The 144,179-nt window shown below is 24.4% G+C and overlaps 5 protein-coding genes across 5 annotated transcripts in view; 2 read left to right on the top strand and 3 right to left on the bottom strand.

Annotated features, from left to right (window-relative positions):
* The window catches only part of DIP2 (disco-interacting protein 2), a 46,006-nt gene extending 1,901 nt beyond the window's left edge, over positions 1-44,105 (bottom strand). Inside the window, exons 1-14 of the mRNA XM_011497532.1 lie at positions 41,988-44,105; positions 37,353-37,424; positions 22,152-22,340; positions 18,652-18,798; positions 11,864-12,274; positions 10,094-10,382; positions 9,230-9,569; positions 7,219-7,479; positions 6,223-6,775; positions 5,016-5,446; positions 4,482-4,713; positions 1,920-2,050; positions 927-1,313; positions 189-524 (exon numbers count right to left, since the gene is read on the bottom strand). Of these exons, the coding sequence (XP_011495834.1) occupies positions 189-524; positions 927-1,313; positions 1,920-2,050; positions 4,482-4,713; positions 5,016-5,446; positions 6,223-6,775; positions 7,219-7,479; positions 9,230-9,569; positions 10,094-10,382; positions 11,864-12,274; positions 18,652-18,798; positions 22,152-22,340; positions 37,353-37,424; positions 41,988-44,052 (5,844 nt within the window). The 5' untranslated portion in view covers positions 44,053-44,105. The remainder of the gene's footprint in view (positions 1-188; positions 525-926; positions 1,314-1,919; positions 2,051-4,481; positions 4,714-5,015; positions 5,447-6,222; positions 6,776-7,218; positions 7,480-9,229; positions 9,570-10,093; positions 10,383-11,863; positions 12,275-18,651; positions 18,799-22,151; positions 22,341-37,352; positions 37,425-41,987) is intronic.
* A 22,166-nt stretch (positions 44,106-66,271) lies between these two features.
* Positions 66,272-69,955, top strand: Nbr (exonuclease mut-7 homolog). Its single transcript, XM_011497531.1, has 11 exons — positions 66,272-66,472; positions 66,684-66,849; positions 66,933-67,073; positions 67,235-67,419; positions 67,484-67,722; positions 67,791-67,972; positions 68,279-68,473; positions 68,554-68,742; positions 68,815-68,961; positions 69,061-69,515; positions 69,862-69,955. Exons 2-11 carry the CDS (start codon positions 66,714-66,716, stop codon positions 69,889-69,891), a joined length of 1,899 nt encoding a protein of 632 aa, XP_011495833.1. The 5' UTR covers positions 66,272-66,472; positions 66,684-66,713; the 3' UTR covers positions 69,892-69,955.
* Positions 69,956-72,778: 2,823 nt separating this feature from the next.
* Spg7 (SPG7 matrix AAA peptidase subunit, paraplegin) lies at positions 72,779-76,653 on the bottom strand. The gene is made up of 9 exons (XM_011497807.1): positions 76,647-76,653; positions 76,609-76,616; positions 76,180-76,468; positions 75,702-76,013; positions 75,449-75,617; positions 75,034-75,386; positions 74,121-74,614; positions 73,462-73,587; positions 72,779-72,916 (listed from the first exon to the last, which is right to left on the bottom strand). Exons 1-9 carry the CDS (start codon positions 76,651-76,653, stop codon positions 72,779-72,781), a joined length of 1,896 nt encoding a protein of 631 aa, XP_011496109.1.
* A 27,604-nt stretch (positions 76,654-104,257) lies between these two features.
* LOC105360805 (zinc carboxypeptidase-like) lies at positions 104,258-115,498 on the bottom strand. Its single transcript, XM_011497806.1, has 7 exons — positions 115,340-115,498; positions 114,584-115,090; positions 114,344-114,431; positions 113,447-113,649; positions 113,283-113,367; positions 112,622-112,817; positions 104,258-104,315 (listed from the first exon to the last, which is right to left on the bottom strand). Exons 1-7 carry the CDS (start codon positions 115,496-115,498, stop codon positions 104,258-104,260), a joined length of 1,296 nt encoding a protein of 431 aa, XP_011496108.1.
* A 15,762-nt stretch (positions 115,499-131,260) lies between these two features.
* On the top strand, positions 131,261-135,376 carry croc (forkhead box protein crocodile). The gene is made up of 2 exons (XM_011497530.1): positions 131,261-132,783; positions 135,159-135,376. Exons 1-2 carry the CDS (start codon positions 131,372-131,374, stop codon positions 135,280-135,282), a joined length of 1,536 nt encoding a protein of 511 aa, XP_011495832.1. The 5' UTR covers positions 131,261-131,371; the 3' UTR covers positions 135,283-135,376.
* The last annotated feature ends 8,803 nt before the right edge of the window (positions 135,377-144,179 follow it).

Below are 144,179 nucleotides of genomic sequence, written 5' to 3'. Positions count from 1 at the left end.
TGAATTAAGGTATAATAACAATATGAAAATATTAGAAATTATATATGTTTGTTAATAAGACAGTGTATGAATTTTTTTTAATTTATAATATAAATGACAGTACAAGGTTTCGGTACTATACATTAGTAATATATGTTCTTATAATTTATTTTTCAAAACACGTAAATTTATAAAGCATAATGGGTTACCTCTGATGGAGGTATAAGTATCGAATGATGACCACTGTATATACTGCTGAGGCACCACAATGCAAATCCTAATCCTGAGTAGGGATCCAAGCAAAGTGCTATGTGCCGAGATGGATACAGCTCGCACGCGAGTTTCATCGCTCGGCATAAGGAAGTGACGGCCGCGTGAGACATCTTTATACCCGCAAGCATACCCGTCGTTGACACACTGAAGTCCAAATAGGCAAGCATCTCCGCAGTCGGAGCTCGATAAAAAACTGGAACCCTCTTCTTTGGCATGTCATCCATGTCAAATATTACTGGCCAGCTCTTTACTTCGACAACATTGTTAGCCTCCTACAATGATGACAATTCATCAAGGCATCGCTTATTTTTTTATTTATTCAAATATGATTTTTTTTATACAATCTGTAATTTTATGTGTACGTTTTATAGTGTTATTTTATAATTATTCTTTTAAATAAAAGTTATTTAAAATATTTGAGCGAATATATTATAATAAAATTATATTTACCATTATTTTATAATGATTCTACTTATTATACAAATAATTGAAAAATTCATTTCATTTGAATGAAAATATTGATATTCGAGTACAATACTTAATTCAAATTCAATTTAATTAAAAGTGGTTTTTAATTTAAAAATTGAAATATATAAAATAGTGCTAAAAAATCCAGCTAAAAGTAATAATAATAAAAGTCATAAAATATTATCTACAAATATTCATTAAATAACCTTAGATTTAAGCAATTTCATAATGTTTTGATTGGTAAGAATGATGACGGATTCGCTGGCATTGACAATCATCCGCACGGTCGGCAAAGTCGTCTGTAGATTCTGGGGGTGTGGTGGCCGTATCGTTACCGGGACAGCGCCCACATAAAGACAGCCATAAAAGGCGCATATAAGGTCAGTTCCGGGTGGAAAGAGAAGGGCCACGTGGTCGCCGGTATTGAGCCTCGCACGGTCGATCAGTAGATTGCCGATACGCTCGGCCTTCTTATGGAGCTGTGAACAGGACAGTGAAGCTGCGACCGCACCCTTAGAATTTAACAAGGTGAATATCACATGATCCGAGGTACCAACTGCGCGCCACCGCAGTATCTCCGAAATGAACTGATACTGCAAAAAATGATAGGTATTATAAATTTTTGTGACTTCCCTTTTATTAGCGATATCAGAATTCAGTAAAGTATATGCATATGTGTATGTGTATGCATACACGCACGCGTATTTTTACATATTTTAACGTCAAATTGATGTGATACGCATACATCTTATTTGGCACAAATATACTTGAAAATTTTATTATTATGTATGATATATTTATCCATTTATTCTTCATTTTAAAACAATCAGAATTAAGTTGAAAGTATATGCAAAATATTATTTTATATCACTTCCTATTTTTATTTAATCGTCAACAGTATCTTAACGAGAATCAATTTATGAAAGGTCACAAAACTTATGTTATTGCAATATTATAATGAAAAAATATAATTATATTTCAAGCAAAAAACGATGAATTATTTTAATATGATAATATTTAGTATACATAGATTTTAATAATTACATAATAAATTATTCCAAAATATCTAAAATTTTATTTGTTACGCGAAAGTTTTTATTATATAAAGAAAAGCTCATCGACTAAAAATCTAATTGAATTTTTAAGAAAAATAACTATAATGTTCTGAAACAAATAATGTGACTTAATATCGAACCAACCTTTTTGGCATTATCGCTGTCCTCATCGAGGACACCCATATCTCTACCTTGCGCAGAAGCCAGCCTGTTGCCCTGGACAATGTTTCCCACCATGACACTGGCTGGACCCACGTCTGGAACATAATCCCCCGCTACACGCCCCCGTGACCTCCACGTTAGTAAACCAACGCAAATGCTCAAAACCCATTTTTGAAGAGCAGCTGCACAAAACTCTTCCCTGACTGAGGCCGGAGAAACCGAAGACTTAGAACCACTAGCCAACGACAACTACGATTTGTTTTCTTTTACTTATGAATGGCTTGAGCAATCAAATCCAATTTTTTGTATGCATGATGACTGCCATTGCATTTTTCGTAGGTTAGTATTAGCGTATATGTCGTAATGTCAAATACATAAGGTTTATAACGTTGGTTGACAAGCATTCGACCACATTTTATTTCTAATGCTTTTTCACTACTATCGTAATTGACAAAAAAAATAAATTTGAATTTTGTATTTTCAAGTATCAATTACAAAAAACAACTTTGTCCAATGTTTACAAGATTTTATGTCAAGATTTTACAAGGATATTCCCAATAGTTTACTAAATTTTTTGTTTGTTGTTATATATATATAAAGGTAATTGAAAGCTTTCTTGCGTAAATTATCATGTAAATAAACAATATTAAATGAAAACGATAAGATGAAAAATTGAAGATTCAAAAATAACTTGTTAGAAGTATCAAATGAAATAAACTTTAGTGAACTTAAGATTTTTTAAAATAAATATTATTTTTATCGAAAATTTTAACTTAATAAACAAATGTTTATTAATTTAATCTTAATAGGAAATTATTTAAACTAATAGAGTAACCAATTTTATAAATTCAAAAGTTATTATGAAAAATATATTGTAAATCTATTTAACACTGTTTTTATGAGATTCTTTATTAAACAGACTTATTCTTGATATATGATACTTCAAAGACTTATTTTTCTTGTTAATTATGAAAAAAATGATAAAAGTATTTTAAAATTTGGTGGTAAAATACTTACCGATATATGGTTAACAAAGACTTGGTGTTTTTTACGAACTCAGCCAAAAGAAAGAGTGGCAACCGAAAGAATTTGGAGAAAATAGAAATTAAATAACGTTAACATTGAAGTATAATTGAAGAATAAACAAACAAAGAAAAATTATAATTTAAAAATTACAGAACGTCATGACTGTAATAGTCGTGAGAGTAAATGCTGCGTCATCTCCCACGATTGTATGTACTAGTGACATTGTTTGGATTCGATCACCAGGTCCGAATTTCGCCTGTATTCATGATTTACTTCTACTACTTTATTTATTTTACATCTTCGACTCAGTTTAGGAAGTTTGCTCTCTAATTGCCATTTAAATTTTAAAAACTTCTAAATTAATTGGACGTATTAAAGTATCAGATTGCCAGTTTATATGATTGAACCCTAATATTTTCAGGTGTTTAAGATTATTAAATACCGATTAAAATTAAATTAAATAAATAAAAATTCATTAGTATATATATATTGAATTAAAAGCGAAATAATATTGCGTTTAATTAAATAATTGCCAATCAAACTTGTAAAAGTTGTGCAATATTTTATAGTTAGTTTTAAAATATTCATAATTCTTTTTCAAAACTAAATTTATTTATTTATTGTATCCAATTGTGATCCGTCTTTGTAAAAAGAGAAATTCAAATAATCTACTTTTAAAATTAAATACAAATAGAGGTATTATAAATTGCGATGTAACAAACACAATCATAATATAAATCAATTATAAAGTATAAAACAATGTTACTAAGTATTGTATACATTTATTTTTAATTAATATTCCTTAATTATAGGAATATCGATTATTTTTACAATGATTTATCTTATAACCGATTATAAAAGATAATTTTATGGACAATGTTATTTTATTTTACTTAAAATATGTTTATAAATTATAGCTAAATTAAAATGATTTATTTATATGATTTATTTATAATATTCAAAGATAAAAGCATAAATAATTATTTTAAGTAATTTTATAATCGTTTATAAATTATAATATAAAACCAGCGTTTAATAATAATAAACAAGTACAAAGATTACAAAATACTTTGTAATTGTTTATAAAAATTACTTTTTGTGATCCATTGACAAATTAGCAAAAGCTTTATTTAAATACTATATATCTAGAAGCATATTGGCTAAAAAAAGTATCTTTAAAAAAAAAAAAATTTAAGAGTATCTTATTCCAGTTGACGTTACCAAGTACGACAGGAATACCTTTATCAATAAATGTTTTTTTCTATAACAATACAGTTTATAAATTTTTTAAAGATACTCATTTTTCCTACTACTGTAAACATTCAATAAAAAGGAAAAGTGACTAAGAAAAAATTTTGACTATTATTCTAACCCAAAAATTATAGGGTTCAAGCAGCCGATAGGCACTGATCCGTCTGATTCCTCAATAGCGACCAAGCCAAAAAGTCCAAAATGCAATAAAACTGTCGCTCTTTGGGTGCATTAACTCGATTTGAGCTTTAGCGTTGGTTGACTTACCCGAATGAATCTCACGTGGCTTTGGCAAATTCGTAACACAGGTATGCGGACAAAGTAAGACGTTAGCCGGATGAAGCGTGCCCTCAAGGAAGCGTCTCTTAGTCTCCGAGAGATGGATACCACCGAGAGGTGTTTTGGGAAGGTAGTTAGGTGGTACTAATGCCAGACAGTAGATACCAACCGCATGAATGGAGTCAACTGCTTGCAAAACTCGTGACATCCATTGGAAACTCTAAATTATGCAATGATAAATAGAGCTTATTTTTCATTTATATATTAAGTTACGAAATATTTAGTTTTCAATTTATTAATCTCAAATTTTTTTAGTATGACAAAACATATGTTGAAGACAAAAGACTATTTAAAAAAACATTCAGCTAAATGAAAGAATTTTGTAATGATTTAAATATAACTAAATGATTCGAGTAATATGAACAAACGAGTGAAGTTTTCTGTATATACTTCTTTTAATACACTGATCCAGTACACATATTTCATGAATAATAGCGAGTAGAATATTCTAGAAAAATGTACCTCTTCCTCACTACAATCTGGTCGCTGCTCAGCAACAACGCATATTCTTTCGTCTCTCAATACCCTCACACTAAACACTGCAATTCTTCCCCTGTAGATAAACTTCATAGGTTCAACTGCCAATACAGTTGCTATGATGTCATCGGCATTATGCTTTCTGCCGGTAACAGTCATGAGTCCATCTCTTGATCCACAGACAAAGACAAGATTTCCGGGTCCAAGAAATCCTAGGAGACCAGACCGTGCGTACTCAACATCACCGAGCAGTTGATTTTCAGCTTGCAATGGTGATACTTTGAAGTTATTATTTGTAAGGCCTTGAAGGCCCCAGTACTGGCTGCCCGTTGCTGCGCTATGCACACAAATTTCACCGACTTCGTCTGTTTTACAAATTAGTGGCGGTCCCTCCATTTTTATGACTGTTACGATGCCTAGTAACGATAGCAATGAAAACGATTACATACAGTTTTTCTCGTTAATTTCTTTTAATTTGATATGTCACATAGTCTATTAGATAAATAAAAACAATATATTTATCAACAATTTGTTATTCTTTCAGTAAGTTACATGCATTATCTATATAATATTTCTTGCATAAGATCCTCCACTATAATTAGTGTAAGTATAGCTGAGAAAAGAATTTAAATAAAAATTTATTATTTTTTTATTATTAATAGTGTCTACAAAAATGATTAAATGCACTTGAATAATAAACAGAAATTATAATTTGGAAATTTAAAAAAGGAATCATGATTTAATATATGATATGATAAATTTCTTATATTGGAATATAACGAGATTATAATTTAGTTATAATTTATTATATGTTTTCATCTAATGAATTCATTAAAAATTAATTTATATAGCAAATAAGAATATGAATATATTTTAATACATTAAATAAATAATAAATAATAAATTAATCTATTAATTCTCATATATTTTCTATATCTTTATGTTGTCTCTATATGTTGTCTCTATGTCACTCTAAATGTATTGAAAAGCGTGTTAAATTATAAATTACCTTAAACATATGAGCTCGCGCTACATTTTTTTTGAATTAATAAAAAATATTTAATTAAAAAAATATTCTTATATGTTAAATTGTGTGCCAATACAATCAATACCATTTATAAATTCAACACTCGTAATTAAATTTACGAAGCCATGTTTAAACATATAAATGTGTATTTAAAAATCAACTGACTTCCAGGCATGACCTGCCCGCAGTCCTGTAGTGTAAGGGATGTTAGTGAGTTCTCCTGGTCGACTCTAACAACCCCATAACTTAATCCAGACATGCTAAGAACACCCCTGCCAGTAGCGTTGACTCCTGCTCTACCGGGCCTTCTCACCGACACAGTCAGAGCCTCACTAGAGGAGGCGCACGGGCAAACGGCATCGGGTCTGAGACCCTTCGATTGAAAGACCGAGAGAAACTGGTCACATGATGACAAAGACCAAGGATTCGCTCCATCAGCTACCAGCAGAAGTCTCAATGTGGACAACGATATGTCCTTGTGATCCTTTGTAGCTAGGAGGCCCCAGTGCAAATCCCGGGACTTCACGACTGCCACACTAGCACGATGCTTTGTTATCATCTGCATCCAACTCGCTGGATTTACCTTCATAAGCGCATATGGAATGAAGATAACGTGCATACCGTTCAGAATACTTGTCAGAGTACTGTGCCACAGACCAACTTCACGCTTAAAATCAAGCACACAAACGGCGTTCTCGCCTTCGGTATAACCACAGGCCTGCAGAGAGAAATTGTTATTTATTATATAATATAATTGTTAATGTTATACATAAAGTGAAATATTATATGATATAAAATATAAAGATTAATTTCAAACTCTTTATCAATTTATTATTTAATTTATGAAGAAATTATTTTTCATCTTTCATTATTATTATGCACTAATCATACATGGTGCTTAATTATGATAATAATTTATGACATAATTTTCTTTATGGTAAAAATAAAATAAAATATCTGAAACTTACGCTATTACAATTTATGCCGTATGTTTGAAATTTATATAGTTCAAGGTTAAATTAAAAAAAAAAATTTTAATTGTCTGTATTTTCATCGATTTTTTAAAACAATAAAAACAAATAATTACAAATTATTTTTCGTCCAAAATATTTCTAAAATTTTTTTTTTAGATTTAGATTAATTTATACAACATGCGCTTACTTGTGTAAGAGCGCGACAATGAGCGAGCATCGCTGCTCTTGTTATTGTAACCCCCATGACTGAACCATCCCTATCAGTAGTGTATTCTATGTATGCTGGAGTATCATCGGTAAGTCGCGTTGGTGGCATCCATTCCTTGGGTGTTTTACCCAGGTGCTCCGTCACGAACCAATGCAGCTTCGGCCAGCCCTTGAATGCGACGACCTCACCAGCAGTAGTTTTCGGAAGACCCTTCAAACATGCCTCGCTCGTCAACGCAACCTACAATTAAATTCAACATCACATTTTCCTTTAATTAGTTGAACAGATGACTTTTTTATGAGTCATGGATTTATTTTATAAATGAGTGAAAACGAAATTCTTAATTAATTAAAAGCGTAAATAAGTTTAAGTAGATATAAATGCAAACCGAAGATGAATAACATTCGTGTTTATTTATAGATATAAATTCGGGTTTACTTATATACAAATTGTTAACAATGAATTTATAGTTAAAATATTTACAAATCAAATGCAGATTTGTAACATATATTTTATATTTTATCCGAATTTTAATATAACCAATTGTAAGAATAGTCTAATTTGGTATAATTTTTTTCAATTAATAGATATGAATTTTCATTTAATATATACTCAAATTTTTTATAAATATTACTGTTTTCATTGTGCTTTATATTTTTGTTTTTCTCTTATTATTATTATTAGTATTTATTATTATTATTATTTCCAATCTATACAAATATCCGATAAATCCATTTCATATATTTTTCCAGTAATTCAGAGTCGGAGCTTACAAAAAATACAAGGTAGGTTTTCATAATAATACCCACTTTCATAATAAGATAAAAATAGATCATGATTAAGGTTCTCAAAAATCAGGAATTCAGTTTTTCTATAGTCTTTGCTTATATAATGCATAAAAAAATTATTAAAAAATATTAAAATTTCAAGCATATATAATGATCAAGAGATAATTTGAAAACTTAATTAAATAAAGAAGGACTAATTTCAATTTAACACACGTATTATAATTATCAAATAAATTCATATTATTGATCATTAAATTATATCACTTGTTGATAAAATTTATGTTAATATATGTTAATATATATGTTAATAAAATAATATATGTAAATATATGTGAAAACATTTATGTTAATATAATTCATTTAATAAATAATTTCTTTTAATTATTTTTTTTTATAATAAACGACATAAAATATTATAACATTTTTTTGTGAAATTTGAGTTATTTATCATACAGATTTTTTTAAACAAAAATATTAAAAATAATATTCATTAATTGGTATAATTTATAGATTTTCAAAGATTTAAGAGTTTTTATTTTCCCATTTTTTACAATATCTTTTTAATAAAATATTTTAAATTACAGTACTCCTTACATTATAATTAATCATTAAAGTTCAAATAATGTGAGAAAGTCTAAAATCGTGTTTCAGTATAGTAGGTGACAGTTTATCTCAAATATATATTGGAATAATGAATTTCTTTTTAGAAATTGGTTTTTGATCTAGTCGAAAAGTATAGTGAAATTTAATCGAAAGTAGCTAATGGCTATATTTTGATCGATTGAAAATATCTCCACGTCCATTTTGTATAATAAAAATTGTCCTATTACATTAATTTATTGATAAGCGATTTATAAGATAAGTATATTTGATAAAATAAAAATTAGATAAAAATTCTAAAACGATATGTTTTGCAGTGAAAATTATCTTATGAACATAAAAAAATATAAGCTATTCTTCACAAGTAAACAAATGTATGTAAAATTATGCAATTACATATTATTTTATGAAAGTATGTAAGACCTTTCCTTTGTGCTCTAACGTAATGTAGCGTAACATATACTTATGACTCATTAGTAATCGATATATCCCAAATTAAAAAAAAATCCAACACTATAAAATTTGTTTCAAAAGAAAATAGAATATGCTTGAACATTGAGTGAGAAACCCTACTATTCTCTCAATTCAAGGTGAACACTGACCTGTATGCCACAACTTCCGAGGAGGAAGCCGATCTGCTGAGACCCAGCGTCGCGGCGCGTGAGTGGCACCTCGATGGGCACCGGCACGATACCCGCTTGTAGGCAGCCGTAAAACGCGCATATAAAGTTGATGGGATCATCGTTTGGATAGACGAGAGCGATTCGGTCACCAGGCTTCAGGCAGCACTCCCCTACCACTCTACTTAACGCCTTGTTTAACAGCGTATATGCTATTTTGTAGGAGCGACTTAGCAGTTTCCCATATGTCAGCGTCACACAGAGCTTGCCATTCGGATCTAGGACTGTTGCTGCTGGTGCTTTGTATGACGCCGAACCGTATCTGCAGGTTAATTGAGGAAATTAACTTATTATTGGGATAAAATCAATTTCAATCCTTGCTTTAATTTGACTCAAGTACTTACTATTACGATTTAAATTAATTAGCATAACAATTTAAAATAACTGTAGCCCCATAATTAAATAGTTCTCTATTATTTTAATTCGTCTAAATTTCACTCCAAGATTAGTATTATGATAAAATACAAGTTGGTAATTATTGAATAAAAATAGAAATAAAAAATGTGTGCGTGTGTGTGCGCGCGCGTGTGTGTGTAGGTGCGTTCAACAGTATCAATAAAGTCTTGGAAAACATAAGGAGATAGGATTAAATGATAAAAATAAATTATCCGTTTAATTTGAAGATAGTTTATCAAAACTGGCATATCTAGTGATGAACGTTCAAATGTTCTAATTAAAAAATTTTAATTTAGAATATGCCACTAATATTTTTTCTTGTAGCAATATAAAAATGGGAAGATACGAGATTCACCGTAAAAAGAACGTTCGGCAGACACTGGTACGAACCTTTGAATGGAAGCTTCGACGGATCGAGGAAGACCGGAAGGCACGGAGAGCTGCTCGCCGACGGCTGGTGTCATAGTGCCACCTTCCGGTTTAGGAGCATTTGGATCTTTTGGATTCGCCGCAATTTCTAGCTCAATGTCGTCATCTTCGTAAAACTCCGGCAGTGGCCTGCGCTTTGGCCGTTTCAGAGTATTTAATAGTTGTTGGATTTTTGCTGAGACTTTCCAGCGTCCCGTCGTTCCTGTATTATTTTCTTCTACTACGTGATATCGGTTTACCCGATCTGCACCTTTTAAACATTTCACGATAAATAATATGTTAAAAGTTATAGTAGAGTTGCTTTTATTTAAGATGTTTTTATTAATTCAAAGATTGTTCATAATTATTATTGCATTGGAAACATCTATATAAGAAAAATACAAAAATAAAAGTATTTTTTTAACTTTTACAGGTTTTATTTATCTCTTAGTATAGTATTTGTTAAAGTATAACAATTTATACAAAATGTGCAATACTTGATATAGTAGATTAAAAAAATATTCTTTATTTTGACAAAGAAAAAACGATAGAGAATTTAACATGAAATTCCTAATAAAAATTTTCTTACATTATTCATTTCTATTACTTAGAAATTTTATTCTTGGGCAAGAAAAAAGTACAAAATTTACAGACATACCTATTTTTAAACTATAAGTTATTCAAATTTCATTATTGCTTACTTACTGATTACGAAGTAATTGAAACAAAAAACAAGTTTTTGGAATATGAATAAATTATATAGAACATATTTAAATACAAATACAATTTCAAGATCTAATTAAAACGAATGGTTCATATTTGACGAACTAAAATATTCTGTCCATTTAAGAATTGACATCAGATTGATATATGTACATTAAGCATAGAATCATTTATTAAAATTATGTGTTAATAATTAATATCTGGAAATGTAATGAAAAATATTAAAAACATATGCGTGTTCAAAATTAAAATTTTAATAATCATCAATAATATATTAAAAACTCTAGATAGTCATTAACATTAGTAAAGTCAAGGTCATTAGGTTGTATCAAATTCATGTTATGTAAACTGTTGAAAGAAAAATGTTAAATTTCTAAATGTTAAATTGATATGAATGTAAATTTTATAAATAATTATTCTTATACAGATTTTTAATATGTAACAAATTAAATGTATTTAAACGTTCAGATATTTTACAATTCTATAATTTGTAATTTTTTGTAATAATTTATAATCATATTTTTACATGATAGATTTGTACGATCTAATTTATTTATTTCAATTTCAATTTGTATATATATATAATGCATATTTAAGAATAGAGATGTAGATACAGATTAATCCTTTGCAATAATCAGATTAAAAATATGTTTTCCAATGTGTAAATGAATTTTATATTACCTATATATGCCAAAATATTACTAATATATACCAATATATTCCAATATATCAAGATATTTCATCGAGGTTACAGGTTTATCAATAAATTAATACGCCAAAGCAACTCTTTCAACTATAATTATGAAATAATGAAACTATACTGTGTACCTCCCCATATTAAATCATATTACAGTTATCATAAGTAAAATAACTCAAGAAGAAATTTAATCTCTGTTGAAAAACTCATCTCTAACGTGACACTTTTCACCCCCAGCATTAATAGATTTAATAACATCCTCCTATAGTAAGAATATGTATGATAACGGTATGATGCGGGACAATCGACAGGTCACGACGTACGTTGATTACCTGCTGGTCGTCGTGATTGCGTGTTGGTGTGCGTGACATCGGGTGGCTGCACGAGGTTGCAGTAGGCATGGGGAGTGTACTCGGCGATGTCAGTAATATCAGCGGGTGGCCTTCTGGCAGGCGGCCTCGGCGGCGGCGGCGTGTCCCTTGCGGAACCGGTACTGCTTGTGTCCGAGAGCCCAGTACCACTAGGACCACCCGCTCCAGGGCTTTCTTCCGTGACCACGCTGTCCTCATCGCTACTGGATTCGCCGGCACCGCCCGTGTGTCCGGTTAGACCTGAGTTTGTACGTTCTGAGCGCTCGGGACTGCGAGCCATCACCGAAGTCCGCTTCGAGGGCATTGGCAGTGAAGGTTTAGGTCGACTCTGCATAGCTGCTAACGCCTGTTGCACCGCCTCTTGCCTTACTTCTGCAGTCGACAAACCAAACCACACCGCTCATAAGCTTGCTCAAATAAATTTTTATTGAAAAATTAGTTGTACTTAAACTTTTTTAATTACTTTGAAATCCTGAGTTTGTTCAAATAATTGTTTTAAATATGTACGTCATAATGTTTTTCAATCACGATGCTTCATTTTTAATTATTGCAGAGTCGAAAATCGTAAATATAATAAATATTTGCATCTATCTAATCGCTATTTGTCATGCAATACTTCTTAATTCAATGTCAAATTTCCGCGCAATATTTTCGCGCTTTCATTAAAATTATTTAAATATTACTTTTATATTCATGGACCACACTATACAAGGTTTTATACAATTTATCGCTAAAGCTGCAGTAATGAATGTGTTAAAACCCAGTAGGTACACTTAATATACTTAAAAAAAAAGCAAATTACTATACTAATAAATACAGCGTACATCTAATGAAATATAATTAAACATTATGAACTCAACGTTACAAATATTATGAACTTAGTATGCAATATTCCTCAAAATTCCTTTTCATTGATCATTTTTTAAAATAAAATTTGTACTTGATATTTATTATTTCGAAAAAAAAGATAACTATAATTTTTTTTAATTATAAGTGTGCACCTCCCCAAATAAAATTTCAATAAAATCACATAAAATCAATTATATAATTTATATTTAAAATAAATTACTCTCTTCAAAAACGAAAATTTTAAATATTTACCCGTAATTTCCAATAATAATTTTGTAATTTTTTCAAATCAATCGAAAAGTATGAAAAAAAAACAGTTTAAAGAAAATATATGTTAATTTCGATTTCTAACATAAAAATCTCGACCTAATCATTAATTCTTAAATTCAGTTTAAACTTAGCAATTTATTAAAGCTAATTTGATTTTGTTTTATATAAAATTTGTGTAAGTAATTCAATAATATATTGCAAAAACAGTAGAAAGATTAATAACGTATTTAGATATTTTTCTATAATTTCAAACAATGAAAAATACTAAAACAAAAAACTTTTTTAAGTAATACAATGTATTTTATTTATTTAGATTTAAGATCAGGTATATAATTTTCTATTGAATAAAATAAATTTGATGACCTGATTTAATATAAAATCGTGTAAAATTTATTATTTTATTAGAATCAGAAAAATATAAATGCACTAATGACAAAAATATGAACCGATTTTCACCGAATTTCACCGATCAAAATGAGTTTTTAGTTGTTTCTCTAACGAAAATATGTTTTATAATGAATTATAGTAATTCTATAAAAAAATCATCTATTATTATGGTAATATAGTTATCTAATATGCAGAAATATAATTCAGTTGTATACAATTATTAGTATAGAAATTATGAAAGTGAATATATATTATATTCTTTTGATAAGGATAAATAAGCAAAGTTAATAATATATATATATATATATATATATATATATATATTCTAATCAATAACGATTAATATTTACGAAAATTAAAGTTTTTTTGAATATTAATAATTTTATAATCAAAAATTTATTTGTTTATATAATAGAATTTTATAATTGAAATTTATAATAGAATTTATACAAAAAAAAAATAGAAGTTATATGTCTAATATCTTGGCATACCACATGAACACATGTTGAATATCAGCCTTAAAACTCCATCGTTAACAACAGGAAAGCAAATGGTCCAGTTAAATTGAGTTTTCGCGTGATGTAGAGATGAAGTAATACTAATTCCAGACCAAAGTTCTTATAGGATACTTTCCTACAACGTTGTCAAATTTTTATCGTGTACCGGCAGAGTGAATGAGTGAGTCAGTGAGTGAGTAAGTGCAAGAGAGAGAGAGAGAGAGAGAGAGAGAGAGAGAGAGAGAGAAAATAAGAGAGGGTAGATGGGTAGGATGGCGGGATGACGGAAAAGAGAGACCGGTCTAAGAACAAGCACATAGGGCGCAAAATTCCAGCGGGAAAGACCGTTAGCGCGAGCTGGGATAAGAGCGCAAATATCCGTGTCCTAAGATTAAAGCGACCGTACCGTAATTCGCTCAGCATACGGGCGAGTGACGAATGGCACTCGCTTGCTACGGCCAATTGCCCACACGTATACAATCCGCCGGTATATTTTACTATCCTCGAGGCGTTAGGCGGTGCGCCACTCTTACGAAAGGCGCTAATCGTGCGTAGATCGTAGAAAACGGAATGGACATACCGAGCCGGCCGCTACGGTGCTGACCTTTCTATCCCAGTCCCCCTTCCCCACCACACCCCGCCGTCATCGTATATCATGAGAGAGTCCGCAACTTTCCCTGCGTGCCCACGCATGGGATACAGAGCTGCTTTGTCTCGAGGGCTCTTGGTACATTTTTCCTGCACCGGTGGATCCATTGTTGCAGTACGCACACGCGCGCGCGCGCGCGTGTATTACCGACCATGGAATGCAGCTTCGACAGCTAATTTCGCCACTACGTTTTGATTATTCGTCACGAGTTTATTACTGATTCATCTATATGGTGTGCGTTTTTTCATGCCAAGAAATTATGAGAGTAGCATTAATATTGATACTAAATCATAGATACTCATATTGGAGAACATGCAATCAGTAGTAAAACTTTTTTATATTCATTCGATAAATGTGTGAGACAATTTATCGTCGATTTGCAAGGCAATTTTTTAAGTAATCAAGTTTTCTCTCACATACAATTTCTGTTTTTCAATTTAATTATATCTTGGTTTATTAAAATGATGAGGATACAATAACTAAATTGAAAATAGAAAGGCTGACAATATATAAAATTATAACATAAAAATATAGAATTGCTTTTAACACTGAATTATGCATGTAATTTTATCAATATTATACAACTGTAAATATCTTTATCTACAACTTGTTCAAGTTTTTAATCTAATGAAGCTATTATTATATGTTTCGTGATTATATAAAGCTCGTTTAAATAATCTTTTTAATTCATAAAATTTTCAAAATTATAAAGTTATATTTCCAAATATATATCATATTTCTAATTGAAATACAATATTAAAATATTAAATTTTCATTTAGTTCTATTTTGATGATTACATCAATTTTTTAAAGTTTTAATTAACTAATTAAAACTTCTATGAAAAATATACATTTTTTAAACTAGAGAGCAAAGTATTATTACACATTCTACTTCAATTTAAATTACTTGTTAGGTAAATATCGATTATTATTAATATAGCTTGTTTAAATATAATTTTTCGTTGCAACTTAACATATACGAAAAGTAAATAACTCAAATGAAACTATTTTATTGAAACAGATATATACTTTTAAATATTAGTTTTACAACTTCTAAAAATACTATCCAATACTTAATCTTTAATTCAAATGATAGAAAAATAAGATTAAAACTTCTAAGAATTTTAGATTTTAGAATAAACTTTCACTATCTGTCCATCTATCTATCTTATATGTATTAAATAGTAATTTGAAATAATTTATAATACTTGATCGTACAGTCTCATAGAGCAGTGTATATAATTACCACAAATACATCATCTGCGACATATAAATATCTTTTATGAAGATGAAAAATGATTGGTCAAAATTTGTAAGAATCAATACCATTGCTTAAATAAATATCCAATATAAATATTCTTTGAATATTAATTATTAATAATAATATATTTTTTCATAAATTTTTATAATTAAAAATTTTATAATTATTGAAATTCATTAAAAATATTTATCAAAGTTATAAGTACATTCATTGAAATGACAGCTTAAATAAAACCTGTTTCGGTAGGCGACATATACACTATATATAATTTTTATACCACAATACATCTTGTATGTATGAAAGACGTTGCGATTACATTGAATGATAAGATGTATGAAAATATCGAAATTGTCAGTAATTCACGTAAATGTCATAAAAAGAGTCGTTCCACTTAAGATGCATCGCGTAATGAGCAGACATTACTATACGGATTTCTTGAAAATAGCCAGGCGACAAGAATATTACGAAATCCGTAGGAATTCGCTGTTTTAAAGCAGCTCAACTTCAATTAGCAGAACGCTAATGCGAAATTTACTAGGTAGTACAGTATTCGCATATTTTAATTTGCGTGTGCAATTGTGCCTTTAAAATGTACTTTTAAAACCTTAAAGCTTTTAAAGGAATTATTTCAAAATAACTGGAAGTTTATACACGTTAAGTATGCTTGGCTACGTGAATTGAATAATACTACTTTTTCAGGTTATTGTTTGTGAGATCACATATGCACATTATAATTTATATTAGCTAATAGACTATGTATAATATAAATTCTCTATCTGTGCGCGTATACCTACGGGCTTTTTATAGGCCAATAATAATGAGTAAGCAAAAATACATTAAATAATGTTATATTAATAATGTCTTTAACGCTAAAGTAATATTCTTATATTAATGTGAAATTCACGGTTATATACGCGGTTTTAATTATTTGAACTAGCTCATTAAAATTATACACAAACTTACTCACTTTCGAAATTAAATGAGTGAAAACTAGTCAAATTAACAAATAAATGAAAATTTTTTATTATTAACTATTTAATATTCAGATTCAAAGTGAAATTACTAACAAATTAAAACTTACAGAGTTTGTAATTTACCTATATCAAACAATTTATTATCCATATATAAAAAGTTATTATTTTAACATTAATTTAGATATTTATTTCTATCAATATACTATTTTAAATGTTTTCAAAACAAATTTATGTAACTATATACTTTATATAACAAAAAATTTGTATATAACGATTTAATATATAAATAATTTTATAAAAATATTATTAATCTACTTGCATTGAATAAGAAAATATTTATTTTTAATAAAAAAATTAATCTATTTTATAAGTTAATTCTACATAAAAATTAAAGTAATTATATCATAAAATAATTTAATTACTATTCCTAAATACATAAAAAATGTATAAATACAATGATATATTACGGACATATAGGACCAACCTCTCACCAAATAAGTAAAATATAATATAAACTTCATCAATAATTCAAAAATTAATATCATAAAATGCAATTATACATGAAATACTATAAGATGAAATAATAAAAACACAAAATTTATAAAAACTCAAAAGTTAAACATGAAATAATTTAATTAAGTTCATCATAATATTTTCATTATTTCATAGAAAAATTGATAATGAATATTTTAGAGAATTAAAATTTTATATAAAACTTACTTACATATTTAGCAGTAATTTACAATAGAAACTTTCATTCATACTTTAAATGCAGATTTGATATAATTTAATACTTAGTTCGTTTTGAAAGAAATATTAAAAATATTAGTAATTGTAAACATTCAACAATAATTATATATATTTCATGTTAGAATACAGTTTCAAAATGAATGTTGTTGAAAATAATTTTAAAGTATCTTATATGGAAAGCATCTTCTATGTACATGGCATGGAAAAATTTAATTTAATTTTCGTAAATAAAGATCTATTAATTATAAATTTTAGCAATAATATTATTTAAATCAATTTAGATTAATAATTTCAATTTACTACTTTATTAATTTATGTAATGAATTTTTTACGTAAATTTTAATATGAATTAATTATACAACATTTAAATTCTTAAATTGTATTATTAACAAATATTATTTAATTTCCAATTTTCTATGTGTGTTTATAGGTACGAATATTTATTCGTATCTATAAAATCTATATAATATCTATAAAATAAGATAATACAAATAAAATAATTTAAAATAAAATAACACACAAATAAAATGTTATAAAACATTATATCAAGAGCCTAAAGGTATTACCACCGAGTATTCATTTTACTATAATTCTGAGAATAATTTTGTAGATTCAAATCATTATGTATTTTATATAAGTAATCCACTATAGCTTTATGTTTTTAGCATATTTATTTTCAAATTTACAATCTTGAAATTTTAAAAATATTTTTTAATAACATTTTTGTCAATCCAGTCATTATATGGTTTATTATTATAAAATTTAAAAAAATTTTAACGTGTACAAAATATACGTACAAGTATTTTATGATTCTATTGGTTATTTTTTATTTAAACTAACCTTATGAATCATAATTATTCTTCAATAACAATTAACGAAAATACCAGTGTCTACCAATGTAACATGCAAGTATAACCAGAATCTATCTAATAAAAAACAGATACTAAATACTCTTCTCAAGTAGGAAGAAAATCTATAAATGCCATCTTCTTATATTATATCTATAATATATTCTCGATTTGTAAGCATACGGATTTCCTCTTTGCAATACACCCGTTCGTCCATTGATGGTTTAAGTTTGAGGGTGTTTGCGCGTGCGCAGAAATACTCACCAGAATGATAGCGGCTTTCATTGCGCGTGAGTCTGCGGTTTCCACGTCTTGTCGCTGCCAAATTTGAGTTGCCAGTGTTATTCTTGTTGCTCGTGGAGCTGCCAGATCCCGGAGGACTGGCTATTCCACTAGGTACTAGGCGTCCGCCTGGTGCATGCAACAACAACGACAAAAAACATAGACACCAAATCCTGGTGAAGACGAATGTATGAAGTATGTATGAAGATATAACAAGAGCATGGACGATTTACTAACTTCACTCTTTTGAGACACTTATCACTATTTTACTCTTATTATAATATATTTAATTTTGTCTTAAATTAATTTCTTATGAATTACTGATTAATTATAAAATACAAATACATCGTAATCACTTCATAAGCTATAACTATAACTCAATTATCAATTGCTTTTCATTGCGTTAAATTTTTTTAAAATTAATTTCATATAGTAAATTTTAAATTAATTTTCTTCATCTTTATAAAAATATATTTTATAATTCATCTATCGATATATTAAATATTTTAATATAACTTTTTTAAATATATATTTAAAAAAAAGCTTATTAAGAATACGTTTAATTAATATTTTTTTATGTGATACATTACATATCACCTTGATCTCAACTGTAGACGAATTAACAAAGCTGTAAATAAATATAATTAAATTGAATCATAGAAAATATAGAATAAAAATTGGAATTAAACTTGAAGTAAACTTCTTGCTATACTTTAAAAATTGTAATAAAATATAAAAATGCTTTTAAATTACTATAATTATAGACACTATTTAATATTGTAAGATTTAATGAAACATCATTAAAATAAATTTTGATTTTATTAATATAATTAATTATTATCAATATTATATTTAAGAAATTTGATTTTTTAATGTGTACTGAAAATTTACAATTAAAAAAAATTTAATCTGCTCACAAACATTTAATATTACTTAAAAGACCCTTCTTTATAAATAATAAATCTAGTACTTTTATTAAAATTATCTTTTATAAAGGATTTGATTTAGTTAAAATTAAAATTAAAATTTATTAAAATATTGGAAATTACCTTATTTCTTAGATTAAATATTTTTATAATCTGAGATTTTTTTAAATTTTATAATTAGAACAAATAAATAATGAAAACTATTTATTGCATATAAAAAAATATATAAAATATCTATAACAAAAAAGTTTTACGCTATTATTTTTGAAATAAATTAATTCTTTGCTGCTTTAGAATGTATTTTCTATATAAAAAATGTATTCATTAAAATAAAAATTCTGTATAACTTTCATTTTTAATAATGATACGCCAAAAATTTAAAAAAATATTATGTTAAAATTTTTATTAAGATGATTTTAATTCCTCCAAATTAGTGATAAGTATCTCCTAAGAAGAAATAAAAAGCAAAAATTAATCAATAAAATACAATAATTTATAGCAATAAAAATTAGAAGCAACTAATAACCAGAGAAAAACAATATAAGGTTGTAAAAACTATGAAATAGAAAACTTCCAAGATCATTATCAAACCGTAAGAAAATAATTGTTTACCAAGGCAACTAAAAAGACCATTATAATAATATTGATCCCAAGCAAATGAAGCAAGAATAAAATAGTATGCAATAGAACATCATCAGTAAACTGAATTAGACTCCTCTTCGTTACTTTTTTCTATATTTTATATTTTAATCGCAGAAGTAAAACACACAAAGTTTGAAAGTCTCAAAATGTTCAAAAAAAGAAAAAGAGAAGCGTGCGGGAATTAATGCTTTTTAAAAGGCGCTGATTTTATAATAGTTATGCAAAAGTGAATTACATTATCAATAATAGTAAATAGAATTTTTAAACAAATATAAAATTTAAATTAAAAGGAGTAATTAATTTAATATATTGTAATATATTGTACATTCAGTCCATTTTCGAATCAAAATACAATTGTGGAATGCGTATAAACATGACACTTTTTGGATTCTCAGGAACCATCGAATCATCGTTATGATCTATTAATATTACATGCTCATTAAAGCATTATTTCTATTCATAAAAAGAAAATTAGTAATCAAACGATAGTTTATTATATTTTTGATAGACAGTTTTGTACTTTAGTAACTGGTGACAGTCATTATCAATTGATATAAAGGTTTGATGTACCAGTAATTTAAAAAATTTCCTACAACTATAATAATATTTGAATATAACATCTCTTTAGTGTAATGCTTGATATAATAACAATTACTAATAATTACAATAATGCATAATTAAATAATTAAACTAATTGCAAACAGTATTTTATATTAATATATTTATTAACAAACACATGTTTGTTAATAGACTATAATTTTTAAATATGATTTCATTTAGAAATTCAACATTTTCAAATATTAAAGAACTATTTGTTTTATATTTACAAAATAGATGTCAATTTTGAATTATCAGAAATCATATTTCTTTATTATATTGCTATTAAATTGTTATAATTACCTTTATCCCAAGTTATTTTGGTATATTTAATGTGTTATTAATATAAATATTTCTCATTCTAATTATGTATAGATATTAAAAAGCTCTCAATAACTTATAAAGTTCACATAATAAATTAAAATTATCTAGTACATATGCGACATACAAAATATAAAATAAATAAGAACGAACGAAAATGCATAAAAATCCATCAATTCGTTGCAAATAGAAGACTCAGTCAAAATCCATTTGGTAATCGAAGTTAAGTATTATTTAACGATTATTTATTCTAGCGATATACTTATTTAAATTTTTTTACATACAAAGTTATTTCTTGATTAAAATTTATGATAAAAATACAACATATTGTAACATTGGTTCACTTCAAACCATTTTACTTTTATTTTTTTCAATACATTCGAATAATAAAAACTACATGTAACATACTTTATGTATATCTTTAAAAGACGATACTTTATCTTCATTTATACTCATGAACAATATTTACATACTCACGTAATTGTAAAAACACTGAAGAGTAATTACAAAGATACAGATGTTATACTTTATAAAATAGAAAAATACAAAATAGCTAATTTAAATGTTTTTCCTTTGTTAACAAAAATACGAAATTATTATAGGATTATAAATAACAAATATGTATGACAGTTTTTATATATTTAATTATGAAAATCTTTAAATACCATAAATATTGATATAAATATATGATAATAACTTCTTATTTTGTTTTTCTATACATTATTTACAGGTTTAATTAATTCGTATACAAATTCTTTATTTTAATATTAATCGGAATGTTTATAATTATAAAATAATGTAAGTAAACAGCAATGAACATTTTATAATAACATTCCTTTGTGTTGGAAAGTCAAACTTATCATAAACTACATCCTTACTCTAGATAAATTTTCACCAAAATGATAAATTAACTGACTGAGTGCATCTAGATGAAAAAATTTTAAATGCAACAGAACAACGAGCATAACAGTATAAAATCCTCGTTTCAAGGGCTACCTGAATGATAGCGCTTTTCAGAGTGAGTGACGCGACGTTGAGTACGTCGGGCGCGTGGCTGCGGACGGACGCCGACGTTGACGCCACCTCCACCGCCACCGCCACCGCCGCTGCCGCTGCCACTGCCAAAACTTGTTCTTTCCAAACCAATAATGCCGCCGCCACCACCGCCATTTCCATTATTCCCGCCTGCGCATGCGTTATAATAAGTAGAACAAATAGAAGTTTAATAGCTTGGAAGTGCTTTGTAACTGTCAATGATTAGTGTATACGCATACACTTTGAATATAATAAATTCAAAATATGCATAATTTCAAACCAAATGTAACGATATTTTTTAAAATAAAAGACTAATTAATTTATTTAATTGCACAAAAATTTCTTATCTATAAACATCGATTTATTGCGATAAAAACAAATATAATTTAATAATTGACAATACTTAAATATAGATATTTTAAGAATTGGTAAATTTAAGAATATTTAAATATACATGTTTTAGTAATTAACAATATTTAGAATAAATTTTACAATTAAATAACCATTTAATTTATTAATAATATAGGACTCATAATAATTATTAGATTTATTAAGGCTATTGAAATTTAATTTATTTCTTGTCTGATTTAATTACAACGAACTTAAATTTTAAATGAATACTCAAACGAGATCCAACAAAACCAATTTAAAATTAAAACTTTTATTTTTTATAAAAATAATAATTATACAAGTGTTAATAGTATTTGAATAATTATTAACAAATTAAAAGTATCTGCTAATATAATAAATTCTACATAATTTTTACTAATTTGAAAATATGATTCTGAAACAATGAATTATTTTTATAACTTCAGTTCGCAAATAATTAAATATTTATTAAAAAAATACTTGCGTTTACTAACTATTCGCACTGAGTATTTATAGAAAATAAATCCCAACAAATTTTGTTAACATTTAAATTAAATAAAAGTATATAAAAGTGAAAACTATCGTGTAAAAATATAGAAAGTATGTGATTATATAATTAGAACCTTTTCTTTTCTTCAAAACAAAATACTTTATTATAGTATAAGCCATTAGCCACTCATAAATTACATAAAACCCATAAATTATATAAAACTTAAAAGCAATTTTGTTATACGTATATTAAATACGGTTAGTTTTAATATTTTTCCACGCATAGAAAATCTCACGAAATCATTGTCACAAATAGAATACAGTAATACAGCACATAATCATACTATGCTATTTGCGATGCAACACAGTTCAATCATCCGTATTGTCCTAGCCATGCGTTCGCCAAAACAGCGATTTACGTAACAGTAGTGCGTGCATGAGCACACGTTGTAGTCACAAAAGAAAGGATATAAATATTTTATCTTCATATATGGTTATATAAGGTACCCAATACAAATACAAATTGAAATAATAGCAAGAGCCATAAGTAAATAAAATACATAACGCATCATGCATGCGCGCTTAGAATACTGAAGGTATTAAGACATCAGTCGACGACTGAACTATTCATCGTTTGTTTATCACCAAAACACGTTAGTTATGCTAGAAAAGCTCTCACCAAAATGCAAAAAAATTGTAAGCGGTGAGACGTCGGTTCTGGTTCATGACGTTGCATCGCCCTACGACTTTGATTACGAGTATCGTATAAGGCGAGAAAAGCAAAAAGCAATCGACCACTCATGATTTACACGCCTTGCCCAAGTACTTTGACGTTAAGCTATTTACACAATAAGACTCTCGAAATGGTTTCGCTTCCCTTTTTCATCCCTGAAATTTGGTCACCTATTTACTTATCATGTATTGCATTTGCCAATACTTAAATTGATACGCAGCAAAAATATAAATAGTATAGCAAGGTTGTATGATATGTTCTTTGATCCAAGTGTTTTACGTAACCTTTGATGACTGAAACTTGAAATCGTTTAAGTAAATACACGTTAGATTGAATGCAAATAATTTAATTACAGTCATAATTATTTTATACCTATATATTTCAATAAGCTATTTAAATTCGATTTTGCTATTCACTATTTACATTAATATTCTTGAAATTTTATAATAAAAAATTTGAGACTTAATTTATAAAAAAAATAAATAAATAAATAGCAATATATTTCATTAAATATTTCCTTAATTCATTAACACACTATGATTTATAAATGCTACATTAATGAAATATGAATTAAATAAGGTGATTAATACATCATAATATGTCATAAAATACAACTATAAACATACTAAATAGTACGGATAAAAATATTGTAAATGAATATTAAGATAGAATAATACTAAATTATGGGCAATTGATAAAACAGGGGTGCATATGACAGAGAAAGAAAACCAGGGAGAGAATATCAGACGACCCGGAAGCATGCAATGTGCAGTTACATTGGCAGCTATGAGCGGTTGGCACATACATTACATACGCTAAGTGCCCCATGGTCAACGCTTTTCTCTGTTTCTCTCTCTTCCTCATTGAAAATTAATTTCTTTATAATAATTTGCGTTTTATGAAATTACAATAAATATTTAAATAATATTCATTTTATCATAAAATAGTATTTTATGATTTTATTTATTTATTATTTATTTATTTATTATTTATTTTATTTATTTTACGATTAAATTTTAAATAATTTAATTTCGACCATATGTTAACTGTTTGATATTATGCATATATTTGATTTAACTAAGATAATAATTTAATTATTTTAGATTTATTTATATATACTTTAGATTTATTAAATTTGTATATTACTTTTATACAAGAATACTCAGTTATTTACTTTATTAATAATATAATTGAATCAGAGATTTTTAATACACTATAGAGTTAAATGTTCGAATTAATTATATTAAAAATTTAATTTGAAGATAAATTAATTTCATAAACAATATATTTAATAGTTTCTTAAAATAATGATAAGTAAGGAACTACATGAAATATAAATAATAATAATATTATATTAGTATTATCATTTGGTACATGCAGGCTCACAGCACTCTCCATGGTATGCCGTTGCTGTCATTATCCAATCAAAGCACCGATCGAACTGCATTGCATCGGACAAAAAATAGCAAGAAAAACCACTACTTTCTACTACTCTTCTCGCCGCAGGATACTGCCGTTAGTCCATCAACGGCCCACACTTACATGTACATCTGAGCATTATCTACGGCTTTCTACCTCCCATCAATTAAGCCTTGAAAAACGAAGAAGAAGGAGAAGCAAAAAAGCCATAATTAACAGTCTGAAATACGAAGCAATATGAGCATCATTGGAGAGTCTGCACAATCTCGACGACGAATCTTCCCTCGCTTTCTTACACGTTACAACACGAGGAAAATTTCTTGGCGTAGCTTTGCCAACTTCCGAAAGTCTATCGATCCGCGATATATTTCGTGCCTTTCCCACAGTGAAAGGTTTCCACTCTTCTCCGCCTAATATATACATATATATATATATATATACATATATATATATATATGCTCGTCCTCGCCTCGAGAGTCATGGGAAGATGGGAAGAAGCAGAATAAAGAGAAGAAGAAGCAGTCGACTCATGGTCGCGAAAAATCGACTTTGAACGTACACAAGAGTACAGTGCACGTTATACAGGCGAGGCTGCTGCAAAATCAGAAAGAGAAAGGGGGATGGGAAGAGGGAGAGAGAGAGAGAGAGAGAGAGAGAGAGAGAGAGAGAAAAGTGGAAGGAGAAGCCATCGCGCCTTGGGATCACCTTATGTAAAAGGCCTCGGCTCTCGCGACTCTTCCGCGTGTCTATGTGCAGTTACTCGCCAGCAGGTATAATACGCGAACCTGAGCATGGCTTTGTGCAGCATAAGTGTATGTGAAAACGAGAATGTATATGTAAGAAGGCGCGCATGCCTTAAGCGACTACCGCAGCCACGAACAACTCATCGAGGAATGCTGCCGTGCGTGTGCGAACTCGAGGGTGGCTCCTCTTTGCGAAATAACGAGTTTTCTGACCCAAAAGCGCTATCTGAGTTCTGAACGCGATTTTAATTACCAACTTCGCAAAAGATATTGAAACAATCTCGAGGAAGTTCTTGAAGATTCGGATTGCCACCACGAGCTCTCTATTCCTACCAAATGGAATTCCCTTACGAAGCATGTTTCATTAAAACCAACGCACTCTCGATAGATGCTTGGAAGTCAATATAAGAGCGAAAACTGTAGCCAGAATACCGCGGAATTAGTGGAATCTGATCAAAATTTAATTCTCAATTGTAATATGAACTATAGGGCTTATAAAGAAGATCATTTCTTATCCATTGTACAATCTTCTGAAAAATTATATTGCTTATATATTATTATATATTATAATGTTCCTAATAGTTCCAACAGACTGCAACTTCGTATATGAATTAATATTCTATTATAAAAATCAGATCTCCTATATATTATAAATGTATTTATAAAGCATTTAAAAGTTTCAAATATTAAAAATTAAGTTTCAAAATCAATTCGTGAAGTTACTAAAAAAAGCAAGACATTAAAAGTATATTTTTCATACGTATGTAAGTAGGATAAATATCGACTAAAATAAGATTGGAATGAAATTTTAACCATATTTTGATATACCATATCTTATTTAAACCTACTAAAATATAGCTTTTATATAGTGTATAATTTTAATACAATATTTTTACTCAATACAATGCTTAGGTTTTTATTATTTTCTTTATTTGTGTTAATTAAACATAATTAATGTCACAGCATAGTAAATAAATATTTTAATTAATTATTAATTATTATAATTATTGAGAAAATTTAAATCCGTGGAATAACAATATTACTTCTGCGTCAATATTGAATTATGAAACTACCAATTACATTGCATACAATGAATATTTATTCGATTTAAATCAAATTATACCATGTTTAAATAACACATTAAACTGTGGATCAGTAATCATCCTTCGATACGGTTGCGATCGGTTCTTCCAACAATAGAATTTGATAGATGGTTTCAAGTTTAGATATTTTACCGAGTACTCGAATTTTGTATATAGATATATATATCAGTCATACTCTAATTGCATTTAACTTGGATAATCTAATGAAACGAGTCATCAAATCACATATTTGGAATGCAATTGGAGTAAAACTAAACTGTTGATATTTTTAATTTGAGCGCATAAGTGAAGTATTATTTCAAAAATACAATTGAATATTTTATATCAGATATGTCATTGAATACATAATATATTATTGTTGTTTTACATTTGATACAGATAAGATTTTTTTAATTTTCAATTTGTATAAATTCATATAATAAACTAAATATAATTAGCTCATTTAGTAACATCTGATCTAAACCATTAATACTAAAATTATTTTAATATATGTATAATAACAGAAAAATCTGGAATGTAATTCAAGTAAAATTTTTTCATTAAAAAAACTATGGATACCAAAATATATTAAATATTATCTATAATAATTATAATTATACACTTTTTATTAATCCTGATTTATGAACAGCTTCATAAGCCGTATAGAAATTTAATGTTTCAAACCATTCTTTTTGAAAAATTATTATTCAATTTTTATAAGGATACAAAATTCTATTTTGTGACCAAGAACTGATTGCAAAGAAGATTCATAAAAATGTAAAATGAAGCACAAACATGCATATATAATTATAAAATTGATTATGTTAAATTCATTTTAATAGAAGGCTTATTTTATTGTAATCATCTAAATGATAATTGATAATACTGTAGTATAAACAATTTTTCAAATAAAATAAATGCTAGAAGGAGTTATCAATATTTTTATATAAGTGATTTTATTTTATTTTATATGAGCACAATGTATACAACCATACATCTGGTTCCAAATAAATTTTAAGATTTATCTCATAAAAATGAATGTATCACCATTTTTCTGGAAAATAATACGAAATATTATTTCTGCTTACGAATTTAATAATTTTACACTATTAATAATGAAGTTAATGAAATAATTCTATTTTTATTTAAATATATACAATCAAAAGTATATTAGATAATATATAAGACAACACAAAGTACTTTACTTGTATATTATATTATATACTTCCCGACTTACACTACCTCTATTATATTTATTTACTCTAAATAAAAGGCCATTTCATTTTCAATAAATAAATTATATGAAAATATTAACGTAATTACATCAATATTTCAAATAAAATATAGTATTTAAAAAATACGAATTTATAAAAATTATAAAATTTTATTAAATAGTATAAGAATCTCGCAAAGTATAAACAATGATTCAAGTTAATTTACCGGAAACTATGTCATTAATATACTTAATATGAAAGAATTTTCTTATCTTAAGATCTTTAATTTATTTCATTCTTTTTAAATATATAAAATAGAGTACTTATTTAATTAGATTAGTCAGTTAAATAAAAGCATAAATAAAACATTATATTATAAGCAATCTTTAGTTTTACTTATATATTATTCATCTTATAAAAATATATATTAAAATTAAAAAATTAAAAAAAAATTTCTTGAAATAATAAAAATATAATTCAAATAGATGAGTAAAGTGGAAGCTATTTAAAGTGAACAAAATTTAAGCTAAAAGAACATTACATTTATGTATGATTTTATTATACGTTTATGTACATGTATTTATAATTACTTAATTAAGCTCATAAAGACTAGCTATCGACTTTAGTTATAAAATCTCTTCTGTAGCTCATCGTATAAACAAATTCTCGTTTTTTTGCGTAAGCCACGTTGCATTAATTATATCAGTACGAAATGACAAATAGAAATATATGTATTTAAGATTGAGGAGATCGAATGACGATCACCCATTTTCTTTATATATGAGCGAATGCGATTGTAATGAACATGACTTTGCTTTCTTGTACGTTCGTTCTATTGTATTCATCTTAGTTTGCATATGTAACGCGATTCTGGATGATTGATGGATGTATTTATGTATTGTTAATTTTCATGAGATTTTAAACTTATAAGTACGTTAAATAAACGAATTTCGCTTAACTTATAACAGCTTTTACAAAAGTAATTATTCAAAATTACATAGATACATAGAATTTCATTGATTGCCCCTAAAATAGATTCATTTGTATTAAGATTTTATTATGCAGTAAAGATATTTATAAGATACAATTTCTTAATAGCTGAAATCTACAATATCTTAATAAATTATATAATTAATACCTTAATATAGTATGAAATTCTATTTATTGTTTTTAATTCAAGCACACTTCACTGATAACTATCGTTAAAACATTATATGAGGATCAATATTGATTTAGTAATAATCACACCTAATACATACATACATAAATCGTATAAATCTATCTACATTATTTTTTGTTTGCTATAATAGCCTTAATATTTGTTAAATGCTTGAAAGTTGATACTTTTAATTGATTACATAAATGAATTTTAAAAGATTTAAATGTATTTCTTAAATACAATTTTTAATTCATAAGAAAATATTTAATCAGATAAATAATGTTTATTTATTATCTTATTGACTTTATGCGCGGAAATTGATACGACTTTGATTTTATTATACGTTTATGTACATGTATTTATAATTACTTAATTATCATTAACTACGCAGCTGGGGGGAGGGGGATTTTAAAATTTCGTGCCGAAGATAACCTTATGACGGGATTTGAAATGAATTGATTAATTTCATCGTTAGCTACTGTACACACATCAAGCTATTGTATTGAAATGATGTGTATACTCATTGTATTGTATTCGCAATTTACATGATTTTAAAATAGCGCTTAAAATAATTTTCTGCGTACGCTTTATACTATTATTTAAATTTTATATACATTAAAAAGAGAGTATTAATGTATATGTACGAAAATTGCTGTAAAAATAGTATTATAAGAGTAATTAACCAATATTATACATTATATATCAATAAAATTAATTTATTTATATGCATTAAAAACATTTCTCTGAAATTTAATGTTACTTATTAAATCATTTAGGAAAACTAAAAATAAAATACTAATCGGTATATTATTAAAGCTAATTTATTAAAGTATTTTTTATAAATAGATAAATGATTGATCAAGTACAGAATAAACGAGGACTTCTCGTTACAAAATCTTTAGAAAAAAAACCTATTATTTGCAATAAAAATTTATTGAAAATTTTTAAAAATTTAATTTGTATGTAATTTACAATCTGTTCCTGTTTTTCCAAACTATTTTTGAAATAGAAAAACTGATAAAAAAATAAACAACACATTGTAGAGCAGAATATATGAAATTTAAAAAGAATTATTTTAATCTATCTACCGAAAAATATTTATTCATTTAAAAAATATACAAGAAAAACAATCGATAATTTTTATAAATGAAAATAAATAAAAAAATTAATTTTGTGCTACAAATAATTTTTCTAATTAAATATAATTCTAAATTTCAATTAATATAAGTAAATTGTTATTGACAGAGTTTTATATATGAAATAATTTAAACCGTGTTAAGAAAAATAAGAAAATTGTATGTATTAGAAAATATACATAAAAATTGCAATTTAAGAGTAAAAAGAACTCAGTAAGTACAATATGATTGAAGAAAAATTACAAATATTTCTTCCTGTGCAACGTTTCTCCATAGCAACAATAAATTTCCGCGAAGGACATATTTCTTCTGAGCATCTAAGAAAAAAGGAATGCATTGAAACACTGGCTATTCACCACAATCATACCCACTCTCTTTATCTTTAAAGTCGTCCTAGCTAGCAGAAAAACTAAACGATACAAGAACAGAATTAGTTAGCTTAGGAATTTCTCAACTTCGGTCTGTGTGACGTGCTTATTTACCGTCAATGTCTCTTACTATTAAGACATTATAAAACGATATACTTTGATATAATTTCCTCCGAAACATTTTTTAATAATTCTCTGATATTTGATATGTCGCGTAAATTACGGAAAAAAATAATAAAAAGGATTACATAACATTTAAATAGCAAATGATTTCCACTAGTCACAAATTATCATTCCACAAAACTTAAAGATATGAGCATCACTGCTATTAGTTTTATTCATTTATTAAAAGTGAATTAAAAAAAGTGAATTTAAAAAGATATTGAATAGAAAATGAATATTAAAATATCTCTGTAAAAATATTACAATAATTCCGGCAATATTGATACATTAATAATTTAATTTCCAACAATCATTTTAAATTTAGTTATAAGCAGTATGTATGGAAGTTTTACCTACAAATCTTCTAAATTTTCTTTCCATTTGTAACAATGGAAAGTTATGTAGTAAATAAATAAATAAATAAATAAAACTATGTATTAAAATCTAAATGTTTACTTAATTAATTAAATTTTATTAATTAATTAATACAATATAAATAAACTCCTGAAATATTTACTCGCAAAATTTAATACAAATATTAAACAAATTGAAAATTTTTAGTACATAATTTTAAATATAACAGATAAAATCTTTATTGTCGCTTTAATATTATAAATTAACTCATATCCTCATTTTAACTAAAGTACTTGATTTATCGACAAAAGGACTTTATTTTAATTAATACAGTTCAATTTAATAAATACATAATTATGTAATCTTACGAAAATGAATGTATATATATATATATATTAAGAAATTTAATTTTAAATAATAGTATACATAATTGCTATAATAGAGAATACGAATTATTTAAAAAAAAAATATATTCTAAATACTTTTTTACATATAATGATTTAACCTGATTAAAAGTATCGTTAAAATAACAAATTCCTCGCAAGGTTGTTTATATAAATTCAGAAAAATAATATTTAAAAAGGATACAAAATAAATTAAATATAAAAATACTGTGGAAAAGGAAATTAACAAGACTTTTTATTCTAAATAACGGTGAATGTACAATTCAGAATAAGTATGCAATCATGGTATTTTATATAGATTCCACGATATTATTAAAAATTACAACTTTACGAATTTAATAAAAAATAAAATGCTGTAATCATAGATTATAAATTCTAAAAACAATTTTTTGTAATATTATATATTTATGAGCATGTGAAAATAAAAATAATGTGATTTTTATAGTTAAACGTAGTAACTTTTATCTGTTTAAAGATAGTTGAATGATACTGCAATGTAATGATAAAATGATAAGTATGCATATAAATATCTTGAAATAACTATTTGTATTAAATTAATCATTGATGTCGAATAAAATACAATACTATTTAAAATATATACATTATAATTTTTCGATAGATTTTAAGAATATTTTCACTTTTTTGAGAATGTATCAGAATTAAAGACAAGGAAGTATTTCGTTGCGAAAAATATACAAGTTTTTATGAGTATAATGTCGTGAGAATCTATGTCGGTTATATTTATACCCTGAAATACGTTCTTTTTTTCTTATAATTACAAAGGTTGATTTCAATTATTATATTGTAACAATAGTTTTTGTTCCTACTAAAAGCAATTTTTAATTACAATTTTTTCAAATTTTCTAACATTATTTAATAAGGTGTATGTACACAACAACTTTGTTTATAGATAGAATATTACTATTACTGAATATTTAGTATTAAAATATTAATTATTTATAAGTAAATTATACGTCGAAAAATTTCTATTAATTTCTGAATTTTTATATACTATAGAATATTTCACAATTCGTCTACGATGAAATTCTATACTTTTAAATTTGTACTAACAATCATATGACTTAATTAATATATTTTTTTGATAAACTAATCAATTATTTACTGCAACAATATTTTTTTCGCTTTCATACACTATATTTTGTATTGATTATTATATTTTCAATGTTCTTTTAATATGATATAAATAAAAATTTAGAAAATGACATAAAATTTATTTTCTAATAATTATATTTTCTTAATTTTACAATAGTTCTTTGTATTTGTTTATTCAATATACAAAGATATTTATAAAAAAACAAAGTGTCTAATAATCAAATACAGCTTAAGTGTAGATACATATGCTTTCAGGTTCCATAAACAATACATAATAGTAGAACATAATAGTTAAATCCATGATTTGTCAATCAAAAATGTGAAGTTTAAACTTTAAAAAAATGTGAATGGTTAACATATATGTATAGTTAGTTAACGTTACTATGAATATTTTATTAAACTTAATGAGGATAATTATGAATGGTGACGGTGCATTCTTTCAAAGAATAAGTTACGTGATAATTACAATAACCCAAAGAGCGTCAGCGAATTGGCTTAGGTGCGAGTGAGCGATAGTATTCTTAATATTCTTAAATCCTCGGATTGCTATTTAAGATTAAATTGTCTCATGTGCATGCCATTGTTTATACACGTGTCAGTGGCAGATTCTTCCTCTGTGAATCGGAGCACTTGCAATTCACATATCAAACTTCGGTCACGCAAGTCGACGCGTAATGATTTACGCAACCCAGAGGGACACGCGACTGTGTACGTATGCGTTTCTATTGTCCTTCTCTTGAAAAACACATTTACGTACATATACGAGCCACAATACGTACTAGGTAGTAACATATGAGTTTGAGACAGTAGGAGAATCGTAAGGCAACACGGAAAAAAACACGACTAAGATCGAGGTGACAAATGAATAGGAAAACTCCGCATTTTTGCGGGATATATACGTTAATAGTAAACTGGGAGAATAATATACACCATTGCCCATACGACTATTAGTAGGTCTTGTGAAATATGTTCCGAACACTAATATTTTCATCTCTCGTATTACCTGAAAACGTTCCTAAGTGAATTACACATTGGTACAGTAATCATAATGTGAATAAAATAATAAATTTTTTGTCTTTATTTTATTAAAGTGTTTTAATAAAGTTAATCTTATTAAAGTAAATTACACTACTTTACAAATGAAATATATGAGTATGAGGAAAATTATAATAAATACAAGTTTAATAAAATAGTCAACTTTTAATAAGAATTTTATATTAAGAAAATTTAACAATATAATGCATTTATGTCCTAAATTTAATAATAAATAGTTTTTCTTTGTCTTCAATTTTTGATTTTATTATAGAAACAAGTATTATTTATAAATTTAGAATATTAAATTAACCAATAGAAATTAGTAAATAAAATAACAATTTATTAACAATTTGTAATCAATACTGGAAAACCTATATTTATAATTATATTATAATTATTTTATATATAAATAATATATAAATAAAATATATAAATAAATAAATAATATATAAATTATTATATATAATATATAAATAAAATATATAAATAAATAAATAATATATAAATTATTATATATAATATATAAATAAAATATATAAATAAATAAATAATATATAAAAATATATAATATACAAAATAATAAATAAATTATATTATAAATGAAAAAAATCTATCATTTTTAATGATATTGTTAAGCATACGAATTTACTCAATTATTATTTACATTACATAATTGAATACAATAAACTAGGAATGGATCATTTTTAAAACTAATTCAAAAATAATAATATTTTATCATGATTTATGATAATTATAAAAATTATGAATTTCAAATACAATTCTGTTAGAATTTAATATTTAATTATATTAGTTTCGAATTTACATAAGCAAAATTATATTAAGTTCTATGTTATATATAAAATGTTATATAATTTTACTAATAATAATTTACATCACGTTTTATGTATTGAGTCATAATATTAATAACAAATTTTGTTACTATTTGAAAACAATCAGTTACTTAACTACTTTGAGTCTTTTAATTATTCGTTTAATCACTAATTGCACATACAATAATACCTTCAAGGATGTATACCATATATAAAAATGCAAATGAAGTGAATTGTGTAAATCCCATAATGATTTAATAATCAATTTAGTGTTTATTATTCTGATTTCATAGTCATAAATTGTATAAATTCAAAATTTTCGTTTTCATAAAAAGTTAGAAATTGTAATATTCAAAAGATTCAAGTTATATTATAAAAAATCATCTTTCTAAATAGAATTACTTTAATGAATATTTTTAAAAATTAGTCAAAAATTTTGTAAAATTAAAGAATTAATTGTACTTCTATAAACATCTTTAATTTCCTCTTTTTTTCGTCATATCTTTAATCAAATTATCTTATAATTTTCACAACTTGGTTTTTAATCATTTTAAGATCTATTTTATCTAAAATGATTTTTACTTAGATTTTCTTAAGAATTTCATACATTAATTGATAAAATATAACTAATTGTTTCTGCTAACATACATAAATGATTGATTGAGATAATTTTTGTGTGGATGGATATCCGATAAAACCTAAACTAAATATGGTGATTAATGTATTTTATAAGCTTACAGATTTCATACTATAATTAACAAAGATAGTAACCAATGCATTGAAACACAATATGTTTTCCTCGATCCGAATTTCACAAAGTAACTCCAAATATTAGCAAATTTGATTTTCCGTGCTTAGACGACACAAACATATAATTTCGCAGAAATTCAAGAAACAGAAAAAAGCAACAGCAAAATAGGCTCGTATACCTAAAGAGCATTCTTGGGCGTTCGCAGTATTATATTATGCATCGTTTAGTGAGGCTCTACCGTAGAAGTGTCGCATTCGTGTACATGTTTATGCTCACGCAACTTCCAGTCTTCTCTTTAAAACAACTTTGTCATTTTCCTTAATATGCCCCTCCAATTCAAGTATGCATTTTTCTTTTCTTTTTCACCGCGTCGACCTTTTATTGGCAGCATATTTCTCGCTTAATATCATAATTGTTGGTTTTTTTTCTCATTACAGTTGAAGGTGTGCGGGCATTATTATGCAACATTTAACATGCAGTGATTATGAATTGAGCACACGCCAAGATGCGTGGTTGGAAATATACTTCTTTTTTAACATGCTAAAAAGTTTTAATAATATAAAGCATGAATAAATAATCTATAATTCGCTAACTGAGTAATCTTGATAAATAATCAATATTTGTATTGTTTTGAAATATGACGATATTTCTAAATTATATATCGATAACTAAAAGTATCTGAGAAACAAATATGGAACTAATTTCTTAGTTATAGACATTTATAAAGTTGATTATATAGATAATATATAGATAATTTGCTTATTTCGTTGGAATCATACAATACATGCAAATTATTTAACTGTGCCCACTTTATTCACTATTGTTTTCTATCTTCAACAATTTATTTTTAAAAGAATGATTATTTATTAACTTTACTTCTAGTATTTTTTTTTAATATTGATGTTATTAATAAAAAAATCAGCATTTATAATTATTTACGTTTTGAAGAACCTTTTTTATTTAAAATGTCAATTTAAATAAATTATTATTTTGCATGCAACAACTACATTTTCAAACTATCAACTTTGTCCACTTCTCATTTATATTAAATTGTTTATTATCAGATACAATTCATCGAAATATTTATATGCATTTAAAAATAATAAATTTATATGATTTAGTTTTTCATCAAAATTTTAATGAACAAATATTTATTCAATATTTACAAGTATTTTTAGAAATAATTTTATTAAAATACAAATGATGATAAGTAATTTTGATGAACGAATATTCATTTGATGTTTGTAAGTATTTTTGTAAAAAATACTACTAAATAATTTTCTGAAACATTAAATACATGAAGTATAAACAGAATAAAGAATAATACATTTTATTTAATTTAAAATTACAATACCTTTTTAAAAATACCTTCAGATTAAAATTATACAACATTCATAAGTATATAGAATACAGTAAGCCATGTACTAAATTTTAAGCCATTGAAAAAAATATTACCAGTAAAAATATTTTTAATCATGATATTAGTTGAAACTATATATATTATATATTATGTATATTTATCGTTGCAAGTAACATTATTCTATCAGAACTCATTTCTCAATAGCTGTAAGTGAAACAATGTGTAACTTTAAATGCGGTTATTCGTCGTATTCAAAGTAGATCTTGCGTTCAGATCAGAAAAGAGGCTATAAAATAAAATAAAAAGATGCAAAAGCCATGAACCAGACCATAAGCAAACGGTACAAAGAAGATATAGTCATTATACATATAGCGTAAAGTTGAAAAATATAATAGATAGACGTGATGAAACAGTAGAAAAAAGAAAAATTAAGAGACTCACCAAGCTGTTTCGACGCATACTGCTGTAGCAAACGCGTCCTTTTTTTTTCATAACCTTTTTGTGTGATATCTCCTACAACAAAATATAAAAAGAACAAAAATAATAATAATAATAATAATATATGTATATATATATATATATATATATAATTTGTCATATGGTTTCATAATACTATAAACTCAGAGATTAACTTCTACCATTCAATGAATGTGAAGAAATGTAATTCAATGTAATTGATTTTTATCTTAGATTTATAAATTTACAGAGTGTCATAAAATATCGAATATGATAAATAGTTTATATTATTAGATTACAAACAATTTAGACTTAAAATTAATATAATAGAAAAGTATGAATTGAATATTTGAATAAACATCTTAATATATAATAAATATAAATTTAATAAATAAATATTTTTATTTTTAAAAACGATATTTTAAAATTTTAAATATCCCACTAATAATGTAAAATTGTATAAAAATTTAGTGCAAATATTTTAACTTTCATTTAATTCCAAATATCTATTTGAAAGTACAATAATTAAGCTTACTCATATCGAACTATACATAAAATTTTCCTTAAGAAATATCATTTTTGATGAAATATTTTAAATATCCATAAAAAAATTGATCAACAAAAGAATTCTTGAAAGAATGGTTGAAAATGCATAATTTGCTTATAATGTACTATTAATATTATAGTACTATACCAGTATTTTATAATAGAATTTTTATTGCTACCCATAATAATAACTATATGATAAATTCATCTTACTTACAATTAAAAAAGCATTATTTTAATGTAAACTGTGATATATTTAATGATTTTTCATTTAAAATAACAGAAAAATTTAATTCGTCAAATAAATAATTCCAATAAGAAGACTCACATACTAATCTAAAAGAAAACAAATAAATGTGAACTACGGATTTATTATGACGCTGACAATTACATATCTCGAGTATGCAGAGTTGTCGAAATTAACGCATACATGCACAGTGCAGAGTCACGAAAAAAGCACAACAAACGAATGGATAGCTTTATCGCATTCTTGGGTAAAACTCGACCAATGCACGTACCGAGCCTGGCCGACAATGGAGAACGCAACTTGCCACGAAAGCGTCGACAAATCTCAAAGAAAAATCGCTCATTCATGTGTCTACCGAGCCAATAAAGCCTAATAATGTTACCGTTAAGTCAAGGCTTGCATCTCGTATTTATAATGAGTTAGAAAAATAATAGTACTAACAATTGGTTTCCGAATTAGTTGATAAAATATAATGTATTTTTTTTTATTTGTATTTAATTGCTATTTTAGAAAAAACGTATCTAACGTATTTGGAGAATTTAAAATTTAATAATATAAGATATAATAAATTAATGAGAAAAAAAATTTTTTTTACTTGACACACCTTAGTACATAAAGTATGTAAAATGCTTTTGTCGTGTAAATAAATTCATAAATACTTTATAGAAAATTACAAAACATTATAAGTATTGTTATTAATTATAATATTATAAATATTTCTATACGATTGTTCAAAATTTTCATTCAATAAATATTTTAATTTTGTGATATTGAAAACTAGAAGTTTAATCAAGTGATTAATAAACTAACATCGAAAAATCAATAAAATATAGTCTTTGTTCAACATTTTAAATAAAAAAATTTGAAACAATCAAGTTGTATGAATTTGAATCAACCAATGGATAAAAGAGGCATCGATTCAATAATGAAATAGTTCTCGCTGTGAGGAATATTTTACATTTTTATACCCACGCAACTGCGCATTACACGCAATGCATATTTACTAGCCAATGACCGTTTTATTCATCGAGTGAGTCTAAGTTATGCGTGCGTTATTCGAGCTATATCCTATCTATATGCCATGGAGTTATGCTTGGTAATCCGGCAAATATCCCGCAAATCGACATTATTTGAAGACAAAAAAGGAATGAGTCTGGTACTCATAAACAAACGACTATTTATTTGAATTTCCATTTATTTTAAAAATCTCATGAATTTTTGTAAGTATTAAAAAAATCATATTTCTAGGAATATAAAAAAAATACTTAAATATTAATTGAAATTATTATTCCTTTACTATATTTTTGAAGAACTTTTTTCTTTTAACAAATAAATTATTTTGTTTGTTCCAACAGTTATATTTATAACTTAAATTTATTAAAAAAAGTAATTATCTACATTTTTTTCGACACTTCAATCAATAAATAATAATTAGAAACATAATGATAGATAATTATTGATGTCTTTTATATTATTAAAATAGAAAATCTAGAATTTAAATTATTGTGATTAAAAAAAATTTATTTCATATTTCAGTTTTTTTTTGTTTTAAATACACAGGTTCTAATGCAATCATTAAATAATAAGATTTACTACAAAAATAATTGAATGACAAATTTTAAAAAAATGTGTAATGCAAAAATAAATTGTACATTTGAAATAATTAACAGTAACTATTTAATAATAAAATAGATATAAATAGTTATTTCGTACTTGTGAAATAATATAAAACAAAATAATAGATTTTGAACCTGATAATTTCTATAAAACTTTGTTTCAACTTAAAATGAAGTTCTCCATATAAAATTTAACTTGGAGATCAATACGGAAATCCTGTTTATCATTTTATTCTGAATTTAGACAATTTCATGTTGCAGTTATTTCATTAACATAAAAACGGGATTGGAAGAAAAATTCAATGCTAGTCTTAACACTTTCCATTTCATCGAGTTCGCAGGTATATTTCTAACTCGCGGGAACGATGAAAAAGAGCAAATAAATACGAAAATGCGATGTGAAGAAATGTAAAAGTCTCATCACGTAATTGTAATTTCGACTCTTCCGTTTCTTTGGCGGAAGTTTCGAAAAATTCCAGTGTATACATAAACTCGTGTGCACCCACATATATAAAGTATGTTCGAATACACATAAAAAATCAAGACAAAATTAAATATATTAAATTTAATAGAAAAAAAATTATAATAAACCGTTAAATATATGTATAACCAGATAAAACCATGATAGTTCGTTATATTGTAAGAAAATTAAAGAAGACAAAGCTAAATGAAGAGAGAGGAAACAGAGAATACAACAACATACGAAGCAAATTTCAGCGAGTAGAACGTTCAATCGTCACGCACCTTGCCTTCACGGAAAAAGGAAAATCTGCGATAAGAAATGCATGATTTAGAAAAATATGAAATCATGTAGGTACTATGTGCGTCAATGTGTTGTATACGCATAGCTCCAGGCAATACATGTGAGTTCGATACGCTACGCGGAAAGCGAGGAAGTGAATCTCGAAACGCATATCCGAGAGAACACGCGTTAGTCTTACGAAAATGCATGCGCGCGCATAATTGCACAATGCATAAGACTTTTATGCCTGTATTTTCCTTCTGTCTCTTTATTTATTTTCGGAAATTTTGGAAAATACGACTACGGCTTTTACTATTTAATATATTTTGTAAGGAATATAAAATAAATTTCTTGTAAGATTATATTTTTAATAATGTTTAGCAAAATATTACTATAATATTATTATACTACTATTCTAAGTATTATTATGAATGTTATTATAATAACAATACAAAACATTATTATTATATTGTTACAAATATTATTATAATAACAATAAAATATATTATTATTATATTGTGATAATAATAACCTTAACATTATTAATTGCTCTTGATACATTATATTCTTAGTACATTAATAAATATGTTGTTAAATAAATTAAATTGTTTTATATGCCATATTTTAACTTGATAACATTGAAAATTTTATGAAAACAAATCGAGTAAATGGCAATAGATAAATGATGTATAGATATTTCAAATACTCTAAAATATTGTTTATTATTCAATTAAATTTTATATAAAATTTCTTTGAATTAAATTGATGTAAGTTAATTAAATCAATCAAAATATAATATAATATTACTAAAAACAATTAAGAGGCTAAAAATATTATAATAAGAAAATACGTCTAAAAATTTTGTACGGAAGCAAGTTTTATGTCAAATAATGTAACAATTAACTAATGTATGTAATTTAAAAAATATAAACCTAATAATAGAAATAAATAATAACAAAAATATAATTTGTATTTTTATGTAAATAAATAGACATATAATTTTAGATGTGTAAGATATGTACTATTGGAAATATTTTAAAATATTCAATTTTTTGTTTTGTTGACAAATTTTCAGACATATTACAAAAAATAAATTTTATAAACTTATTATATAAATAAGGGTTTAGCAATCTTAAAAATTACCGAAAAGCAACTTTGAACTATAAAAATAAAAATATAAAAATATCACTGCAATTCAAAACATTTTTCTTTAATTCAAATATGCCTAAATTTAACCGTTTCTTGCAAGTATATAAGCAGCTAAATAATTCTATCTAATTTATGTATTGAAATGATAATGTACAGTATTCTTATACAGGAGTTTCTAAATATTATTATTCTGATAATTTGGTTTTTTATAACGTAATATATTAAAAATCATTTAAATTGTGAATGAAATGAAAAATAAAAATGCGATTTTTCATTTAAATAGAGAATGTAGTTATGTATTTTATTAAAAACCCTCTTACTGCATGGTCTTCTCCTGAGGGAGGATCGTCTTCTCGCTAGATAAACTGGCTGTCCACGGGCATTATTGCCTGCTATTCCTGGGCCTCGTCTCAACTGCGATCTTCTCCTCAGGGGTCGTCTTCTCTGGCCAGGCCCTACCTCTTGCTGCCTGCTGGCGGTACACGATCTTTGACCCTCAACTACCAATACAACTGAGCAATTTCTCCTTTCGTTTACTGTTTTAGCTTCAGTGACGTTCAGGTTCAGTGCATCTTTTGCATCCTTTTTATTACTACCAACAACCAATAAAACTCGGCGCTGTTCATCAGGCTCGCTTTCACTCGATGACGTGCAATCATATCGTGAATTGTGTACCACATTCTCGGCATTACTTTTCGCCACAAAACCTAGAAATTGGCTACTCGCAAAGAAATTACTTTTCGTTAAGCTACTGTCTTTCGACTTTTCACCGCGATATTCTTCGTAAAAAATCTTATCTTCATTGAAGTCACTTATTTTTGGTTTCAAAGATGCTAAACTCACCGCACTTGACAATAAAGATGAGGAATCGAGAGTAGATCCAGTGTCCATTTTTTTAGGATTCTGTTTTTCTTCTGATTTTTCTTCAAAGTCTCCTGATAGTAGAAGTTTTTTGTCATCAAATTCATCCGAAAGGTTCGAATCATTTGACCAATCATTACTTCTACTATCAACATTATCTCCATCAGATTTTCCGTCTTCTTGCGGTAAACATCTAACCTCTCTCCAAACTCTGCCACGTTGACGATTGGACCTCCGTCTTTCTGGTGGCACAAACCAAACAGGAGTATCCAATATTGTTCCAGGCTTACTCATAGTAATTTTTCGTCTTCTAGAGGCGTATGTTGCTCTTCGTCTACCACTACCCACAGAGCTTCTTCGAGATTTTCGGGTAGATGAAGCTGCAGCAGCTGTTCGTTCAAAATATCCTTCAGCACTAACACTCGGAGCTGGCTTCATAGGCGACGTTCTTTTATGCCTTCTAAATAGCCCATTTTTAGTAGTTAGAGCTGCTGCTCGTATATCCGTTGTTAACCTAGAGAAAGAAAGAGATAAACTAAATCCTGAAGTTCTTGTATTTGTTTCTTTTTTAATGGTAACTGGTTTCTCTGGCGCCGAAACAGTTTTGGCAATGGCAGATCTTCCCTTATATTTATCATCGAAATTAATTCCAATGCCTTGATTTAAAGATATAAGAGATTTGCTGTTTTTTGCTAAAAATGAAGAATCTTTCCAAATATCTGAACGAACATTTACCGTAGTAACACTACCGGACTTACAATCATTAGAAATGTTTCTGGCTTTATTGTTTACAATCATTTGAACATTTTCCATCTCACCTCTTTGCAATATTCTAGATTGCGATCTTGGAAAATGAGGTGATTTATCGAGTTCTATAAGTACCGACGAAACTCTTCGATTATCGTCATTATCAATCAGATTTTGTATAGGTGGTAGTACTATATTTCGCTTTGTAAATGGCCGATTTTCTTGTGAAATATAAATCTTTTCCTTAGAAGAGTCAAGGTTAAATTTGGAATCTTGAGATGAGTAAGAGTCTATTCTGGATTTTGTATCTCTAGATGAGTATGAAGAATCAACATCATTCAACCATTGGCCATATACGATTGTTCCTGCAGGTGTATCTCTCTTTACTTTTTTTTCATCTTCATCGTCTTCCTCTTCTACTACTTCGTTCATCCCAATAATTTCAACGCCATCGCGAGTGATTTTTTTCTCGTTTTTCTCATCCAAATCAAATTCTTCAGATACATTATCACCACCGTGAACCTGAATAATAGTTGGGCCTACAATATTTTTTGTTCTGGTTCGTGAAGACACTTCAATTGTTACCACTGAAGCAGCAGTGATAGTATCAGATGTATCATTAGCCTTCTGTAGTCTTGTACGTCTTTTACCACGATCCAGATAACTTTTCCTTATAGAGATGCGCTTGAAGGACTCACTCCGCTCGAAGGATGGCTCGTCCCGATCCTTCCTACGGCCGACGAGCCTCCTGAGGTTCTCGAAAGAGAGCGTCCTCATCTGGTGTTATTCAATTAACAAAATTTTTCTACATACACGATAACCGCTTTTAAAATAATATCATTCGACAATTTAATATTTTAATTTTAAATAACAAAATAATGTTTTTGTATCAGGAGTAGAGCTACCGAGATCTGTTATTTTATATATTTAATCACAATTTAAGAACTATAAATTTAAATCACTTCACTAATAAACTATTATGACGTATACATGAATAGCGAGGCGAGGTCCAGCTAACCAAAGTATACTGCGAGGAACATCCGAGGAGCACAGTTTTCATTTGACTTATTTATCGGGCCACTCTTTTACGCTTTCCCTCGACTACTACCGCGTATTACGAACATTAACAAAAACATTGGTGGAAACATCGATATTTTATGGATACTTCTTCAAAATCGATAGTTTATCGTTAAAGAAATTTAGTGTAGACAAGCCAAATAGCTTTGAAGATCACTAATTCATGATTAAGTTGATAATACATTTGAATATAGTAATAATGAAGAGGTCTAAAATATCATTTTATATTTTTATATACAAATTATATAATCTGTTACATTAATGCGTTCTTATTTCACATTGTATTTACTTTGGATACTTTATTCACTGTTTAGACATTAATGTTATCTGCTTGAGCTAACTTAAATTATATATTCTTATATCTTCCTTATCTCATTCTTCTTTATAGCTTTATTTATCCCCACTCTTTAAATTTCCTTTGTCATGTCACGTTGTACACTTGCTTTTCTAATTATCTTGAAACACTGTAAAATTCTTGCCTCTTAATTAATATTCATTATTACTATTCTTTTTCTTCATTCCATCTTTATTTCTATATTCTATATTAAACAAGCATATCTCGACAATTTATAAATTTCAATGATTCACAAATATCCTTGAAATATCTTTCGAGACCTTTCTTTTTTGTATATTTGTATGTATAAATTATAATTATGGATAGATATCTTTTCAAATAATTCATAAAACGTTAACATCTTTGTGTTTACTCTCATTGAAAACGTAATTTTTTATTTTTAAAGCGAGTTCATAATTTATCAATCCACTGCATCTCAAAAATCCACTCGATCAAAGCATGAATGCATTTATATCTACTCTTCCTCTCTTCTCTCTTTTGTCTTTAATCTCTTCGACCCTGGCAATCCAGTCAGTAAGAGCAGACCTCGAATTATCCCCGTTTCGTCCTTAAACTCTTCCGAATGCCGGATCATGTGTATCGAACTGATACTTCTTTTTCGTATATATCTTATAGAGCTGTATCTTTCGTCTTCTTTTGCTTCTTCAGCTTTTATTTTTCTAGAATATCTGATTCCAAAATAAAGTTTCCTATTGGAATTGTTAATTAAATATATTGAATTAAACGATACGTATTTTCAATTCTCGAGGTCACCAATGTACATCACCATGCATACAAAATAAAATTTACTATTAATGGTATATTGATAAAATTCAAGACAAGAATGATCCTTTTTAAACTATTGATTGTTTTTATTTATCAAGTAATCTTAAGGGTTCACAGACATTCGGTATCACAGAGAGAATTCGAACCGGGTGTGCAACGACTCTTTCACTGCTTCACTTTCTTCGTCACGATCTCCCCACTTGTTCGCCCACGCAAGTAAGAAGGGGAAAACTTTTTAAGACCTGTAGATATATACACCTCGCATTGAATTACGCAGACGATAATTCCGACTTATCGTACGTTTTCGATTTCACTTGTCTCAACCTTCTGCCAGTCTGTCTTTATTTTCCTCTCTCTCTCTCTCTCACTCTCACTATTTATCTATTTGTTTATCATCCATTAATTTTTATATATTAATAGCGAACAGAAGACCAAACACCCATAAATGTAGTTTTTCTTATTCTATCGCAGTTTTTTTTATTATTTTGTTTTTCAAGTAAACTTGCTCGTCGTTATTTAAAACAATACAATTGACAATCAAATTTCACTAAGAATCTATTTTTCTTTAAACTAATTACTAAATAAGCCAAACTGATCACGTCTCTATTATTTAACGCGAAGTCCGGCACTACATGTTATAGTTACACAAATACAAGAACAAAAAGAGAAAATTCCATAGAAGATTCGATCGGGCAAATCCGTACCAGCAGAAAGGGCAGAGTAGAGAGAATTGCGCCGTGCCGTTCTCCAAGAGCAGCGTGCCTTAGCAAATGTTCGCCAACCACTTGCGTTGCTTCTAATTCTTGTTCTCTATATCTTCGCTCTGAAGATTGAAGATCCCGTAAAAAAATTCTTGCACACAAACCTTTTCTTTAAATTATAAGAGAATTATTTTTAATTACTATATAAATAAAGGTTTCATGTCTTCATTATTATAGTATTAATTTAATATTCTCTTAAAAGTAGATTCAATAATAATTATCGATAAAATTAATTCGAAGCACCGTAATCTAAGAAATTAATTATTATAAAAAATTGAAATTTCCTTCACTGTATCCTCTTAAAATATTTGTCACTATACCAACAATTGATCTGCATATATATTTTCTATGAAAATAGCAATATTGGCAATTGCAATAATTAAATGTAAGCTTTTATCTTATACCAATCAACAAATACTCTAAACAATAATATTCAACAACCCCATACAAATATTGCTCCAAGAAAAAATCCATGGATACTGAAAAATTTCAATTCGATAATAACATTCTCTCTATACTCCTCTCATGCCTCGACATTATAAAGAGTCCCTTCTCTCGCGAATCGCGGATATAATCCGTACATGCATGCGTCCGCGGCTCTCGCGAACGAGACGCGGCACTCGACTGACTGGTCTCCCTGGCTTTCCTATCCTTTACCGCGCGCACCGTCTTATGCGAGTCTCGAGCCGCCGAGGAGGTAAAAGCCCGTGGAAAAGGCAGGCAGCCGGGCGGTTAGCGGCGACTAAAAGTCGTGACACGGGAGTACAGGAGTACGCGTGCGAGAGAGAGGAGTCAAAATGAAGGAGAGGTGCAGAGGTACATGGAGGAGTGGCGGCATGCCGTCCGTCCACTCTCGCTCAGCAAGCTAGCAAGTCTCTCTTCTCTGTCTTCAGCTCAGCATCCTACTCTCGCTCTCGCACCTCTATATCTCTCTCCTTATTTCTCTCTCTACTCATCTTTTTTTTCATTTCGTCTCTGCTGCCCTTGTCCGCTTCGGCTATTCCATCTTTCCTTCTTCAGACTGATACCGATGCTGTTGCTTTTCTCTTTATATCTTCAGTTTATAATATTTTACTCCCTCCAGTCTTTATATATTTCCTTCGCTCGCTTCATTCGTTTGCTTTACACATACAAACCCACGAACGCATACACATATGCGCGCGTACACATACTTATACAAAATATTGATTTTTAATTACTTTATCGATATGGCTACAATCTAAACAAATTGAGAAAATATAAATCATTCCAAAAATCAAATATTAAATTAATGCTTGTAAAACGCTAATTTTTTCTTTCAGAAAAATTTCTTAAACTAAGACGTCTTACAAAAATATTAATAATACAAAAATATACGTGTTGAATAGTTTTATAAGTATGATCATATCCTATCTTGTTCAATTAAACCATTATGTTATTATTTTCGGCCATGATTTATTGTTATCTACAAATGGATTATAAATGAATATAAAATATAAAGTCAAAAGAATTACTTATTATTTTAAGTGACCTACATCATTTGATTTATTAATATATTTCATACCAATAAAATTGAATGGAATTTGAGTACGAAGTAATATTTTCAAAACTAATAGACTTTTAAATTCTCCCCCCCTCTCACTCTCTCTCACTCTTTAATGAAAATCTATCTACCTATCAATTTATCTATCCATCTCTTCATCGATCCAGCCATCTAGCCATCTATATATCCACATTCATTCATTTATTTTTTTTTTTCATCCATTTATCCAATCTATATATATTTCCAAAAACATAAACTACACATAAATTGAACTATAGTTACATTTTCTTTAATCATACCTTTACAACTCACTTCTCTGTCTGCACCCCCCCTATAGCCCCCCTCTCTTCCACTCGCTATATTCTCTTTCCTTTTATAAAGACAAAATTCGTTAAAATGCCTTTCCCTTTTTCTTCTTGTTACTATTTATTTATATTTTTCTGATGATTTATTATCCTATAATCGCGTTTTTCAATATCCCTCCTATCATGTTATCCTTGGAAATTCTCCGAACTGGCATACATTACTTATTTGCTTTTAATATTTGCTTATCGAATACCTGAAAAAATGGAGATTAAATTTGATGTTTTTTGTTGTTATACACATTTTTCAGGCTATTTAATTTTTGTAACTTAATTGAAGTAAGAAGTATTTACGACTGAAAATATTTAAAAACTGATTACCATCTTTATTAATTAAAAACGCTTTAAATTCTTATTTTTTATGAAATCATAACAATCATTTATTAAAAATGTAAATATTTCTCATTATAATTTATAATTAAAACAAATTTTTTTAAATTCACTAAATAAATACATAGATGAAATAACATTAAAAAACAGGGTTTATATTAAACCAAAATATGACAGTAAAACAGTTAAATAAGAAAAATGCAGAAGTACATAAAAGAGATTAAAGAGAGCGAAAATTGAAAAAGGTATAAGAATGTGTACAGTGGTTTCTTCATTGGTCTGCTCTTCCCTCCAATCTTCTTCATACATTTTCTCTGATCTTTTATTCCTATTCGTCGGTATTATTCTCTCTCTATTATTCACGTTTGCATTCATTTTCTTTCTTTCTCTTCTTTTCCACAGTTCATCCGCCTATCTCGTACTCATGCTACCCACCTCTTGCATATCTTGTTTTCCTACTCGACGCTGGTTTTTATTCAGTGTCCTTGTTTCTCCTTGTATATTCTATTAGAAGCTACGTATGCGCGTATGTTTGGTTACATTCCCCGCATACCTTCATGTTTTTTCTTTCTTAACCCTTATTTTCCTTCTCTATTCTTTAAATTAATTTTTCGATTTAATTTTCTACGGCAATTGTTTCAATTATTTTTTAGTTAATTATTCACATTACCAATTTTTGTAATATATTTCGCCATTTATACAAAAAAAAATCTACAACAAAGTTTAATTTTACAAAGGATACCTATTAAAAAAAAAAGATTGATTTAATAATAGTAATTAAGAAAAAACTTAATCTACAAAATTGAACTATTTCAGCATTAATTATTTTAATCGTATTTATAATTTGAAGAATTTTTAATAGTGCTTTATATATAAAATTAGAAAAATACATTTCAAAAAAGTTAATTTTGCTTATTTTGCTTGTCTAACATCAATAAAGATGCTCAATGCTAATCAATGGCCGAAGAACCTTTAATATATGGAAAGCGCTTATAGTTTAAAAATTAATTTAATTGATTAATACTAAGTCTTTAATTTTTTATCTGAAGATACACTGGTAAAATAGTAGAGTTTATTGATCAACAATTAAAAGTAAAAAAACAAATATTTCTTGTAGTTAAAATTAATTCTTAATTATTTATTCAAAAACTGTTATATCTTGAAATCCTCTATAAACTTAATTTTGTGATAACATATATTTTAATTATTTATATAGTAAAAAATTATTTAATAAAGTATAACGAATGGTAAAAATTTAATATAACAAAAAACGCAAATTATTCATAATTTATCATAATAAATAATTCATAATTTTAATAGAATCAATTTGGTTTAAAATGATACAATATTAAATTTGAAAAAGCGATCTGCGTTGTACCAGCAGCATATCCATAACTAAATAAATAATTATATCTTCGCTATTAACAAAAATTTAAATATGTACTTGAAGCTCTTTTTAATTTCGGCAATTCTATATAGATTCATTTGTATTTGGAATTCATTTAAGAATTTTGTAATTATAACTACGTATTGATAGGCAGTCGATATAACAGGTTACATGACAAAGAACTACGTAACAGAAATCCTTACAATAATTTGCATCTCAATTTACAGCTAAATTTTTTAATAGTTTCGAAGATACGAAACAAACAATATTAGAAGATAAAATTTATGTAATTAATAATAAAATAATACGCAATAATATACTTACTAAAAATGAGTTTTCTCTTTAATACTTATTCACCATTTCACCCATTAAATAGATATGAAAAATAAAGATAATTATTTTAAAGTTAGACTTCCGTATTTTTTAAATAAATCATTTCATAATATATGAATAATATCAATGTTTTCTCTTTCTTTCCCCTTCCCGCTCTCTTACCCAACCTTTCTCTCTCTCTCTTTCTCTCTCTCTCTCTCTCTCTCTCATTCTGTATATCTATTTAAAGCACTCCTACCGTATTGAATTCCATTTGTCTACATGTTCACTATATTTTTCTCCAGTCCGCTTATCATCATAATGAAAAAATAATTATACAGAAATGCAATGCAAACAAACGATAAGAAAAAGAAAAGCGTTGTGAAAGCCTAGCAGCGCAGCTAACGTTACCCTCTGGTACTTTCTTCGTAATGCGGATACAATATATACACACTGCGTGTGATCGAAACTTAAGTAATTCCAAAAGTTGTACTACAACACGATATAACTTCGAAATACTGTACTTATTGCAAAATTATCAATCTATATTTTAAGCTCCTCGTGTATAATAATCAAATCAATCTTAGATATAGATTAAAAGATGAAAATTAAAAAAAAACATTATAATAGTTGAATTGATATACATTATAAAAATATTTATTAAAAAAAATTTATTAAATAATGAAATCAATCTTGAGTATAGATTAAAACGTGAAAATATAAAAAAATATAATAGTTAGATTATATATTCATTAAGAATGATAACTGAATACCTTCATTATAAAAAGTAATTTATAACTATATGATTGAAATTGTAAAAAATACTAGTTTATAATTTTGTCAATTTTGGAAATTTAAAAGAATTTCATGAAATGACTTTAACATGATGCGGTCACTATGATGTTTTGATTAAAAAATCATATTTCAAAATATTCATATAAACGGCACAAAATATTATAAAAAAAGATGTTAATGAATACTTCTATAGATATTTTTAAATATTTATTTTGAAATATCAAATGGAATAAGCAACTATCATATATTTATAATATAAGAATGAACTTGACAAACACGGGTTTATATGGCTTAATAATATCATCGAATATACAAACTAAAATCTTATCAGAATAAAAAGAAATTTTCAGTCTTTCCTGAAAATAATAATATCACGATCCGTTGATTATACTCAAAATGATTTATTGAAAAAAATGTAATTAGATTATAATAAAAACCCCATTTACCTAAAGCGTTTCAGGTATTGATTAATTAGTATTTCTCTGTTTATTATCTATATGTTAGATGTAATGCATTAGAATTAATAAAGATTTCAATACGCGCTTTGCAATCATTATGATGACTCTAAGTAAAGTAAAAAGCTTTTTTCTACATACATATGCAAAAAAACAGTCACAAATTTAATGATCTATATATATAGAACACTTGGAATTACTATTACTACCACTGAAAGACACCTAGTTATCATCGTCAATCTGCTTTTAGCAAACTAATTTACAGTCGAGATTCTCTTTCCTTTATAGCATCCTTTTTCTTGTCCTTTCCTATATCTGCATTACATATTGCGTTCTTACAAAAAGCTGCTTATAATAAATTGAATAACTATAACATGCTGCATAAATCCAGCGACAAGTTACTGAACATTCAATTATATATTTTCAGCTGTCTCTATTCACATTTCAAATCATTCTTTAAATGATCGATTTTATATAACTTTGAATACAATGAAAAATAGTCGTGTTCTTGTACAGTGTCGATTATTGAACATTATTGGATTATTGTTAAATACACATAAAAATAAATATGGTAGATTTATGAAAACAAAACTATCTATTGCAAAGAATAATATGTAAAAGTTATTTATATTTCAAAATATTCTGATTTTCATGTTTCGAATAAGAATTTAATAATTCATTTATAATCATATGCTTATAATCCTTTAAGCAAATTTTTCTCTTCATTATTTCCACTATATCACCCGTGTTTCACACAATATTGAACATCTAGAGCAATGGTAATATGTCATTATTCGATAGCAAAACACGAAGATTAACTTGCATGGTGTAGAGATTTTTAGCTTTAAAAGAAAAGAGAAAAAAAGAACGAATGAAAAGAAAAAGTTGACCCAAGGCAACTCAAGGACGTTTGCTCACGAAACGTACAGGTGGCCTTGGACGATAAAAAATCCGTCATCAAGCCCAAATATCCTGCAGATATCCATAGTGATGCAACATGAGCGTTTCTCTCCACATACGATCGTGTGACCGTAACCGGTCCCAACATCATGCATACGCCTCCGCGCTAATAAATTTAAAAAGTGTCATTCCAAGAAATAACTGGAAACTGACTTTGATGTTGACAGATACGTGACTTTTGCGTAACTCTCCCTTTATCTTTGAATACAAATTTCAAAATAATTTCGCTCTTTCAACACATAAAACTAATTCAAATAATTATTCATATTTTTTATTTAATCCGTAAATGTCTAGCAAGTAGAGAATATGTTATTGGAATTACTTTAATATTCTAAATACCAATTTAGTCTCTAATTTTCCTACAATTTTAAATATATTTTATTTATACAATAAATTTTTATTTAGGAAAGAAATTCAAAAGAAAAATAATAATCTTATAATAAATTGTAATGAACTTTAAAAAGTATTCGTGTTTTAATTTTATTTTTTATATTATTATCAAATAATTCTAACAAGTAGAAAAATATTTTGTATTATATAAATTTTTTAAATATCATTATCAAACAATAAGAAAACTTTTTGAAATAAAGTAAGTGATCACAATTAATTTAATACATTAAAAACTTACCAATAAAATTTTATTTCTCAATTATTTTCCTATTTCATCCAATTTTCAGTGGTATATTATTTTTGCAAACAGCGTAAAGTAGATATTTTTAATTTATATAATACCAAGAGTACCGCCACTAATTTTTTAAAAATATATTAAGATATGTTCAAACATCATGACACTACTATTTGCTTAAATATTTTTTAAATACATACTGCCATTGTTAATTAATATTTCTACAAAGAAATTCTAATGATTTCTGTATACTGCAATTGTTTTCATAGGTAAATAAATCATTTTGTTCAATTATAAATTCAAATAAAGCTTGTATATAAATTCGAATAAATACTTTATCAAAATATTTAATAGTATTATTTTTAAATGTTTAGAAATTTGATATTACCTTTGAAAACTAATGCTAATAAAAACTATTTCTTACAGTTTATCTGTGTTAATTTTCAATTTTGAATACATTAGAAAATCGTATACCAAAATAAATATTACTCTAAAATTTATTTTCAAACTAATAATAATATTCATGTTACTTTACCGTACGTCATCTAAGCTTTATATTTTAATTTATGCATTTTTAATAAAGGAATACTTTCTCAGTATTATAGAATACATTCATATTTTTATCTATAAAACCCATTTAATATTTTAGAATTCATCTTTGAATTATTTTTTATAAAAGTAATAAATAGTATAATTATAAACCCAAATAATTTCTTTTAATAATTACATAGACTAAATCAAATTATTATTATTATTAAAAATGATATGATTATTATTATATACAATCAAATTATTACTATTATTAAAAATAAAATAATTATTTCCATCTACATTGATAATTTTCAAATATATTCAAGTGTTTAATAAAATTTTATTTCATTTTTGTAGTTATTTAATAATCATATAATAATAATACGTATTAGGTATAACATAGATAGTAGATGGTAGAGAATATCAAAATAAAGAATAATAAAATAAAAACTAAATAAATATAATTTAATTAAAAAGTGTTCATTATATTTTATTTTTACATTTATTTATATTAACAAATATAACAAGTTCAAAATAAAGTTAAATGTATATTAAAAATTTGATGAGTAAAGATTTACTTCTCTTCTATGAGTAAAGTAAAGAAGTTAATCATAAATATACGTATTAAAAATACTAATGAAGTTTATATGAATATATTTTAAAGAATAAAAAATCAAATAAAAATGGTAATGCTTATATTATAAAATAAAAACAACATAAAAATGCAAATCTTTAATTTATTACATTTCACTACTGATAAGCATTAAATAAAAATAATTAGATATTTCGGCAATGTAATTATATTTCAATTATCAATAATACAAGTGCCTGAGAATTGCATTAAATTATTATTTATAAATATACTGTTTGGTTCGTATCACAACATACATAATTAATTTAACGATTAAATGATTAACGTATACTACCTTTAACAAATTCTTTATTTTACATTCAAAAACTGTTTTAAATGACTTCTTTCTGTAAGTGTGCATTAGGATATGAATTGATTTTTCTTATAAAATAAAGTTTCTAATTAAATAAGGTATAAAATCATTGTTATTTCAATAAAGTCTAATGAATTTTTTGACATTTATTTATGTGTTTAAATATACATAAATATATATTTCATGCGTTTATCCACTCAGCATTTACGTTCATGTCTTTCATATAATTATACAGTAGATCAGTTAAATTATTGCCGTTATTTCTATTCTCTACGACAAGCACAGATTTGAAAATTTTTATAGTATAAACCAGAAAGAATGACAGTGCCCTGCAACTATGAACGTCACTATTATAAAAGCAGTCTCTGGCAAGAGTATAACGACAGATTAAATCTGAACATTCAACTTGTTCAAACATCTTGCATCTCTCCTTCTAGTATTTTATTATCCGGTTCTATAACATTTTGTATCGTTTGTTTATTCGTTTATTGTTATTATGATAGTCCAGCTTTATGACTTAATTTTTTATTACCTCCTTTTTCTAAAAAATCGATACATTTGTTAAAGTTCTACATTGTATAAGAAAATTCCTATTTATTGATCTATTCTATACACTTTCTTGTGAAATTTAAATATGTACATATTAAGAAAATTATAATATTTTAACTGAACAGAACAAAAAATTAATAAATATAGTCATATTGGAATTATAAAAATACTAATCTAAAATACAAATTTATTGATTTGAAATTAATTTATAATATATTGTAATTAATGTAATCAATACCTAAATTTTATTAATATTTGATTTATTAAAATAAAAAATAAAAGCGGTTTTGCATTACTATTGTCATTAGCAGTGTTTAAAAAGGTATGACTAGTTATAATCAGAGAAAAATCATTTCAATTTTATCAATTTAAAATTCTAAAGAAATTTGTATTTAAATTTTCAAAATTGTATATACAAGACTTATAAACTTTGGATCAAATTTTCTATGCATCATATATCACGAAAAAAATTAATTTTATTAATTTAAAGCGCGTTTTGTTTCATAAATCATGCCTTTTACCTTCTTGTTGGTTTACTTATCTTTATTTATCTCATAATCCCTTAATACTATCATATGCGTCACTTTCATTATATTTTAAGTGACTAGAAATTATAAGACAAATAATAATTGCGTCAAATATGAAATAAAACCACATTTGGAGCAAGAACACAAATAGAAAATAAACAAAAACTTTTTTTCAATATTTAGTCATTCCTCACAAATATAATGACTATTTATTTCAATTTTATCAGCGCATTGATTCGATGTTTATTCCATCAGTGAAAAATTGATCCCTATATTTATATTTTTTGTCGTATATTTTTAATTCCATTTTTTATCTAAAATATTGCTGAGAAGTTAATTTTACTTAAAATAAATTTTGCTGATTATTACATAATTATATAATTGAAATAATGCATTTTATTGTATTACTTTAAAATCAATACTTTCTATATGTATAATTATTTATACAAACAATGAGAGCGTCTAAGCTATATTATTATTACATATATTATAATTGTTTTCCCAAAAAAATTAAATTTTTATAAGTGCATTTATTTATTTCCAGTTAGCAATTGATATTAATTCTAATTTAAATATTGATGTAAAAATATTTAAAATTCAGTGAAGATATTGATGAAATTATATTTTGCAATTTAATTATTATGAATAATACAGTTTTACTAAAACCATATTATGATTCTAATTATTTGGCCATTTCAGGATAATAATTAATAATTATATTTTTAAACTAATATATAAATTGATTTCTCATTTAAATATACAAAAATTAAAATTATTATTAAAATAAAAACAATAAAATCTGATTTTATGAATAAAATTTAAAATTGCATATAAAAATAATTATACTAATAAATAATAATAAAATAGATCATAAATTATTATAAGAAATTTTTATTAATTGCACTTTTTATTTAAAACCGTTTCAAATATTTTTTCCAAACATTACATAATACAGTATTAGGATAGGATGTATCTAAGAGTATAAAGAGAATGAAAAATAGTTCCTAACTTTACGAAGGGAGAGAAAGAATAAAAAACAAGAGAAATCATATTAAATTTTTCAATTGGTTAGCGGAAAAACAGGAGGGGAAATAAAAGACAAAGTAAAATTTTCTACTTTATAGTTTTTAAACTAAAAGTAAATAAAACTAAAATAAAAGAAACTTAAAAACATAAAATCATAGTTTATTAAAAATGGTTGTCAATATACCATGATCTGATAACTTAACATAATTTTGTTGTTTTTATTGTAAATTTTTAAACTGAAACTGTAATTAGATATAACAATTATCAAAATTAATTATTGAAATTACTTCTGTTCGTCCACTTTTAATACTCATTTTTATATAATTTTAAAAATTTAGTACAAGCAATGCAAAATTTATTGAAAATAGTATTATTTATAAATAGATAATAGTAATAGGATGAAAATTTTTTTTTTAATTAAACATAGAGAAATTATTTATATTAATATGATAAAAATAAGTTTAAACTAGATTTTCTTTATTATTTTATTATATGTTCATTATACAAGTGTTTCATTTAAAATGCCTGTTTGTTAATGACTATTCTTTAAGTGAATACTTTAAGCTAATTACATGAACGAGGCACTAAAAAGAGTAGTGAAGACAAGCATCACCTCCATTGTACTTTGCTACTTCCGACAGAATTAATGTCGTGACCTATACCCACCCTTCTTGTCACAATTATTTGCTCATTCTACGCCGTAAGAGGAAAAATGAAAATTAAATTGACAAATAGACAGCTTAGTTGGCAATTTTTATTTTCATATAATTTCGTCTTGTATGTTACGGTTAATCATTCAGAGCATTTATTTCCTTTACAATTTATCATTAAAATCATAATTCCGACCATATAGTTTTTGAATATTTTCTTATGTATTTACTATTAAATATAATTTTTAATTTAATTTTTAATTTATTTTCATTTTAATTGTATAACATTTTTTATTTATTAAAAATTTTTATTAAAAAAAATTATGTATTGAATAATTTTGTTATTTGATATGTTATTTAGTAATCTTTAACTTAAAATCCCAGTAATTTATATTTACTGTACAAATAATACTGAATATATGGTAATATTTTCTAAATAATATTTTCTAAATAAAATTCGTTAAAGAATCTAAATAATACTATGTAGATTATAAATTAATAGTTAATACGCATAATATAACTAAAAATTCAAAATTTTTAAGTGATATACATATTTCTTATATATTCTATTTTTAGTAGAATTATGGAACTATATCTATAGAAACTGGAATTTAGCAAAAAATAATTTTTTTAATTACCAATAAGTAATAAATTAAAAATAATTATTTTTACAATTATATTATCATATTTCTCAACTATCATTATAAATTTTAATTAAGTATATTAAATTATATTACTCAAAGTATAACATAAGAAAAAGAAACTATTAATAATTTAGAATAATTCTTATTTTTTAAGTTTATATTTATAAAAATAAATAAAAAAAAATAAAAATTATACTTATTAATATTATAACAAAAATTTACTTTCAACTAAAGCAATAAAAACTGATATTATCATTATACAATTAGAGACTCAAAGATGATTAAAAACAAATTTGTGAATTATTATTTAGATAAAAAGTTAAATATTAATTGAGAGAATTGAATTTCTTACAATATTAGAATAACGTCATAACTTAATACTTGAATAAATGAATAACAATAGTAACTTTTATCAAAATGTAAGACAATCAAAAGCTGAAGATGTTCTGAAATGTATACATATATATATATATATATATATATATATATTAACTAGTTTTTATAACTAATATATACAACTATATGTAATAATTAAATTTTCATCTTGATAATTTTAAAGACATAATTTCTATTTTTGATTTTTTTTACCTTTTTACAGAAATAATATGATAGACACTATGTTTTTATAAAAATATGTTTTAAGGAATATACAAAAATGACGATATAAATAAATTAAAATAATTAAGAAATCTTAATAAAAATAAATAATGTGCAAATTAATAACATTCATGAAGATAATATAAATTCCAATACAAATCAATCAATAGAAACCCGATATTATATCATATCCTATATTTATATAAATTCAATCATATCAATCTACAAAAAAGTTGTATGATTCTTAAACAATGTCAAGAATTAATTACTTTTAGATGATCAATGGAATATTAAATTATTTTAATAAATTTTTCAAATTTAAATGCAAGTATTTCATAATTAATAATAAACTAACGTTGATTTTTTTCATTAATGACATATAAGTTTTCATGGCCTTATAAAATTGTTACAGGTATACCTTAGATATGTAATATAATTTTTTATAAATGAAATTCAGATTCATGACGACGATTTCATAAATACGACAAAATTTCATGAATTATATCAATTTGTATTAAATTGATTTTTTTCTTACTTCTACCAACATAATAAAATATTAAGAAATATTAAAATATTAAAATTAAAAATAAAATAAATTAATATTAAAAATATTAATAATAAATTTATTGTTAACATAAAATAATAGGCACAGCCAAATTAATTAATTTGTTATATAAAATAATAAAAATATTAATTTTTCTTTTAAAACAATTTCTTAACAATGTATATCAATAAATTGCATAGAGGATTTGAAGGGATAGTTTCGTATTTTCTTGAATAAAAATAAACGAAATTATCAAATTCTTCCTTTACAAAATTAAAAACTGAAGTTAAATATTAAAAATGTTATTGAGAAATTAATTACTATTGAACTTAATACTATATATAGTAATGCTACTTTCTGTAATATTATGAATGATAATAATATTATATATATTATAATTTATACATAATATTAGAATTTGTAATATTATAGAAATTAGCATTAGATATGTATTTTTATCTGATATTTCATCGTATAAATATTTGAAAATCAATAAATCATTATTTCTCTCTCTTTCTCTGTCTATTTCTATTATTTATTATTGCATCGTGAATTTGTTTTAATACATAATTTAATCTTCAAACCAGTGTAATCTAGATCACAGAAAAAATTAAATCATAAGACTATTTAAATAAATAATTAAATAATAACTAATAGTAAAGAGATAAACATTATTTTATAATTACAGAAATTACTATTCCTCTATATAGTATTACATTTAATAGTAATTGATTTATCAATAATATTTTGTGTAAATTTAATGTAATTATTAATATTTAATAATGGAGGAATTTAGTTATATCACACTGAAAAATGTTCTGAAATCTAATCAACAACATTTTTTTGTAATAGAAAACGGTTTTTAATATAATGAATTTTGCAATATTATTAAATGACTTATAATATTCTAGAATAATCATTATAATGTACTTAATTTAATGAATGATTGAATTTAAACTAAAGGTCAACATAAAGTAAATAAGTACGTATTACCTACTCTTATTAAAAATTTATTTATCTTGAAGTTTCTTATATTAACAACTGAAATTAATTTCTTAATAAAATATTTCTATTCTTCTTCTATAATTTTTTTAACCAAATCTATTTTGAAAATTAACGTTAAAAAATAAAAAATAAAATTTATCTTTACACTTAGTTCTTCGAACACTTCCATTTAATTTACTACTTGCAAACTTCGTAAGTGCATACTAAAATTATCAAATATTCAATTTCTGAATTTTCTATTCATATTAATATAAATACTTTATTTCAAAATAAAAAAAATTAGTGATATAATTATTTGAATTGGGATTAATTAAACATTCGTAAATTCAAAAAAAATTTTAGAATAAATTAAACAATTTTCCAAATATATATTTTATTTAGCTTTTATTTCATCTGCAAATAAAAAATTAAGTTTTCTCTCAGTAAATTATTATCAACATTTTTAATACAATAAAAAAGATAAATAAAACAAATATTATTATATTTCATATTTCATTAATGTTACAAATTAAAGTATTTTATATTCTAATATCAATATATACTTTAAGCATACAGTAAAGACTTGACCCTAACAATGTGATATCTCCCAAGAATAACGATTTTATACAACCAATTTATATAATTTTGAATTTAGAATAATTATGAATTATTTTGCAGATTTCCAATTAAAAAACATAATTTTGGAATTTAATTTAGTTTATATAAATTTTATAATGCTAGAAAAACTTTTATGACACTAACAAAAGTCAAGTTATAACGTGCGTATAACAAGTAAACGAAGGACATAAATATATTAGTATGTTTGAATGAAGGAGGTAAGCACGGAAAAAAAACAAGTAAGAGACAGAGAACAATGGTTTAAATCATCATGGGTAAAGTATGTATATATATTATATGCATGAAATGTACTAAAGTCAATGAATGTTGCAGATAAATTTTGAGAAAAATTTTAAACTTTCGTTCGGCTATGCGTGCGTCTATATTTGCCATAAACGTATATTATAAAATATATTTTCGACTTACATTTATGAAAATAACCTGTTTTTATTCTTACTTTTTATTCTATTACTTGTTTATTTTGTACAAAAACTATTAAACAAAAGTTTTAAAATTTGAATACAAAATTTCTTTCAATAATTTATTCCACTATAAAATTGTATTTCAATTTTGTAAATCCATATACTTAAAATAAAATCAAATTATTATAGAGTTATTATGATCTTTTTAAAAGTACATAATATAATGTATATTTATTATTTTTTATTATAATTTATTATTAATATATGTACATATTATAATGTACATATTTATAATTATTATTTATAATTTTTAATTAAAATTAAATTATCTCATAATGTTTATGATCATTTAAAATTGATTAGGTCAAATTGAAATAAATGTAATCACATTTTAGTTAACAGTTACATAATTTTAGGATATGGTAAATATATTATAAAATAAAAAAAAACTTCTAACAATAATATCATAATATGTATATTATAAATAATTTATAGTAAATTGTCATGCCCTTTTTGCGTTAAATGTAATTGTTTGTTTTAATTTTTTTAAATCAATTAATTATGTATTTAATCTTATTTTATTTCAATCAAAATATCGTACTGAAAGAGTATTTAAATTTTTAAAAAATTTAATTATAATTTTTAATAAAAGAATTCGATTATCTTTTATATTCATAATTTGTATGAAATATAAAAAATATATAATATATTTACTTTACTAAAATAATGTTAGCAACTTTTTCTTAATTTTAAAATTAATGATTTTTGTTTTTTTACTATAAAGAACTATAAAAACAACCGTATATATCATATTTTTAAATAATATTAAATATAATAAAGTATTTTTATACTACATTAACAAATTTTATTTCAAAGCCAGTATCACTTATATCTATGAAATCTATTAAATAAATATTGTATAATCATCATGTTTAAGATTTTTAATAAAAAAAAATTTCAAAATATATGATTTGAGATTATTTGAAAATATTACATTTATAATATCTTATTGACTTTAGCTAACGTTTATAAAGCGTTCCAATCTATTTAATTCGAGGCTAAATGACGTCATAAATGATTCATAAAAGATTAAGAATATCAATAAAATATTTAAATCTAATCTACCTTTTATATATTTTTATTTCTACATCACTTTACTTAAATCATAAGATAATTGTAAATATGATCAGATCTAGAACATAGATTTGAAAAATCAAGATATTTCTTACAAATTTGTTAATATTAATAAATATGTATTTTTTAATAATACACAAATGTCCTCTTTTTTAAATAGTGATAGAAAAATGAAAAAAATTATTATATTATACCTCTTTATAAAAGAACAAAAATTTAAACTCCGGTCAATATTCATACAAATTATATTTAACGAAGCTATTTTAATTGATACTTTTTAACTGTAAAAACATAACCAAATTTACTATTATGTTTATTATTATATTATATTACTAAAAAGTATACATATATAATATATATATATACATCTGGATCTCTATAATTCGTGATATACATATTGTCTTTATATGTTCGTCCAAAAATTTTCTACTTAACTTAGTAGAAAAGGAAGTTGAGAATAGTTCCAAAGCGAGGAAATAACAAATCTGTTTAATAGAAAGAAGCTGTTAGTCATCGTACTTTTATTATCTAAAAAATTTATTCTCTCTTATAATGAAAAGAAAAATATAAAATAAAACAAATTATCAAATTCAGGTTGCAGTAAATCAACTTATTCCTTGGTCGTATGTAAAATTAATCATTCTTCATTGTATATAGTCGCTAAACGTAATAAAAAGTAAATCAAACATCTAAATGAAACAGAACAACATTTTCGTTATACTGGACTACAAATTGTAAAATTTTATTTATGAAATATGCGTAATTTAATATACATACACACACACACACAAATATATATATATATATATATATATATATATATATATATATAAAATATATATATTAAATATATATATTTTAAAGACAGTCAAATCTTACGTATGCATCACAAAAACGGAATTTTTATTAAAAAAATTTTATAAAATTTTATAATGTATTTAACAACATTAGATAGAAGTAATAGTTAATATATAAAACAATTAAATTCGCTATAAAATTCGCATTCTGTTTCGCTTTAAAAATGTAGGTCAAGTTATAAGAATTGACACCTCGCTGTATTTCATATTCAAGATCCAAAAAAATTATTCACTGTCCGTTTAAGAAATTTGATAAGAATTAATCATAAGTGAGATGAATTAAAGAATATAATATTTAAGAGCTTATTAAATAAAATTTGATAGTTAAGTTGAGCCTCACGTGACAATAAAAATTGTGTACGCGCACTCTCACAAGTGTGTTAATAATGCGACTAATCGAAAAAGTGACGTCAGGGATGAATAAAATTCCGGTTTCGTTTTAACATGTACATCAATACGCATTTATACAGTTGCCCATAGTACCGTACATCTGCACACGCATATTCGAATCATCTGTAGTGGATCTTTTACACGTTTCCCTCACACACTTTGACCAAACACGAACGCGTGAGAAATTATCGATTAAAGTCTCTGTCTTTCTCTCTCTTTAAATTTCTCCCCTGTTCGTCCTTGTGTGTGGTGCACATAAAATGGTCCTCGCGTTGTTATACAGCTGGATAAACGGAGGCTTTTCTGATATTTCATACACTGTACCTCTATACATCCATTCGCTCGTTCTTCAATACTACTATGAATATCGGGCGCGACGACCGAACGGGGTGAGTCAGAACAGCAACCGCGAGGCATACGCGTACATACATGTAGATGTGTACATTAACGCTACACACGCAACAATTGACATACTAGATAGAAACACAGAAATACAGAGCATATCGAATAGGATAACCTGCACAATAACAAGAGTAACGAGCCCCGTTCAATTCACTCACCTTCCGAGAGTTCAAGATCTAGCTCGGCGAGTTTCTCCCGGACATCCTCGGGGAGCTTGCCGAGGTCGACATTAAACTCGGTCATGGCTCCTGGTCGTCGTGTCCGTCGCCAGCGTCTCCAACTCCTTCACCGCCGTTTTCCTTGCGAACCTCGGCTGCGGCCGCCGCCACCGCTATTGCTGCTACTGCTCTCCTCGACGACGCACACGCACAGGCATAGACACACAAGCACGTTGTCAAAAGTCTGTAAGCGGGGGTTGATAGTTGAAAATATCGATATAGGGTTCTGTGCGCGCGCTAAGCCATCATCTGCAAAACTTCTCTTCAACCGGACATAACCGCGCAAACACACTGTCGCTGCCAGCGTTCGTTATGTTCACAGCTTCTTGTCTCCCCGACGATAATAATAATAATCCACGAATAAAAACAGTCCTCTCTCCGTCTTCCTTGCGCACGACTACCCGCCACCGTCACTATTCGGCCATCTTGACACCCGCTCTGCTAGGCCTGCACAAGCATAACTATCTTCTGGCGTCCGTTGACTGCTCGATGAGGGTGCCGACTTCGTCGAGCTGTCGTTGCCTCGTACTCTGTACCTATTTATGCTTACTTTCTTTCCTTCTTTCTTTTCCTAACTCGCTCGCTCCCTCAAAGTCATCGATACACAAGAGTGAGTGAGATGGGTACACTCCGCAATAGTAATCGCTGTCGCGCCGCCGCCGCCGCTACCACTGCTGCTGCGCCACGGTTATCTGACTGACTTACAAAATTATAACCACGAGAGATGCAGGGTGCAGCCGTTGTTTGTAATTGATATGGAGATATTGGAATTGAATGTCGCCACTGCTACGAGTTCAAGTCACAGCCACTCTCCTCTGGCGTTGTATTTAAAATTTAAAATCATACTTTAAGGCAAACAAGCGCTAAATTATTAAATAGATAATGAGTATTTGACGTCTTAAACGCCTTGCATGAACATAACCTTATTCCTTATTTCCTGCTCAAAATTTCGATATTACTCTCAAATGAGATATCTGATAATGAGATATGACAACGAGAGATAGGCAAGAGAGTCTGACAAACTCGTTTTGATTTACTTTTATAGATTCGCGAAGGGCTCGGGTTTGATTGTCGTGGGGGTACGTAGCCGGTTCAGAAGATGCATTAGTATACATGAAAAAGAGTGATCGTGAAGGAAAAATTTTAATTTGTACACCCCAATTCGCATTTTTCCTGCTTGTCTGATTGTAGCCAAGTATGTACAAATGCCTGTATACATAATTGTTTTTTGATGACAGGATATGCAATTGCCTTTGCCTTGACAGTAAATATATGCTTCTAATAATTTTTCTTTTACAAGTTCCTTGCACTATACTTTGAATTTTGACCTCTTATTGTAACAACTTTCTTTAAGATATTATTTAATATATTAAAATATAATAATATTTTTAATAACAAAATTAAAAAATAATACGTTTAGCAAAAAATGTCATAACAATTTTTGGTTTGAAATTTTGTTACTTCAACGTAATAATTTAGAAATTGCTATATTAATAATATAAATTATTTTGTTTATTTATTTTTAATAGCATTTTAATAATAAATACACATTGCAATTAATATTGCAAGTACTAACTACTAATTTATTTGTTGATAGAATAAATAAAATAAATAATAAACTTTCATTTCTTTGTTGAATTAAAAAAAACAAACTTTTGGCCTTTATTATTTGACACAAGTTTATAACAAACTTAATACATACTCAACTGCACTAATTATAAATAATAAAGCTTTACATTAAATTCATGCATTTCTGAGCAAAAGATAAGAATTTTATATAATTTAAATATAGCACAAAAATAAAAAATGTATGAAATGTATTAAATATTTAATAATTGTACTATATAATTATCCAAATCGATTAAATTATTCTTACGTTTTCTAGTAATAATAAGTAAAAAATTTTCTAGTATTTTCTAGCAAAAAATAAATAAAAGTATGAATTATTTATATAGCAATATACATTATTAAAAAAATAAAATATTAAAATAAATAATATAATGTAAGTAATTATATAAACATTTTTTGAATTGAATACAAATATACAAAAAGTCAATTAACTTCAATTTATACAAAAAATCTACATTATTTTATTTGTTATCATGTTTAATGTTATCATGGGTGGATGCTAAGTATGAATATGTATGTAAATTATTACTCAAATTGAAAAATTTCAGGAGTAAATATTAGCAGTAGCAACCGTGAAATCAAGTGTTTATTATATAGTATCTGAAGGGAACAGTCAGTAGTCAGTTTCCAAAAAACAAAATGGCTATTTAATAAAGTGTTCTGAATTCGAAAATGAACAAAATTGTTTCTTCTCATTAATTAAATAGCTGTAGTCTACTTTTCAGAAGTATCAAAGTCAGTTGATAGAATAACCAAAAAAGTAATTAAAAGACTGAAGAAATTGACTTACCAAAGAAAAATCTATACAAGTGTTTAAAATTTGAGGTTAAAATAAACTCCCATATGTTTCTAATAATGCTATTGCATTTTTGCTCAAATTGCAATTAATATAAGAAATTTTATTTATATCATAAACTTTATACTTTTTATTTATTTAGAAGAGTTTTGTTAATTTGTATCGTTTTGTTTAATAATAACAATACATATTTTTTCTAAAAATTATATATAATTTTTTCAATCAAAATATAACTTTTAGATTGTAAGATTTTAGAATTTGTTATTTACCATGGCAAAAGCATTTTGTGATAACGATAATTTTACGATTGAAAAAGAAGATCCAGAATCTGAACTAGAATTTTTTTCATCTATAGACAATGCAACAAAAACTTGGTTAAATTCTCTACATCTAATTTGGAGTTGTTGTAAGTTGAAAACATTGAAATAAAAAAGTTGATATTTATATAATTTAAATATTGATTAACCATTTAAAATAATTTATTTTTAGGGAAGAAGAGTGTTGCTGTAACACGAACTTTACATGAATATTTTGAAACTGCTCCAAATCCTTATTTGAGTACTTTAAAAATTTTAGTAAATACAAATCATTTTTACCAAATAAAAATAAAATCTTCTCTAGCAGTTACAAGTACGCTAATTTTCTTTATTCATAAAAAAATATAAGAAGGAAATTTTATAGATTAGAAAATAATTTGAACATAACTTAATTAATAATTTTACGTCACATTCTACAATTTATTTTATTGTTAAGTATATGTTTTATTTTAAATAAACATAAAATATTTACAGTAATTGAGGAATTTGAAAAGTGGATTAACCCTGTCAAAAATAATTATAAATATTGTCTTTATCCTGAATTAAAAGTAGCTGCCTTTAAATTAGTTAGTAAACAAAAATGCTTACAATTTGTAAGAATGGTATCAGATGTTTACGAATTCTCCACAGATAATATATATTTCATTCCTTTTATAAAGGTAATTTTTTAAAAAGAAATTTAAAAATTTTTTAAGTAATATAATTGATTAAATTATTATGTAGGAATTGATTAGAAATAAAAAGTTCAAAGAAGCAGGGCAGTTCACAGAAATGTTGAAACTTCAAAAATCATTTGACGATCCAGAAATATTGTTATTGCCGTTATTTTTGCAAAATAAAATTAGTATTGTAAAAGATCTTTTAAAAGATTATCCAGATATGCAATGCACATATGTAACTTATTTGGATAAATTACTTTCTCCAGATAATAATTCACAAAAGACTTTGGATCAGTTTATAATGTATGTTTATTACATAAATATATTAAATTTAAGTATCAATCATCTAATATTATGAAAATATATTACAGTCATCATAAAATACCTGATGTAAAAATGATAACTCTACAACATAAGCCTATAGCTAAAACTTTAGCACGATTGGTAAAATTTTATAATCTTCCACCTGAAACATGTCCAAATTTACAAATGAAAAGAGGTCAAGGAGCACTTCGATTTTTAATATATAAACGTTATGTAGATGGAAGCCTAAGTAAGTTATTGTTTATTTAAATAATATATGTAAATTCACTAATGTCAATTTTTAAAGACTGTTCAATTGTAAATTTTTGCTAATTTAGATATAGTTAATCTAAAATTTTATTAAATTCATTTTTCATATTGTATTTATACAAATAACATTAATCTACATTTATTAACTTAATTTTTTTTTATATCATAATGTAAGTTTTAAATACAATTGAAAATTAATATCAATTCTAAGTTACATATAGATAGATCTACAAAAAATACTGTACCACTAATACTTATTTTTTTCTTTTTTCTTATTACATTATAGGTGTCGATAGTTGGAGAGAAATGGTAAAAGAAGCAATTGGCAATGATCCACTATTGCAAGTCGAGATTGTGGTATTTCTTGTAAATGCAAATGATTGTATGGAAGCATTATATTTTGCTCATATCTACAATGTACCTAGAAATAAGTGGCCTTCGTCTTTAAAACGTTATTCCAATAGCTTGTCACATCCAGATTGTAATATTTTATATATTTTTTAGACATATTTTAAGCGTTTTTAAATTCAAAATCTTAATACTCTGTTTAATTAAATAAAGGTAATCCACATGATACTACCAATAATGAAATCAGTAATGAACCTAAAAAATCTAGTTTTTATACATTAAATTTACCAAGAACATGTATTCACATTATAAGTGACACAGAGTCCTTTGTAGACTTTTTAAATAATGCTTTAAAAAATACTAATATTGTTGGTATTGATTCTGAATGGAAACCAAGTTTTGGTGATAAATTTAGAATATTTATCAATCTACATCATATTTTTAAGTTTCAATAATTTTGAAATTAATTTGTAGGTGCTAAGAAATCAGAACTAGCTCTGATACAAATTGCAACTAATACAGATGTATATATTTTTGATGTTACAACATTAGGAAATTTTCTGTATCTTTGGACAGAACTACGCACAATACTATTTAATAATGATAAAATATTAAAATTGGGTATGTCTGAATATTTATTTATATTACGTTAAACATTTTCATTTTAGTTATTTCATTTAAATTTATTTAATATAAACTTATAATAATTTTACAATTTAGGTTTTGCCATGGCTCAAGATATTAATGTAATACGAAATAGCATACCTGCTCTCTCAAATATTAAAGCTTGTGGAGAAGGTTATTTGGATTTAAGTCTTTTATGGAAGGAATTATTAAATGACTATAATTTTCAATTTCCTTATGAAGGTGATAATTCTTTTACAAATGCGAGCTTAAGTAAATTAGTGGAACTTTGTTTAGGTCTAAGATTAGATAAATCTGATCAATTTTCGAATTGGGAACGCAGACCTCTGCGAGAAAGTCAAATAATATATGCAGCTTTAGATGCTTATTGTTTACTGGATATTTATAATGTCTTATGTTTACATTGCAAAAACTTGTACGTACATTTCAAAGCTAGATGTATGTATGTGCAAAATCCATCTTGCCAAAATTCATTTGCACTTCTGGGACAGCCTACAGTTGACTATAATCCAAAAAAACCACATTTTAAGGTATTACTTTTATTATCTGTTTATTATTTTACTATATGTTTTTAGTAATTATAGCAAAAACATGCCAAATATTTAATTTCATATAATTTTTTTAATTCATTTTACTATTTTAGAAAAAGCTAATATTCAAAATCTTACTACATTTTGCTATATTATCTAAATGCACTATTATAAATTTATAAATTTGAATTATATTATTAATACTATTTCTTAATATTTAAATTACTTTAATTTATCAGTTAAAAAGTAAAAAGATATTAGTTTATACTGTAAAAAGATATTGTGTTAAGAAAAACATATTTTTTTTGATAAGCTTATATTATATTTAATGATTTTTTGTTAACAGATTAATGTCAACAATACCAGGGATTCATAAACTGTTTGTATATGTTTTTTTTTATAAAACTTACAGTCTGTTATTATAAATACCTTTTAAAATGATGAATTATTAAGATATAAATAGACATCTGTTACAAATTATTTACAAAATAGAATATAAATGTTTACATTTTTTATTTTTTGAAATGTAACAAATGCTTATTGATATAGTGAATTGATATTTTCACTTTCAGTAATAATTTATTGATGCTTTTATTGCTTTGTACTTAAACATAAAAAGTAAAACATATATCTTGATATAGACTAAAATTTTTTAAGATCATGCGTAAATAAAAAATTATAGTAATTAGTTATTCAATTAGAATAATAAATTTAAATGTTGTCCTGTTATATTATACGATTTGCTTATAGAATATATATATATATATATATAATACAAATTTCTCTCATGAGTAAACAGAAAAATATCTTTCTTAAAATAGTAACCTTCTTCATCTGCGTTAATATGTACTATAAATTAATTCTATAATAAATGCTTAAATTCCATTATTTGTTTCTTTACATACAAAATAAAATATCTATATTTAGGTATGACTTTCAAAATCTTGAATATAAATTTTTTAACAGTAATTTAATATTTTAATTTTAATTTATTTTATATTAATCTTTAACATATATTAAAAAACTGAATAATATAAAATAGTATAGCATATAATATTTTATTTTAATCCTCTCTTTATAAATTGTAAAAACACTTCACAGAATACAATATTTATAATTTACTAAGTTCTAAAGAAACTCAATTATATTGAATAATGTTAAAGATCGTAAAATAACATTTATAATAAAACGAGATAAAACTTATATTCAACTTATAACCACGCTTTTGATTACAACAGTATTTATCAATTTGTTAGCAATATATATTAGATTAGTATGTAGTATAATAAATTAAAATTTGATAAATCTAAGCATTTAGGAAATAAGAATTCATGTAGTATTAATTATTTTTTAGTATTATTATTGTTTAATAGTTTTCAATTTGACAAATATCCAATTATTCAAGTACACATTTTAATTTAAAAAGTACTTTGTGTGAACAACATTTGAATATGTAAATACAGAAAAATCTGTTCAATTATGTAACAAATGGTGTAATTATTATGTAGTCGTCATTTGTTAAATTAAATATTAATATTTTTAATTTTAATAAGTTACCTCATTATTATTTTGCACTTTAATATATAACTGTTATAAATTTTTATTACCTTGTATTAATTTAATTTTACTTTGAATTTATTTGAAATTTAATTTTTTCATACATCATTATTACTGTTGATTTAAATAATTGTATTTTTCATATATTGCATAAATTATAATTGTAATTTTTCCATCTATTTATTATTCATCAAAAATCATTACTTACTTATGTTTATCTTTTATCCAATTTTTCTTTTGGATATATATATTTTTATCCTAAACATCATTATATTCATTATCTTCATACATTATGGCAATAAGACTACATTATTCTATCGATTTTTAAACTGTATAAATAAATTATTAAAGTAATTAAGTTTTATTAGTTTATAAAATTGAATTAGATATCTAAAGGAAGAGAAAATATTTAAATACATGTAAATATAATAAATTGTGTAAAATATTTATAAACCGAATTCATATTATTATTAATAATAATAAAATTATTATTTTGAGAAGTAATTAAAATCTGACTGTTTAATTATTCAATAAAGTAATTTTCGAGTCAAAATACCGTATGTATCTCTCTAATAAGTTTATAAGATAATTGATTTTGTCTATTGATATAAATAGTATAATGTACAAATGACTTCAAATAATTGAAACAGGTTTTTATATTAAAAGCACAGGACTTTCAAATTAAAAAGAAATGCAACAAAAACGTCATATTTAAATTAGTTATTGATAAAGAAAATTTTAAACAACAAATAAATAATTTTTATGAAAACAGAAATACGTAAAATTATTAAACCTAATTTTCATTAGTATAAAGAAAACATTAAATTGTAGAAAATAGTATGTAAAAATAATTAACGAAATTTAAATAATAAATAATGTTAATTAAAAATTAAAGAAGAAAAGTATATTTAGTAAATCTTGAAAAGTACTTATTTATAATTTATTATGATTTAATAAACCATTAAAATTTGAAAACTATTGTTATTACTAAACACAAACCCATTTCTGTACTTATTTTTCACCAACCAGAATATATTTAACTATAACTACAATAATTAAAAGTTATTTATTGTAATAAGTTTTAGTTGTAGCTTGGTACAGAATTCAATGTTCATAGAATTTTTAAAATAAAACATAAATAAAACACAAAGTAAATTTAAAATTTAATTTTAATAAAAAAAAATTTTTAATTATACTATTATTTTGTTGCAAATTTAAAAATAAGATAGTTATTTATGTTTTAAAAACTTTTAAGTTGAAAGCTTGTGAAATAGTATATATTAAAAAAACACTTAACATTCAGTATATTTTATTACAACATATTTGATTACGAAAGAACAAGTTAAAGAATAAATAATTCATTTTATGATTAAATAAATAAATGTGGAACAAAATGTTAATATAACAAACTAAAACAAATTTCGTGTTATATTCTTAAGATTCTTATTTTAGATTATAATATATTGATATAATGTGAAATACAACTTGTTTGACCAAAAAGTCTTAAACTTTTAAATATAAAGTATAAAGAAAATGATGACAAATGAACTGAAAATAGAAAATTATATTTCTATAAATTTTGTGTATACAATTAATTTTAATTTTTACGCGATTAAAATATATTACATAATCCAACTTTTCTGTTTTTTAATTTACAACAAAATGATAATAATATCAATGAAAAATTATATTTAAGTATATATATATCATTTAATCAATTTCTTTGGAACTACTACTGGCAGTGGTTGTGTAGAGCTCATTTTCGACTTAATGTTCCTTGGCCCAATGATTTTTTCCACTTGTTCATAAGTAAGAGTTTCTTTCTCCAAGAGTGTTTCAGCAAGCTATAAATAAATATTGTTTTTCATTTTACAAATTTATTAATAAAATTAGAGAAAACAGGAATAATACTATTGTATTTTAGTAAAAATTATTAAATTAAGAAAAATATTAAATATTAGTTAGCAAAGTATATTAACTTAAAATTAATAAATAATTTTAGAACTAAAACTAAATTTCTTTTTTATAAACTATCTTATTTTCATATTTTAATATATTTCATAATAGTATATTAAAATTGAATAGTATATTTAGCAATAAGTATAAATGTTCTTGAAAATGTTTTATAATTCTTAAATCGAAATGATTTAATTGATAGAATCCTTATATTAGTAATTTTGTATAAATTAAAAAATAACAGAAATTTCGATTTCTCTTCTTATAGAAAAGTAATTTATTATCCAGTGATAAATTAATATATATTATTAACAAAAATATTTGTTTAATTAACAGAACCTTTTAAAAACAGATTAATATATAATAATAATTCTATTATATAAAAAATAATTATTTTAAAAATTATAATTTAAAAGTAGATAGTATAACATACCAACTTCAATTTATCTTTATTTTCAAGTAACAGCTTTTCGCATCTTTTATACACCTTAGCAATCATGTTTCTTACTTCTGCATCCATTAAATTACCCAACATTTTGCTATATATTTTACGATTAGTCTAAAAAAAACAATCATTTAATGTTTTTCTATAAAAAAAAAGAAAGAAAACTTACTTCTTTTAAATAAACTAATTTTTATCAATAATCTATGATAAATAATAAATAAAGATATATGAAGAATTTTATTTAAAAGTTGTTTGAAGTTAATTTTAAATAGTTATGAAATAAATGTAATAAATTATGATATTAAAAGAAATATTTAATCTAATAAACACTATTGATGGACATTATTTTTTCTATAATAAAATATAATTTATTATCAAATAAAAAGTGAAAATTCTATTTGTTTTGTTCAATCACATATAAAGAATTTAATGTAAAAGTTACGTCATTTTTTTTTCTTAAAGTACATAAGATTATAAATACAATGGTTAGGTATTTGACGTACCTTCATGTTTCAATTTACTTGAATTATAAAATGTATTAAAATAAACGTATGTGTGTCAAAATAAATAATATAATCACAATAATACTTATATCGGGTGTTAGAAAATCATTGTATTTTTTAAAAATAATAAGAAGCATCACTTACATCACTTAGTTGTTCTTCAGTAAATGCTATCAGTCCAACAGATTTATTCATTCCAAATTTACTGACTATATTATATGCAATTTTCTTTACCCTTTCCAAGTCATTTTGTCCATTTGTAGTAGTGACATTAAAAGTTAGAGTCTCTGCAACTCTGCCAGCCAAACATGTACACATTAAATCCTCTAAATATTCTTTTGAATACAGAGTTTGTTCTGCAGTTCTTATGCCAAAGCCAAATGTATTATTTGTTCGCTCAATAATCGAAACCTTGTAAATATTTTCCATATTCCCGAGCATCCATCCAGCAATTGCGTGTCCAGCTTCGTGATAAGCAATAATACGTCTCTCCGTTTTTAATATGGTCTTATTAATCTTTTCGCATCCATTTAATATTCGTTCTACAGCCCACCATAGATCTTCGCTCTCTACTTTTTGCTTCGAAGTTCGAGCTGCGTGCAATGCCGCTTCATTGCATACATTTGCAATATCGGCTCCTAATAAAGTAAGTGTTACCATAATCAATACTAAATTTAATGATATTATATTATTTAACAATTTTAATGTATTAATACTACATTAATTCAGAAAAGATTATAAAATAGATTCTTGTAATTAACATGAACATTCCCCAAATTATTCAATTAAAAGTTTTATATTGTTTTTTTTTATCTTTCGTAAAGTTTATAAATGGACAGTTAATTATTTAATAAATAAAAAGATAATCAATTTAACTTGTCTTAATACAGAAAAACTAATATACATTTTTAAAGAACTTTACCTTCACTTTTGTCATTAACAAACAAAATTTATATGACAAAATTATGTCATTAATTAATATTGTATCAAGATAAAGAAGTATTGATTAACGTAAAAACAATTTAAACTTATACACTAGTAATTAATATGAACATACCACTACATTTTGGTGTCATAGTAGCTAATCTATGTGAATAAACTGAGATATCCTGATCTAGATTAATTTGTTTAAGATGTAGTTCAAAAATTTCTTGTCTTTCCACCAGATTTGGAAGATCAATAAGAACATGTCGATCAAATCTACCCGCTCGTAAAAGAGCTCTATCTAAAACTTCACTTCTATTTGTTGAAGCTAAAACAATGACATCCTGTCTGCTTGCCATACCATCCATTTCAGTTAAAAGTTGATTTAATGTTTGTTCATGTTCTGGAGTTAATTTACTGCCAAATGTTTCTGAACGTTTTTTACCAATAGCATCTATTTCATCTATATATATTATACTAGGTGCGCTGTGAAATTTTTTATTATCTTAATAATGGATAATTTTTAACTATATTTATTGTAGTCTTACCGCTTTTTCGCTTCGTTAAATAAATTACGTATTCGAGCTGCACCTAGTCCTCTAACTATTTCATTAAACTCAGAACCATTCATTGATAAAAATGGAACATTCGCTTCAGTGGCAACAGCTTTAGCAAGTAGAGTTTTTCCACATCCTGGTGGACCAAGTAATAGAATTCCTAATATAAAGTTAAACTTCATACATTCAAATTTTCTCAAATAATAAAATTAAAAAATTATGAATTGCTTAATAAAAATTTTACCTTTCGGAATTTTAGCTCCAAGAATTTTATAATTATCAGATGCTTTAAGATAATCTACAAATTCCATAACTTCAATTTTAGCTTCTCGTAATCCAGCTACATCTGAAAAGTGAACACCTTTGCCTTTTCCAGTCAGAGGATCGACTAAAGTAAATTTTGCTTGTGTCATGTGACTATAGAATTTAGGAGTAAATTCACGTATTTGTGGTAAACGGTTAGAAAAGCGCCAAAATAAAGCAGCTAATATAATTAGTATAATAATTAAAATATTAGAAAAATATGACCTTTCATATTTAATTGGCACTCCTAACTCTGTAAATAATATACATTAAAATAAATAATTTGAATATGAAGATTAAAAAAATTATATTTATTAATATGATAAATAGTTCATTTTTATTTGAAAAAATAAGTTTTTTTAAAATCTTCTGTTTTTAATATAAACTAAATATTTGAAATAACATTTAAATTTTCTAACCAGATTTTATTCCTAAATTTCTTTCTGCTTCTCGAATTTTTTCTTCTATTTTTATTACATTTGGAACAAACATGCGATATACTGAATATATACTTTTTTCGCCTTCAATCACAGCATTATCATAAACTTTAAATATCACTATGTCAACTTCTGGTGCAACAATGACTTCCTCAACTTTTCCTTTTGCCAAAAATTGGTAAACAAATTCATTCCATGAAACTATTTCAGACCTCTGAAACAGGTTATAAATATTTAATATTATAAATATTATTGTTATATAGATAGATGCCTAATAACCTGCATGTATAATTTGATAATTTAATATATTTTATATAAATATTAGTATTTAATAACAATTATTAATATAAATACTTAAGAATAGAAAATTAAAATGAATATTATTAGATATTATAGCAAGTAATTACTTACTGCATCATCTTGAAATATGTTTTTTATATTAAAAATACTAAACATTAAAATAACAAAACCTTGAAACAGTCCCAAAGCTAAAAAAAATTTTGCTTTAACTAATTTTTTATCTTTTTCGTCGTCATTATTGTTTTTCTTCTGATTTAAATCATCTTCAGAATTAGTGGATGAATTAGCTTTATTTTTATTTAATTTTATATTTCCATTACTAAAGTATCTACTATCATCAGATTTTTGTATACGAGATACTTTAATGAAACAACTGCGAATTAATATGGAATGAACTGCTCGGTATTCCCTTTGAAATTGTTTTAGTGTCTAAAATATAATTAACAATAAGTAATTAGATTATAGACATTTATAGTTGATATTTTGTAATCAATAATTAACTAACATACATTTTTTGATACAGATTCAAAAAAATTACACATCTGCTTGTGATTTAAACATCGTTGAAAATAATTGTTATTACTTGTAAAGTGTTTGTTTAAATATTTGAAATAATTTATTTTATAACGAAACATATTATTATACAGGTTCCAAGCATGCTGCATTAATCTTTTACATAAATAAGTAGAAATAAATTGAATATAATTATCTTGAGGCTAAAATTGAATCAAAATAAATTACTGTTATAACTTACGTAATTAAAAATTTCGAAAAGTATTATTTTTAAAGTGCAAACATTAATTATATTTTTAAAGCAAAAATCTATACATCACTTCACAATTACATGTAAAACTAATTGACAAAGTTTCGATTTATTAGTTAAAATCCTAACATAAGTTGAATGATAAATACTAAATCATAAAGCGCCATCTGAGAGGCATAACATAAATTACAGTAAAAAGATGCAACATTTCTACATAATTCTAATCTTTTGATTTAATTAAAATTATTTAATGTAAAATATATCAGTATTTGATCTAAAACACAAAGAAAAATAGAAATAATTATGCTTTATTTAAAGTATAATAGAACTATAAATAAAAACCGTAATCATGATCATTGTTCATTTGTATATTATACAAACGGCTGAAGAAAAGTTATTAAAAGACTATAATGATAATTATTATGCATGCAAATTTATATAACCGATAACGTCATCCAGCATAATTGATTAACTAAATATAAATTGTAGATATGTAAATTATGGATTATAGACTAAATGTTAGGTGTAAATATGACTTGTTCAGCAATTAACTAATAATATAATTAACTAATAAAATTAATAATAAAAATTACATGACTTTTTGTATGCGAAATAATAATATTAAATATGAATAATTAAATTGATTATAATATTATAGTATCATTTACTACACTTTATCAAGGCATATTTATATTTATATTATATATATAATAATTATATTGTAATGAAAAAAAAAATTAATAGTAATATTCAATAAATTTTTTATAATTCAAAAACTTAGACTAAAACTAAAACAGTTAGATTTGTCGATGTAATTTTTATAGAAATGACTTGTATATAAGATAATATAATGAATTGAAATATTTAATATTACATTTTGTAGTGAACTACTTAAATAGTTTAAATAAAAGATTGGAAAAGGTCTACTTTTAGCTCATGAACTTTTTTTAAAAGTTATTTAATAAATATCATTTATTTTAATACAAAATAATATAAAATATTTAATATTAAAATATGAATATTTTAATTATATTATATATATCACAGATATAATGTAATTAATAAGTCTATATCATAGATATATTATATATATCACAGATATTATATATTTAATAAGTCTATATTACAGATATATTTTAATTTATTAATATTTAATATTAAAATATGAATATTTTATATTATTTTGTATTAAAATAAATGATATTTATTAAATAATTTTTAAAACATGTTCATGAGCTAAAAGTAGACCTTTTCCAATCTTTTATTGAATAAATATTTAATAATGTTGAATTCATTAAAAAAATTAGAAAAAGTATCTTAAATATTATGTCATAAGTAGAATAATAAGTAACCATTGATTAAATTTTCATTAAAGAACTTAGTTTATGATGATAATGTTCATAATTTCGGTTGTAATTCATTGATATAAATCGTGATTTTAGACGAAAATCAAATTGAAAAGAATATTTATATAATCTAATTTTATTAAAAAAAAATATTTTATGGAACAAATAAAAATATTATTATTAATAAATAATATTATTTAAAATGTGCGATATGTAAAATAAAGGGTAGTAAATATTATTCAATAAAAAAAATATATAGTTTAATAAGTTGCATTCAAGTTTAAAAATATCTTTTAAAACTATAATTAATATTTGTCTTAAAATATGATTTGATTTATTTATCAACATATTTAGAAAATATATTCATAGTTATGAAATAAAATTATTTCTATTTCATTTGGTATAAAATTGATGTATTAATAATTATTTGTGGTACACGACTACCTCTAAATATATGAAGATTATTTATACACATTATATTTAATTTCTAATTTTTAATATTGTACCTACTCCTACATTATGATTATTATATAAAATATAAACATATAAATATTTAATAATCTTTCTATAAAGTATTTCAGAATAAGATTATATAAATTTGAACCAAATGTACTATTTTTTAAATTTGGTAGGTAATATTAAAAACTATATTGAAATAGCATGCACTTATACTATGAAAAATAGTTATTAAAAATATAAAATTAATTTTTCTATACTATTTTTGAACTACAAGTATATTCAATTATGTCATCGAATATTTTATCTTTAATAAATATGGTTTGGGCTATAATATTTCTTCATTTTTATTAATATTTCTTTCATTTTTATCATAAAAATCTTAACTGTAATTATTATTAAATTCATATTTGATTTATTTATCAGAATATATCTTTGCAAATTGCTTTCTTTTATTTTTATCATTACTGCTTCGGATAACTATTTTATCTCCTTATTCTGAGCAGCAGTCTCTAATTATTATTTTTAACATTCATTTACTCAATATTTTTAATTCTTTTTAAACGACTATATTTTACATACAACTGTGCATAAAAATACATACTATAAGTAGTACTAATAATAGTATAATTTGACTATGATAATTTATTAAAATTAAAGTCTTAATGAAATTGCAATTTGTATTATTTCTATTTATAGATTCTCTCTCTCTCTCTCTCTCTCTCTCTCTCTCTCTCTCTCTCTCTCTCTCTCCACTCTCGTATGCCTCCTGCCCATCTCGTTAAGTTTTTAGTATTTCAATATATTATCTTTTACAAAAATGTTATAAAGATTTAAAGTTGGAATGAATGAAAATTGAATAATTGAATTTATATATGAGTCATTTATAAACAAAAATATATAAGTGAATCAAATTAAAATATATTGACGGGTCATTTATTTAAATAATATTTGTTTCATCTTTAATAGTAATTTCTTTTAACAGAATAATGATCATAAATATTGCCTATAATTCAGTGAATTGTATAATTCACACATATGTATGTACGCATACATAACTTATAATTATTTTTTTATTATTTTACAAATTATAAATGGTATTTAGTACCATTCTTCAAGAAGTAGAAAATTTGTAATTCGGTGATTTTGTGATTCAGTCAAAATTTAAGCTTTCATATTTTTTTTAAGAAGATTTTTCATCACTTCATCTTGTCAATAAAAAATTCAATTTGTAAGTATTTACATATTTATGTAGTTATTTGATTATATAATGTAATATAAATGTACAAATGAATAAAGATTAACATTTTTATTGTTTATTTCAATTTCTTGTTTTTAATAATGTAATGTATTCTTAATTGAAATAAGACATTTGAAAACAATTATACAATTTTTCATAATCTCAATTATGAATTGAAATAGATAATTAATTGTAAACTATTTAATTAATCGTTAACTTTTTCAAATAAATTGTATTTTTATTGATTACTTTAATTATTATTGATTTTCTTTACTAAATTTTGGATCATTTTAAATTTAAAATAGTGTTGAATATTATTTGTATATCTAATAAGTTTTGTAATTTTTGTGAACACAATTTTATAAAACATCTAATGCAGATCAGACGTACGTATGCATACGTACGTAACTGTATTAATAATACAATATAAACTTAATTAATCAAATATAAACCACTTTAATTTTGAATAATAATTTTTTTGTGAATAATGTAACAGGATTTTTATATTAATATTATTATAACCTTACATTCATGATTTATTATCAATAATAATGCGATGAAACAATGTTGCATTATACATAATTCGGCGTAGGTTCTTTTAATTTTTATAATAAATTAACAATTTTTTGATAAATTTCGCTAATATTTTTTTTATATTAATTTATTTTGAAGCTTAATAATTATAGAATTTTTTTTTAATAATACCATATTAAGATATCTTCACAATTTTGTCACAGATCTTTTTAAAATTATTATCTTTATGTAGTTTTAATAAATGTAATTTCAGTAGACTTTATAACATTTTTGGAATGATATTTATAACTAAAATAATAAATAATATTATTATAAATAAATGTATAATAACATTTAAAAGAAATTAAATACAACAATTTTTGTTTTTAAAAATAAATATTATTTTTAAACTGTTGGTCATTGAAGTAGATACTTAAGTTTAAATTTTAAAGTTACAAATTATAATACCGATAAAAAAATATAATCTTTATATTTAAAAATACATTTGTTTCGTTACATATTGTTTATAAAAAATTAAATACAATTCTTAGTTAAGTTGAATGCAGACTTAAAGATAAATATCGATTTAAATATTGATATTAATTTTATATAATGCGTGAGAATATTTTTAAACCTTCGTTTACCTAATACATGTATACTACATTAATCTTGATCGACATAGCAAGAGAAAACACAAGAAACAATTGATAAATGTATTCACTAACATATATTTACTTATTTACTATCTTATTGAGTAATTAATTCAATATATTGCTTTCCATTTATCTTGTACAAATATAATGATCTGATTACGATGACAATTATATGGAATTGAATCTGATTATTATCACTTCAGAAAAATATAAAAGTTGTAACTCATAATATAGCCATGTTCACTGTTAATTATCGTATTATTAAGTTCCAAAGACATAAGTTTAAAATAAAAATGAAAGTTTTAATTTTCGTGTTTATTCTCGCAATCGTAATAATGGAGGCAATAGCCGAGGGTAAGTATAATAATTATGTATGTGCAAAATGTACATACATAGATTTACATTTTATATACTATCAGTAATTACTAATTTCAGTAATAATAAACATTAATTTTTAGATTTAAAATAATTCTGAATACTTTTAATACAATTTTCAAATAATTAGAGTGAATAAAATTTAGATAAATTTTTATGAATTCTTTACCTAATTTTACATTTTTTCTTTGTAATTGTACTTATGTATAAATGAACTTCAATTTTAAATAAATGAAATTATTATCCATTCTAATTTTATAATAAATTTATATTTTCAATTGCATGAATCTATATACATAGTTAAAAGTAATTTTAGAAATATTTGATTTTCGTAATACGAAATGAATTATATTTTGTATACATTTTATTATTATATTATATTATACATTATATTATTACATTATATTATTAATACTTTTTGTCATATAATTTAAAGAAGCATCATGGTAAATCAATTATAATTACAGTATTAAATTCTATTGTTATAAATGATATGAATTATAAAATGGCAATTAAATGTTATTTCTATTTAATATTTAGTATAAATATTTTGCTTATTCTCAAGTAATTGACCAATTTTTTAACACATTTATATTTTAAGTTAATTAAAATTATAAACACTATATATACTATCTATCTAAAGAATCCTGCAATTTTTTAAATAACATAATTGAATTTGTTAACTCAATTCTTTTAATAATTTACTCAGGTATAGAAAAAGAACATTGCAAAAAATTTGAAATCATTATATGTGTTATGAAATGCCTTTTCACTGGTAATCTGTATGAAACTTGTGAAAAAACATCTAATTCGTTAAATTGCAATTGTGCTTCTGATCTAACTGATGGAACTTCAATATAATGAAACTTCAAAATGTTCGTAACTATATTTAGAATTTTTAACGATTATATTTTATATTTTATATTTTACAAAAATATCTTCATGGAGTAATAAGAATTTTTTCATTATAATATTTCAGATACAGTATAAGCTGAACTAGAAATTATCGCTTTTTTGAGTAATTGCTTAATCAATAAATTACATCTTCTTTTTTATTAAAATTATTTAATATTATTTTATGTCGTGCTCCAAACAGATTCAGATTATTATTATTAAAACAATTTATGCATTATAACCTATTCAATATATAAAATAAATTTTAAGTTAAAAAATATTTCTTTTTATTTATATAAAAACGGTTTGCAGAAAATAAACTTTAACTTTTTATTAATGTTGTTATATTTTTTATTAATATTGTAATAATAAAAAGTAATATATTTATATATCATAATAAAAATTGATATGGATACTACATAGATAGTAAAAAAAGAAAAATTTGATTGAAATCAATACATTTTTTGTGATTAAAAATTGAATGAAAAAAATATTCTCAATGATTATATACTAATCTATAATATATTAATTGTAAAATCATATTTATTAATATATACACTATTAAAAACAAACTTTATAGTATAAAAATCTATATAATATTTATATATATATATATTTATTTAAAGAAATGAATTATTTGTTCATTTCATCATCATAATGAAATAATGTATATTAAAAATATATATAATATATGATATATATTCAATTTCTCATATATTATATATGATTATAATAAATTATAATAGTTTTAATGAAATTTGTCGACAGTGTAGTTGTATATAACTTCGAAATAAAACCGAAATAATTTAATAATACTACAAATTATCAATAATATATGCAAACAACTAAAAAGATATTATATGAATGAAAGAAAATGATAGATAAAAATATAGGTAGCTAGATAAAGAGAAAATATATCGGAATGAATATTTTTACTCGAGCCCGTTAACTATACGTTATTATTTTATCTCATGTATGCAGTCTTTTTTACTGAAACGCACTTACACACATATCCACATACGTTCTCGATGGACCTCGGGGGCTATACTACTGCCGGAATATAAGTTTTAAGGCGTGTTTTGATAACGTCAGGGCGTGTCAGCTAGGGGCGTCCTACCTAATGGATCCCTCTGTTTCTACACTCCCTGTATTTCTCTCTCTCTCTCTCTCTCTCTCTCTCTGTCTGTCTGTCTGTCTTCCCCTCTCTTTTCCTCTATCACTCTCACTCTTTCTCTGTCTGTCTCTGTCTGTCTATCTCTGTCTCTCTCTATCTGTCTCTCTATCTATCTATCTATCTAACGATCTATCTACCTGTCTATCTATATATGTATCTTTCCTAGTTTTTTGAACTTTCTTAATTCCAGTATTCTCAGTCATTTCTCTGTTTTGTTCATAGTTCAGAGTAGTAAACGATCACTGTCATAACATAAAAATATAAATGAAAAATAGAATAAATTATTTTAATTTTTATCACTATTAATATTATTATTGTTATTACTGCTACATTTGTCTCATAGTAAAACGATATCTAACTAGGAAAATAATTAGATAAACTAAAAATGTTGATATTAACATGATGTATATTAATGTGGTATGAGATTAGAATACATGTTCATTTTAATGCGAAATATAAAAATATGAAATGATTTAAAAATTTGTCTCGATAATGCAAATTTTGCATTTCTTACTAAAATTCATAACTATCTACATGTTTGAACAACACATAAAAAATGAAATAAATTATTAAAATTGTATATATTTATTATATATGCACTTTATATAAACATTTATATAAATTAATCATAGTAATTTTAATTAATAGTAAAATTCCATTGCATTTATAAATATCAAATAAATAAAATAATAAATAAAATTATTTTTTTAATATGTTAATTATATTAGTTGACCTATTGTGCCATTATATTAATTCGATTGTTTAATAAGCACTTATAAATTATGTAAATATCAAATACTTTTAAGAAAATGTATATTTTTCATTATTGATAAATATATGTCATAAACAAATAAAATCATGGTACAGTGTCTTATTTAATTTCGATATTTAATAACTCATTAATACATCTACATTCCTAATAACTATTCTTTTACAATTTTTCTATTTTTAATTTTAATATTACTATTTAGTTTGTATATTTATATTCATTTCATTGTAAAAATTTTAATTAATGACTACCAATAAAATATTTTTCTTTTATCGTTTTAAAGTTTAGTTAGCATCCTATATTCGGCTTATTATAATTGTATAATTTATATTATCCATAAAAACACATTAGTGGGTATATTTTAATAAAAATTTCTAAAAAAAAACTTATGAAATATATTAATTATAATTGTATTCTAATAATGTTAATTAGAAAAAAAGTTTTACATAGGATATCACTAAATATTTTATATAAACTATGTTAAATTCAGAATCTATCTTTTATAAGAAGATAATTTAAAAAAAAAATTTTATTTTTATATTTCTATATAGTTCTACTTATAATTACGTATTTTAGAAAATTAATATTTTAAGAGAGTATTTACATATTTATGTTATTTATAAATAATGAAAATGTATATTAGTAGATCAAAAGTTCATATTAAAGAAAATTATAGAAATAAAACTTTTTTATAAAATTTATCAATAATAAAACTAAGGCATAAAATAATTTTTTGATAATACAAATTGATAAAGTATAATTCTTATGATATCATTTTTTAGATTTTTTTAAATTATAAAATTTAAAAAAATTAAAAATTTTCAAAATATTTGATAAAAATTGTAAAGAAACACTTAAATTTTTTAATGGTGAAATTTTATTTTTTCATATTTTCATTTTTAATATATATATAAAATAGTTTAATAATATAATAAAAACGATTTTATCATAAATCTTAGGTAAGCAGTTAAATAAATAGATGTATAGTGTTACTTGTATTTATTTTTATTATTCATTTTTAAGTTTTAATAACAAAAATTTGTACGAAGTTGCTGTATTCAAGAAAATATTTTTGTTTGAACAATTATGACATCACAATCATGGTGATATGTTCTTTATTTTTTTTTATGTTTTGATTTTTTTTTATATTTTGGTAACAGTTTTAATAAATTTATACAACACTTTTAAACTTTAAGTGGTTTGTACAATAGTACGTGATAAGTAATAATAAGGGTATAATAAGTGAACAGTACTCATGCATATAAGTAAACAATATAAATCATTTATATCATAATTACTTAATTATTAAAATGATAATAGCAATTGTATTGGAAACTATGTATTTTATAAATACTTTTAGAGAAAAAAATTCATATGGAAGATTTTTTGTATTAAATAATGCATAAACTATATATAAAACAGATATTGACGTGAGGATAACGAATAATTTTAAGCCATTATTATACAAAAAATTTGTATAGTAAGTAATTGTTAATTATTATTTAAATAAAGACATAATATAATATAAGCAAAAAAAAAACAATTTATTGAATATAGTAGTAAAATGAAAAATGGTTTTTAAGATGAATAGTGATAAAGATTTAACCAGGAATGTGCAAAAACCTTAAGAACTAAAAAAAGGAAAAAAATATAAAGAAAGGGGCCATCAAAACGAAAGTGCAGATCGCACGAATAGAAGTAAAAAAGAGGTATGAGAAGGAATTAAGGTGACAAAATCATTTATTTTGTTAAATAACAATCGGTGTTATGTTAGGTTTGCCAAAATAACCAAAACAATGGCACGCGCGTGGCGCGCCGGGCCTTTCATTCAGTAACGCAACTCCTCCTTCCCTTCCGTTTACTCGCTGAGGATCCGTCAACGTCGCGACGCCTCGCGCCATCTAAAATCCTCGCGTTACCAGTCGACAAGCCGCGTCCAGCAGATCTTGCCTTATTTATCTTCCGCTCTCTTCTTACTCTCCCAGTGTATATACATGTTTAATAAATACATATATAATATACAATAAGTAGATGATGTAGTGTGTTCTTCTCAACAACGACGCATCGTGCGAGACTCCATCCACGGGTAAACAGATTAGCTCACGGGGAATTTTAAAGTACTTGCTTATTAGCTTAGTTATGCATTGAGTGATTTTTTTTTAAGAGAGAGAAATGGAGTATTTATTGAGAAAATTGTCAAAAAAAACATCAATCATTCTAGTTTTCCTTTATATAAGCGTTTCAAGTGTTGAATTCAATGAGATAAATTGACAAATGACGGACAGTGATTTAATCAATGTAAATAGGTTAATTTGCAGGGTAAGCTTAAAGTGATGAAATTGTAAATACTGGTTTCCTAATGTATATTTATTTTAGTAATCATATATAGTAAATGTTATTATTAACTTTTTGATAGTTAATATTAAATTCCAAATTATTCATTGCATTCTCGATATTTTATAGCTCCTCTAAACATATTATCGTTCAATTAATGAACTAAATATGAATAATTGATGGTTATCATAGATATCACCTATACCTTAACAATTTCGAATCACAAAAACGGTATTTCAATTTAAATTCATTACATATAAAAGTACATTTGTAATATAAGTTCATAGGTTAAATTTCTTTTAAACGATTCCTCTTCTATTAATTCTTCTCAAATCAAATTTAGAATCATTTTATGAAACGTTAATTGTTAAATATATATAAATATGCCATGGTAAATAAAATTGTAATAACAGTTAATAATTTGTAAAATTTATATAATAATATATATTTTTTTAAAAAATAACATTTTTGGTAACTATAAAACTTTTTGGTTTCAAATCATTTATATTTTCTGATTCGTTATTTTTCTTCTGATTCAACCTTTGCAACTCATCTATTTTTTATATACAAATATGAATTTCTTACAATATATTGCGATATATATAGTTTTCAATGAGGGATACAATTGAAGTGGTTAAATGCATTTAATATTTTAAAAAGTTTAAAAAATACGATCATATTAATAAAATTAAAACATTGTAATTAAGTTCATAAAAGAATTATTTATTAAATTAAATATAAATATAAAATAAAAATATTTTAATAATAAATATATATACATTTTAATAATATTAATATTTTATGAAAATGAAAATTAAAATGAAAATAAATTTATAACATAATGTATTACAAATTTAATATGCAACAAAAGAAGTTTAATCAAAATCTTTATTAGAATATGTAATTGTCAATAAGTTAAATATAAACGTATGTATAAGGTTATTAAATAATATTTAAAATAATACTTGATAAAATAATATTAGTTTTTATTATACTATAATAAATAATTTAAAATTAAGTTTTCCATCAAATGAAATTAGGTGTAACTTGACATTAAAATTGCAAATAATTATTGTTTAAAAACTGTGAATTTTTTTAATCTATAACAAGCTTACAATTTATTGTTTAATTTTTGAAAATTATACATGACATTTATAATAACTGAAATTAGTTATCATATGTAATTAGATTATATACCTTAATACTTATTTTGAAGATGCAATTTATCTCATCTGTTAGGCTTGTTAAAAACAACAAATTAGACTTAAGTAGGAATTTTTATTTAGAAAAAAATAAATAAATGGTTAAGTGTATAGAGATAGTAAGTTGCAAAAATAAACTGAAATTAAAACGTTTATAGAAAAAATATTGATGTTACTCTCCAAAAAAATAGGATTACTGTGTGACGAAACGGCTTGTAGACTTTTATTTTAAACTGAAGTATTAGATATCAATATGAGCAATTAATATAATTTCGAAAGAAAAACTAGTTTAGTATACACATAAATAATAAAAAATAATAAATATGTCTAAGCTTCAAATCTGATTCTTTAAAACCATTAAATACTACTTCCGATTTAATTGTATAAAATTGAATGAAAGCAATTTATTTAAATTTATTAATATTATAATTTATTCAGTTTATAACTTATTACTTAATGTATTGAAATTTATTAATGTTATAATTTATTTATTTATTTATTATATATCGTTAATTAATTTTTTTTTTAATTTTTAAATTAATTTATACAAAATTAACCTGAAAATTGAAATCTCTGGATTATACTCTACATACGGCATTTATCATTTCATGTAGTGATAAAATGATCTGTTTTACTTAAGTTGTTGTATTTATACTTAAACAATATAGCGAAAAAACTTTCTTTTTTTATTCTTCTTCCTTATTCTTTTTTATATTATATTCTTCGTATTTTTTCGACCAATATTACGTTCTTTTTCACCCCCCCTTCTGTTGTTTTTTCGGTGCACTCGTATGCAGCTTATTCGAGAAAGACGCGATTGTTATTACAGATGCTGCGTGCCATTTGCCGTGTATTTCAGGCACAAAGACGAAAGAAATACTGTTCGATGTAAAGGAAGAAAAATCAAGAAACGAAATGAGGGGAATAAGATTCAGTTAGTAATTGGAAAAACGATTTTTCTCCCAGAGTTCTACCGAGATATACACAGATTCTCAGGAAATTTTTTCATCATAATATAAATGAATATTTTAATTGATGCTTTATATAAATGTTTAATGGTAATTAATAGGTTAATCTATCAAATCTTTAAAATGAGCAGAATTATAGATGATTTTTGATAACGCTTTTTCATCCAGTGATATGTTGCATTATATAATTTAATGTAAACCTTTTTCTACAAATATAAAAATTATAAAATTCACTTATAAAATAAAAACAATTCTATATTTTTTAAATTTATTATTATTATAATGGAGAAATTGATTATAGAAATGTATTATTTTTTATGATTTTAGCTAATATAATTTTTGCTCATTATAGCTCATATTTTTAAATGTTATAATTTTATTTATAGTTATATATATAGACAGATATATAATTTTGTTTTCTTTATTCATAGTCTTATTTAATTAGAAATCCAAAAAATAACATTAGGTTTTTTATATAAAAATTTATTTCCAATTTTATTTTTAATTTATATTTAAATAATTGTAGTTTATATACTGTATTCAAATTTTATTAGAATTAAATTACTTTGCAAATATTAAAATATTACAAATAATCTTAAACATTTATTAATTTCGTAAAATTTATTATTTATATCATAAGATTTTATATTTCTTATAAATAATGTATTTATTTATTTTAAGATAAAAAATAATTTTGGTAAACTTAATATGTTCAAACATTTTTAAAATTTTTAATTTAAAATTTTAATAAGTCAATTATAATTTAATATTATAATTATATTAAAAGATACAATGGAATTAATATTATTGATTTATAATAATCATAATGTAAGCACTCTGTAATTTCAAATACAAATTTTATAAAAATTAATATAATCATACAAATACATAGGATAATTAAAAAAGTGCATTAGGAACGCAAATTGAAATTTTATCACCTCATTTTTTTCATGTTAAATAATTTAGAGTATTTAAACTAACAATATACATCTACATCATTATTTTGTTTAACGTGTATTTATCTTGACAAGTTCCATGTAATAATTTAAATGGGAAATAAAAGAAAATACACCTATACATAATACTTTATTCACCTAATATATATCTACATATATATACCTAGGAGAAAAAGATTATCACTGTATGAGGGTAATAAAAAAACGAAAGAGATGCATGAAAATTAACATTCCCAATAAAATAAAAAATGAACAAATATAAAAAACATACCAAGAAAAATTTAAAAGAAATTCAGAAAGACAATAATAATTTCGCTGAATATAGGACAAACTTAATAGAAGTCGAACTTAATAAAAACACAAGCAAAGTAGAAGAGGAGTAAGAGAGCGTGAGTGAATCGTGGTTATGGGGAAGAGGAAAAGTTACGGATGAAAGAGAATGGGCTGTTTTCTTTTGCGGGCGACAAAATTCATGGATCCTTGAATATGAGGGTTGTGAAGAACAGCAGCACGAAAGATAAAATGAATGGAATAGAGGTAGCTAGATAAAGGAGCAGCAAAGAGAGACAGGGTGGAAGTGTAAGAAGGACCGCCAAAGAGCAAATTCATGCTGGAATAACATTTTGGTGAATACAGCATTGTTAACCCCACTCACAGCTTTTTGCACTCAACTGGCAATATGCATCGAATTTTCACCCTGGAGCTTCAATTGTTAAAGTGTTACAATTTAACCGCGACTATCTGTAGTCACAGCAATCAGCCGTTGGACACCATACATTCGTACTAAAAAGTTTCAATACCAAAAAATTCGAACAAAATGAATATTTTCATACTTATATCTATTACCGCGAAACTTTTGAAATAAAAATGTTCGGTTGATTTTTATTTCTTTTAATAATAAAGTGTAATTTGTAAAATGTTATCATATAATCATAATTATTAAGTATGTTTATAATGAGTAAAAAATAATAATTTTTGAATATAAGAGAAAATTTTGTAGTAAATAATTTTTCTTTAGTTAATAATCAATACATTATAAATTATACATTATATTATATATTCAATTCATTAGTACTTATACATTATATTATATATTCAATACAATATAAATTAGTTTAACTATCCCAAAATAAAGTAAGAGTATACATCAAAGACTTTGATTTTGAGGAGTATTAGTTTATAAGTCCTTATAGATTAAAACAATAACTTGTTTCCTAATGACACAGAATTTACAAATTATTGCTTGCTCTCTTGTTTCTTTAAAAGTCTCTGTAATTTTTTATAGAATTTAATATAACAAATAATGAATAAATGAATTTTTGTATATGTATATTAGTTTTTTTATGTTAAAGTATAAATTAAAAAAAGTCAGTTTTTGTTATAGTGAATTTTAGAAATATGTTTCAATTCATCAAAGCTATTTAGGATTTGTAATATGGGTAAGTATTTATCTTGTAGATTTTTACATAAAGTTTTCATTAACTATTGTCTAGGAATATATATTCTGAAAAAGTAGTTTTAATATTTGTTTTATAAGTAATTGAAGTGTAAATTAGTACAATATATTTTTATTATATTTTATTATATTAAATTTCATTATATTTCTTATTAAGAATATTGTCGACTTTTCAAATATTTTAAGTAATACACATAATATTACTTAAGTAATTTATTAACTATTGTACTATTATTATGTGTAAGTAATAAAATAAAATTTTTATATTAATTTATATCTACTTATTATTTTACTGAAATCGTTATTATATTTCAAATGTTGTAAATTACTTTGTTTATATTCATGAAATGGAGAAAAGTTAATTTCAACAATATTCAAGATAATAGTTAAATATCCAGTCGTATGCCAAAATACATTAAAAAACTATTAAAAGTTATAAATTTATGGGAAAAGCGAAATTAAAGTACAATTGGAATTTTAGATTTTTAGTTTCATTTGCCTATGCGTCCATTTGTGAAATGCATATAAAGGCAACTTTAGGATGAGAAGAGGAAGAAAAGAAAGCGGGTCGAAGTAAGAGATAAAGTCTATAAATATGAAGGTGGCACGGACGACCCATTCCAGTGTTTGTTCAACCAGGAATAACCTCGGCGTGTGTCGCATCAACATGCACGAGACTAGCAGAAGCACTGTCCCAAATAGGAAAATTTCATGACTCTATTTTATATTCAAATGTGTATGTGTATTGAAGTTTGTTTAATGACAACGAGTAACTCATTTTCATTTCTGACATTTAAAGAAGTTATGAATTTTTTCGATATGCTTATGTACTTTTTGAAAGAATAAATAACACGAAAATTATTTTTGGAAATCATCGAAATTTGAAATAAGTAAAATAAACATAATTTACGTAAAATCACAATAACAAACATTTTTGAATAATGAAACATGTAAATTTGAATAACAGAGTTTGTTGTTTTAAATAATTAATTGATGTTGAATATACATTTTACTATTTTAACATAAATGTTTATTACACAAAAAGCAGGTAAAGCAAGCTCACAAAATGTATACTCTTTTCATTAATAAATTAATAATTAGTATTGATACAGTATATAAAATACAATTTTATAATTTAATTAAATATTATTTATAGCACATATAGCTAGGATTTGTTATTATATTTTTTATAAACATTTAGAATTATTTTTAATTACATATTAATAAATTATCTTGATAAAATGACTTAATGAATTATATTTTACATTACTTTTAAAATACAAATTATATATTTTTAACAAATTGTAAAGAAGTTTAACTTGTTTTTATAATTCAAAATTTTTACTATTAATATGTATATTTCTTAAAAAGAAACTAATAATATGCAACTGTTTAAATTTGTAAAATTTAATGTACTGGCTAATAACAATGGCACGCATAAGCGAACTTACAAGGATTGAAGTTTAGAAATATAAAAGTAATAATTTATAATTATAATAATTAAATTATTTTATTAAAAAGTTAAATAATTAATTTTAGACATTATAAATTTTGTTATTACTTTTGAAACTTAAATAATTATTAAACAAATAGCACTATAAATAAGTAAAAAAATGTTGCAATAATAAATATATGTTTTGGAATTTTGTTATTTAATTATTTATATCTAATTAAAATTATAATAATAAATAAATCACACAATAAACATATTTAATATTAAACTTGATCTCTTTATAAGTTACTACAAATTTAAATAGCATTTTCGTAAATCATAAAAGAAATAATTGATTGGATATTTTTTAGTAATTAAAGCATATTTTTAAAAGTCGTTAAACAAAAATGAAACGGCAGAAGATACATAAATACTCACAGTAAATATCGAATATAGTAATTCGCGTTGTTAACGAAGGGATATGGATTTTTATGCTCTGTTAATGTACGCTAGAATACTACAGTGTTAATTTTCTCGACAATTTGACACATTCATCGGCTAATTATGACATTAAATTTGTCTTGCTTTGCTTTTATGTGCAATTATTATAAGATACTACTAGGTATACTTTCATTGATTATTTTTAAAATAAATTTTTTAAATTATAAATAATAAAATATTGTTGTTCATTATTCAAATTTAAAAAGAGATATATAATTTTAAGTAATACATTGCACACTTTAATCAATTTTGAACATTGATAATTAAACTATTATGACTTTTTAAATTACAGATACTTCTTATATGTTATTCGTATTTATAGATGTAATATTTAATGCTGAAATTAAGTTTAATAGTATTCAAAACCGACTGTTTAAAAGATATTCAAGTTTAATTTTATTAAGTTCAAATTTAAATACTATTAACAGTCATTGTAATATGAATAATTAAATGATACATTTTTTATAGATTAAATTAATTATAATCACTAGTAGCTAAAAGTAAATAAGTCTACAAAACCTTTATATCTAACTAAATTGATTTATACATTATTATTTTCAAGCATTTTTAAAAACAAAATTAGTACTTATTTCTATCAAAATCATATCTTAATATAATTCCTCTTAAAGTATTTAGAATGTGTATATATGAACGAATTCGTGAGATAATCTAAACTATTTCGTATAAAAAATGAGGAAGTAAATTGATGTTGAAGTATCTCATGCAATGTTTTGTATGATATTTACAACCATATAATTAGTCTCGCATTATCTCTTCAAAACACATAATCTGAGGATATAAATAAATCTTAACGATAGTCACCTCATCAATCTTCGGTAGGCGCAATGATGTCATCGACATTTGTATTAACATTGTTTTTCAATTAAAAGCCTGAGTTTTAAAATATTTTTAGCATATGCACTTAATTATCAGATTCCTTTATGAAAAGTATTAAAGGAAAGAACAAAAACATGTGCTATTCCTGCGGAAATCCTAAAATTGACAAAATAAAGCATTATCTTATATTTTTACATTTTAAATTTTGCGGAAAATGTGATGATCGAAAAACGTTTATTATATGTAAATACATTTCAATGAACAAATTAATGTAGACATCTATATTTTTTATATAGTTATAATTATTGCAGTAATTTATATTAGTTTACATTCATTATTATACAAATATTTAAAGCGAATAGCGCTTGATAGATAGGATAGTGTTATATAGAAAACAAATTTTATATTTAGATAACTAATATAAATTTGAAAGATATTTATGGCATGATTTATGAAATTACGATATTATTGTAAATATTTAATAACGATAATATATTTTAAAAATCCATAATACGAATACTACATGTATAAAAATTAAGTAATAATTAATTAAACTGAAATTAAAATTATATAAAAAAAACTATTATAAAATTGTTTCTAATTAACATATTTATATTGTACTTATATTCATATCCTAATTAAATCATTAATTAGACGACAATAAAAATGATATAAATAAGAAAAACATTGGTCACTATATGTTCAGCTATAACTAATCCTTCAAGAGCCTATTATTCCACCAAATTCAGATTTATATTTTCTGATATGAAGTGCAAATTAATATAGTTCCTAATTATAATAAACTCATAATATCTACACGCAATTTACAATAATGAGAAAGATTCTCCCAAGAATTAAAGTTGTGCTTCATCCATAAGTGTGTATAAATGCCTATAATAAATATTTTTTAAATATATAATAAAATAGAATATACATTAAAAGAAAGAAATGTATCTAAATTTTTTGTGTACTTGAAGATCAATCAATAAAGCTACTTTGTTATTATATAATAAACATATATTATTTTAATTTGATTCCATAACTTTTCAAATTTAATTAACTATTTGACTTTTACTTCAAATGAAATAAATATTTAAAAATTAATTTTATAACGAAATTTCGAATCAAGTTGATATACTAATCGTTGTAGAAGTATAATAATTATTATTAAATAAAAAAGATAAGTATTTGAAAAATTTTTATAAATATTGTAATAAATAAATATTATAATTAATAAATATTATAATTAATAAATATTATAATTAATAAAAAGGATATTAGTAAAAATATACAACCTAAAATTTTATTCTTCAAGGGTATTTTATAAGTTGTAATCATTTTAAAAATAATATGGAAAGTTTAAAAGAAGATATCCATTAGGAATTGCATCTTATTTACAATTACTCAGTAAATGTTCATATTTGACCAAATACATAAATTTCACTATTTAAAAAAAATAAATAGAAAAATAGATATAAATATGAAGAAGAAAAGAATTATTTTTAATCATAAATGAAATCTTTACACATTTTAACAGGTCTGTTACACATAAAGTTAAAGTATTCGAACGGTCAACCAATATTACCGAGGTATTCTTATCTTAGCGTTATTAATGTATATAATATAAAAATGACAACATGAGCATTCAGGCAGTAAATGATGACTTTGACGCTTGGGCACTATTAGGTTATCCTATCTGAATTTGGCAAAATAAGAATTAACTGTATCGTTATAGAGAGAGATGGTGAAAAAGTGATGGAGGGAAATGTACGTTATACTATACAGAGATAGAAAATATAGAAAGGCGGTCGGATGTGGCGGGGAAGAAACTGGAAAGAGCAAAAGAGTGACAGAAGAGGATCCGCCATGTTAGACACCTGGCAGCAGCCAATGGTAAGAAAGGAGGAGGTTGGAGGGTGAGGTTCGGAGCTCCCCAGATTCTCGAATGCCACACCCTCTATTGTGGACATATCGACCGACGAGTCACTACTGCATAACTGTTGATTAACTTCATCTCTGGTTTTCCTACGGCTTTTAATTCTCATTTATCAGTAGAAAGCTTTATCATCTTACGTTTGAATTACTACAGAAAAATTATGTTGTTAAAATGAAAATTAGGATTCTATCATCAAAATTAGGATCAGTTATATGTGAAATATTTTGTATTTCTATTATATTTTATACTCTTTAGAATTTCTTTTCATTAATAAAAAGATTACTCTTTTTATTTATATAGAAAATATTATATGAATCATTTAGACTTTTATATTTATGAATTATGTAGAAATGTCACATAAAACATTAAAACATAAAACATATATTATTTTTTAAAATACATTTGATAAATTCATATTTAATATAAAATATATTGATGTTTATTTTAGAAATTTAAGAAAATCTCTATCTATTGTTATAAATAACGTTCCTTTTTTAATTTTTTAAATATTAATTTAAAAATTTTATCATTTAAACATTGTTTTGCTTCATTATTAAATTTATATTATGAAAAATTTCCCCTTAATTTATATATATTTTCAAATATTAATTAAAATATTGAATTTCTGATAATACAAAATAAAAATATATTAAAAATTTTAATTAATACGTATGTCAGTAAAAGTAAAGTTAATTGTACATAATATTTGGAAATTATACATGATATTGAAATGAACATTTTATATTAGTAATACTCATATAATTAGGAATTCTAATATTTATTTCAAAATATATAACATAAATACTTACTTTATAACTATCCTTGTATTCTTTTAAATTTTATTAATTACTATTTTTACACGGAATCAGTGATTAAGAATATCAAATAATAATACTGCAGTATATTCTTTTTTCAAGATTATGTATACTTTCAATAACATATATCAATTATCTTTAGAATGTAATTAAAAATTTTAATCGGTATAATTCATAATACCAAAAAGTTGTTAAGAAACAATCATTTTAATATTAAATTTTAATTTTATTAAGGCTTATCAAAAATTTATCAGAAATGAAACTATATATGAATTAATAATATATAAATAATAATACACAAATACTTATAATTACTGTATACATTTAATAATGCGAATGTTGTTCATTAGATGTTTGTTTGTTCATTAGATTGTAAATTAATACCCAACTGATGTTATTTATGAAAATTTATTTAGAAATTATTTAAAATATAAAATTTATTATATATTGTATTCTGTGAATGATTGAGATTTAAATTATATCTTCAATTTAGATATTAAAAAATGTAAATGCAAATTATGTTTAGTTAAATAAGTTTTAAGAAATTTTCAAATAAACATTTATTTGTAAATAATATTATTTTCTATGAAAAAGTGAGATTTAAACATTTTTATCAACAAAAAAGTCATACATAACTATAATGTATATAATATTATTTATTTTAAATTAATAATATATACAAGAGCATAAATAATTTATTTTATAGTATACATTTTCATTATAAAATGTGTTATAATAATAGTTGGTATGCGTGAAAATGAGTAATAGGGTTATATAATAAAATAGAGTCAATGTGAGGTCGAAGGATGAAAGAGAGAGAACGGAAATTGAAAGAGAAATTCCTAATGCATATCACATATGAGGCTGGAAAGCTACTGCCACAGCCCCTCTACAAATCCCTCGAATAATATTTTGTTAACTCATCCCCGCATTCACGAGGCACATGTATCGACGGCAAGAAATTATTTTTCACACTGTGGCAACACATTCGCGCGTCCTTCTTCGATGTGATATTGCACGTACTACATAACCTCGATATATTTGCTCTCTATCACTCCTGAAATTTCATCTACTATCGGTAATTCCTATTTTTTATCATAAAAATAACAACAAATAATATTTAATTATATTTGGCAGCTAAAAAATATTTGAAATTACTTGATACAGTATATAAGGTATATAAACATACATATATTTATATACCATAAGTGGTATATAAAAGAAATTGTAATTATGTTATAATTGTTCCTAAAGTCTTTCAATTAATATTTATTATATTTTTGGTCTAATGATATTAATTTTTTATAAATTATGGTCATTCTTATTAAAATTGCATATTTACAATATCAGTAGAAGAATTAAAAATTTGAAATTGTATAAAATGTAATTTAGTAAAAAAGTTTATTTGAATATACTAATCTAATATTTTAAAGCAACTATTTTTTGTAAAGATTTATATTTATAATAGTTAAAATGATAATAATGCAAATGATTAAAATGTAAATTAAAATTACTATTTTATGTATATAAAAATAATCAATATAATTTTGAAGATATTAAGCAAGGAATTCGATGTTGAACAAATTAATTATCAATTATTAAAATACCTATACATAACAATTGAATTTTTAACTTTTTTAATAAACAACTAAAAAGACAACTAAAAATAAAAAACTACTATTAATAAGTAAAATTGGAGTTTATTAAAAAAATATATATTCATAGAAAAGAATAAGATGTAAGGAAATTAGTCTAAAAAATACCTGTTATTGATTAATTCAATTTGTGAAGAACTTGCATTATAGACGATAAATTAACAAAAAATGTACTGATAACCTACTATCTATTCAAAATTATGTAGGTATAAGAAGGTTTACCGCTTATAATTTATCTATAAAGATTATGTTTTACCACGTTTGCACATACATTTTATTGAAAATATAAAGATGTATTATATGCCATTTGAGTGAGGTAGTTGCAGCCTAAACATTATTTCGGAATGAAATCGAGTATATGATAGAGATGAAATGAGAGAGAGAGAGAGAGAGAGAGAGAGAGAGAGAAAGAAGTAGAAAAAAAAGAATAGTCAGTAATCTTTAAGCTCAGTGGCTGCCATTTAGTTCATCGAATATGTATATAGATAAACAGTACTGTGGTTGATTCACAGAAATAATATATTTAGAGGAACGACTTGAGTATAATTCACCTGTAAATCATATAATGCCTTCAAGAGATTCTTACTGGATGAAATAATAAAATTATAATTAAATAGTTAAATAATATAATTATGATTATTAAGATTAGTTTAATTTCTTTTCAGAATTTTCTAGTAAATTATTTTATTGAGTTGAATATTTTAGCTCTTAGTTAACCGCTTTAAGTATTTAAACCTTATTATTATCAAGTTACTTTAATTAGATTAAATTGAAAAATACTTCCATTGTTAAGTAATTATACTGAAAATTATAAAATATCATGTTTTAACTAACAATCATAAAAAATAATAATATTTTAAAGTCTTTCAAAAGTTGTTTAAAAAAAGCAAGTATTTAAAAATTTACTGTTTCGTTGATTTTAATTTAGTATGTGTAAAATATAAATTAATCGTATACCGTGTTTTATAGTATAGTATTAAAATAGTAATAAATATTTTAACCAAGTTAAATTATTTCATATAAATAATTACAATATGATGAATACGAAAATTATTTTATTATTTAAATATTATTTTTATATATTATTTGTGAGTCATCAAATATTATTAATTATTTAGACATTAGAGCCAAATTTGTTTCATTAATTTATCACTTCAAATACATAAAAATGCATAAAATATATTTGATTATATAATTCAATTAAATATAATAAAGTGAAATAATGATTATGAGAAATTACATTAGGGAATATTATATTTAAATTAGAATGTATTTATATTAATATAATATTTAATTATTTTTCAGACTATTTACAACATCATCAAAACTTTATATGTTTAATAGGAGAATTGATTAGCAATTTTTTTGTAAGTTAATAAAACAACATTAATTAATAACAAAATAAAAAATGTAATTCTTTTTGAAAATTCAAAATTATATTTTAAAACAATATATTTTTATCGTGTGTAGGTATCATATCTGAATTATTAAATATAATTATAAGATTAAAAAATTAAATATATATTCACTCTTATCATAAAATTTAATTTTCTATAAACTGCTTTTATCTACTCGTCAAAATAGAAATTTTTGTTATTTTGGCACGTTTGTTTTGAAAGTTTATCTGAAGCATATTGAAAGAATTCTTACTTAAAAGATTGAATTGAGTTAATACACAACGAAGCAGAGATTTTTATTAAATTGTACACAATCGAAACGATGAAGCTATCTTCGCAAGACCGATTATCTATCAAGAATTCAGTGGTGAGGGCAACTGCTCGATCGTCACACGTAGGTACGGTTGTCTGATCGACAAGTGCGCTCGTCATCTTTGAACTACTACATTGCTCCTTTTTTCTTTTTTTTCTTCTTTCTGTGATCACATTACGCAACGCTCCCGTGATTGAGAAGGAAAAAAATCGACAAAGGAAACTGCCGGTAGAAGAGATTTCTTTTTTCTCATGTAGGCCACACTTCGAAGGTATAGCACAATCCTGATGCGCGCCTGTTTGTGTATCGTGCCTTGAAAAAATATGCTCGTAACTGTTACGCTCATGCTTATCGTCGACAGAATAATATTTTCTTCGGTTTTGTTGTACGTTAACCGATGTTCTCGTGGTAGCAGTTATGAATTTTCTTCAAAAGATTTATCGACCGAGATATGGTTTTCTTGTTTTTTAATAGCTTGATTGATATAGAATTGAAGTTCAAATAAATAAAGCCCATACAAAAATATGTATAAAAGTTACATTTTTCTAAAGACTTATTAAAAATTCTGTAGAAATTCATGGAAATTTAATTACTTATTTTATTTTTTATTAATTTAAAGAGAAAAAAGTTATAATTCCAACGTTAAAAAACAACTATTTTTTATTATATTTGTTATTATATTATATTACATAAATTAACTATTTTTATAAACTGTTTATATTAACATCATTATTTATATGATTCGTAATATAATATTAGAATTGGTTCTTAAATTCATAGAATCCATGTCTAACAAAAATTTACAAATGAGCAGAACCGTATGTCTTTAATGGATAGTATATTCTATTGCTTTATATAAAATATCATATAAAATATATAATATGTTATTTTAAATATGGTTGACTATATAGGATTATTTTTTATTGAATTTGTACAAAATAGCTAATCTTATAATAATAATATTTTTAAATTCCGTTAAAAATTGATAGTTGGTTAAATATTATGAAATTAAAAATTAATCACAAGATTTTTAAATTAATTAATTCTTGTAGAATGTATATTCATATAAAGCAATTGAAATATAACAACAATTATGATAATATCTAGCATCATAAAAATAGTATAGAAATTAATGTTTTAACATATATATGTATATATATATATATTTTTTTTTTTATTATTATTATATTATTTGTTCTCTAATGGCATTTTTATTCTTATTTAAATATTATTATATTATTAATTTTTTTTAATTATTATATTATTACACTTATTAGTGTATCAGTGATTGTAAGCAATTCTAAGGAATAGCAAAATGTGGAAAAGTATTTTAATATTTTAAGATCATCTTTTTAACTTTCTATTTGATATTAGTAAATACTCCTGATTTTACTTTTATTTTAGAATGAATCAAAACGTTCAAGGAAAATAATTTTTTTTTAATTATAATGTTAGTTTCGGATTTTTATTAAAATATTTTATTGTTGATATATTATTATATAACACTTCTTAAGCAATAAAATAAATGTTGCATAAATTTCAAAATATAAATGAAATTGAATTACGGTTAAAAATACATGTACGCACGAGCACATATGCAAATACAGGGACAAGTATTATTTATATTTATATTTATTTAAATATTAATAATATTTTATTAAAGTTTGTGTATTTACATTAGTGATAATTTTATGAGTTTTAATCCAAAAAAGAGGAAGATAAAGAAAGAGATACAAATAGTGGCTCTACGCATTCAATTATAATTTACATTTACAAAGTGTAAAATGATATAAAGAGAAATCTAGGCTTAACCTAGCGAACCAAATAAAAAAAATCATGAAGGATGTATTTACTTATTTAGAGCTTTCAACCGCGTGCCTATTAAACAACACGGTTATATCGAGCATGAAACGGTACAGATAAACACTGGAGTTTGCGTGCCGAGCGAGGATAACTCGCTTGTGACAGGTAAAAGAAACGAGCAGATCTTAAACGCCCTATATCGTGCATCTTCGTCTTTTTTGTCAGCTAATAAAGAGGCTCCGTAGTCAGAATAATGCCTATATCCCAGTTCATTGTATTGTCGTGCGATGTGACAATTGAAAGATGCTCTGCGTAGCCAATGCACTTTGTGTGCTTTTATCGTTCGATAATATAATTTATTTTTCAATTGTATAACAGGAAGATTTCGGGGTTTAGAGCTATTGAGATGGTATCAAAAAACTTTTTTTTCGCCTCATCCTTACTTCGACAGCTACGTACCACTAAAAGTGATGTTCTATTTAAACTCTTTTGTATTTTCTATTATAAATTTTATTCGTGCATTTGTTGGTTTCTTAGCTTAATTACTTTTCTTTCTTTGTGTTGCTAATAATATTAATATTTCACGTTTTCATTTCAAAATTTAGGAATAATGATTCCTTAAACAACTTCTGTTCTTAATTTTAGCATTGATTTAATATATTTTTTAAAGTATAATACATATTATATTAAATGTCAATAATAGCAAAAAATTATACTACATGTATTAATAACAAAATAATCGAAAGATATATATTTATTAATTGGTCGCTATGAAGACACTCTACAGAGTAAACGAAGAATTTTCTTTCAAATACATGCATTTAGTCCTACTTTTTCTATTTAAAATTTATTACCATCTTTTTTTATGTTTTTAATTTTTGACAAAGTATATTAAATATAACAAATTAGTTTGTTAACATTAAACAATTCTTTAAATTCTTAAAATAAACAAAAATATGTTGTTATGAAATATTTAAATCTCTTAATTTATTGAAACATCAAATTTTATTAAGTTCTCTATTAAGTATCAAAGTTAAAAATAAATTCGAAATTCTAATTTCATTTAGTAAGATATGAAATTTCTATTTATCTTCTTAAAATTATATAATGTTGTCTTATCAAAATAAATAAATTATAGCAATTAAATTATTTTATGAACATCATTTCCCAAAAATTTTTCCCAAAAATTCCTATAAATTGACAAATGTTTATATCATTACCTTTAAGTTATATATCAAAAGATAGAATCCTGTGACTGTTACTAACATTAAGGTATCGAGCATGTTTTTTTCAAGTAAAAATGAAAAATATAATTTTTTAACTTACAGTATAAATTAGCAGTCTAAGCAACAACATCAAATATAATTCGCATGTATTTCTGGCGTCAGATCTTGCAATTTATAGCAGCGATATAAGATATTCTATCGTACTTTCCTTTCCATAAAAGTATATGCCCTTGCTTTTCTCAAATATATAGGTGCCGATGTATGCGCTATGCATCAAGAGGGATGACGACAGGAGAAAAATGCGTGCAAAAGTCGTAACTTCCTTTCATCGCCTCATCGTCCCTTTAATACGCATCGTATTGCAAGAGGAATGACGCGGGCGCGTCTCTTGGGGGTTGGGGTCGAAGAAACGCGCCTAATTCGAGCTGTTTACCCAAGCGTTCCCACTTAATTCATACGCGCTCTCTGTTGTTGCAGCTTAGCGAGCCGAAGCAAATTTATTATAAATTCTCCCCCCACTCACCTTCTCTTTAGTTCTGAACCCCGTCCCACAAATATGGTGCCTCAACATCATAAGCATTTACTTGAGGAAATCTTATCAAACTCGAAAACTTTCAAAATGCAAAACAGTAGCCTTTTGGAGTAAAATTTATAAACCTACTTCTGAAACTATGATCAATATCAAGTAGTGTAGTAGGGGGTGCTGAAAATCAGCGCAAAGGCTAGACATTTACGTGACTCATAAATCATCCGGAAGTTGTCAGTCTTCGGTTTATATTAAGAATTTCTGGAATCTCGGGGAACCTGTTTAAGATATACGGATATGTAGTGTTGGGATAAAATGATGCTTTATATTATTTGGGGATTGTATTTATATTTTTTATATTAAAAAAAGTATTTTACTCATATGATAAGTTATTGTAAAAGTGAAAGTTTTTTGAGAAATCAAAATGTACGTAAAACAATAGAAAATATTGAAGTTATAAATTAGTAAGAAATGTTGAAAAAAAATGTTATTTTATCCAAGTACAGAGATATACATAACATTTTTAATTTTATTATTGAAATATATACATATAATTTATTATGAATTATCATTTAAATAAATATTTTAAAATATATAAAATTTGAATTAATATAAAAAATTATGTAATAAGATATCTCTTCATTACAAAAAAAAGTAATATACAAAATTAATATGAACTATAATATTATAGAATATCTTGTAATAAATAAAATACATATAAAATATAAAATAATATAAAAATGTTATTAACAGTATTTTTCTTGTTTATGTAGTTGCTTATTATAATTTGAAATTTATTTTTTATTATTTAATATAATTAATTATGATTTAGATTTATTACATTTTAAACTCTATTGTAGATGAAGAAAATTAATATCACCAATAAAATATTTATTATGCTATCCATTTAAGAATTAATTGAAATAAGAAAGCATTGGTTTATATATAATTTTCTTAAAATTATAAAATTCATACTATAGATCTTAAAAAAAAAATTTTAAATGTCAATTCATTGTAATATTCATTGTATTCATGTTAAAACTAAAGCTTGTGAGATTTGTGAATTTTACCCACGAGATCAGAGTAAGTTCAAACACGTTATTCACGATGTAGGTTCGTTAAGCCATAGAACGAGTCACGACAATTCCATAAAGGAATGTTTATGCACGCCATTCGTGCCTGACATTTCCTGGCGCACTTTCGCCCTCCGACAGTTGGTATCAGAGAAGAAAGACAGGCGAAAAAAGAAGGAAGAGCAGAGAATAAGTTTTAGAGCCGACGTCCGTTCTCAAAAGTGCATCAGAGAGATTCGCGAAGCTGCGCGTCATTATTCCTCGATTCCTGGCGCTGTGTTTACTCCCGCACCTAAGACAACATTCAGCACACCCCTTAACGGGATACTGGACCTACTTGTCTTGGACTTTTGGAGCGATTTTCCCTTCTCACAGCTACTTCGCGCAGGTGCTTCAGTAAGACCTAATCGCTGAGTCGCCGAAGTGGTCTTTCGATGATGCAGAAGCACGAGCAACGCGCTTTTCCATCGCGTTTTATAATAATACGAGATGTTTTGTTCGAATGTCGAGTACTCGGTAAGACTGACAAAGCTTATGACAGCGCTTGCCTGTGATTTTTAGGGATTAGGTTACAAGAGAGGTATTGACATTTTTCAATCGAACATGACATTTCCTACGGGTGTGGATTTTTCAATAATTATAACTAACGTTCAAAAGTGTTGTAAGTTATTTATTCGACATATTGAATAAAATCATTTATTTCAATTAAAAATGTTAAAATACCGCTTAATTAATATAACATCTCAATCGGTACTACGAAATCGGATATCTTATTTTTAAATAAATTTTTTAATAATGTAATTAAATAGTCTTTTATTATATCTGATTCATTTAGCTGAAAATATCTTCATAGATATACTTACTAATAGATAGAGTAAAAAAATCAATCCACTAAGCTCTGCTATAGTTAATCATTATCTATAAATATAATTATTAAAACTTTTTATTTCGTTATAAAATAATATAGACAATAAAAAAAAGTAATTTCAAAGAGTAATAAAGGATGTTGTATTATACGAAATTACTAACTAGACATAGACTAGAATAAGAAAAACGAAAAATATTGAGTTTCACATAAGAAGACATGGAACGTCTTACGAGAATGAAGCGTAAGACAAGACGTAACCTACCGCCGCGACGTATTTCGTGGAACTTCTCCACCACACACATGTTGTATGTTTAGTACTTCTTTTCTCCCCATGTGTAAATGAAAAGGAGAAGAAAAGTCGATGGGAAAAAAGGAATTTTCAAAATGTCTATTGTGAAATAATTTATTTTCGAATATTAACTATATATATATATATATATGTATTTATATTTATGTATGTGTATGATATGAATGTGTAAGTATGCATGTATTACTCTATATATATATATATATATACATATAAGCGCGCGCGCGCGCGTGTGTGTATTGTGTTTTACGTTTGTATGAATGTTCATTTGTATTAATAAAATATAGTATTTTTCGTTTTATTTTTCATAAACAATATAAATCGATATATATGATCCTCACTGTATTGATTCTTGACATAACTTCATTTAAATATTCAAACATGAGTCAGGATATGCAAATTTGAAAATATTATTTGAAAATATTAATGTAATCATGAAACATTATCATGTATACAGAAAATCAAAAATACTTTTTGTCACCTTTATTAAAAACTTTATACAAATAGTAATCCAATGCACTATCTACGAGCTAAAACTACCTTTTTCCTCTTTCGTGATATAAACAAAAATCGATAGAGAGATCGTTATAAAAAAGACGAGCGTTAAAATGAGATGGACTAAAAGCAATGGTGCACTCAATGTGTAAATCGGTTTAACTCATTCTCGCTGATTTGGCCTCAACCGCGTATCTGTGCTTCCCCGTAAAATAACAACAGCCTCGTTTCCATGCAGACATTGAGTGTTTTTGAGAGAGCTCTGAGCACAAACCTACCATACACATATAGCAATGTTCGATGTCAATTCGCCGAAATCTCATTAAAAATACTTCCCATATGCTCATTTGCATTCATTTTCGCCGAAATCTCATTAAAAATACTTCCCATATGCTCATTTGCAATTTTTGCGAATGTACCTTCTAGTTAATCATTTCTATACGCAGTTTATTGTAAAACATATTTTTTACAATTAAACATAAATCTTATGTTGTATTTTATTGATTAAGAATCTCATTTCGATACAGTCTATTTTTACTACTGATTCTTTTTCATTTTGTATTCTTTTTATTTATTTATTTATTTATTCTATATCTCATTCATTTCATACACTATTCATTTTCATTTTGATTTACAAATAAATATTATATATTTTAAATATTCATTCTTTATTTGCTGAAAATGCACTATACAGAATTTATTTATAAAAGTAAATGAGTTATTGTTTCGATTTATTGAGGTATAATTTGAATAATTGAATCTTACAATGTATTAATACTTTGTTGCAATTAGTTTATACTAACAAAAATAAAAATATATAAACTTACTATTTTGTAAATTAAATATTATAAATAATTTAAAAAATAATCAATAATAGACATTTAAATATAAAATTAATATTCCAAATTTAGAGTAAAATAATAACTTTTTCAAGTAAGTTTCATATCAGATAGTATAAAATTCTGAACTAAAAAATAAAAGAAATATAAAATAAATAGTAAATTTTAAATATTCATAACAATAAAATATAACTTATTGATAACACTATTAGAATATATACTATTAACATGTATTCAGAAATTACGAGTTTATTCAAAAAGAGTGGCATAATAAGACATGTAACATAGATATATAAGACTATTACATCAATTTAAACCTGATTATCGTAGTGGCCCAAATTGAAAAACGATTATGTACCAAACGACCTAATTATACGTGCAAGAGATGGTTCGAGGTGTACGCACTGATGTATTAAAACCAAAGTAAACAAAGAATAGCACCAAGGGCAACCGAACGAGAAAGAGAAAGGAATAGAACAAGAGAGAGAGAATCTGCAGGGAGAAGGAACGTGCGCGTACTGTTTGTTCAGCCGCAACTTCTCCAAATCTTTTGTGATGTGCTTGGACTGTTCTGCCGAGGGTTGTAGTCCCGCTATGGCGATAAGTAGATACGCCCGGCTAACGCTGAGAATAGACTAAGATCCACCGCGAAAAGGCTACTGAGAATCTTTCTTGTAAATAATTCGGCTTTTAGCTTTTCTCTAGCCTCCGTCTTTTTCTTTTCTTTCCACAATTTCCTTTCTTTTTAAAGGAATTGAACTTTTATAGATCTTCATTCTACCTCAAAACTGGCTATATAATAAAGCTTTCTATCCTAATTTCCTGCATTTCGCTTTAATAATTTAATTATTATGATCTTTTTACAATAAAAATAATAGTTTTATAATTGTCATATTGATATAATTAAATTAACACAGGAAAAATTATTTTTCAGAAACTACATTATTTATCGAAGTATAAACAATATATTTAATACTATATTTTCAATCGTTTATAACTACAGAAATATTGTGTAACCTATAAAATTGTGTAACCTATAACTTATTCTTTAAAGTTCATTAATAGTTAAAAGACAAAACTATTCGTAAATATTTCTAAATAAATCTGTAAATATTTTTAATTATATCAATATGTAATAAAAATTGTCAACTATTTTTATAGAAATTAACAAAATAATGCTAATTATTTAATAATCTAATTATTAAATAATATGCTTTATATTTTAATAACTTTTTGGTTTTTCTTTTTTTCTTCAAATTTTTAATATTTAAATTGATTTAAACATGATATAAGTTATTAATTCTTGAAAAGATAAAAGAAAAGAAAATTTTATTAATATCCGAATTCACTGCAAATGGATTATGATACATTTTTATATACTCATACATACAATTTGTATGAGTATAATAAATTATAGTATAATAAATTTGAATTCTTGTAAATTATGAGTTTTTCTACAAAAACTGCATTTTTATTCGCTGATATACAAGTTCATTAGTAAAATTTTATTAGTAAAATATTTTTTAGTAGTATTTCATTAGTAAAACTTCCGAAGTAAGATCTATGAAAATGAATTACACGTTATTTATTTTATATTATTGTAAGACTCATTTTACAATTTAATATAAATTTATAGAATTGCAATGATTTGTATTATTTTTCAATTTTGAAACTTGTTATAATCTCAATATATATAATTGTCGTTGACTTAAACATTTTGTTGAAATACCCAATTGATTCAATTTGTAAAAATATAATATATTTAAACAATCCATAAATGCTTTTAACTTTTATAAACTTAATTTTAAAATGGTTAATTACTTTACGTAAGCTAAAATTATATTCTAAATATGTAAGAATTATAGCATTTTTATTTCGAAATCGTAATAATTTTTTATACTAATTTTAAATATTTTTTCATAATATAAATATTTTGATGTATTTTACTCAAGGTTTTTATCTTCAAACACTTCATTTTAAGTAAATTTTCATCCATTCCGAATGAATCATAAAATTTAAATCGCTCGGTATAAATATACGTTTGATTTACTTAAAGTAAATTTCTATTCTGTATAAAACCATTTTGATATATAACAAATAATTTCTCTATCAATAGAGTAAATTAAATATGAAATACTTTATTCTTAAAATATGAAACGTTAAAAGGGTTTAATTTTTTTAGTTTTGGAAATGTCATATTTTAAATTTGCAGCAAATTAAATAATTATTTGAATATAATTAAAAAAATGGAACTTTTATATTTATATTTTTTATAAACGTGCGTCGGAAGTAAATATACTGTAAATTTAGATACTGTAAATAATTTTTTGCAATTAAATGTTTCTAATAGGATAAGGTTTTCACCTGTATTTAAAAAATAATTTATTTGTCTATATAAAATGAACTTTTGACATCTTAAACTGTAGAAATTCATTATTCGAAATTCAAAACTTAGTAAAAATTATAAATTTTTCATTATTATTATATAACTTTCAAACATTCCTATATTTAATCAAAATTATATATATATTTATGTATTGTAATAAAATATAATTTTATATAAGTAATTCGCATTTTAATAGAAATTTTCAATTCTATTTATCTAGTAAAATAAGAGGTACTTACTTTTTCATTTCTAACATAGCTAATCAGTGTAACTAAAAATGTAAGTATGTGTTTTTATAGAAAATTTTAAATACTAATTACAAAGCAACACAATGAGACTTAGCGGTCTATTCTTTTAAAAACTTATATATGCACATTTTAGCACAAATAGAAAAAATTAGGCGTAATGAACAACTAATATAGCTAAATATATATAAGCTTATTGCATGTACACTAATAATCAAAGATGATTATTGCTTGATTTTAAAATTTGGAATTTATTTAATTGCAACAACTATTTAAAGTAATAGATATATTGATTGAACATAGGAGAAGAACAATTGTCTGAATAGACTAGAGTTGGAAACTCATCTGATACTAATATAAAATCAGTTAAAATATGAATTAATTTTGTTTACATTCCTACTATAAGAATATGTCTACATTGTTTCCAAATTTATCTAAATCTAGTCTTATATAATGTAGCAAATTTTCAAATATTCAGTACCAATTAAAAAATATATATAAGTTATCACAAATAGTTATCGGAATAATAACTATTTATCTTTATTATAATAATTGAAGGAATATTTTATATAATTCATGCTAAGTGAAGTTTATTTAAAATTTTTTATTACTGATGTAGACATCGGCTTTTCGAAGTTATGATATTTGTATTGATAGTAAAATATTATTGCTTATATAAAAATTATATACAAAAATTATATGATTTGACAAATATAAAATAGAAAATTATTCTTAAAATCAAAAGTAATATATATATATATATATATATATATATATATATATATATATTATATATCTATTTATTTATTTATTTATTTATTTATCCAGGAGAATATCTTAAATGATGAGACATTGACTTACTTAGTGTTTCATTCTTTAGTATCATTATTTGTTTTCTCTCGAGTACTTGAACCGAATAATACAACTAATTTCAAATGTTTGCTTAGCAAGCATTTAAAGTTTGTCTTGGCTGTAACTGGGTGTCTTTTAGATAGAGGATCTGTGTTCCGATCAAAGGAAACATAGCGTATTATATACACCAATGAACAATTCGGAGCCAAGGTAATAAGGTGTCAACAACGATATAATGCTTTTTATACTGCCTCGGATCCACGTTTAGTTGAGTATATTCGAGAACAGTCAATATTATTTGTGGAAATCTAGCTTTGAATTTATTAAAAAATTGCATACCATAATAGTATCCATTAAATAATTATTATTTACTCTTACAGTTAAAAAGGAAATTTATCTGCAAATATCTGCAACAATTCTCTACATATTTTGACAAATACTGTGTATTTGTTGTTTGTTCTGATTTATGATTCATTTGTATGTTTGTTCTGATACATACAATGTAAAATAATTATATAAATATACTTTCAGTAATAATTTACAATTTCTATTCACAAATTTAAAATTAAAACTATTATTATAAAAAATATATAGAACTGTATTTTTAAAAAATATTGAAACTCTCATTAGATATTTTATTAAAATTCTCAGTTCAATTTAATAGTAAATTATTTTCTTTTTTAATATATATTAAAATTCATAATATTAAAAATTGAAATAAACTTAGAATACATTATAATAGGTAATTAAATTATATCCATATATTTTTTAATGGTTGTAGAAAATTAAACTAAATTAAAAAGTGCAAATAATCAATTCTTTGTTATATATGTACTGCAACGTTTATATTTAAATTCTTAAATGAAAAAATATTTTATATATACAAAGAAGTAGAAATTACAAAATTTATATTTTGACATTTTACGTAATCTATTCTAAAATGTACAATGCATTTTTTAAAAATAATTCGATTAGAAATGACTATGGCATTATACAATGTATTTTTTCATTTCACAAAATACTTTTTAAAAAAGTACACTTAAAAATAGTACAATTTTACATTTTTATTTAAAAAATATAGAGAAAATAGCCTTAAATGAATTAAATGTTAATAAATAAATTGTATTGAAAACCATAGCGTTGTGGTTTTTAAATTTTAGAGAATTTGAAAATATAATTAAAATATGTATGACTGAATTAAATTGTAAAGCAATGCATTACCATTCAATCAAATTTTTATTTAATACTAGGATATAAAATCAAAGCATAATTAAAAAATGTATAGAATATTAATGAATTTATTTATATATATATTATTACTTCTCTCTCTCTCTCTCTCTCTCTATATATATATATATTATTACGTCACATAAATACATATAATTAATATTCATGATAATAAAAATGAAGATCCCATAAAACCAAATTATTATCTCAATAACAATATTTTTAAAATTATACTAATTATTTATCCAAAATGTAATATATTAAATAGTTAAAAATTAAAACAATTATTTATTTTTTTGGATAACCAAATTTTTTCATTTCGTCAAATAAAACAAGCAGGGAATCCATAGTTTCTTGGCAATTTGGAATTATCTGCTCTGGCGGCATTAGATATCCATATTCGCCCGTATCACGCAATAGATAACTATAAGACAATTGGACTTTTAATTCACCCTTCATCCAATCCATAGATGATCCAGGAAGAACAGCTTGAAAATAAAAAGTTTTAAAATGATTATTTAATTATTTTATTGAAAATATATTTTTAATAATCGAATTCAATGTAATATTATAATATTGCTTTTATATATATAATAATTTAATTTCAAATAAATAATATAAAAAAATTATAATTAATTGTTAAAATTTTAAAATATATTTTATATTTTATAAATTTAATATAAATATAACAAAAATTAACCATAATACATTAAAACGTTATTACATCAAAATTATGATATATAATAAATTATAATAAATAAATCTAAAAATTTTTTTCGTAATTATATATATATATATATATTTATAATGTAATTTATAGATCGTATGTATTATAAATATAATATATATGTGTTATATATACGTTATATAAATTAAATGGTTTTACACATATTAGATGAAGGTAAACAATAGTTTAATTTCCATATTAGATAGGTAAGTTTTTTTTCACTTACTAAAGGCTTCAGCGAAGTTTCCAACAATGAATTTGGTACCGTATCTTTTAGAAATGGCATTAGCAGCTTTCTGTCCAATCGAAATCTATAAAATAACTTATGTTAGATACTTATTAACCAACATCAATTCTTAATTTTTAATAAATAAATAAGAAAGCTTTTACAGCATCTTCATAGTTATCCATGCGCTCAGATGAATATCCATATGGAATCACAAGACGTTGACCAAGATTATGAAAAGTTATATAGCAAAATATTTTTGATGAAATGGATTTGATGTACTCAGAAAATGTTATCGCTTCAATTTCGGTAAAGGCTTTGGTTCCTCCATAAAATGTATAGCATTCACAATTTGGTATTGTACATGCTTTCAAAGACAAAAGGAAAATAAATTTAGAAAAATCTATCATTTTGTGACTCGATATATAATTATTTTAAAATGTTCCTGTTTCTAAGTGAAAGTCATATATATTTATTTAAAATATTTACTTCAACTATAAAGGTAGCAAACATATAATCAAAATCGTATAAATTTTCATAAAAACAGTGATATTTTTAAAATCATTTTGGTTGAATATAAAATAATAATAAATTCAATAAAAAAGCATATTTATCTTTAATTATACAAAGATTAAATTCATAAAAATTTTAATAAATTAATTTGATTTATTCATAATAATTAACGTAAATCCTCTTTAATGGTAAAAATTTAATACAATTTATATAATAATATTAAAAGAAAGAAATTAAATCTGTTAAAGTAAGAAATAAATAATTTTACTTTATAAATTATAAATTACAAATACACAATCATTTCTTTTGCCAAAATCATATTAAGTGATGTTCAAATTTTACATACGACTTAAGATAATAATTTATTCAGTTGAATTAATTAATTAATTAAATAATTAATTAATCTTAACGGACTATTCGAAATTTGATGCTGAATAATGTAATGTAATAAAATATTTCTAATAATATTTAAACTACTTTGTTATATGAATAATTTTAAAGTAATATGAAATTTAAATTAAAAAATAATTAATACTGTTTTAACTTACGGGCCCATTTATAACCCCAGTTTCGATTGAGATCAACACCAATGCATTTACTTTTACCTTGTGAAACAGTTTTACGCCAAAGCCGATCCTATACAAAAATTATAAAAATTGCATTAGAATTCAAAGAACATAAAACCATTATCACACAATGTATTTTGAAATTATAATTTATTTTTTATTGTTAAGTTAATCATTAAAAAATTTTTAATTGATTTTATAAATTAATGAAAATTAACTTACCGTTGTATGAGAATATACATAACCATCAGCATTTAGAGATGGAAAGATATACCAATCAAAAGTTTCAGCTAATTTACGAATTTCTGTGTCTTTACTATTCAAAAATTCGTTGATTATATAAGTTGTGGTGGCTGGTGATAGCCATTCATTGGGATGCATACCGCTCTCTAGTACAACGCCAGGATTATTTTTTTTAAATGATATTTTGATACCTTTAATTTGTCTACCCTCGTATGTACGTCCGGCAATAATGATTTCAGCTTTTCCTGGATACTTTTTCGAAAGATTATCAAGCCAATTATTAATTTCATCTAATGTGTGATAACGTGTCCAGTCGAATTTATTTTTGTCTCCCACTTTTTTGGATTGACTATCAATTACAGCTTGCACATCATTCATTGTAATTTTATATTTAATGTTAGATGCCTTCATTACTGTCTCGATTTCTTGTACTTTATTAGGTGGAACTAATAATGACATTGGATGAACAACATTCCAAGGCAAATACTTTAATTTAAAACATAAAGTTATTATTAAATTCTTTTCTTAATCATCTATGAAATCTAACGAAAACCGAACTGTCTTTGTAATTTTACTGTAGGTAGTATGAATATAAATATAATTTATAAATAATTGAAATTTTTCCCTATTCTGTTTTGATTGTTATTTTCTAACTAATTCATAAATAATATATGATACTAATTAATTATTGAATATTATAAATCAATATTAAAATTAATATTTTTATGTGCTTACCTGACTATCTGAGTAAATTAATTTTAAAATCACAGCTTTATGTTCATTTGTTGATGTCTCAAATGTATAAACTTTGTAATTTTTATAAGAAACTTTTTGAGCGTTTAGACTGCTTATAATAATTGTTGCTATCAAAAAATAGACTCCTTGTTGAAACATCTTAACTCTTGAAATTTATATTTGATTATTTATTCATAAACAATTAATAAAATTATATATAAATATATATATATTTCGATGAAAAATATTTTTGAATAAAAATTAAAATTAGCTATAAATTAAAGTGCTGTAATTTTGTAGATGATAAACGTGCCAATTATAATTCTCTGTATGATGTTTAAAATGAATATTTAAATTATTATAAAAGCGCTAAGAAACATTTTTAAATTACAGATATTTTGTATTTACTATTTAAATTTTTAATTTATTACATCAATGAGAATTGATTTATATTTAACTTTTTATATTTAACTCGTGCATACAAAAATAATAAAATATACCAAACTTAAGAAATTCAGCTGACTTAGATAAGATATATATTCATCAATATTATATATTGTATTTTTAATTATATATTAGATATTAAATCAAGTATAATTGTCGTTAAACAATAATCTCTATTATATTTAGATAAATTGTCATAGAAATTTAAAAAATTTAATAAATTTAATTTTAACTAAAATTCATCGTTAATTATATAACTTTTTTAGTATTGAAGCTCTATTGAAATTAAAACTATTTTATATCATATTCATTGTATAAATAAACAAAATAAATAATTTAAAAAAATATTTTATTTCCTTTTTATAAACAGGTCTTTTATAATCTTCAAAATTGTTTGCAAACATAAGCTTTTCTTAACTTCATAAGCTAATTAATTATGAATAAAAATAATTTATTTGATTATATATATTGTATGTTTCGAAGAGAATTAATGTTCATTTTAGCTTTTACATCAAATACATTGTTCGTAAAGAATATTTAAATATATATTTTGAAAAATCCAATAATTAAAGATATTATTAGTATTGATTCTATTGTATCGTAAATTTATTATCTTTGATACGTATAATTCATATGTATTATATCAAAATTCAAACAAATGAAATAAAATCGGCACCATTGATATTGCATATTTAAATATATTAACATACTTATTAAATTATATCTTTACATCATGACAGTATAAAAGTAAAAAATCTAGTATTTAGATTGATAGAATATAAAATACTAAATATGAAATAATTACGTAAACGATTAAAATAGAGAAAATACTACTTAATTAATTTTATTGATTCAATTATTTCATTACTTAATAAATTGTATTGCCTATTATATGATTAATATCAATTCAAATTATCTCTAGGAAACTGCTTTAATGTATTTGTATTAAGAAATAAATATCGCAAATTTAATTAAAAGAGCTTATTTAAATTAAATTATTTACATAGCAAGAGTTTAATATTTATATCATCTATTACTTCATTTCTTTTATACAGTTTGTCTCTGATCTGGCTATATGAAACGTCACTTATTATATTTTATTATATTTAAATATTATTTACGATTAAAGATTTGACATACAACTATTATTACGAGTTACTGAATATGATAATGATAATATCTTATATGGAACTATTCTGTCTTTATATGCTGTAATCTTTGTTAGACGCAATACGAAATGTCTTTCATAATATAATTTTTAATTTTTTAAATAATTATATATTGTATTACAATTGTCACAAATTTAAATGTTATAAGTATTATTAGAAGACTGACGATGGTAGGAGGGTTAGATTTAACTTTTTTATTTTTATTAATTTAATTAAAAATATAAAATTGCAATTAAAAATATTGATTTGACAACTTTTTTTATATTTTCATAATTTTTGAATGAATAATATTAATATATTAATATTGAATCAAGAACCATAAACATAATTTCAGACAATTTGGACAAAATAAACCAAGTGTGAAAAAATATATATAAAAAGCATAGAATATTGAATAGAATATAGAAATATAAATTCAAATTACAAATATTTATAATTAAAAATATAAATTTTTATAAAACATACATATGCAATTCATTAGTGTAAAATTAATATTAACATATATTTGGTAATACATATTAAAATTTTGAAAAATATGAATATGAATTATTAATAGCACAAAATTTATAATAATATATATAGTTTGAAAAAATTAAATAATACAGGTTAATTACAAATTATATTTATGAATATATTATAAAATATATTATGGAATATATGACACCAATAATTTAAATTTTTTTATACCAAATAGAACTTTTAAAACTAAATTTAGACTATTTTAATACAATAAAAATTATGATAATTATATTAGAATAAAAATAATAATTACTAATTATTAAATATCTATTAAAAATTTATAAAATTTGATAATTTCTAAGAAAAAATTGATTATTTTTATATACTGAACATATACTATTCTCTAATATTTTCAATTTGTGATATACTTACTAATTTTCTATGCAAATGTGTAGAAATTCACAATCATATGACTTTAGTATACGATACATAACAAAATAATAAAAAGAATTATTACTATATTGTGTTTTATTATTGTATATACAATAGAGCCATTTATAAGCAAATTTTATGTTATCATTTCATAATAAAAACAACTAGGTAATTTATGTACATACACGTAATTTCTACTTACAATAAAACAAATTATAGATTATATTTTTGCTTAAAATGAGTAATTATATCTGTATTTATTGTTTTCGTAATGATAAATTTCACAGAATTATGTTTATTTCATTTGGAAAGAATATGTTAACTATTCGTTATATACTTTTCGAAAAGCGTTAATTCTTTTCTTTGTTCTCTATATGCATTATACAAAATCATAATATGTATTAATATTGATAATATTTTATTTCTTATTATTTAAGAACTATTTTTGTATTTATTAAAAATAATATAATATGCTTTTATTATAGAATAATTATGAAGTCTATTTTTTATTTAGTTAATGCATTTATTATATGCAATATACAATATAAAATATATAAAGCAAAAACAAATTGATAAAAATAATAGATATAATATCTACACAATTTCATTAAAAAATATAGTTATAAATAGAATATAATTATATCAAAATTCATTAGTATTATATTTATTATTTTAGTTAGAAGGAGTTAAAATAATGAATGATAATTAATTTATTCAAGCATCAAAATGGAAAGTATTTTTTTTTTACTATCCTAATTTTATTATAGAAGTATTTAAATACTTTTTAAAATGATTTTTTCTATTTTTTTATTTACTTCTTAAAATTTAAAATACAAATAACTTAAAAAATAGCTAAAATATTGTAATATCTAAAATATATTATATTGTATATAAACAAAATATATATTATATATATATTATCACACTAAATAAGACATAATAAAAAGAATTAATAATTAGACTACTGGTCACATTTATTTATTAGAAAATATTCAATATAAATTAAAATTATTAAAATCATTATTAATAATTTAGTATTATAAATTATACATAAAAAGATTGACTGTATAAATCTTTAATACATATTTCAATATTATAGAAATATATATATGAATTTTCATACTATGAAATTAAAATAGAAATTAAAATGATTAAATATACTTTCAAAATATTATTAATTAAAATAAGCCTTTCATATATATTCAATTTGTAAAATAATTAGTATAGCTTTGTTTTAAACTTATGTTTTTAAATTTATTCTTAATTTTTTTAATTAAAATTTTATGTATAATTTAATTTCACAAAGTATGTTACAGTACCTATTTGTTAAATTATCTAAAATGCAATAAGTAAGTTATTATATAATTTTATATAATACTAGTTGTAGTTTTGTACCTTCACAAAATTGTAAAAACGGAATTCATTCTTTACTGAACGATACATATTTCTGACCGAATATCGAAAAATATTTTATTAATGAACTAAATAGTATTTATATTTATATTTATAAATGTTATATAAATAATTGAAATACTGATTATACATTCTAATCGGCGAGTTGGCTTATTTTAATGCCATAAATGTACGTAAATCAAATTTAATCAAATTTAATTACAAAATTGTGAATATACCATGATATTAATAGATTGATAAAATTTAATTGCATATTGTTTTTCGATTATAAAACATAAACTTCTTTATATTAAAAGATTACTAGAATTACGATATAAATTAAAAATAAGATTACTATTGTTTTTCATTTAAAATATTCTAAAAATACATCAATTCTCATTTATATTTTCAAGGATTAACATGTTCTTGAAAATTCTAAATGCAAACATAATCTATATGAAAATATAGATTTAATATTTGTAATATTTTCAAATTGACTATTTTTTAAGTAAATATAAATTAAAAATCGATATTAAATAAATTTAATTCATTAAATTCTTTTAAAAGATTTTATTGTCTTTGAAAATAATATATTATAAATAAAAGATAAATTATTTTATAATTAATTATAATTAAAGCTAATTCCAAAGCTTTTTAATTCAAAATATCTTATTATTTATTTACTTAATTTTTATGTTTTTAAGTTCATATTAGGTTTGTTAAATTTTCTGAAGTAATTTCTTTATATAATTGTAAACTTACTTTAAAGTTTCAATACATCCATGGATACCTTATACCAAATTTGTTTAGACAAAACTGAGCATAATAAATATATTATAAACATTTATACTATTATTATATAATAACATTACGTATATATCCTATAATATTTATGCATTATCGATAGAAGACATTTTTGAATATTTATACATTTATATATGTTCATCGATTATTTAAAGTATGGTTTCAAATTGTTTTCATTTAAGAAGTAGAAAGTATAATACGAAAAACTTTATTTATATCAATATTAGTAAAAATCACGCATTCAACCATTTTACTGGTTTTATTATTATAAACTTTTTGATATATATTTCTATTCTATAGAAAATTCTATTTCTAGGTTGTTGTTTAGTCTTCAACTAGTACATGTATAGTATAATCTTATGGTTAGGTCTATGCATGCTTGTATAACATCTAATTCCAGCTATTATTACATGAATGTCTGAATGTTTTATGTAAATTATAAGAAACTAATGTTGCATATACACTATAGCAGGTTTACATGTTTTTTATTTTTTCATGGAAATGTTAAAAGAAATTTTTTTACAATTTTTTGTATATTGTATATTTGTATAAATAAAAGTGGTGGAATTTTTATAATAAATAATCGGATTGAAGTAATTCCAAAATATATAAATTTGTATATAGGTAGCAGTATATAAATATATGCTTTACACGAATTTGAATTATTAATATGGAGAAATGGAGAATCAATATGGATAAAGTGGAACTTGTATAATTAAAAACAATTTTGAAATACATGCCAAGGTGTAATCAATACACTTTAAAAGAATAATTGATTGTAATTGTAATTGATATTAGCACGATTTTCATGTAAGAAAGTACTGAACAAAATACAAAACATTTTCATATTATTAATAAAGAGATTAACAGAGAATCAACTTTTTAATATAATATTTTAAATATACTACTTCAGTTTGAAACTTTCTGAAAAAAATAGAAGAAAGCACCACTGTTTCTAAACATTCTAATAGTTACTTTCTAATAATACTTTATTAATAGATAAAATTATATGAGTCTACAAAATTATATAATTATATTACCAATATGTTAAAAAAAAACATAAGTGTAGCTTAATCATGCATATAAATATCTGGTTAATTAAATTTAATATCTCTTTACCACTAATATGTAATGGCTTATACATTATCAATATTTTGATATTAGTAGTTTTGTGATGATTTTATTTTTCGCTTTATCAGTTATAATTTATTTTAAATTGATCGTTTAAATTTGTTAGGAAATATAAAAAATTTAGTCTTTCATTTGAATTTTTGGCTTATTTCATTATCATATTTTTTAAAATAACAGTTTTCATCAATGTTGATATTAATTTTTTATATATAAATTAAAATACAATGAATAAAGATTATTTGAAATATATGCTAAATTAAAGAATTTGTCTATAATGAATTTTTAATAAAATTTATAAGAAATGACTTTAATATTAAACTGATGATATTTGTTTAATATCTTAATTAACTTAAATTGTTATATTTTTAAATTCATTTTTTTCTGTAAATAAATTCATACATAACAAATTCAGCAGTGTCAATAAAGTTAAAATTATACTTGTTTTTTTTTTTGTTTCGTCAATAAAAGACGAGAATGTAATTAAATATCAAAGTAATTTTTTTGATAGCTTAAATAATTATTATGAAAAATCAAATTACTTAAATGCTCGTTTCACAATTACAAATGTTTATGATTTACAGTAAATAAAAGTATAATGAGAAAACTTTTTAACATTTACCTAGAATATCCTAATCTTTCTATTATATCCATATACAATATGTTTCATGATATATTATTCATGAATAATTATTTAAAATTAAACAATATATATGCATTGAAGAAAGTTTATGAACTTTTATTATAATACTTTATTTAATTAATATTTTATTTATTTAACTGTTAAAACATTAATTCCACATACTTAATGCTTTTAAGTATAACTGTAATTTAGTTATGATTAATTATATATCTAGTTGATGAAATAATGTAATGCAAGATTTATTTATTTTAAAGATTAATTTTTAATTGTAAATCAATTGTTCTCTTACAAATTCTATATTTCTCTATGGCTAATTTAAAAAATCTAAATTAATTAGAAAAAAGATTTTTTATTTGGATTCTATCAAAATTACATGTTTATTAAATGTTTTTTAAGATATATTATTTTAATATATGTCCAACAAAAATGTCTAAAATCTTTATTTGGATATAAATTTAATTTATATAGATATTTGAATCTATGATTAAAAATTCAGTTTTCACAAAATTTATTGACATGCAACTGTTATGTTTATTTACTAGGTACACTGTAAATTAACTGATTATTCAGATATTTTTTACGGTTTAGTAAATGTATTTGGGTAGCTTGCATGCACTCAAAAGAGTTAATGTAAACCAAATATAAAAGTTGAAGATAAAATATTTCTTGTTTCTTCCTTTATAGTCAATGATTATTAAATGTTGTCATAACAAGCGCAATAAAGTTAAAAATACAATAAATAATTTCATTAAAAAGACAGTCATTAAAACTTTCATGAAATACTTATGAATGAAGAGTAAATCATGTAAATAAATACTCAGTTGATTTTTATAATTTAAATCATTTTTTGATACATTTTATATAAATTGTAATTCTCACTATTTTTTAAAATAGTACTGTTTATAGAAATCTAATATTATGTAGTAGAAAATTAAAGTGGCTCATTATTTTCATTTTCTTACATTTCTCATCTATTCTTATATTCATTCGCTTATATTACTATTTTCATCTATTTTCTCTTTCGCGAATTGTGACACTTCATGCTGAAATTGAATCAGTGATCCATAGGGGTAACATCACAATGCTACAATAGGCTTCAATACGCAACATCGCGATCTGCGCACACAGTTGAAGGTCTGATCGAGTGGTGGCGGTTGCGGCACCAGAGAATGCACAACCCTATCAGCACAAGCCAACCGCAGGAATATCGTCGGATATCGAGATAATCCGAGCGCTGCACCACCATTGATATGCTGATGCACAGGACTTGTCGCGTGAAATTGCCACCAGGCATTGCTTCATTGTTACCCTCCCTTGGGCGCCCTCTGCTCTTTTCAAGCTACGGAAAAGTTGCTCCTCTCATCTTTTCGACATTTCTTTTTTGTTTGTAACACAAGAGCACGCGCGCAATCCTATCATTGCTCCACAGCTATACGTTTTTTCTCGCATGCACGAATTTCATCGAGGTTACGTTTTCTTCTTTTTTTAAGCATTTTTTATATCTTATGTAAATTGCGTGGAGATGTTGACAATACAGAAAAAAATATATGTAAAAAGTAAGCTAAGAATATTTGCGCGTGGGATAAAAAAATGCTGGGAAACGATGGTCGTCATATAAGTTTTATGTTATAATAAAATATAATAATAAGTACATTATTATATGTAAAATTTAATTAATAATAATGATAGAAATTAATTATTAATTATATTGCAATTTATTTAATTTTTTTATAAAAAATATCGCTTGAGACAAAATTTGACATTAATATTTATACCACATTCTTTCATTGAATTTTAATAAAATATAAGAAAATAAAAAAATTAATATAATACACATTTTTCTACTTGCTTTAATTAATGAAGTAAATACTAAAAAAAATATTTTTTTTTTAAATGTAATTAACTTTGTACTAATAATATAACTTTACATTAATACTTGATTATCATTCTTTATCATAATAGCTAAAAATTAACAGAATTTTTGTTAAATTGTTAGATTTCACAAAAGATAAAAACAGAATTGTTAAAAACAAAACAAAACATAACAAAATAACAGAACAAAATTAACATCTTCCTTATTTTAACAATTTACGCAGATTAGGGTTGAAGAATAACGAATGTAAAATTTGATTGAAAAATCACTGCAGAAAAAAATTTAAATTAAATTAAAATGAAAATTTGAATATAAATTTGCATTAAATTTGTAAGTAAATACATTAACATTCATTAAATCTTAAATATATATGTTTCCATATAGGGTTTTTAACAATATTGATATAGGTATCTATAAATATAATATTAATATATACCTAGACATTTATATTTATGGTTAGTAATACTTATAAATATTTAATATATATATATATATATATATATATATATATGATTATAATTTTTATATTATAATCATGGAATATTAAAATAATCTGATTTAGTTTGAAAGTTAAAATTGAATTCAAATACTGTCAGTTTAAATGATCACGAATAAAAACAGTATTTAGTTAATGTAAAATGTATATGAAAGTGAGTGTATATTTCTAAAAAAAAGGCCAGAAGCAACATTCACTTCTGGTTCATTTATTTACTAAACATTCTAATGTATAATTATCTTCGTTTTAATGTCAGATTTAGATGTATTATTAAAATATAATTTTATTAAATTGACATAGGCAATACGTATTCTTCTATATTTATGTAAATATAAAAATTAAATACTCTTTATGTAATATTACAAATATTACTGTTCAAAATAATAATTAAATTTTAAACAAATTTTAATATACATATTTTGTAAAGCAAATTGGTAAAAAAATCTATAGATAATGTTAAATAAAAATAATGACATTTTTTTATTTATTTAGATAACTATATTATGTATAAAAATAATAAAATATTGAAATCATGGAATAAACAGAAGCATACGTTCATCTTTTAAAATGGGAGGCAGATCCATGACCTGTTTGTTATCTTTATACTGCGTGTAGAAGTTCAAGCGAAGAAGAAAAAAATTCTCGTGGATTAATTTAAAGCTTGGGAGGCAGCAAAAGCAAGAGAGAGTATCCAGGCATAAACTGTGGAATTACGCGTCCGTAAGACACGATGCAGACCCGCCACCACACAAACACCATTTGACAATCGGGTTAGCATAGTAGTCCCAATTTTATTAAAGATGACAACTTGTTTTCTTGGAGTAATTAGTGTCAAGTCAGTAGTAATTATTTAATTAATGTTAAGTATAATAAATGTTAAGTCTTAAAGAACACAATTTCTAAATACACTCACAGAAACTTAAACTGCAATGAAAATTATACGCATTTTGAGAAACAATGTATTAAATGTTAAACACGATAATTTTACATATGAAGCATGTAGCATTTAAGATTTTCTACTTTTATGAAATAAATTTAAAAATTTGTCTTTGTTATTAACCATTATATGTTAAATATGCGTTTAGAAAGTAATTTATATTTATTTTTATTAGATTATTTTATTAGTAATTTTTATTCTATTAAATATTTCACATTAAATTCAACTAGAAGTAAAGAAAAAGCATAATACAAAACCATATTTCAATAAAGATGAAATCTAAACCAATCGAAGTCATTTCTTGTTATTTTTTAAATAAGTCTTTAAATTATTTAATTATTTTAATAGCTAATATAAATATACAATTTTTCGATTGGTGTCATACGTGACCTTCTGAGAAAATACTTTCAGGTCAATTACGCTATTACTGTTTCTTCAAATTTATATTATTTCTTATATTATTTCTGATCAAATTTCAATTACTATACACTTTTTTTCTTAAAAATAAATTATTTTTGTTGTAATATTATTTTATTGAAAACATATCTTAAATATAATAAATTAATATAAAAAAAGATAACATTTAGCCAAAAATATTGTAAGGGCACTTTAGAAAATATATTGGTTATATTTTACTTAATGTAAACTTTATTGAATACTTGCATGTTTTATACTGTAGGATTAATTCAATTTTATAGATAAAGAACAATAAGAAACATGATAATAATATTTATAGACATCTTTATTTCTGAAATATATAAACATTATCTAGTAATATGACTTAAAATAAATTTTATATTATATCAATTACCGTAATCTGCCATGATTTTTATATTATTTTGAACAGATAGATTCTAACGTTCTTTTTATTCAACTGTACATAACTAAAAAAATCAATTAGAAAAGCAAAATTACAATGGAACTCCTTAATGATATATTTCATTAGAAGATAAATGAATTGTCTTTTCAGAATCAACAATATATGATATTTGAATAGCTCATAGATTTTTCTTTTAATTAAAAGTAGAGAAAATGTAAAAATACTTTACTAAAGTTTTCAATAAAAAATCTCGAAGTTTTTCTCATAGCATTAAATAATCCAATATAATGACGTACCGTAAAAAAAAAACCCCACGAGTTCTTTAGCATTGAGCAGTTTATTGATCTTTGCTTGAAAAAAGAAGTACCGCCACGTGCTTTATTTCTCATTTCACATTTAACTGATGCAGGGCTAGGTCAAGGCGATTTCCAATAGTTTTTGTTTTTAAAATAATATGGTGAATTCTCAAAACGCTTGTGCAAAAATTAAAAATGTGAAATTAAAAATAATTTCGTTTCTTGTTTTTTAATTATTCAATTCTTTATTATAGTTTAAGAATTTATTAAAAATAATACCAATTATAATTTAATTTTTAATTATTTTATAATTATCATAATAACAGACGATAAAATAATATTTGATTATAATATAGATTTAAATATAAATTATAATAAATACGCAAGCACACACATTAAACATTAACATAAATTTTTTATTCTATATATCTTTCATCACACACAGTGTTTAAGGATTTTGCAATCCTACATTTAAAATTAATTATTGATAATATATACATAACAATCCAAATGAAATTAAAGCTTTACTATAGCTTATAGAAGAATATTATTTTGCTTTTATAATATTTAATATGATAGAATTATATTTATAAGGAATAGGATTTGTACACTTATTAATTGATTTTATTATATTATTAATACTATAAAACTCTTTAACAGAACAATTTAAACTTCATTAAAAAAATTGGAATTTGTGCATATAATTTAAAAAATAATAGGGATTATACCACTCTAAAAAAATTCATGCTTATATCGTTTTACATTAATTTATAAATAATTCCCTTTATAATAGGAATTTGTTAATTTAATTTTCTTTAATATAGTATCTTTTATATTACCAATTATATTTTGCATTATTGTAAGTTTAACATAATTCTTTTTAAAATACAATTAGAAATAGATTTTTACTAAATTTTCTAAACTTTCAATATAAATCAATTTCTATTATTATTTCTTCAGATTATAAGTGCTTAGAAATCGATAAATGAATATGATCTTGTGTATATAAAAATATATTCAGATTTAAATACATAAAATTTTCATAAATTTTATATTTAGAAAATTATTAGGTTTTTACAAATTGAAAATTAGTATTTTTCTTCTTCGTAACATAAATGAATATTTAAAATTTATGTCAGCTGTAATGACCAATGATCACGATGAGAATATCGTAAGGAATTATAATACGTGTTGCAGTGAATGAAGGTACGAAAGACGATTGAACTTCAAATAGCGAAGCGTATCCCGTTTCCAGGGATGATAAGCATCGCGGTCCATTTTACCAGCCGCAGGCTGTTTCGAAATCGTTTTGCAAAACTTGGCAAATTGAAACTGTTGTAGTTAAAGGACATTCAAGTACTATACCATCTCTCTCTCTCCCTTTCTCTCTTCCTCTTCTTGCATTTAAATGAAAATTACCTGCGTATCTTATACAAGGGAAAAGGCAATGGTGGCGACAGCTTAAACTCCAATCATCGATCTCACATTTCCAGACTTCTCTCTGCTTCGCTCTTCGAGAATTTCATGAATATTCATACATCTGCGAGTGAAGAGTTTAAAGTCGTTAACGCCGCGAGAGGGTAAAAAGAGTCGTTTTTCTTTCCTTTTAACTTTGTTTTAGAGAGATCAGTATAGAGAAATTTTAATGTCTTTATTTTAATATGTATTATAATATTTAAATATGCATAAATACATATTGAGATAAGTGGGAAACAATTAAAATAGTTTAATATAAAAATATTAATAATTTATGTATATCAACGAAAGCTCAGCTCTCTTTTAATAACTTATTTTAAGATAAAAATATACTATAAATAAGTAAGTATTTATAAGTAAAACTTCAATAGTAAGTATCATAATACTAAAGAAAACATTTACGATTAAAGAATAATGGTTAACACATAAAATTCAACCGTTAAGTATCTAGAAATCAATTATTTCAACGAAAATTCTTACTGGGTAGACAGAATTAGTCTAAAAGAGCTAGAAATAAATTCATAATTTTTATCGCATAAAATAAAATAATTTCTCTTTGATCTAGTGAAATATGATTTTATATTTATAAAATATATGAAAAATGCGCACTAAATATAATTGTATAAAATTATATTTAGGATTACTAAAAAGTACTTAATATTATCAAGTTCATATATCTTTTATTTATAAACGACGAAAATAATATTTTATATTCTAATAATTTTAATATACAATATACAATTACATTAATTCAATATAGCAATATGTATATTAATTTTAAAATTTTAAAGAAAAATAAGGAAATAAATTTAAAAATTTTTATTCATAAATTATGTCTTAGTAAAGTTAGACGTTTCCAATTTTATTAGATATAGATAATTCTGAAATTATAAAGTAATACCAATATATTGTAATGGTTTAAGTAAAGTTTTACGTGTATAATTATTAAATACAAATTGCGTATTTGTTTGAAATAATTGCAGTACAGTTTCATTTTCAATAATAATAATAAGTTTTTATAATAATAAGGCTTATATTATATGAAAAAGAAAAGAAAATGAGAGCAGGACTTATTTTTCAGGAACCGTCGTTTAACACTTGGAATTGATTGGCCGGTAAAGTGAAGAGAAGCGGCGGCTGCCAAGAGGATGATTAGACGATTACTTTGTTCGAGATGGACGATCTATACAAACAAAGGCTTTCGTATATATCTCGAAGTGAGGGAGAAAGATGTAGACAAAGAAGAGAGAAAGAGAATGATGTGGTAATAAAAGTAAGTTAAAGAGAGAGATATGTACGACGAGGAATTCCCGAAGCCCCCAGTCACTTGAATATAACAGGAGCTTTCCCTTGCGTTGAAATGTGGTGGAACTTTGAGCAAGATGGAGGTGTCTTCGAGTGTTTTCGCAAGGCGGGAGTCGGACCCTTAGAAAAACAGACGCCAAATTGAATCCCCTCTTACCCCCTTTTACCGGCGTTGAAAGAATATTTCTTCGTCTTATGCGTTTTGGCTTTGTGCTTCTCGTTGTCTCCATTTTTTCCTCTGCGATTGTAAAGGTTGTCCAACTTATTTCTCACTTTCTTTTATCTTTTCATGATAGAATATTTCAGAAAATTTATTGCCAGATTACTCACGTTTTAAGTTAAAAAATATATAAGTTAAAAATAAAAAATATGGATGTTCACTATTATTTAATACATCAAAATTTCTAATGAAATTATTTAATTATGTTCATTTCAATATTTACTTTAATATTTAATAATAAAATACAGATATTAAATAATAATACTATATGTTATTTATACATTATAGTAAATCTACCATTGCAATTCTTATACATTTTTCTGATACTTATTAAAAAGTATACGGTTAATAGAATTGTAGTTGCAAAAAATTATTTATAATTTCAACTGATATTTTAAAAATATAATTTAGTTTGTTTCTAATTAAATAAATTCTTTTAATTATACTTATGACAATTGAATAAATGAATAAGAATTTACGATGTTTATTTATATTGAATTATATTTAAAAATTTTAATTTATATTTAATATATACTTACATTAAATATATGTTAAATATTTACAACTGTATTAAAAAAAATTCTAGATAATGTCAATTATTAATTTTTATTTATTTTAATATACAGAAATTATATTCACTCTTTTTATTATTTCAATAAATATATTATACATGTTTCCTAAAATAAAAATTCTTTAATTCATTAATAATATAATACTAAAAATTTTATATTTTAATTATTTATTAAATTAATAAAAAAATTATTAATTATTATAATTTAATAAAAAATTTGCACTAATCAAAAAATTTTATTTCCATATGTAATATGATATGTGATAATGGTATTTTTTAAGTAAAAAAACTGTAAAAATTACTTTATACAAAATCTATACTTAAAACTAATCATTAAATACAATGAACTTTATATATAAAAAAAAGTAAAACATTCCAAATATTGATTTCAGTTCTTTAACAAACATAACTTAAAAATTTCACAAATTATTAGTGCACTTATAATATATATCATGAAACACTCTGCTTTCTCGATGAACTTCCGCATGCACGTTATAAAGAAGCACAGAAACAGAAAGAATCCATCAACCATGCTCTTGTGTTCCAAAACGCTTATTAGCACGCTTCCATCTCCAATTATCCCTCTATCTTTCTGACGCCTCTATCGTACTCAAAAACCACAAAATCCATTGTCGTGATATCTCTCTCTCTCTCTCTCTCTCTCTCTCTCTCTCTCTCTCTCTCTCTCTCTTTCTTTTCCGTCCTATCTGTTCTCGCCCATACGCTTTCATGACTGCATCGGCGGAGGGTGTGTCCTAAACCCGGCCTTCTCGCCTCCACCTTTCCAACAAGCCAAGTGAGGCGTTTACTGCCTTCGTTCAATCCTCCGTCTGGCTAGTCTTCTCATTGGCCAGCACGTCATAGCAGGGTTATATACATCGGTCGATCTACTAATAGCAGCGCTCCAAGTGCTCCCTCTACTATATTAAAGGTGGTGCCCATGCATCTCTTTCATAGGGGGTTCCCAAAAATTTTTGGAAGGGGCATGCGCCCGCGCATAGTTTGTTAGAAGAGACTCAACCTTCCGTGGAGTGAGAACGCGTTGGTCCGAAGTTGGTTCATATATTTGTAAGCGCAGGCAGAAGTAGTCTCGTTTCGTGTGTGCACGCATGGATCCGCATTACCGTCTCAGTTTCAATCACGAGTCTGTTGAACTCTTTGGCAATGTATTTTTTATATTGTATGCGAGGGTACATTAAATAAACTAATAGTATAAAAAAGGGAAGTATGTAGCAGCTTTGTTGTTTTACATAATATGTAAAATCAAGTAAAATATTCACTCTTACGGTCCATTCGATGCTCAAAATATTTTCGCGTGTGATTATATTGTGTCAATTGTGTCATTAATTAAATGTTAATTAATATCGTTCGCGATAATTATGATTATTATACGTTGTTGATTATGTTCGCGAACATTGCCTAAATATAATAAGAGAATGATTTTCATATGGAAAAATACCTTGTTAAGTGATTCAAAAGTTAATGACGACCAGTGCTAAAAATAAGTAGGTACTACAATCCCTCACTTATTCAATTACCGCTAGCTTTGGAGAGCAATTACATTAAAATGCATACGCTGTTTAGTGAGCAAAATGCTTACTATAGGCACGCAACAGCCGTTCCGATGGGCATGGGTACCCCATCCTATCCAAGTGTTGGAGCTGCTCCAGGCTATTATGAGGCGCAATATCGTTACGGTAGTTACGCGACAGCTGCAGGTTACCCCGTAACGGGCATCACGCAACAACACATTCATCACCCAGGCAAAGATATGGTCAAACCTCCGTATTCATACATTGCCCTAATTACCATGGCAATTCAGAATGCGCCAGATAAAAAGATTACCTTAAACGGTATATATCAATTCATAATGGAAAGATTCCCATACTATAGGGAGAATAAACAGGGTTGGCAAAACTCAATTAGGCATAATCTAAGTCTAAATGAATGCTTTGTAAAGGTACCGAGAGATGATAAGAAGCCTGGAAAAGGTAGCTATTGGTCATTAGACCCTGATAGCTATAATATGTTTGACAATGGTTCATATTTGAGACGCAGAAGACGATTTAAAAAGCAAGATGCTTTGAAAGAAAAGGAGGAAGCAATGAAGCGACAGAGTCTCATCCAGACAAAACAACGAGGAGATGATAACAAAAACTCCTTAAATATTGTAGTACAAACCACGGGAGATTTAACGAATTCCAATAGTAAAAAGCACTTAGATCAAAGTGTATTATGTAAACCCAAAAGGGAACCCATTAATGATCCTATCTCAACAACGCATTGTTTGGTTAGTAGCAAGTACCACAATCATCATAGTCCTATCCAAGATAGCAAGAATATAACTAACAACAATGTCCAAAGTGTCATACAAAGTTCCCTAGTGCCAAATCATCAGAGCAATCCCCACCATCAACAACACCATCAAAATCCAACGATTCAAGATGTATCGATGGCTGGGCTTGATCCAACGAGTTTCAGCGTAGACGCTCTTATGACTAATAACCGAGATACGAACAACCAGATGATAAGTAGTCAACTCGCAAGAGATCATCAACAGCAACATCATCAACAACATGGGATTCAGCAACATACACATGGGTCGCACAGTATAATGGCAACCCGTCCAGAACCAACTATGGGGGGGAGTGTCGTCTCGGCCGGTGTCAACACAAGGGATCTGGCGGCTGTTGTAACAACGTCAACCACTGCAACAACATCATCCGTCGCTGCTATGATGGCTTCTTCCGGCTATGGACACGTAACGACCAGTAGTATTGCTAGAGCAAATCCATCGCCGTCTTCCAATATGTATCCAGCGTACTGCCCGTCGGGATATATTATGGATCACACGGAATACAATTCAACTTCAAGGAGTCACAATAGCGTAGGACACGCGCAGTGGTATCAAGAAGCTGCAAGTCCAGACACCGCAACAATGTATCAGGAAACCCAGTCGCCCAGTTGTCAATTATATAGGTAAATCAAGTTAATTTTAATTATTTATTCTTTTCATTCGAGCATTGTATATTTATAACAAAATAATTCCATTCATAGGTGTATTATTCTATAAAATATTATTTAATATATTTCTTCGAATTAATACCTTTTGTAAAATTAAAAGTATACAAAAATATAAAACTATTTATCAAAAAAATTATATCTAAAAATATTTAATATTACTTAAGTATTAATTAGTTTAATATTACTTAGTATTAATTGCTTTTCATAAAAATTAATATTTAAATAATCAATCATAATGTAAATATACAAAAATTCAATAATTTGAATTAAAAAATATTTTTATATATTTATTAAATTCAAATATTAAATAAAGTATCAATTAATAACTGTAAGGACAATACTACTATAGTAAAATATAAAATATATCATTATAAAATATGTGTGACAGATAATAAAATTCATAAATGTAATAAACGCATATTATTAATTATAGATCTGTTTTAAAATTAATCTTATACAAAACTAATTTACGTAAATTTCATGATTATCTGGAACCCGTTACGTTCTTAATTTATTTGAAATAAAATAATATAAAAATTCTTTTCCAAATAAAATATTACAAATTTTTAAAAGCATTATATATATACCCCAATAAATGTAAAATTTTATTACGTATAATATTTATCTTTAATTCTAAATGCATATATACTTAAATCCGGATTAAATATGATTTTAATATTGTTAATTTTTTTTTACTATTTTAATATTTTAATTTTTAATATTTTATATTTATAATATACAACAATTTATAAAGTATATATTTAAATAACGAAAAACTTATTTCACTTATTTGATAAACTTGTAATATCAAGATCTTGAACCACAATTATTAAACAAGTGCAAATGAAATTTAAATGTACTTATAATTGTTAAAATTTCAAAATATTAAGCTAAATGCAAGGATATTCACAATTGATCAGTTTTCGTTTTGTCACGTAATAAAGCTCATAAATAAGAACTGTGACTTATTTTTAAAGATAATAAATAGCTGCATAGTTATTGAACTTTGCGTCATGCAAAATTACCAACGTAATCGAAGGAGGCGTGAAAGTGTTGAAATGGGTAATTTTTACGTCGTCCATCATCAGCACCTAATAAAGAGACATCGGAAGTTGCCGCCGTCGCGCATGTGGTTGCTATATTTTTTCCTCTCCATTTACGTCCTCACGATCGTGTTAGTCGACGGAATGGCTTTTACGCCTCTAGAGGATCTTTGACGTACCGTCGGCTTGATGATATCTCAGTGACTCTCGGAAATTCGCAGCGTACCTTTTGTCAGCGCGAAAGGATAAGGAAAAATTTTAGAAATGAAAAAATAATAAATATTCATTGATTGACATTTTATTTAGAGCCGGTTCGACGACCTTTTAATTGCAAGGTTATAGATTCATGATTTAAAAAAGAGCGAAAAAAGCAAAATAACACCATAATGTTTAAAATAATTTTCAATTAAGCATGGTATTTTTTAACATAGTTGACAATAAATTATGATCATATAAAAGATTTTTGACGAGTGATAAAAAATTTGTTTTTTATATTTTACGTAGAAATTAATTGTCGTGTACAAGATTGTTTATATTTAGATCTTTTGAATAAAAAATAATCAAAATTAATGCAATTTATTTAAGCGTATTAATATGATACATATTTTATTCTAGTAATTATTTTCCGCAGGATTATTTAAAATATTTATCGATCTAGTACTTCATTAACTGTTGCAATTTTTCATATAACGTCGTTTAAAAAATATAAAATAGCTCAAGGCAATTATTAAATTTTCATGAATGAAGTTATTTATAATCAATCTAAAAATAAGTATTGTAAATTTTATCATTATTGGAATGAAACGTATGTTTTTCAAACAACCATTTTTTCTATGTGCTTTATCTCATAATTTCTAATTGTCCATTTATTTAAAAATTAAAGAATTACAAATCGTTTACGTAATTACATTTTTGTAGATTAAATTTTTATTTATAATTTAATAATATTTGTAATTATGACTTTATAAAAAAATTAATGTATTTAAAAAGTAATAATTAAAAGTAGTTGCCTTGAAAGTTAGCGTTAATATAAAAATTTACAGCAATAAAAATGATTGATCTCCTTTATACGAATGCATTAATATTGTTCCATTTTTCTAAAATGTCATCCAATGTAGCTCTTTTGTTTTATAAATTAATATTAAACTGAAAACGCAAAATTTTTAAGATTGATATTTAAATATTTAATTAAAGTATTAGATAAATATGAAATAATAACTGTTTCAATCTTATTACATTGAAGAAATTTAAAAAAATAAAATTAAAAATGTAAGCCTCTAATTACAGATCAAGTCCGCCTACACCTCTATCTGGAGCTGCACCATCACCTCCTCTGTATCATCGCTATTATCAGGACTGCAATGCCGTCAACACCAGTGGTAATCTACCTATAACGCTGCATAAATACTGAGAATATAGATATTCAAGGCCCTATAATCGGGATCTTGAAGAACGCCAGCAACAAGGAGCTACCGATATTAATACTGGTAGTAACAATCCCTACGATCCTAATTTGATCTACGTCAAGCAAGAATGGATACCAACAGGTGATGATTTCTCTAAGGAATGGAATTGAATACAAGAGATTTTTTGAGAAAATGAGGTAGATGATTGTAAAAAAAATAAGTGAAATTCATACATTGTTAAATTGTTAATATTGTGTAATGAATCATTCTTAATATTGACTAGTTGAAAACAAAGGAATGATTGACATTGTTTTCTTTAAACATAGGAATGACAATTGACATGACTCAATGGTAAATATATTAAAATGATTTATTAATTTAACATACAAAATAACTTGAAATATAGATCTGATTTTCTAAATTTGCTGTTCCTATTATAAAACTATACTTAATCGAGTATTAAATCGAGTTGTTCTAATAAGTTTTGCATTTAATCAATATGCAAAAGAGCAATTCTCAATTTCTAAAAGTGAAAAAGTAAAGAAACTTTAAATATAAAATTATTTCGGATTACAGTTGAGTTCAAAATATAATTTATAAAAATTGTTATTTTAAATTATTTAAAAAAGATAATAATATTCAGAAAAAGATAATCGAAATAAATTAATAATTTATATAATAAAAATTTTATTTCACTTACAAATGTCTGAATGTGGAGTAAAAATAATAAATAATTATTTATATCTAGATCAGTATATCAGTATATATTAATGCTTATAGTATGAAATTTTTCGTAATACATTAAAATTATAAAACATAAAATTTGTTATAACTTTTATCGAAAATTCATTATCAATCGATTACAATTATTATTTATAATGGTATAATTACTATTATAATAATTAAATGAAAACAAATATATCTTCTTCAATCAGCTTTATTTAATGAATGATTTAAATTGTATACTTTAGAAGGAATTTGAATAGCACAAATACTTGAAAAGAAATATGTTTCTTTTTTATTTTGTATAAATTTCAAGCAGTCGCTTGAAATTATCAATTGACTTACATTATGATTTTTCAATTGATGCAATTAAAAAAAATCATTCCTGTGAAAATATTAAAAAATCAGTTGTAAAGAAGAACAGTAAAAAAACAATGATCGCAAAATACATTCACTCTTGATCGGATATTTTTAACCTCATACGCGACTAATTCATTAATTCTTTCGGAGTATATATGAACCATAGATTAAAATTATATTATTGCATTACTATTTAGTATTTGTTTCTGTTTTATTTAACATCTATCCCTTCAAATCAGAATAAAAATGAATTTATATAGTTTATTTTTTCATTTTCGTTTTTGTACTTTATTGTAAAGGTTTGTCTATTTTTCATATTCCTGATTTTTTTAATAATAAACCCTCATAGTACAAAAAATAAAATAATTAATATTTTCTCTTTATAAATTTTAAAGATATTTAATTCAGAAACTAAATCATTACATCATATTTTTTAAATAAAAGTTAACTTTAATAGTGACTCAATTTATATACTGAACAGTGAAACAATTTCAAACTAGTAGTTAACAATCTTTTTATATATTTTTGAATAATTTGAATTTAAGTAAAGTAATTAAATTGAAGTTGGGTTCAATAACAATATAAAAATATTTAGAAGCATTTCATTAGCATATTATTAATTATTTATAATGAATCTTATTATTAAGAAATATTTTTCCAAATAATAATGCAAATTATAACAAAACTTTCGTAGTTATTTCATGTATGAATATTTTTGTCGATTTTTAATATTGATTGCTTAAAACAAAAATAAATTTACATCTATACGTTGTTGTATAAAATGGTCTTATTACGACATATTGACCTTTGTATTATAGGACTGTAATAAATGAAAATCAAAATTCGTATATGTATAATTCGATTCATGTGCATTTATAAAAAGAAAGAGCTGAGATATATTTATTGATATGTAGTTGATAAAAAGACACGATGGAAAAATAGTGTGAATAGATAAGAAATATAGATTAAGTATATACATATATTATATATAAACACATTGGCGTTTAATAAAAATTCAGTTCTTGATCGCGTTTTAGTACATTGTGTACTGCGTCGGGCCTAAAAAGGTGAATCTTTGACTTGACGATGGGGTGAAGTTCTAAAGGACAAGTGTGGGGATAAGGTCTATATACGGAATGATACGGGGAAATTTAGTCCGGGATTAAGTAACGAATGTTTTTCGTTGTCTACTTTAGAAAGAATCCGAATCTCACAAATACTTTTTTTATTTAATTTAAATATAATTCTCTACTTCGAGCATTAAACTACAAAAAAAATAAAAATAAAGAACACATTAAATTAGAAATATATTGAGCTTTTATTCACATAATAAAATATTAACTGAATTTAATTTAATTTGTCGGCCATTTTTAAACTTCGAAGTATAATTAAAACTCGTTAAATAAGTGAACTCATATTCATTAGGAATTATGATTGCAATAAGAGAACCTGAATTCACTCAGGTTAACTTAAAGTATATGAGTGATCCAAAAGGTTATTTGATGAATTATGAATTTGGTAATAAAGATAAAACACATTTGTAAAGTGTGTCATTTTTTCAGCATAGTATTCAACGTACTAATTGCAAAGGGAGAGTGATTTCTATCTACTTTTTGTAAGGATATCACATTCTGCATAAATAAAAAATGAATGTCGTTGTATCTCATAGTCAAAGATTAACTTTTTTTAGCTCATAAGTAGTTAGATCTCTGTGTGTATTATAATTGAAAAACGAGATTGCAAATATCTATAGAAATCTTGTATAGGAAACATAGCGTGATATATATGAATATATTATTATTAATATAATTATTAATAGAAAAAAATTGGCGAATATATGATGGAAAATCGGGGTACGCAATCCCGGGAAGATAAACTATATTATTGTAATATTATTAACATAACATATATTAGAAAATGAAAATGTTCAAAAATAAACATATTATTGATCGAAATTCATTCAAATTGTATTTTCTTTAATACCTTTTATTTTATTTTTTCTATATTAGTACAAAATATTCTATTTATATTAAATAAGTAATATCGATAGTTTTATAAAAAATAACATGTGAATACTTATTAGTATATATAATAATTATTTAAACACAAAATTAGTGAGTTATGAAAATAATTAAATTAATAACAATAATACAGAATTAGGAAAAGAGTGTGAAAATGAAATAAAACGTTCTTGAAACATTTCGACTTGTATGCAATATACGTAGAATTATATCAAGTTGACAAATGCTCAATACGAGCAATAGAAAGCGACAATTAATGTAGAGATGATAATAATAAGGGGCTACTCTAGGGGACATAATACCAACGAACAATGCGATCAGCCGCACGGACAAGTTTCAACGCAGCGTACGAGGCTTCTATCTTCCTTCCTTTTCTATTTCGCCTTCGCAAAAATGAAAGCCCCCCGTCTTTATCCGAAGCACGTGTTTTGGCAGATGCATCGTAGTTAAATCCAAATCTCGCCCCGCAATGGACTAACTGAGTCGGCACTTCGAGGGCTGCAGCTCGTTCCTGTGCTCGGATGCAAAAGCTACAACAGTACTGCACTGCAATGATTTACATTGCAAACAATTTAAACACTATTCTGACTTTAAAGAAACTGAGTCCCAAGAAATCGTATATTCCTCTGATTATCACAATGATATCAACAATAATATCTCTGCGAATTAATTATTAATATTGCTTCTATTTGTGTTCTAATGGGCGATAATACTTTAATTAGTAGTATATTTTTATTTTTCAAATAATATATGTTAATTATATTATTCTATGAATGTATTTTAAAAATTTAAAGATATTTGATGAATATTTTCAGCGCCGTATTTTTTTGTTTTATATATTATGAAGCATATAGCCATCTAACAAATACATTATTAGGCAGAAATTGTGACATTGTTCCAATAATATACAGACAAATATGGTATACGTAGGAATAGGAAATTAGAAGATCTAAAATCTTCTGACGTATTTATTGCTTATGAAAATAAAAAATCGATCTTCTCTAAGAGTATGCCCATATTGCAAAAGTTGTTAACAAAAATGCAATAGTAAATTTACAAAATAAATTAAAAATGTTTAAATTATTAAAATTTTATACGTGGGTTTTTAGTTCTATAAATTATTTATTTTATAGTATTTAGTTTTATAAACTTTCATAATTTTATGGTAAATGTGTCAGTTGTTCGATTTCAAAATTAAAAAAATAGATCTAAAAACACTCTGATAATTACTAAAATAGTTCAAAATATATCTATAGTCTACTAACAATAAATTATTACAAATTTTTCAAGCTTTGGTTTTTTATGTACCTATGTTTGTTTTTTAGTTTATAAAAGCGAAAGTAAAAATGTGAAAGAATGACTTATGCATAGAAAAAGGAAAGAAAGAAACATAACAGTACACTTTGAACATAATTGATAACTAAAAACAAAATATTTGCAAATTCAATTGATAATTACATTTTCGTGGTTAATCACAATAAGAATCCACAGAGTTGCCTTTGAAAGTATATTCAATATATCTTGGTTTATAATTTGTTGGATTACGAATTCCAATTTACATAGCCCTGCATGTGAATATTAGAAAGTCCAGCTGCAATTCCAGAGATCTCAAGAACTCGGATACATTGACTTGAAAATAATTTTAATATCATGTATTTTTTCAAATTAACTATATCGAACTTTTCAATAATAAAGGAATAAAATATATATTTATAAATTAAAATCATACCTTATATGTATAATATATTAATTATTTAACAATTCGATCGATAATGAAATTTGTACAACGAAATTCACCTAACAAATGAGAAAATTTTGTTTAAAGATGGAATAAAATATTTTTGTATAATTAAAAACTGTTCGCATGCACTCGAATACACAATAAAGTAGTTGTGTGTTTTAGATCCCGGTGGCGTTATCGCAAAAGCAGTTAGGGTGCGTAAGTTAAGTCCCCCCTTTCGTTGCTTCTTTTGTATTCGTTTTCTTTGCCAACAGAGTTATCCTTCCAATACAATTGACAAATAGTTTAAAATCGGTCACGGTGTTTTCGCTAACCCACTAGAACAATATGTAATTATAGTACCTTACGTGCTTTATACTTAAGAGTGCAACGCTTAAATAATTTTTGTAATAATATCTGTTAATAGTTTACTTATCATGTTATTAAATATAATTGCGAAGATAATTTAAGGTAAGAACCTGATTTTGGTAATAAAAAATTGTGCTGTTATTAATGCCATTGTGAAATTTTAATATTATTTTCTTTATTATTAACATAGACAATTATAATTATGTACAATAAACTTATTTCAATAACTTTCTTTGTATTTCAAAAATAAGATTATTCAGAACCAATTTAATTGTTCAGAAAAATTTATCTGATTATAAATTGTTCAATAATTATTGTTCTATTATATTATTTAATTATATATACCTATAATATTTGGTACTTGTTTGAATCTTTACAAGAATTTTGGTCAAAAGAATCAATTCTACATTATTTTATTAATATTTATTTCGATTCTATTAAGTAACTCTACTTAAAAAAAAAAACAAAACTACAAATTATATTTTTATACTTGATATAAAATATATAATATACTAGCAACAAATGAATAAATATTTAGTTGATCATTGTTATACGAAAGAAGGAGATGGATAAACAGTAAACATGTATTCATATGATATATGAAGCGATATTGCTTACAATTTGGCAGCAAGTTTAACTCGAAAAATAAGAACTTTCCACATTTTCTAGAATTGGATATTCATATGCTCATATTTCATCTATTTTAAAAAACCAAGTCAAACATATTTGCCATTAAACCGCAGAAGTACAATAGCATGGATACCCTGGAGTGATATACACCTACAAATTTTGCAATGACAATACGACACATGGTTATTTATTATTAAATATAAAAAGATAACGTTAGATAATTCATCTTTTTATATCTTTTTATCATTTTACTTAATAATTATTTATTTATCAATTTTATATTATTAAAATTAACATTTGCCTTATTGTTCGTTTTTTTTCTTATTCATAAGAAATATAATATTTAAAAAAAAGCGTTGATATTTCTACTCACTTGTAAATTATTAATAAGTTTGTGTTTTACGTTTATGAAACTATCATAAATAATTTAAAAAATGATTAATTGATATCATCTAAATATTTTTATAAAATTTAGTTTTACTATTAATTGAACATATGAATATATTTCCAAAATAAAGTAAAAATTCGAAAAATTTCTAAAAGTTAACTTGATGTCGCAGAACATTGAATTGGGCCGTTATATGGAATTAACACAATTTTGTTATTTTGACGTTTGCTGGATATTTTCAGTAATTGGAAATCTAATATATAGCAAGATATTTTGTATAAAAATAGATTATTTATATCATATTTTGAAACTATATTATTTGAAAATTTACATCAACTACATTGTAATCGAATTGTATTTCATGAAATTTTAAAGAGCATATTACAATTTAAAATAAATTTTCATTTGATAATAATTTTTTTATTCCATTAAAAAGGAATAATTTATGGTGAATACTAAAGAAATTATCTTGACGATATAAAGATTTTTTATTTGCTTTTATTTAATTATGATTTTAATATTAACTAATCCATGAATCAATCAATAGTAATAATAATAACATTAATAATGATAATGATAATAATTATTTGTGAAGATGCTAATGTAAATACTAAATCGAATTTCTATATTTATAATAAGTTATCATAATAGATAAATAAAATAAGTATAGTTGGTATATATTTAAATGGCTTTTCTTATTAAAATTAATAGCGAGATTAAATTTTTATGAAAGTTTCTCATAAGTTTAATAGTTAAGATTAAATGTATTAATTTAAGATTAAATGTATTAATAGATAATTTATTATAGAATAATATTTTGCAAGATATAAAACTTAAATTAATAGTATTCTAATTTTACTGGTTTCAATAAATTTTATGAAAGAAAAATATACTGATATTTACAAGAAATATTTATAATATAAGTGAATAATTTACAATCACTCTCTTTGGTAGATTAACTGCTGGTATTTTCTGAAACCAAGAGTAAAATAGACAAAATCTTTTGCGAGAGTACCAGAAACCTCATGATAGTTTTTGTACACGCACGCGTGCTTACACAAGGGATATAAAAAAGCGCAAAGCGATAAGCCTAAAGAAGTAGCGCGCGCTGAGAAAACTGTGCGATCTTCAGTTTGGGGCCACCCGCGGTGTTCGGATACACACTAGGGAAAAAAGTCCGGAGGATAGAAAAAAGTGGTAGGATGAGGAAACGGGTCGCTCCGACCCATTAGTGCGGTCGCCGCTTGTTTATGAAATTACATATGATAATGTAAGCATTTTTTCACGCCCTTTCGTTATGTGCCTCGAGCAGATATCGCCTCGCGTCCGACTCTTGAAGCATGAACTAATTTTAGGGCGCCCACGGCAGTAATATACGACCCCACCTCACTCGCAATACTCAGACCTCGTTAAACGGCACGATTGCATGGAACTTCTCTTCCTGGAATTGCGTGTTCCATCGATACTCGGTATGTATGACCAGTTGATCAACGATGCATGAATCGCCATTAGATCAAGAGTCGGTGTGTTTATATCTTCATTTTTTTATTTACTATTTGTGATAATTGAGTATGGCTAGATTTGTCCAAGAAACAATTCAAAGAAATATTCAATAACTCAATACTACCAAAACTGGAATGACTAATTATTGAAATAAAAAGTATTTTATTCGTAGTAGAAAATTGTTTTTTGATACTATTTTTAATAAGGCAATAAAAATACTCTTGTTATTTATATACTAAATGAGCAAACATAAAATAAGCATTCGCAAAATAATAAATAACCTCTATTATTATTCAAGTAAAAATTTATAGTTAAACAATATCAGAGAATTGATTCTTCAAATTTATAGAAAGAGAATTGAATATTTATTTAATCTCATAGATAGGCGTATTAATTACCCAATTTAATTATATATATATATATATATTTATATACAGAAGGATTAATTTTCAACTGAGAAATTCATCAAGTTATGGCTTAAGTCAATGCAATGAAATTAATTGATTGATTGATTGATTAAATTTAACAAATATATGTTATAATTAGAACATTATCATTTTTATTTTAAGAGTATTTATTTAATTGTATTATATATTTTGTAATTGGTTTGTGTTCTATAAATAATAACAATAATGATAATATAATGATTAATAATATAAGAATTACAATTTATAAAATTCTTGGTCATATTAATTAATACTATTTTTTAGCATTGATATTATAATATTCACAGAAATTCAAGTACATAATTATAAAAATTCATTTTTTTTTTCATATAATTTAATTATTTTTAAATTCAAAATCTTTAATAGCATGATTCAAATTATATTGCCGTGATGGGAAAGGAGACAAATTAACACTTCAATTCTAGTGAATTATTTTCGTCGTAAATTGATAAGTATCAGATTGAATTTAATAGGTTTATACGTAATGGTATTTATTCAATATTATTCATTTATAGCCAATTAATTATTGTCTTACTTATAAAAACCGACTCAAAAACCAAAAGGTAATTATGCTCGTACTAATACTTGAGGAACATCTCATTTTCACAGTAAAAACCGAACTGATCACTTTGCAGCCAACGACAATAGTCTGTCGAACCATTATCGTATTCGAATAAATAGCCAGGGGTAAGCCGTCTCCTTATGCCCGAACCGATTGAGCCATTATTTGTGGTTCAATTAA

The sequence above is a fragment of the Ceratosolen solmsi genome, unplaced genomic scaffold (assembly GCF_000503995.2).
Source record: "Ceratosolen solmsi marchali unplaced genomic scaffold, CerSol_1.0 scaffold47, whole genome shotgun sequence".
NCBI lineage: Eukaryota > Metazoa > Arthropoda > Insecta > Hymenoptera > Agaonidae > Ceratosolen > Ceratosolen solmsi.
Note: the sequence above shows the minus strand (reverse complement) of the source record. Positions and strands in the feature narration are given on the sequence as shown.

What these genes read in the sequence shown, in the direction of transcription:
- Nbr (XM_011497531.1), top strand. Translation starts at nt 66,714, where the DNA reads ATGGCAAAAGCATTTTGTGATAACGATAATTTTACGATTGAAAAAGAA. An exon ending in ACTTTGGATCAGTTTATAAT is followed by an intron (nt 67,723 to 67,790) that starts GTATGTTTATTA and finishes AATATATTACAG; the next exon opens with TCATCATAAAATACCTGATG. An exon ending in CAAAAAAACCACATTTTAAG is followed by an intron (nt 69,516 to 69,861) that starts GTATTACTTTTA and finishes TTTTGTTAACAG; the next exon opens with ATTAATGTCAACAATACCAG.
- Spg7 (XM_011497807.1), bottom strand. An exon ending in TTTAACGAAGCGAAAAAGCG is followed by an intron (nt 75,387 to 75,448) that starts GTAAGACTACAA and finishes AAAATTTCACAG; the next exon opens with CGCACCTAGTATAATATATA. An exon ending in ATAAAGATAAATTGAAGTTG is followed by an intron (nt 72,917 to 73,461) that starts GTATGTTATACT and finishes ATTTATTTATAG; the next exon opens with CTTGCTGAAACACTCTTGGA.
- LOC105360805 (XM_011497806.1), bottom strand. Translation starts at nt 115,498, where the DNA reads ATGTTTCAACAAGGAGTCTATTTTTTGATAGCAACAATTATTATAAGC. An exon ending in TAATTTACTCAGATAGTCAG is followed by an intron (nt 115,091 to 115,339) that starts GTAAGCACATAA and finishes TTTAAATTAAAG; the next exon opens with TATTTGCCTTGGAATGTTGT. An exon ending in ATGTATATTCTCATACAACG is followed by an intron (nt 114,432 to 114,583) that starts GTAAGTTAATTT and finishes ATTTTTGTATAG; the next exon opens with GATCGGCTTTGGCGTAAAAC.
- croc (XM_011497530.1), top strand. Translation starts at nt 131,372, where the DNA reads ATGCATACGCTGTTTAGTGAGCAAAATGCTTACTATAGGCACGCAACA. An exon ending in CCCAGTTGTCAATTATATAG is followed by an intron (nt 132,784 to 135,158) that starts GTAAATCAAGTT and finishes CTCTAATTACAG; the next exon opens with ATCAAGTCCGCCTACACCTC.